Source organism: Podarcis cretensis, assembly GCF_951804945.1.
Source record: "Podarcis cretensis genome assembly, chromosome: 2".
Classification (NCBI taxonomy): domain Eukaryota; kingdom Metazoa; phylum Chordata; class Lepidosauria; order Squamata; family Lacertidae; genus Podarcis; species Podarcis cretensis.
The window spans coordinates 81,433,441-81,577,619 of record NC_137171.1 but is presented as its reverse complement, the minus strand read 5'-3'; the positions used below and the strand labels follow the sequence as shown (position 1 = coordinate 81,577,619).

The window sequence follows — 144,179 nt, the reverse complement described above, 5'->3', positions numbered from 1 at the left end:
GCCCTTCCAGGAGTTACTGGACTGCTGCTTTCATCAATAGTGGCCATTGGCTATACTGGCTAGGGCTGATAGGATCTGGTGTTTAATAACATCTGGAGAACCACAGATACCCAACCCCCAGTTTAGAAGATGGTATACTCTGTCAGCATACTTTTACATGGCTGCCTCAACAAATTAGTGGCCGCCTTTGGAGTTATTGCAGCAGAGGGACTATGAGTGTGAGCTGGGAAGTTCCTGACTCAAATGTCATTGTAATAAAATGGGATGGTGATGATTAATATAGTATGACAATACCTTACAGGAGTGTTCAAAGGGATGTGGAAGCCTTTTTGCAGCCCAGGGGCTGGGTCTCCTCATGGGCAATCTTCCAAGCTTGTGGTGAGAAAGGCCAGAGGCAAAACCTTTGTACAGTAGGCTCCATGCCAGTCAGTCGGTGGTTTCTACTCAAACACACACATATAATCTCCATCTTCCATTCAGGCAAACAAGAAACAGTATCACAGTTAAACGACACATTCCAGCCAGGCAAAAGCATTTAAGAAGAGCATAGTGCAGGGTTGGTGGGGTGTGTGGCCGAGGTTGTGACCTTTGAGTCCGGTCAGCAGGCATTTGGCCTCTGGGACTGAACCTTCCCATCGCTGGTATACACAAATTACTTTCAACAATCTAAAATTCTGTATATAAAGGCTCAGTAAGGGAGAGACGTAAAATCAACAGATGGCTTTTGTGTTTAGAGTGGTGGTGTATGCGGCCATTTTCTTCTTTCCTTTGTATAAATGTTAGCAAAAGTAAACCAATACACTGTGGGAGAGAATCAACAGCAGCATAAGAGGTTCTGCCTTTGCTGCAACAGATTTACAACACTGGGATGAACTAGGATTAAACTTCTTGCTTTCACAGAGTGACAAGGAATAAGGGGTGCTGGAGAGAACATTGCTTGTGATGCAGCTGTTGTGTTGCTCTTCTAATCAAGCAGACATCCTTCAGCCTATTACTGAAAGTCTGCCACCTAAAAGTCGGATCTTCTGTAGCTCCAGAAAGGATGCATTCATCCTTCCCTTCAAAAAAAGAATGAAGAGTACCCACCTTTTTTTACAGTCCTCCTTATCTGTGTATCAAATGCCATACTGAATAATGGAAAGTTTGTGCATGTTAGGTAGTGTATCATTCAGCCCTTCTCAAAATAAAGTGAAAGGATACTGTGCCATCTTTCTGGCCACTGACAGTGAGCAAAGACAAACAAAGCGAGACTTTGTGAAGTGAAATATTGCAGGACTGTTGTGGAAATACCCATGATAAGAATATGAAACTGAAGAAATGAATTCTGTTCTCTTTCTCAGTGTTAGCCACTATAGGGCACTCGCCCAGAGGTCATAATGCCCTGTCTAGGAAGCAAAATATGACTCCAAACTCTGAAGGTTCTTACTCAGATAACTATGCAGTGCTTGATTAGCTGAAAATATATATTTATTTGAATTAATACAAAAGATGAAACTATGATCCCATTATGAAACCATAATAGCTCCATATGGACCAAAATATCCATAACAGGACAAGGCCTACAGCAGTAGACTTCTCAATACCTCTCTTGTTTCTTATCTTTAGAGTCGACCAAACATGTATTGGCAACAACTTCTTCTGTTTTTTTGTTATCATATATTTGTATAGTGTAGTGCTGCGACCCAATAAGGCTTCTCAGCCCACCAGTTGAGGACCAATGATGTAAAAATATTGCTTGCTGAAGCTAAACAAGTCTGCATCTGGTCAGTGCCTAGAGAAGAGGCTACCTGAGAATCCTCAGTACAGTCGTACCTTGGTAGTCGAACGCGTTAGTTGTCGAACAAATCGGCTCCCGGATGTCACAAACCTGGAAGTGAGTGTTCTGGTTTGCAGATGTTTTTTGGAAGCCAAACGTCCGACGTGGCTTCCACGGCTTCTGATCCATTTTGGGAGTCGAATGGACTCCCAGAACGGATTAAATTTGAGAACCAAGGTACAACTGTATGCTGTAATAGAAGAAAGTTCGTAGGTATCTTAGCAATAATGAATCAGTCCACACACATTGGTTAATAAACAAAGGCAACAGTATAAAGCACAATAGTTGTTTCAGCCCATCCAAGCTCTCACTTTCCATGTTTAAGGTCCTGAATAATGAAGCCTCGCAGTCACCAGGACATGTGCATCTTGTCTGTATCTTCCGTGCTTGCGTCTGCAAGAGCACACGTTTGTGTACGTGTGCAGCTCTGTATTCCAAATTTTGGACCAGATTTGTAGGGCATAGTTCCATGTGGTTGGGGAGAGTCTTTGGATTATTTGGGAGGCGCTGTGGATGAGCTGTCTAGTGCTATGAACCATTGTTATGCAAAATATACTGGCTTTTCCAACATGCTGCTTCTGTGTGCTGGACTGGTTGCGTATGCCAGGTAGATCAGGCATTGCTGCCAAACATTCAATATGTGCTGAAGCTGCAGAAAGCCTTTGAGGGCAAGAGATCCTCAGGGTTATCACCACAGCCACAAGAAAATGTGGGTTGAAGGAAAGGCATGAACTCAACTTTGTGGTAAGAATCTTACAGCTAGGAAGTGAGAGTGTATCAAAGATGTGGCTCAATATAAACTCAAAAGGACTCAGATTCTATTCTTTCCTATTCACCACTTCTAATCATTGAAAAGGTACCAGCAACCCACACCAGCTACCCCCCCCCCAACTTGCCCACACCTTTCAGATTTGGGGAGAGATGTGTGGATTTTGTGCTTAATTATCTGTGCCAGAGTATGAAGTGCAATGTAAAAATTGGCTAAGAGAGAAAACTGTGCTACTTTTGACCTAGCTTTCAGAAACTTATATAAACTGCCCTGCCTATAGTGTTGCAGAAATGGCTTCATTTAGGAGAGAGAAATGAAAGCAGAGGGTTTTGTATATAAGAAATTATAGGCAGGATCAATAAAATACTTCAGGTATTTTAATCGGGATTTTTTGATTAGGATTTCTTATTACTCTCAACTCTAATTTAAAATCTAAATGCTTCATGCCGGGTGAAAATTGCAAATGGAAATAAGCTCCCTGCGATGTGACTATTATTTTAGTTTCTCAACAGGAAAGAGTGTTTGAGTCCAAAGTGACTGGGTGTCTTGCATGAATTGCTTATATGCATATAACTAGAATGGGAAATAGCAAATACTGTGTGCAGGCCGGGCGACAAGAAATGCAGCCTTAATATGCAGGGAACTTTTAAAGTCTGGGACCATCGGGGTGCATTCTTCCCAAATGATGTAAGAGGTTGTGGAATGCCTGGGGTGAGTTTCTCATAGGCTTTGAAAAGTGTTGCAAAGAACCAAGTGTTATTTGAGAAGTGTTTTGAAATACTGTAACCAGGTGTTATCTGAAAAGTGTTTAGAAATAACCAAGTGTTGTTTGAAAAGGGATTTGGGAAGTGTTAGGAATAGCCTTATGGCTGCAGGTTTTTATTGTTTGAACAGCTATAGCACCAACTGTATATACTGCACAAGCCCATGTACAGAACTCTGATGCACTGACCTTCATGCCGTACCATTGGAGTCAATAGGATTATAGTAGCATCAATTACCATTTTGTTTCCTCCCTATAGATATTGGCTGTTATTTTAAATAGCAACAAAATGTGCCCACACCATTATGATTATTAGGTATGGACCAATGGGATAATGCCATTTGGCAAACAGCACAGTTGGGAAAATTGGCACAAAAATTAAAAGTAGCAAGAGACCAAAAGAAGCACGACAATTTTTATGTAGTCTAGTGCGAGTTTGTTGATTCTGCAAATAATGAGGCATAGGGGTAAAATAGTACCCATAGTTTGCAGCACAGTGTGGCGTGCTTGAAGTACTTGTATTTTTGTTCTCCCTTCTACCCTCCCTCCCTGCTTCCTATAAATTCTAATTGTTATTGATACAAATTACTTTTTACTTATAATAATAATAATAATAATAATAATAATAATAATAATTTATTATTTATACCCCGCCCATCTGGCTGGGCCTCCCCAGCCACTCTGGGCGGCTTCCAAAAGAATATTAAAATACTATGATACATCAAACATTAAAAGCATCCCTGAACAGGGCTGCCTTCAGATGTCTTCTAAAAGTCTGGTAGTTGTTGTTCTCTTTGACATCTGGTGGGAGGGCATTCCACAAGGAGGGCGCCACTACCGAAAAGGCCCTCTGCCTGGTTCCCTGTAACTTGGCTTCTCGCAGTGAGGGAACCGCCAGAAGGCCCTTGGTGCTGGACCTCAGTGTCCGGGTAGAACGATGGGGGTGGAGACGCTCCTTCAGGTATACTGGACCGAGGCCGTTTAGGGCTTTAAAGGTCAGCACCAACACTTTGAATTGTGCTCGGAAACGTACTGGGAGCCAATGTAGGTCTTTCAAGACCGGTGTTATATGGTCTCGGTGGCCGCTCCCTGTCACCAGTCTGGCTGCTGCGTTCTGGATTAGTTGTAGTTTCCGGGTCACCTTCAAAGGTAGCCCCACGTAGAGTGCATTGCAGTAATCCAAGCGGGAGATAACCAGAGCATGCACCACTCTGGCGAGGCAGTCCACAGGCAGATAGGGTCTCAGCCTACGTACCAGATGGAGCTGGTACACAGCTGCCCTGGACACGGATTTAACCTGTGCCTCCATGGACAGCTGTGAGTCCAAAATGACTCCCAGGCTGCGCACCTGGTCCTTCAGGGGCACAGTTACCCCATTCAGGACCAGGGAGTCCTCCACACCTGCCCGCCTCCTGTCCCCCAGAAACAGTACTTCTGTCTTGTCAGGATTCAACCTCAATCTGTTAGCCGCCATCCATCCTCCAACCGCCTCCAGACACTCACACAGGACCTTCACCGCCTTCACTGGTTCTGATTTGAAAGAGAGGTAGAGCTGGGTATCATCCGCATACTGATGAACACCCAGCCCAAACCCCCTGATGATCTCTCCCAGCGGCTGCATGTAAATGTTGAAAAGCATGGGGGAGAGGACAGAACCCTGAGGCACCCCACAAGTGAGAGCCCAGGGGTCTGAACACTCATCCCCCACCACCACTTTCTGAACACGGCCCAGGAGGAAGGAGCGGAACCACTGTAGGACAGTGCCCCCAGCTCCCAGCCCCTCAAGACGGTCCAGAAGGATGTTATGGTCGATGGTATCAAACGCCGCTGAGAGATCCAGCAGAACTAGGAAACAGCTCTCACCTTTGTCCCTAGCCCGCCGGAGATCATCAACCAGTGCAACCAAGGCAGTTTCAGTCCCATGATGAGGCCTGAATCCCGACTGGAAGGGATCCAAATGGTCCGCTTCTTCCAGGCATGCCTGGAGTTGTTCAGCAACCACTCGCTCAATCACCTTGCCCAAGAATAGAAGATTTGAGACTGGGCGATAATTGGCCATCGTGGCCGCATCTAAAGATGGTTTTTTAAGAAGCGGTTTAATAACCGCCTCTTTCAGTGGGTCTAGGAAGGCTCCGTCACGGAGGGAAGCATTCACCACCCCACGAAGCCCATCGCCCAGTCCTTCCCGGCTAGCTTTTATAAGCCAGGATGGGCAAGGATCCAGGAGACAGGTGGTTGGCTTCACTCGTCCAAGCAGCCTGTCCACATCCTCGGAGGTAACAGGTTGGAATTGATCCCACACAACTTGACCAGACAGGACTCTAGCACTCTCCCGCCCCGGCCCTGCTCCCACGGTGGCGTCTACCTCTTCCCGAATCTGAGCGACTTTATCTGCAAAAAACTTTGCAAAATCATTGCAGGAGATCATGTGGCCCGTACTGGGCCCTGATGTAGCAGGTGGTTCCGCTAAATTGCGGACCACCTGAAAAAGTCTCCTGCTGCTGTTTTCTGCAGATGCAATAGAGGCGGTGAAGAAAGTCTTCTTCGCCGTCGCTACCGCCACTTGGTAGGCTCGACATTGAGCTCTAACCTGTGTCCGGTCAGCTTCAGAATGAGTTATCCGCCACCGGCGCTCTAGCCGTCTCAATGATTGTTTCATTGCCCTCAGATCCGTGGAAAACCACGGGGCTCTCCGGGCTCCATGCAATCGGAGAGGGCGCTTCGGAGCCAAACAGTCAATAGCCCTGGTTAACTCCACATTCCAGCGGGCCACCAGGGAATCAGCTGAAAGGCCATCAACATGGGATAAAGCATCCCCTACCACTCTCTGGAAACCATTTGGATCCATTAAGTGGCGGGGGCGGACCATCCGAATCGGTCCCACCTCCCTGCAGAGGGGAAGGGTCGCGGAGAAGTCCAGTTGCACCAGGAAGTGATCTGACCATGGCACTTCTTTTGTTTCACTTTTAGTTAGTGTCAGGTCACCAACATCCGTAGAGGTAAACACCAGGTCCAAGGCATGTCCGCGGCTATGGGTTGGGCCAAACTTATTCAGGGACAGCCCCATGGAGGCCATGCTTTCCATGAAGTCCCGAGCGGCCCCTTGTAAGGTCGTGTCGGCATGGATATTAAAATCCCCTAGGACAACCAAACTAGGTGTCTCCAGGAGAACATCCGCCACGACCTGAAGCAGCTCGGGCAGGGAATCCTTGGTGCAGCGGGGAGGTCGGTACACCAAAAGGAATCCTGTACTGCCCCTATTGCCCAACTTCCAGAACATGCACTCAGAGAACTGGGTCTTCCCAATAGGACGTCTGGTGCAAACTAATGACTTCCTAAAAATCACTGCAACCCCCCCTCCCCGCCCACAAGGCCTGGGTTGCTGTGCGTAAGAGAAACCTGGTGGACAAGCAGCAGCAAGAACAGGCCCATCCGCTTCATTCAACCAAGTCTCTGTTACACATGCCAGGTCAAATCCCCCATCCATGATCAGGTCATGGATGGCAGTGGTCTTATGAATCATTGACCTGGCATTGCACAGCAGCACCTTCAGGTCATGTGGGTATCCCTTGCTGATTCTAGTATCCATCTGGTCAGGACCAGACCTGGAGGCAGGGATAGTCCTCAGACAACGACTAAACCTGCCTCCTCTGTAATGACATGGTCTGGTCTTAGCGTAACTCCTCCTCCTACCCGAGATCACTGAGATCGGTTGTCCCAACGCATCCCCCCCTGTGGAACATGCCGCAGCCATTTTGTTGGCTGGGACCCACTCCCCGGCAGCCCTGACCCCTCCCCTTAAGAACAAAATAAGACCTTAAAACAATGAAAACAAAACAAAAAAGAAACCCCAAAAAACAAAAAACAATACAAATAAAAAACTCCAAAAATTACAAATCCATCAAAATCAAAACAAATTCCCAACTAAACATCCATCCCACCCCCACCCCATCCCTGCATATACAGTAATAATAATGACAATAATAATAATAATAAAGAAATAAAAAGGAAAAGGAAAATTTTAAAACATTTTAAAAAGAACTCTGCACCCCTCCGGATCCCCCTGGGCCGCAACAGCAGTGACAGCAATCGTCCCTGTCAGGCCTGTCAGGCCCCGCCCTAGGCCAGATGGTGAGTGGCAGGAAGGAGCAGGACCCTCAGACACCCACACAGGAGAGTCCTCCTGGGCAGCAGAGCACAGCAGTCCTTATGGGGCTTCAGGCCCCGCCCCAGGCCAGATGGTGAGTGGCAGGAAGGAGCAGGGCCCTCAGACACCCACACAGGAGAGTCCTCCTGGGCAGCAGAGCACAGCAGTCCTTATGGGGCTTCAGGCCCCGCCCCGGGCCAGATGGTGAGTGGCAGGAAGGAGCAGGACCCTCAGACACTCACACAGGAGAGTCCTCCTGGGCAGCAGAGCACAGCAGTCCTTATGGGGCTTCAGGCCCCGCCCCGGGCCAGATGGTGAGTGGCAGGAAGGAGCAGGACCCTCAGACACTCACACAGGAGAGTCCTCCTGGGCAGCAGAGCACAGCAGTCCTTATGGGGCTTCAGGCCCCGCCCCGGGCCAGATGGTGAGTGGCAAGAAGGAGCAGGGCCCTCAGACACCCACGCAGGAGAGTCCTCCTGGGCAGCAGAGCACAGCAGTCCTTATGGGGCTTCAGGCCCCGCCCCAGGCCAGATGGTGAGTGGCAGGAAGGAGCAGGACCCTCAGACACCCACACAGGAGAGTCCTCCTGGGCAGCAGAGCACAGCAGTCCTTATGGGGCTTCAGGCCCCGCCCCGGGCCAGATGGTGAGTGGCAAGAAGGAGCAGGGCCCTCAGACACCCACACAGGAGAGTCCTCCTGGGCAGCAGAGTCCAGCAGTCCCTGTGAGGCTTCAGGCCCTGCCCTAGGCCAGATGGTGAGTGGCAGGAAGGAGCAGGACCCTCAGACACCCACACAGGAGAGTCCTCCTGGGCAGCAGAGTCCAGCAGTCCTTATGGGGCTTCAGGCCCCGCCCCAGGCCAGATGGTGAGTGGCAGGAAGGAGCAGGACCCTCAGACACCCACGCAGGAGAGTCCTCCTGGGCAGCAGAGTCCAGCAGTCCTTATGGGGCTTCAGGCCCCGCCCCAGGCCAGATGGTGAGTGGCAGGAAGGAGCAGGACCCTCAGACACCCACACAGGAGAGTCCTCCTGGGCAGCAGAGCACAGCAGTCCTTATGGGGCTTCAGGCCCCGCCCCGGGCCAGATGGTGAGTGGCAAGAAGGAGCAGGGCCCTCAGACACCCACACAGGAGAGTCCTCCTGGGCAGCAGAGCACAGCAGTCCTTATGGGGCTTCAGGCCCCGCCCCAGGCCAGATGGTGAGTGGCAGAAAGGAGCAGGACCCTCAGACACCCACGCAGGAGAGTCCTCCTGGGCAGCAGAGCACAGCAGTCCTTATGGGGCTTCAGGCCCCGCCCCAGGCCAGATGGTGAGTGGCAGGAAGGAGCAGGACCCTCAGACACCCACACAGGAGAGTCCTCCTGGGCAGCAGAGCACAGCAGTCCTTATGGGGCTTCAGGCCCCGCCCCAGGCCAGATGGTGAGTGGCAGGAAGGAGCAGGACCCTCAGACACTCACACAGGAGAGTCCTCCTGGGCAGCAGAGCACAGCAGTCCTTATGGGGCTTCAGGCCCCGCCCCGGGCCAGATGGTGAGTGGCAGGAAGGAGCAGGACCCTCAGACACCCACACAGGAGAGTCCTTATGGTCAGTTCTCTTTTTCTTTTAAAAAATGTTTAGGGGTACTCTCATTTTGACTCAAGAAAATCAAAATTTTATAGTTCAAATTGGGAAAAATAAATACAGTACATGGATGAAAGTACAAAGATTCACAAAATGTTTAGAGGTGTGCTTATCCCTGCATACCCCCAGAAAAAAAGCACTGCTTATGATGACCAGTCTAAGCAATACACTTTACTATATGCCATTTCATATCTGTAACAAATGCAATCATACTGGTATATACACTTTGGCACAGCTATGATAATATATTTGGAATGGTTTATCTGAGTGTTTATTTTTGTTTTGATTTTAATTTTATGAAATTGTTGCATGCCACATGCTCAAATGTAAACAAAAATACATCTCCATGCAACCATGTCAAACAGTTTAAAGATCACAGAACCATAGAATTGCAGCTGGAGGAATGAAAAGGAATAAAAACTATGCGATGCGACCAAAGAAAGAAAGAAAGGAAACAAAATGTGGCCAATTTAATTCTGAGAAAGAGGCCATGAACTCTATCCCAAATGCTAAAAGCTCTGAGGTGAAATAATGCCTGGCCAAGGCAGCAACTTTCAGGCTCATTTTTTGACCGGGGTTACTGCTGTTTGTGCAGTGCCCATGCAATGTCATTGGCACTGAAATGCCAGAACATATCACCTCCTTTAATCCAGATTTACTCTTTTCTGGGGGAAATCCAATAAGTAAGAAACAAACATCCTGTTTGCAATATTCTAATGATTCGTTCACAAACTAAGCAACTCACTGGCCTCTGTAAACACTCTTACTAATGCTTCCATGGCTTTCTTGCTTGCTGCACTCCCCCCCCCTTCCTCCACCTCCACCGTAACTGGGGATATTGCTACTAATGCTACAAACGTGTAGAAACTGAAGCACAGGATCATTGCAAGCCTTTTCTTAATTCTCCTGATTTGTTCAAGGCACCAAATGTGGATGCGAAGGATACACATCACATCGTGACTAGCTAAAGTAGTCCACACAAACAAACAAAATAAGGAGACTAAAAGAGTCATCTATTGTTTGCCAGGTTTAAGGCTGGCATACTTGGAACAAAGTCAAGTCATTGTGCAAGCCTTTTTTTTTGGCAGTCTTTCAAAAATAAGAAAAGTAGAAGGTATGAAGCATGCAAGGAAGTGGCCAGATTGTTTCTCACTCCAAATGAATGCTGAGTTTTTCACTACAAGAGGTTCCTTAGTGTCATTTGCAGCCATTTCCTTCCATACATAATGAGAAAATAATGAGCTGTTTTTCTAATGATGTACAAATGATGTTACCAGGCAGGTACGGATTTCAAGTTACGAAAGGGAATGAGAAATTTCCACAGCACTTGTATCAACCCCTTTCTCTTGGTGGAATTGAAAATTTAAAAAATCCAGAAGCATGCCTTGCACTTAGAGGCGCATCCATTATCACTCATTTTCATGTAAAATAATGAGAAAGTATTTGGATGCTGGCAGTGAGAGGATTTGTTTCAATGGGACATGAATTAGAGGCACTTGGTATGCATCTGCCCACAACTATCCAACGTTTCCCAAACTTCAAGGGGGAAGAAGAATGGGAGGCACTAATGAAGACTAGTTAATTTTCTAGATAATTGTGCAGATCTGTTCAACCTATTTCTTTCTTTTTTTTTTTACTTTGCACTTGAAGGAGAGGGAATAGGTAGTTTTCCTATCTTTGCTTCATAATACTAAGAAGAGAAAGGAAACCTATTGAAGAAGCCACTATCTTCTGCCAAAAGGGAAGACAATGTAGCACAATTAAGGAGTGGAGTGAACAAATTGCCTCTTGTTAGGAATTACATGTTCTCAAAAACTGTTGAGTGGGTTTATACCTCCTGATTGTTTTCCCTGCAGACAACCGCCTCCTCCACAGTGACATATTTCAAAGTACACCCTCTAACTGGGCTGCAGTTATTAATTGTGCTTGGGAATACAACAACATCTAAAACCCTGCAACAATGGCAACACAGTCTCTTCCTTTTATAGTTGCATGTCATCCACTGTTGTTTTTGCTTTTAACTACGGACTGGCATGTCTTACTGTTCCCTGACTTGAAGTATCTTCTGCAGTGACATCAGGCTGTTTCGGTGGTGTGTGTTAGGATCAGCACTGCTCAGCTCCTAATGATTTAGAATAGAGGTGGAGAACTTTTGGCCTTTCAGATGTTGTTGGAAACCAACTCTCATCAGCCCCAGCCACCATAGCCAGTGGATTATGGGAGCTGGAGTTCAACAACATCTTGGCGGGGAAGGAGGCACAGATTCCATATCCCTGATGCAGACGTTTGCACGTTCCACTGAGCTTAATGAAATTTGGAGCAGAATAGAACAACACTGGCTGGAGCTCTCTCACTGAATAATCCACATGCAAGCAGTCCTATAGCTAAATATGTGAATGCCATTGAATGGCACCATCAAATGCACTTTCTTTTAATCCAATCTATTTATCAAGGACAGTCAAGGTGGGAAAATATGATGTTTCTGCATAGCAATTTAGCCATTATATTGAAGAGTCGGGAGACTTAAAAGCTTTGCTTTCACAGCTGCATCCATTCAGCTACATTGTGTGCACTCTGACCTGCATTTTTTTTTAAAAAAAGCACCTCTGTTAGAATTAATTGCAGCAACATGACCCTGAAGTGTTTTATCAGTGTATGCAACTTAAATGTAAAGAACTATACTGCATTACACTGCATAATCAATATGTTGATTTTCCCTAAATATTTGGCGTGTAGTAAGTATGTCCTATACTGGTTTGACACTTAGTGGTCCACAGGAAACTTTCCCCTTAGGCCGCACGTGAACACCCTATATATAATATTTTCATTTTTTTCAACAATATTCTTTTACATTCAAATCATTTTCAGTTTTTACACATTTGGGATTACTTGGATCCCTGGGCTTTCCCCCACCCCCCAGTTTCCATTTCTTTTATTCATTCTATTACATCTAATTACATTTTTTAAATTCATTTTTTCTCCCTTTTTTACCTTATACATTGTAAGTGTTATAACAATCCTGCTAAATATTTTTTAATATCTACATTGGTCTTTAAGGTATTCTATATCCCCTCCCCCCCCCACTCTTGACTAAAATTTAATCATTTTGGTGTCTGGTCTTCATGGTCATCTTCACCATTTTGGCATAAGCCATCATGAACACTCATTCAGCCAAATGCACCTAAATGAGTTGTGTTGTGACCTATCAGGTATTTGTATACCAACCCAGGAAAAATAAGTTTATTGGTGGCTTTTCTCCCATTGTGGAGATGCTGCAAAATTAAGTGGGATGTGGAATGATTTGTCCTGAGCTCTGCATGAAGCAGGTGGATCTTCAATCCCAAACCCTTGAACGTTCCTCCTCTCTGGCAGCCACATCGACTATCAACTGTGACCATTGGAAAAGGTGCTGCATGAGATAAGCTGGAAGGCAGTTACATTTGCTTTGTTTTCAGCAATTATATATATATATATATATATATATATATATATGTCAGGGAACTGCCATTGGAGAGTCAGGTGGTGGAAGGGCTCAAGGAGGCTAGGAGACCCTCGGATGCTGAGGAAGGAACCAGCAGGGGGAGAGAGAGAGTTCCCGCAGAAACTCAGTCGGAGGGATGGCTCCAGGATACTTCCAGTGAGAACAGCGGAGAGGTCTCAGGACCTCCGCTGGGGATGCCTACTCCGCGCAGGAAACTGTCACGCAGAGAATCCAGAAGGAGAGTTTCCGTTAAGGAACTCTTATGTTGGCGTAAATTCCGGAAGTGCCCACTGACGGATTCTGCCAGCGATTGAGGTAGCCATGCACCCATGGCTCCGCGGACTGGGAGAGTTTTAGAAACTGATTGCAGGAGTTGAGAACTCAACCATCTACGCACAAGCAGCCCCCTTAACCCACAACAGCAATCCGTCAGTCTTCGACGCTGCGTGTGCGAAAGAGAGGCATCATGAGCAACCCAACTGGAGATGGAGCAGCGGGAGGAGCTGGAGCGGGACCAACTCTGGAGGAGAGAAACAGAGCATTGGAACACCAGCTGGCACTGCTAACTGCGCGTCTCGAGGAGAGGAGAGCTCAGGATGCACAGGGGAAGCCCACCCCCATCGCAAGGAAGGTACTGGGGTTGGTACAGAAATTCGGGGGTGACCCAAGAAGCTACCAAGCCTTTAAGACAGAAATGCAGTACGCACTGAACCTGCAGTTTGACGACTTTGCCGATGAGGAATCGAGAGTGGCTTTTGTGATTGGGCACCTCGAGGGGGGAGCTAGAGAATGGGTGAGGCCCCTGATGGCATCGAATAATGATGCCCTAAAAGACTTGAGGAAATTCTTTATTGCGATGGACTTGATGTTTTCCAGCCAGATTGAACAGGGTGTGGTACGCAGACAGTTAATGGCATGCAAACAGGGGAATCAGTCCGTCTGAGAGTATTGGACACAGTTTACCATGCTTATACATAAATTGGGGTGGGACCTGTCTTCGGACCCGATTCAAATGCTGTTTGAAGAAGGGCTAGCCCCGGTGGTGAAAGATGAACTTTCCCGCGCGCCGCGTCCGGAGTCCATGGATCAGCTGACCAAATCAGCGCTTGCGATTGGAGCGCGCCAAGAGGCAAGGGCTCTGGAGAAGCGGGAAGGGAGAGGAGAGCGTTGGAGTGATTTCCGCATTCCTGAGATGCCGGAGCAACCTTCCCCACCAGTGGAAGCAATGGAGATTGGGACTGCGCGCGCACGCGGAATTTCAAACGTCAACGAAGGGCGGAAGAAGGAGGGGAAGAGGCCAAAAAATGCTTCCTCTGTCAACAGCCAGGACATTTTGCCAGAGTGTGCCCACAAAGGAAGGGATGGCAAGGAATGGTGGGGGCTGTTGGGAGTGAGGAGGAGGGGGTTAAGGAGCAGGTAAAAGCCAACGCCTGGCTGCCAGCGACAGGGTACAGCAGCCAGGCCAAGGATCAGTGAACGTGCCCAAGCCTGAACCCCCAAGAGCGGCTTTAGTCGTAGAGGTGCTGCTAGAGCTACCCAATGGACATCCACTCACGATAAAAGCCCTGTTAGACTCAGGCAGCTCCTGCAATTTCATGAGTAAGGAGTTTGCATCAGAGCACCAGATACAGACGCTGCCCTTAAGTAATTCCTTGCAGGTGACCACGATTGATGGGAGGGAACTTCTGGGAGGGGAAGTGAACCAACAAACGGTCCCCATGACAATGAGGGTGGCAAGGCACACAGAAGTCATTGCATTTCATGTAGCCACCCTGGCGGGGCCGCCCATCATATTGGGAATGAGCTGGCTGGCGTTACATGACCCGCTAGTGGGATGGCACCAGCAGACAGTCTCTTTTGGGTCAGCTCATTGCCTAGAGCATTGCAAGGGAAGAGAAACTCAGGGGTTGGCTAGGGCAAGTCTGGCAGGGGTGGTGGTGGGAGAAAAGGGAGAAATACCACCACAATACGCAGACCTGAGTGATGTCTTCAGCGAGAAGGAAGCAGATAGACTGCCCCCGCATAGACCCTTTGACTGTCAAATTAACCTACTCCCGGGAGCCCAGCTACCAGTGGGCAAACTGTACGCTATGTCGGACAGGGAGATGCAGGAGTTAAGGGAGTTCATAGACAAGAACCTGAAACGAGGGTTCATCAGGGAGTCAAGAGCGGTGGGGGGCAGCCCAGTGTTTTTTGTGGACAAAAAGGACTCGAATAAACCCAGGCTGGTCGTGGACTTCCGGGCCGTCAATTCGGTGTCAGAACCAGTGGCCTTTCCCATGCCCAGGATTGACGACATTCTGACCAGGGTGAGGAAGGGAAAGATTTTTACCAAGCTGGACCTGAGGGGGGCGTATAACCTGATACGGATAAGGAAGGGGGATGAATGGAAGACCACCATGTTCACCCCCTTGGGGGCCTTTGAGTATCTCGTTATGCCCTTCGGATTACAGGCGGGCTCAGCATGCTTCCAATCCTTCATGCATCACGTCCTAGGACCTCTGCTCTATAAGAACTGTGTGGCCTTCTTAGACGATGTGTTAGTCTACTCAGAGGACGAGGAGCAGCATGTCCGAGATGTCCGGGAGGTCCTAAGCAGGCTGCAAGCAAACCAGCTGTGGGTAAAACTGGAGAAGTGCCAGTTCCATACCAGAGAGGTGGAATTCCTGGGGTACCATTTGTCAGACAAGGGATTGGCCATGGATCCCAGTAAAGTCCAAGCGGTACTGGAATGGAAGACACCCAGAACCAGGAAGGACGTGCAGAGATTCCTGGGGTTTGGAAACTTCTATCGGAAGTTCATCAAAAACTTTGCCCACTTAACGGCGCCCATCACCGATTGTCTCAGTAGTAAGAAGAAATTCACCTGGACGGAAGAGGCGCAGCGAGCGTTTGAACAGCTAAAGAAAGCGTTCGCGTCGGAGGAACAGCTCTTGCACATAGAACTACAAAGAACTACAAAAGCCGATGAGGGTAGAGACGGACGCATCTGATCGAGCGGTAGGGGCGGTGCTTCTCCAGCCGGGAAAGGATACGTCGGACTGGAGACCGTGTGCCTTCTTCTCGCGGAAGTTGAATAAATCCGAAAGGAACTACACAGTGTACGACCGGGAACTGCTCGCCATTCATGAAGCGTTTCGGCGGTGGCGACACCTGCTGATTGGAGCGCAGCACAAGGTCCAGGTGTGCACGGACCACAAAAATCTGGAATATTGGAGAACGGCCCGAGTACTGAACCAGAGACAAGTGAGATGGGCACAGGAGTTCTCCAAATTCCATTTTGAGATTCGCTACGTACCGGGACCAGAGAACGTCAGAGCGGACGCTCTCTCTCGAAAGCCAGAGTATATGGAGGGGGAGGGAGCGCCCGAGGAAAGGCATATTATCCCAGAGGACCACTGGGTTTGTGGAGCAGCATTGGTGGGGCAAAGAGAACTGGTAGAAGGGACAGAGAACGATGAATACGCCCAAGATAAGCTCAGAGGGCTCAGGAGAGCCGGGGAGAACACAGGGGGGTTTGAAGAAAGGAGCGGGGCATTGTATTACAAAGGGGCATTGTACATACCGGAAGGGAAATTGAGGGGTAGAGTACTCAAACAACTACACGACAACCCCACCGCAGGGCACTTTGGGCAACACAAAACCATGTGGTTAGTTACCAGGCAGTTCTGGTGGCCCAAGGTAAGGGAAGATGTACGAGAGTATGTAAGGGGGTGCGACCGCTGCCAGCGAGCAAAGGGGGAGAGGGCGGCACCGGCGGGGTTGCTGGAACCATTACCCACACCCGAACGGCCATGGGAGGCAGTTTCCATAGATTTTATGACGGATTTACCAAAATCCAAGGGAAAGACTGCGGTAATGGTAGTGGTAGACCTGTTAACCAAGATGTGCCACTTTATAGCTTGCTCACATGCGGTGACGGCGGAAGAAACCGCCAGGTTGTTTATAGAACACATTTTTAGGTTGCATGGCGCCCCCTTGAGGGTGGTCTCAGACAGAGGGAAACAATTTACGTCCAGGTTCTGGAGGAAGCTCATGAGCTTACTGCACGTAGAGGTCAATTTCTCGACCGCCAGACACCCAGAAACTAATGGGCAGGCGGAAAGGGCAAACAGTATTCTGCAACAATATCTGAGGTGTTATGTAAATGACAGAGAGAATGATTGGGTAGAGAAATTGGCCCTGGCCGAATTCGCCTACAATAACGCGGAAAATGTGTCCACGGCATGAGTCCATTTATGGCCAATTATGGGTGTCACCCTAGGGCCTTTCCAGGGGAAGGAGGGAAAAGATGGAGCGTACCGGCAGCGGAACATTTCGTGGAAGAAATGGAAGCCATACATCAACAGCTCAAGATGAATTTGGATAGGGCCAAGGAAGAATACAAGAAGCAGGCAGATAGGAGCAGAAGGGAAGGAGAGACCATAAGGGCGGGGGACCGGGTGTGGTTGTCAACACAAGGGTTGCCATTCAAGGGCGGGTGCAAGAAATTGAGGCCGAAATGACTGGGACCCTTTGAGGTTATACAACAGGTCAATCCGGTGGCCTTCAGACTCAGGTTGCCAGACAACATGAAACTGCATCCAGTATTCCATAGGTCATTACTGTCACCATACCGGGAGGGGCGGGAATTTTTGGGACGTGAAGGTGAGGTTCCCGCGGGACCGGAAGTAGAAGAGAGGGAGTGCAGCAGTCATGTAGCAGAAATACTCGACTCTCGGTGGAAGGGTAAGCAGGTGGAGTACTTAGTGGCATGGGAAGGGGAACCGGAGTCCGAAAATACCTGGGTACCGGCAGAAACGGTCGATGATGAGGTTTTAGCAGGAACGTTTCATCGCCGGTTCCCAAGGAAGCCTCAGCCCTTGGCTAGGTTCTGGGAGGAACACTTCGGCACTACTGACGAGGAAGAGGAGTTTGAGGGGTTCCCAGAATCAGGACAGGAAGAGGAAGAATCAGATGGGGAAGAGTATTCGGGAAGAAGGGACAGTAGTAGGTGGAGGGCGGTTTTCGAGTCATCCGAAGATGAGGAGGATTCTTTCAGGGGGTTCCCAGCCTCACCACCCAGAGAAGAGGGGGAAACGGGGGGTGAGGGGGGTCCTGGAGGGGAGGTGGATGTCAGGGAACTGCCATCGGAGAGTCAGGTGGTGGAAGGGCTCAAGGAGGCTAGGAGACCCTCGGATGCTGAGGAAGGAACCAGCAGGGGGAGAGAGAGAGTTCCCGCAGAAACTCAGTCGGAGGGATGGCTCCAGGATACTTCCAGTGAGAACAGCGGAGAGGTCTCAGGACCTCCGCTGGGGACGCCTACTCCGTGCAGGAAACTGTCATGCAGAGAATCCAGAAGGAGAGTTTCCATTAAGGAACTCTTATGTTGGCGTAAATTCCGGAAGCGCCCACTGACGGATTCTGCCAGCGATTGAGGTAGCCATGCACCCATGGCTCCGCGGACTGGGAGAGTTTTAGAAACTGATTGCAGGAGTTGAGAACTCAACCATCTACGCACAAGCAGCCCCCTTTAACCCATAACAATATATATACACTTTAATCTATGTTCCAAGCAGTTTTCCATGCAAATAGATGTTTTCTATGCAAACCATAGCTTTTTATGCAAAGAAATGCATCACGAGGATGATTTTATTACTGAAAATGGCTAAATCTGATGCAATAGCCCTATAGGAGGGACATCGCAGAAGAGGCAGTGTATAAGAGACAGAGAATAATGGACATTGTCAGGAAACATGGGCAAATGTGTGTTCTTTTTATAGGAATTGTCATTGCTTAAAAATAGTTTGAGAATCCCTCAAGTAACATTTACCAGGCCAATCCCCTTTCCATAGAGCTAAGAAAGAGACTTTGTGGATCTGCTGTTGTACATTCTCATAAAAGAGGCTACCAGAGGAAAAACTCATAATGTTCCTTTCATTCCTATTTGTGTTTTCCCTCTGGGACTTCCTTGATAATGCAAGCAGGGCCTTTCATACTTAATTGGCACGTGACACCGACAATTTCAAGAAATTCCATTGGTCCTTTCTGTATCTTCTTTAGTCCTATCCCTAAGCTAGGAGGAAACCAGCTTGAAAAGGTTTCTGTCGCTTTTGTTCCATGGAATGCCCAGGCTTATTCATTTTCTATAACAAACCCCATAAATGCTCCCATTGTTCAGTACAAGCCTATTGGACAGGATTGATTTTGTAATGATATTATTATAATTAATGCTCACATTGCTGCAGATATGTGAACATATGAATGCAAGAACCTGAGAAGAATCCTGCTGGATCTGACCTTTCTAGTCCCAAAGTGGCCAACCAGATGTCTATGTTTATCCCCAGAAGTGGGACATGAGGACAATAGCACTCTCCTGCTCTAGTAGCCCAGCATGTGGTAGCAGAGGTAGGAGAGCATAGTCATCATGACTAGCACATGCATGCATACAATTGACTCTTCTAAAGTCTTGAGTGCTTCTATTCAAAGCAAGCTAAAAGAAAACAGGGACTTGTCAGCATACTGGACTACTGAGCCAGCTTAACATCTACAAGGTGAATATCATTCTAGTCTCCCAGCATACACATACATAGCTGATACTCAGTCCTGGTTACTCCATATTGCTCTATGCCTGAAATCTTCTAAAGCAGGCACCCTCAAACTCGGCCCTCCAGATGTTTTGGAACTACAGTTCCCATCATCCCTAGCTAACAGGACCAGTGGTCAGGGATGATGGGAATTGTAGTCCTAAAACATCTGGAGGGCAGAGTTTGGGGATGCCTGTTCTAAAGTGCAAAGATCAGAACCAGCTAGGTTACGAGAATTGCAAACTTCGCACTGCAGGAAGCATATATTTTGCAAAGGGACTCCTCACTGTTTTCTGAGTGCAAGATCACTTCTCTTCACAATTAATTTGATCCTAACTATCTCACACTTATATCCTATTCTGGCACGTTTCAGATTTAGGAAGAAGTGTATAAAGGGTCGTTTTGTAAAGCACCATATTCCTATCTCTTCTATATATATATAGATATATTTGCTCCTTTATGTGCTTTTCACATTTTAGGCATTACTAAAAATAGAGGTGCATCATTGAGCTAATAACATTTCAATATTCTGTCAGGTTTCTCCTTCCCCTAACAGTGAACAGATCAGCTTACAATGAGTGAGGTTCCTTTGGGACACAGAGCATGGGAGACTCAGGATATTTTGGCAACTACTTATTTATTTGCAAATATTTGGGCTAAGCGTGTGTAATGGAACTAAACTACCAAGCACACTGGCTTTGTAGCACCCTGAGCTACAAAAATATTTCAGAGAAATATTACGGCAGGAGTAGGGACTGTGGCTCTCCAGATGTTGACAGATTACAACTTCCATCACCCCTGACCATTGGTCATGCTGGGTTGGGGGGATGGGAGCTGAAGTCCAGCAACATCTGGTGGGCCACCCCCCCAAAAAAAACCTGCCAGGTATTATGGATTAAGCAAGCGAAAACTATCTGCAAGAACTGCAGGTATAGAGGGAGCAAGTATATAGATATTCTTTCTAAGAAAAGTGTGGCTAGTGTTGGATTTCCTAGACCCAGACTAGAATGACACAAGTTTTTAAAGTGTGTGAAGGATCACTGAATAAGGCTGTGATCCTAACTAACCACCTGAAAGCCAACCCAAGGAATACAGTGGCACTTACTTCTTAGTAATCATGGATATTATTATTATTATTATTATTATTATTATTAATTGAATTTATATACCGCCCTATACCCAGGGCGGTTCACAGAATAAAATCAAGATATAAAACCACAAAATACCTAATAAAAACAAAAACAACCCAATAGCCCCCTCCCTCCACAAAAAACACATTTTAAAAGGGCATAGGATGTAAATTGGATCAACCATAAGCCTGGTTAAAAAAGAATGTTTTTACCTGGTGCCTAAAGGTATATAATGAAGGCGCCAGGTGAACTTCCCTGGAGAGACCATTCTACAGACAATGAGCCACTGCAGAGAAGGCCTGTTCTCGTGTTGCCACCCTCCGAACCTCTGGAGGCGGAGGCACACCTCATATGGAAAGAGGTGTACACAAGAGAAGATCAGTCTGCAAGAAAAGTAAATCATACTGGCTGTCCCTTAAAATTGTTTGCAGGCAGCTACCTTATGCAAGGTCCATACTCTTAGTCCAAGCCAGTACAGTGGTACCTCGGGATACAGGCGCTTCAGGTTACAGACGCTTCAGGTTACAGACTCTGCTAACCTGGAAGTAGTACCCAGGGTTAAGAACTTTGCTTCAGGATGAGAACAGAAATCACGGGTCGGCAGCACAGCAGCAGTGGGAGGCCCCATTAGCTAAAGTGGTGCTTCAGGTTAAGAACAGTTTCAGGTTAAGAACGGACCTCCAGAACGAATTAAGTTCTTAACCCGAGGTACCACTGTATTGTCCACTCTGCTAGCCTTGGGTCTTTCACTTTACCTGATATTTTTGACTGCAACTGCTAGGGATTGAGCCTGGGACTTCCTGTGTGAAAAGCATGCGCTCTGCCACTGAGGTATGTTGACGCAATACTAATATGACATCATTGCGGGGGGAAACTGGCATAAAATGGAAGCGGAGAGCATGCGTTGCTATGGGAACTTTATATTGAAAAGCATTTCCCCTCACAATTTTTATACTTCAGAACATGAAAACAGCTTTAGTTTCCTGTGGTGGTGACGTTCTTGTCATTATCCACAGTGACATATCCATATGGGGGTGGGGGGAGAGGGTGGAAAAATAGCCCCGCATTGTCCTCTACAGCGATTAAAAGCTGAGCGTAACACGTTGCCTTTTGTTATGGGTTTAACTTTGCTTCATAGTAATTTTGTCTGGTCAGTCCACAGATGAATGAGAAAAAATAACATTTTGGTTGCTCAGAGACTCTGTGTCATGAGAAAAAAAATCTGTAACTTCCAGATGGTTTTCTTAGTGTAACCAAAAGATAATATTTGAGTCTCTGGGGAGGCCTGTAAATAGCCAGCCTGATATTTCACAGGATGATCCTATCTGTCCTGTTATGTTTACAGTAACATACCAAAATCCTAGTGTTCAATGACACTAGTTCTGTCATGATGGAACCTGTGTGCATGTGTGTCACTGGCTTCAGTTCAACCCTAATATTTCAAATGAGGATTTGTGAAAATAAGCTATTCCCTTAATATAGTCCCTTAGTGCTTCAGCGAGAAAGCTGCCTTTAAGAAATGCAGAGTAACCTATCTACCGTACTTCCCAATAAATATTTCCCAAGAAATATCTATTTCCCACACTTATTTGGGGAGTACATCTCATTAGACCCAGGGCAGTTTCCCTACTGTGAACAGGAACACGCTGTATGGCTGGAATATTTATTTGAGAGCAAGTCCTGTTTACAAACATGCTTAGGATCCTCTGGCCTGATTACCTTCAGATGATGGCAAGTTGATGCATTCTTGGTACTCCCACTTCCTGCATTTCCATTGTACAGTCTGAAGAGGAGCCCAAGCAGGTGCGCATGATGGGACAAGCCCACCACTGTCTTCTGTACCTGGTTGTCATAGTGATGCACACCTGTGAGTCTCTCACAGACGCTCAAGGATGCACAGCCATTCATGAACTCAGCAGGGCATTGGGAAGAGAACAAAAGGAAGCCATCTGCAAACTCACTCATGGTTGCCGTATCTTGCAATAAACTTGGTGCATCATTGATGGTAGAAATGTCAGTTGATGCAAGGTTTCTGGAATTTAATTTTGACAGATAAATATTACTAAAGAAACTAGTGTTTGTGGTCCAAAATTAATGCTACTGGATATTTTTGATGATGTTGTTGTTTAGTCGTTTAGTCGTGTCCGACTCTTCGTGACCGCATGGACCAGAGCACGCCAGGCCCTCCTGTCTTCTACTGCCTCCCGCAGTTTAGTCAAACTCATGCTGGTAGCTTCGAGACCACTATCCAACCATCTCGTCCTCTGTCCTCTGTCGTCCCCTTCTCCTTGTGCCCTCCATCTTTCCCAACATCAGGGTCTTATTTTTGATGATATCAATGTAAATATATTGTCAAAACAATTGGTTTTAATTATGATATTGGCAGCATGAATAGTAATCCAGAATGCGGCAGCTAGACTGGTGACTGGGAGTGGTCACCGAGACCATATAACACCGGTCCTGAAAGACCTACATTGGCTCCCAGTACGTTTCCAAGCACAATTCAAAGTGTTGGTGTTGACCTTTAAACCCCTAAACGACCTCGGCCCAGTATACCTGAAGGAGCGTCTCCACCCCCATTGTTCTGCCTGGACACTGAGGTCCAGCGCCAAGGGCCTTCTGGCGATTCCCTCCTTGCAAGAAGTAAGGTTACAGGGAACTAGGCAGAGGGCCTTCTCGGTAGTGGCACCCGCTCTGTGGAACGCCCTCCCATCAAATGTCAAGGAAATAAACAACTATCTGAATTTTAGAAGACATCTGAAGGCAGCCCTGTTTAGGGAAGTTTTAAAGTTTGATTATTAATAATATTCTGTTGGGAGCTGCCAAAAGTGGGTGGGGTGTGTGTGTGTGTGTGTGTGTGTGTGTGTGTGTTTGTGTGTATGAAATTATGTAATTGCAATACAATGGAAAACAGCCCAAAATTGATCTTCATAGTCCATTTCAGCTCCCAAAAGCTCTCAGCTAAAGGTCTTTTCAAGCCCAGCTTCCTGATTTCCTTTTAATATGAAATACCTGGGGCATTATCTATGCATATGATGCTGCCATGGAAAAGGAACCAGGTTCCTGATCCCTGGACCACCTCTTTTTCAAAGCTAGTTTTTACTTTCTAAAGGACCAAGGGAACTAAAATAGTGGTATAGACCCTTGTCCTTGTTTGTAGCTTTATAAATAGCATGTGCTATACAATTTCTGTTTGTAAAACCTTTTAAAATATAGGAGACCAGTTCAAGGTTGCATTAAACCTTTTACAGAAAACGTTCAGTTTTATTCAACCTAGTACATAGCTTAAGGATAATACTCTAGTGCTCTTCCTAAGCACACAAAACCCACCAGAGCTTTCTGTTCATTTCAATGGAGGGTGCATATCTCTCTGAGCATGCAGAAGAACTACCCGTTTCATGTGAAGGCAATGCGGCTGTTCACCTGTGGATAATGCACAGCTACGTGAAATTACTTTGTCCTCGCCCTGCTTAAAAGAATTGTTTTTCCTGTAAAATCCATTGAAGCAGACAGAACTGGAAGGACCATATAAGTTAGCGCTAGATACTTTGTTTACACAAAGTCCCTAGATTAGTGATTAGTTTCAGTTACAATGGATGTTGGGCACAAGGACTCAAAATATCTCTTGTCTCTAACCACGGAGAACTGTTACCATTCAGAGCAAGCGAAACTGGGCTGGCTGGATGAACAATGTGGCTGGCTCTACTGCAGATGACGTCCTTTGGTGTCCTGCTCAAGGCCCTGACCACTAGAGGTCACTGAGTAAGCCAGAATCACTAGGTGTTTTCATAGTTATTCACCATAAAGGCATTTAACAATTAAAGTATTTTCCTTAGGGGATCCACCTGTTTGGCTTTGGTTCTGTTCCATTTGAAACCTGCCCAGAGGAGCTTATGGTGAAGGGCAGGTTAAAAAAAATTTTTTTAAATGAAGTAATGAATAAAATTTATCCCAAATGAACCACTGCTGTCAATGCCATCTACCGAACAGCAGGAGTCTCTGGAAATGCGTTTGAATATGCAGATAAAGTAAGAACATGGGATGAAATATTTTTACTTTGAAATCCACCTAGTCTAGAAGACATCAAATATTTAAACCTGCTATGCTATTTTATTTAGGAAATGTAACAGCCAGAACTCTGCAGCCAATCAATACATAATAAGAAATATTGTTTCTGCCTAATAAATTGGTTCCAAGTCACAACTCATCGTCTTATGGATACATCTCTCTGAGTCTATTCCTGGCTAAGTGGCAAATAAATTGCAGTTTTTGTCACTCATCTATTAAATGATCTATTATTTGTGTTTAATAAGCATATGGGATTTAAACTTCACTGGGATGCACACCAGGGATATACTTCGGTTAACTCTGATACACAAGAGGCATATGCCCCACCCTCACAAAACTGCCTAAGAGCATGCTGAACATCTGATAAGTGATGACTGATAAGACCACTTCAAAAGTTAGCAGTGATACAGGCCAAAACAAAATTGGCCTCCAGATTGAAAACACAAATAAAGCTTGTATTTAAGTGATCAATGAATGATCTTGATTCATTAATGAGATAAATTTATACCCTGCCCTTCAAATAAATTCCCAGCGAGGCTAACAATACATAATAAAGGATACATATCCTGGGGAGGGGGAAATATTTCAAACACATTTCCATCTCCAATTGAGGTGATCTTCTAGGGGAGAATGTTGTAGCCTCTCCTGTGATAGATACTGAAAATGACAGCATCTCAGGATGGTCAGTGTTTCTGATAGTAATAGATGCATGCCACAGGACAGAACTACACTGTATCTTGGCAAATATCCCTTCGCAAATGCACATTTCCTGATATAATGCAGGAGAAGATCAGCAGGTGAGAGAGAGGGCTACTTAACCCTGTAAGTACTCAGCAATAGAGAGCCAGTGTGCTGCTGTGGTTAGACTACTGGACTGAGGGAGACCCTAGTTCAAATCTACACTCAGCCATTCAGCTTGTATTACCTTACAGTGCTGATGCGAGGATAAAATGGGAGTGCTGAGGTAGGGGACTATGTATGCCTCCCTGAACCGCTTGGTGCAATAAATTGAATAAATTATCCTTAACAAATATCCTCAAGGCCATTTTCTACCCTAGCTGAGTTTACTTCCAAGACTGATGACCATCACTACCTTTTGTGGGCTCACATGCCATAGTTTAACTATGTACTATATAACTATGTACTTTCTTTTAATTGTCCTGAATCTTCCACATTCAGTCTCATTGGATGTCCCAGGTCCCAAACCAGTCCTTGGGGGACTGCACTTCATACATCTCTCCATTCAGAGAATTGTCCATTTATTTCTAGTCTCTGCTTCCTGCTCCTTAGCCTATTCCTGATCCACAAGATGACTTCTCTTATTCCATGACCGCTAAGCTTACTCAGGGGTCTGCCATGAGGTACGTTGTCAAAAGCTTTTTGAAAGTCTGAATTCACCGTGTCAACTGGATCATCACTATCTATAGCCTTGTTGACACTCTCAACATGAGACAGGTTGGCTCTGCTTTAGCAAGGCCCGTTCTTCTGTATGCCTTGATTATGTCACCTTAACCATACTTTTCGCAGGTTTTCCTGGGGCAGATGTTAGGTTAACCAGCCTATAATTTCCCAGATCCTCACTGGATTCATTTTCTTAAAAAATTGTGTTTCATTGGAAAGCATGAACTGGAAAGTAGCCATTGCAAATGTCACCTATACCCACACAAGCATTACAGAGGAAACATGGTGGTTAGAAACCCCCATGTTTCATTTGTAATGTACCATTTTGCTCCCCAGTCACATGCAGTGGACCCCATGAAAGCACTTGCTGCCTGTGCACCACTGGCATGGAGATACCATATGCAACGGCAGTGACCATATATGTGATAGGTTTTCAGATGTTGACACCACCATATGGAAGTGCTATGTGTTTGGTTGCTTCCACATGTAAGCCACAACATTTAAAATGCCTCTCAAAGGAGAGCAATATAAGAAAGCACATGAAGGCTGTTTTTTAGGCTGGATAATGAATATATATGACTTCAATATGTAATCCACTCGCTTGGCATCTCTTGAGGAGCCCTTTGGGTTCCTATTAGTTATAACAGCCCATCCAACATATTGGTTGAAGGAGTTATATATGTAAAGTCCTATGATTCATACATCAGACTGAAATTAATTTTAGCAAGGAATATTATAAGCTTTTAGTTATTTTTAGCATCTTATACAGAAACTCGAAAAACTTTTGCATAAAACAGAAATAGACACAGTGAACTTTGGAATTAGAGGCTCAGAACTAGAATCAGAAACAGTTATCACTTTCTGAGAGCAGCAGTGCTGAGAAGGAAGACAGAATTGCAGTGAACCACACATGAAACCCTAGGTATGTATGAAAACATCCATGTGGGTTTTCAGGCAGACGAATAGAAGGCAATAATAATACAGGTAAATAAATGTACATTTTATTTCCTTGTGAAAAGCAAGGCCAGAAAATATTCCAGCCAATGCAAAAATAAAATGCTATATTGCCATTCATCAAAATTACAGGAAGTTGGCTAAATTTTGCAGGATATGATACAGAAATGCCCACCAGAATGTTTGGCCACTGGGAACAGGCAAGTTATTCAATAATTGACAAATTTATTTGTTTCTTGGAAAATAGATGCTTGGGCATGTGTGTGACCCTATGCCCAGTGAGGCTGGAGTAGGGAGCTGCCATTTTAGACAAGGATAGCATATATCATTGAAACATTGTCATTCAGGAACATTGTTGACTCAGGAACATTCTACCATATGTGGTGGACATGTAGGAAAATACAGGTATTCTGGGAGAGTATACATGCAGAACTGCAAAAAATGCTAAAGATCTCTTTCAATAAAAAACCAGAGGCCTACCTCCTGGGAATAACAGATTTGGATATTCCACAAAAGAGGAAGGGTATCTTTTTATATGCGACGGCGGCAGCAAGAGTTTTGATCGCAGCAAAATGGAAGAGTAATGAAATCCCCTCTATACAAGATTGGATCCAAAAGCTGACAGAATATGCCGAATTAGATGGTTTATCAGAAAAGATAAAGAATAAACCAAAACAGGAATTTGTTTCTAAATGGGAGGTCTTCAAAGAATATCTGAAAAATAAATATAGTAGTTTAAATTCTGTTGCAGCATTCGAGGAACTTCAGTAATAGTTGCTAGGTAGACAGAAGAAATTAGATTTATTGAGAATAAGTTTAATTATGAAAAAAATGTGTAGTGGCAGTAAGTAACATGAATTTGAAATATGGAATAGATGGGAAGTTGGGTCTTTAGTGTTAAGACCAATAGATGTTTTATTGTTTGCCAAGAAAATTATGTGGCTATGGTTATTTTTGTAATTTGTGTGTAATTTGGTATTTGTGTTTTTGTGTGTGTTTTCTTTCTTGTTGTATAAATAAATAAATAAATAAATAAATAAATAAATAAGAAAAATAAAGATTGACAGTGCAATCCTTTGCATATCTAATCTGATGGAAGTAGTCCCAAGAGAAAGGGAGTGTTTGCAGGTTATTTATGACTCTTTTTGCTAGACTAAAAGTCACAGATCCTCCAAACAGAGCCTTATCTTTCTTTTCAGTGTTCTGATGATGCTTTTCTTACCTAAACCAGTCAAGTGGTTCAGGAGAACACAGCTGTGCAGACAAACAGGCTTCCAGACAGTGCACACTATATAAGTTGGATGAAAGCACCCACATTTAAGTGGATTGAAAAAGGTAGCCTATGACTTCCAAGCATTTAATTTTCTCATTTAGCAAACTTTAACTATCAAAAATCTATAGGATTCTGGAGCAGCCTAAACAATTTTTTAAAGGTTCATATTAAATTATAAATAATGATGATAAATGATTTGGTCCTTAACAAGTTTCAGTGCACCAATTAACACCGCATTATCAAATACATCAATTATATTTCTTAACAAAGAAATCACCAGAATTTTCACACAGTTTAAAATAGCCATCTGTCAGATTAAACTTCAAGTTTTTCATTTAAAAAGAAGAATTTGTTTTCTATTTTGAAAAATAAAGCTGTGGTTGCCTAGGTAATTTTTTTTTTTTAATTTTCAGAAAATATGTTCAGTGGATTGTTGCATTTCTTTTTCTTTTTTCTTTTACACAGAGAATGAATACCCTTGTTGTCACTTCCAGTCTTAGTCCTCATTTCAAACAGATTGGTTCAGATATTATTTGCTACCATTATTCATTTACCTTTATTTATTTCAAACCTTTTGCACCATACTCCTTGACAAACAGGTGGCACGTGTAGCAGTGTACAACCAGCAGTAATAACAACAGTTCAGATATTAAAACTAATGATCATGTTCAGAGAATGCTTAGTTGGCCAATTATTTCATTTAGATAGAGATAATGTTTAAAAATCTCTGGGCATAATGTTACATCTTTTCCTGATTCCTAACTTTCGTTTGCAAGGAAGGCATTTTGCAGATGAGGAACTAAGAGTGGGAGATGTAATTTCATCGCAGCCAGTCTGAGAGGCTATGGACTAATGAGGCTTTCCATCTACCAGTTAGAAGGGAGTCCCACTCTGGAATGTGTGTGTTGTGCATTCTGCCCTTCAGCTTCTCTCTCTAGAGAAAACACATAAGGAGCATAAGGAGAATTTGGGTTGCAAATTTTGCCCTGAGGGTAACTACATGTTACTCTTATGTGTAGTGAGCAGCTACTACTGCTACTATGGTATATTCTCTTTCCTGAATTAATTACAGGTACATGGAATTGAATTGTTACTTGAGATCATAGCATATGGGAAGTGGGCACTTCTCTTTTCCAACCCAAGTCACAATCAAACTATAGTTAGGTACTATAGTTAAGGGTGAGTGGGGGAATCAATCCTTATCATTGCATAAATGTCCAGGTTCCTTAGAAGCACATGCATCTGCCTATCTACATCTAAGCAGTGGGTGGCAAGGTGGGGCGGTGGCACTCACCTGCCCTCCTGACAGCTGAGTTGCTGCTCTTTAGCAGGTGGGGTAGGGCAATGGGGAATTTGTAGTGGTGCAAACACACCAGCAGAACAGCTGGATTGGTCCCATTGGTGTGTTTGCACTGTGCCAACTCCCATGCTGCTTTATTCCCTCTCTTCTGCCCAGTAAACAGAAGTGATTCAGCTGCCAGGTCACCCAAGATCTTGTCCACTACTAATAGACAGATAGGTAGATAGGTAATATGCAGAAGAAGGGCCCTGGCTGGATCAGTTCAAAAGCCCATCTATTCCAGAATCCTGTTTTCAGGATAAGTTGGAAGGGACCCTGAGGATCATCTAGTCCAACCCCCCACAATGTAGGAATATGTACCTGTGACCTTGGCATTATCAGCACCATGCTCTAACCAACTGAGCCAGCCAGGTGCTGAGTGATGCCTGTGGCAACCCCACAAGCCGGACCTGAGTGCAACAACCACTCTGCCCACCTATGACTAGCAGCACCTGATATTCTGAGGGATATTGCATTTGGCAGTGAAGGTAGAAGGGGGATGGAACAAATGGCAGTTGGGACCAGCCCAAGACACTTTGCCGCCTGAGGCAAAAGAGCAAACGGTGCTCCCCTTCCCCCAGTCCAGGTGCATAGCAACCGCGGCTGGCCAAGATATTTCAGCACCTGATGCCCCAAATCCCATAAGGAAATCCCACAAGCAATAAGAATGCAATAATAAATCTCAATTTATTGCCCTTTCATGACACCCCAAATTAGCCGCCAGAAGCGGTGCCCTCATTCTGGCTGAAGCGCAGCAAGCGGCGACCCATGGATGTGCGGACACCGCTCCCTTTTGATTCGCAGCGTTTATGTTAAATAACCGGCTGAAGGGAAAGAGGAGGTCTCCCTCGGGGTGTGAAAACCACAGCCGTATCCGAGCAGCTTCTCCCCCCTTCCCTCCCTGCAGGCGCAGAGCAGCGCAATCCGGCAGAAGTCATGGGGTGTTCCCACAGCTTGGGATACACGACTCGTTCCTCTCTCTTGCTTATTCCTTTTTTCCCGTCGTGTGCACCGAATGAAGCGCGACGTGAAATAAATAAATAACAGGCCCGGAGAAGCTGCAGGTGGTTTTCTAGCAATTTATGAGGAAGGAGGAAGCTCCCACCGAGGAAATCGCAAATAGGGCTGTGCCTAACCAAGTCCCCCGAGGGGAGAGCTTGCATCAGGCAGGGGAAACCACGCCGCGAAGAGCACAACAATCATATGGAAACATCCCGCGTCCTCCTCCTCCTCCTCCCGACTTCACCCCGCCATTTTTTTCAGTCTGTCCCCAATCCCCCACCCCCAATCCCCTGTTGCCTTTCCACTCGCAGGACTAAACCCGCGCCTTGGCATCGCCTGCTCGTCATGACCCGCCCTCTCCAGGCCTCCCTCAGCTCCGCGCGGTGGCCGCTTCAGCCCAGACGCGTGCGCGCGCGCACACACGCACGCACGCCCTCACCCCCCCCCATTGCCCCCATCGCTTTACAGCCCCACGGGAGGGCAAGGGTCAGCACGGGCTGCGGCTCGGGCAGAGGGCATGCGCAAACAGTTGCCACCAGCGAACTGGAAGCGAAGCGACAAGGCTATTTTATAAGAAGGAGAAGCAGCGAAATAGGCAACCGCGCTGTGGGGAGAGGGAGGCGGGGTGTGTGTGTGTGTGTCGTCGGGACGTGCTCTCCGCCGCTGAGGAGGGGGAGCCGAGCCGGCGCTCTCCTCATTCCCCGGTGACACGAGGCGGGTCTAGCAGGGGGCCACCTCCTCCCAGCCCTTCTCATTGGCTGCTCGGCGATGCCCGTGGCTCCCGGCCCGTCCGTTAAATGGGACGCTCATTAGAGAGCAGTTTCCATTGACAAAAGCGCCGAGGGGGGGAAAGAGGAAAAGAGGACGCGCTCGAGGGGCGCATGGGCAAGCGCGGGCCGAGGTTTCCTGCACGCTGGCTTCGGCGAGGCGGCAGCAAGGGAGAGAGCAGCCGCGCTCTTTCGCCTGAGGGGGATTATTCTTGTTTCTTTTCCTCAGCGCCTGGCCGGTGGCTCGCCGGAGCTCTCCCCTGAGACGACGTTGGGACGTCGCCGCGAAGCCGAGAGGATCCCCGGCGGAGGGGGCTGCGAGAGGACGAGGCTGCCCGGCGGAGGGGAGGCGGGGGCTGCAGAGCCCGGCCTGTGAGGGCGGCGGCGGGCGCGCGTCTTGCAGGGGCTCCATGACTGGGAACGGAAGAATCGAGCCGTCCCTCTGCCACCCTCCCGCCCCCAACCTCCATGGGCAGCAGTGAAGATGGGGGGGCCCTCTCCTCCTGGTAAGTCACCCCCTCCGCGCGACGAACCTGTCTCGTTATTAGCTCTGCCTGCTTGCCAGCCTGCCTGCCTGCCTGCCTGCCTTCTCTCCCTTCCCGGGCTGCGCAGGTGAGCAGCTCCATTGTGCAGCCGAGGCACCTGCTTCCTCCAGCCGCCCGCCGCCGCCACCCTCTTCTTTGGCGTGGTCGGGCACTTGACGTCGGTCGCCGCCTGCTTTACAAGGGACGCCGCCGCCGCAGCCCCTCGCCTCCCCCTCAGCCCGGCTCGCTGCGGCGGCTGCCTCGATTGTGCGCCCTGCCCGCGCTGGCGCTGCTGCTGCTGCTGCGCGCTATTATCTAAGCGGCGGCTTCTCTCGCAGAGCTGGGCAGGGCGAAAGACCAGCCCCGTCCTCGTGCTCGTTTGACGACGGCGACGCTGCCTGTCTTTCTAGCGCTCGAAGCTTGCGGCGAGGGGGGTGTCGGGGAGCGGCAGGTCTGATCGGGGCTTCCCGCTGGGCGAGCTTCGCCTTGGCTGCTCGCATCCCGCCCTCCTCTCCCATTTTCCAGCCTCAATATGGCTTTCCACCGAGGAGCTGCAGTATGACTGAAGTGGGCAAAAGGGGGCGGGGGAGGCGGAAGCCCGGGGTGAGGTGCGAGCGCGTGAGCGGCCCCGGGGGGTCTCGAAGGCTCTGCGTGGGCGCGTCGCGGCGGAGGGAGAGGCGAGAGGGGAAGCCCGGCTGGAGACTTTGGGCAGAGGGGGGCGGGGATGGCGGTGGGGGGGGGGGAGCTGGGCGACGGAGACTGCGCTCTGCTCTTTAAAGGGACGGATAACGTGGAGTTGGAGAAGCGTCTGAGCGGCTTGTGGCTGAAAGGCACTGGCTAGGATTTGGGGGCGGGGGAGCGAGGTTGGAACCGGGATCCTGGCTAAGGAAAGGGGCGAGCCATTGACTCGAGTTGCCTGCGAGGGACCTGCACTTGGAGACAACCCCTAGCAAGATTCCTCGGAGAGTCCCTGTCTCTCCATTATTCTGCCTCTCGGGAGCTTTTGCATTTGATGCTCCTTCCAGCGCTCCTCACGCCTTCGAGCGTGGAGAGAGGCTGTCAGGAGATCCTCTCCGGAGTTGCGCCCGGCGTGTCTCGCTGGGGGGGCGGGGGGGCGGCGGCGGCCATTCCCCTCTTGCAGGTGTCCGCCTCCTCCTCGTGGTCCCTCGCCAGGTGGGGCCCGCAGCCTCCTCACCGCGCTCTTTCTCTCTCTCTCTCGCCTGGCAGGTGGCTGGGCTGAGCTTCCCCGGAAGGATGCACCGTGATGACTCCCACCGAGCGGCGGCGGCGGCACGAGCACCGTCGACGGCCGCGGCGGCCCCGCCACCTCCTTCTCCTCTAGCGGCAGCTGCCGAGAGCTCAGCTGTAATGGAAACTGGGGGCGAGGCCAGGACAGCACCTCCGCGGCGGGGAGGCGAGGTTGGAGCTGCTGTCGCTGCAGAACGCGCCGGCTTCCCAGCGGCTGCCGCGGCTGCTGCCTTCGCTCCTGCGGGCGGAAAGGGGATGAATATTGATGGAGCAGGCGGCGGCGGCAGCGCGTCGGGCACGGACCCTGCTGCAGTGCCGCGAGGAGGCCGGCCCGCGGCCCCCGCCCCTTTCCGGCGAGTGCCTTACGCCAAGGATCCCAAAGCAGCCCACCAGCGCTTCCTGCGGAGGAGCGTGGTGGACTCCGACCAGGAGGAGCCCACCTTCGAGCCGCCCGAGCCGCAGCAGCCGCAGCAGAAGAAGATCATCCTCTTCTCCAAAACCAGGAGGATAATCGCCGAGAGGGTGAAAGCAGGGCAGAGGCCGGTGGTGGAAGAGGCGCAGGCCGGGGAGCAGCCCGCCGAGCCGGCCAAAGCGGCCGCCGCCCCGGAGGGTCTTCCTAGTTTAGCAGCCGCAGCAGCAGCAGCCGAGGAGCCGAAGGAGAGGAGCGGCAAGGAGGATGCGGAGAAGAAAGAGGCGGCGGAATCTCTCAAGGAGCAGAGCAAGTCCAAGAAAGAGGAGGCGGAGGATGAGGAGGAAGAGGCCGACATGAAGGCGGTGGCCACCTCCCCCGATGGCAGGTTTCTCAAGTTTGATATCGAGCTCGGAAGAGGGTCTTTCAAAACAGTCTACAAGGGACTGGACACGGAAACCTGGGTGGAAGTGGCTTGGTGCGAACTCCAGGTAAGTGGCAAGAACTTATCTGAATGACTTTTTTTTGGGGGGGGGGGTGTGTGCTTAAATGCCCTGTAAGCTGAGGACAGGGTGCAGGAGAGTGTCATCTAAAAAAGCTTTGTTGGAATCGTCTCTACAGCTTATCTTGTTCCTGGGCTAACTATAGCTCCCGTGTTTTCATTGGTTCCAGCCCTTCCCCCACATCATATGCATGCACACTCCTCCCAGGTTTAACTCTCTCAGCCCTGTGATTTGCCAAGGGCAAGGTGCCTCTAGTGTAAACTAGAATTTTAAAAAATAAGCTGCTCAGCAAATGTCAAGAAGGGCCTCCAAAGGGTTAAAACGTTCCTGGACCAGCTGCATTGTAGGCTACTAGAGTCTGAACTAAATATTCCACAAAATGTAGCACTTAATCACAGCAAAATACTTTTAATTTATCTTGGAAGAATGTACAGTATTTGCTTGAAAGCAGTTGTGTTACAATGCTTATGTGAGTGTTAAAGGCACCACAGGGCTGTTTCTTGGTTTTGCAGTGCCAGGCTTTGTCTTACTTTACTTGTAGACAATACCACAGGCAGGGTTATTCTATGGAGTTTGAATAAGAAGCAAATTCCATTGGGTCCTACAGGTTTTACTCTTAAGGAAGTTTGCATAGGTGATTACTTACAGTGGGAGTAATCCCAGATGGCCATAGGATTGTACTGTTTATTATGAAGGTCTTTTAAATGTCCTGAATGAATTGGAAAATGGAAATATTAATGTTAATTTGGCTCAATATGAGCATTTATCTAACTGAAGGATCTGATTTGTTATTAAACACAGTAGTGTCATCTTTTCCCTCCTCCTAAAAAAGACTTTCTGTTTAACTTAAAAAGGGAAACATAACTGTGGCTAACATTTATTTGTCAAAGGTCACGTAAACTATATGGCAGGATACTGAAATGACTTTTTGAACCTCACTTCCCGTTCTAAAACAGAATAGACTTTCCCCTTTTTGCTCTATGTCTTTATTCATAATAGACCTTTATCTTCTCTACCACACATGCTCAAGTGAGAAAAAGCATCTGTGATCTTTTCAGTCCACTTCTCTTTTCCCTTCTCTATTTTTGTTGCATATTATATTTATGATGTGGCTGTGGGAATTGGTCATAATTCACATTTTTGTTTTTGTTTTGTTTGTGAAGCTGTTTTGCAGAAATAGTCTTCATGGGGTCTTGGAACAATGGTTGATTACTAGGACAAAATAGCTGCTTCAAATACCTTTTGCAAAGTTGCAGCCAACAAGGAATGCATACTTTTCATTAAACTATGATAGGATGATGACTGGTTGTTACCTCTTTCTAATCACTTAGGATATTCTGTATTTTGTGATATTTCATGCAGCAGACCTGCAATGTTGAATTATAAAATTGATGCTGACCAGCTTGTGTATGAGTATCAGAATGAGACCTTTTTTTTTTTTTTTAAAGACCCTTGGTCCTGAATTATCCTGCTGTTTGTAGGGGTCAGATTGTAAACTGAATCTAAAGTGTTATGTCCTGCAACATTAGACTTGATTGAGCTACTTATAATGGAACAAATTGCAATAATGTTGAAGCTTTGGTGCAACTGGAGACTAGTAGGAGAGCAAGCACATGAATTAGTAACAGAAGTAGATGCCATTGTTGAAAGAAAGCTATGTATATTTATAGGGTTGTATCCAACTGAGTTCTAGACCCACTGGAATGACTGAACCTAAGTCATGCCTATTAACTGCAGCTGATCTACTCTGAGCAGGTCTAGCATTGGTTACCACCCCATGTATTGTTGGCTCTGCTTTATCACCAAAGTTTTAGTGCAGCCTCCTGTATCCATTTTAGGTTTATGAGAGAGGGAGGAAGTATTATCCAATCCAGTTTAGCATTTAATCGTTCCAGTTACAAATACGAGTGCTGTAATGTAGCTTGTCTGGAGTCAGTCATGACTTTGGTAGTTTTATAAAATCATCTCTTTAAAAATATTCCATAATAGCAGCCTACACATCTGCAAATATTTAAACCTATGGCCATCCAGTTTAATAGAGTGCAACAAAGTTGCAGTGTTAAAAAAAGAGAAGAAAACACATCTCTTTGTTTGTTCACTTTCTAATCACATTATTCATAACTTCTATGTTATCTCAAGTAATCCCCCCCCCCGGTACTGTATTAAAAAGCCCCATCTTAATATTTCCTATGTAAATAGCATGGATCAATACCCCTAATCATTTTGGTCACCCTTTCTGTACCTTCTTTCCGTTAGGCAAATGACACCTTTAGGGGTTAAATCCATCCCCCAGGCACTCTACCTTCCCTGCTTAGTATATCCCTGATCCCAATCACCAGGAGTTTCTTTTGCAGCAAATGAACCCTTTCTTATACTACTCTAGTAAGGTGTGTTGTCTGCATTTTGAAAAGATGAGTTGGCAAAGCTCATCTGAAAACAAGAAAATGAATCTTTAGTGTCATCGGTGCAGTCCTGTGGCATACCACTAGAGATTCAGCTGGCACCTTCTCTTTTAAACTTTAAATGCCTGCTGAACACTTCTCTATGCTGCCAAGCTTATGTAAGCAATTACGAAAACACATTTCTGTAATGGTTGGTTAATGATATTTTGTTTAAAATTTTTACATTGTAAAAAAAGCACAACTTTTAAAATTGTATATAGTTTCTGTTGTAAACGGCTTTGGTTTTTTTTTTAATGATCTAACAGTATATATGTATTTTGATAAAGATATTGTATCTATAAACCCCAACAACTTGCAATTACCAGCTGCCCCCAGACTGCCAAGTACACAGTGGGATTGCCTTACAACTATTGTTCAAAGCACCCCCCCTTTTTTAAAAGGGTATATATTTTAGGATGTATGTATGAAACGGGACGCAGGTGGCAGTGTGGGTTAAGCCACAGACTTAAGCCTAGGACTTGGCGATCAGAAGGTCGGCGGTTCGAATCCCTGCGACGGGGTGAGCTCCTGTTGCTCGGTCCCTGCTCCTGCCCACCTAGCAGTTTGAAAGCACATCAAAGTGCAAGTAGATAAATAGGTACTGCTCTGGCGGGAAGGTAAATGACGTTTCTGTGTGCTGCTCTGGTTCGCCTGAAGTGGCTTAGTCATGCTGGCCACATGACCCAGAAGCTGTACGCCAGCTCCCTTGGCCAGTAAAGCGAGATGAGCGCCGCAACTCCAAAGTCATCCGCGACTGGACTTAACTGTCAGGGGTCCCTTTACCTTTCTTTACCTTTATGTATGAAACAGAGAGAAATCACTCAGTGTTGGGAAACACTGTCTGTCCTGTTGTGCATTGAATTGTGAAAGTGCTAAGAGTTTCTTCACTTTGATTGGATGTCAAATATAAATATAAACCGACCAGGACTCTGCAGTCATCATCTGGGGAGCTTCTTGGTGTACCTCATTCACAAAAGGTCCAGACCATGGCAACATGATAACGGGCATTTTCTGCAGCAGCTCCCCATTTGTGGAATGTTCTCACCAGGGAGGTTCACCTGGCACATTCATTATACATCTTTAGGTGCCAGGTGAACACATTCCTCTTCAACCAGGCCTTTGACTGATGATTATTCTGTGGCAGGGTTCCCCAAACTTGGGTCTCCAGCTGCTGTTGCACCACATTCCTATCATTTCCATCATTCCTAGCTACCAGGACCAGTGGTCAGGGCTGATGGGAATTGCAGTCCAAAAACAGCAGGAGATCGAAGTTTGGGAAACCCTGTTCTCCAGTCTTTTAAATGTGTTTGTGCAAGAGGTGTTGTTGTTTTGTTTTAGTTATTTATTTTGTGCTTCTGTCCTGTATCTTTAATCTTGTGGACGGGCCTGAGATCTTCAAATGAAGAGCGGTGTATAAATTTAAACAACAGTAATAATGGTAATAACAATAAATAATATCATGCTAAACCATAGTTTAGTGTGATGGGAATGAGCCTAGGTTACTCTTGGGTTCATACAGTCACTCTTCCTTAGAAGAATTTGCTCCCATTTTTAGCTTAACTGTGGCTTGTCGTTATATCCAAACCTGGAACTGTTGTTGGTTTTAAATATGATTTAGCTGAACAAGCTAGGGCAATCTTCCCAGCCCAGTCCCACCTGGCAATGCCAATGATTTTGTAAATGATGGTTTGAAGTTGGCAGCTCTGGAAGTTGAGAATAGAGCACTTGAGCTCCTGTGCTCATTCCTGTAGTAGTGCCAAACAGTGGTTTAGTGTTATGTCCGAATGCAAGTCTTAGAGCCTGATAAGTGAAGTTCCAGTAATGAAGAGGAGTGACAGTTACAGGATTGTATCTAAGGTTAGCCCTACATTCAGAAGACCCTTTGAAATTAATGGTGATTGCTAACTTAATTCTGTTAATTTCAGGGGGTCTACTGAGAGTATATCTTAGTTGGTTACAACCAAGACTCTTTAAAAGGATTTTATTTCTGTGTTTACCAATCAGAGTACTTTTACAATTTTTTTTAAAAATAACTTAAGCGGTTATAATTCAGTAAGCTGAACAATCCCTCTACATAATAGAAAGTTGAATAACATTACTGAAATCATGTAGGAGGATGGAAAGACCTTTCACAAAGTCAGTGATAGATCATCAGCATGTATCAAATGTCTATCCTCCTGTCTGGGGCCAGCACCAAGCTCTAACAAGCCCTCAGCATGGTGCCATGAGACTCCTGCTAGGCACTTCTGCTATCCCTGCCACAGTTTCTCTCACACACACTCTTACTGGCACTGGCTGCCATTCATTTTACTCAGTGTCTCCCCCCGAGACATGCTGACCCACCAGGCAGTGGCATTTTGCATGAGAACTGAGCTGCTTCTTGGTTCTGATCTTTGGTGGTGGCTGTCATGTTGGGTCCAGCAAAATAAAGTTTCTAAAGTACGTTTCCGAGCACAATTCAAAGTGTTGGTGCTGACCTTTAAAGCCCTAAATGGCCTCGGCCCAGTTCTGACGGCCTTCTGGCGGTTCCCTCACTGTGAGAAGTGAGGTTACAGGGAACCAGGCAGAGGGCCTTCTCAGTAGTGGCACCCACCCTGTGGAACGCCCTACCATTAGATGTCAAGGAAATAAACAACTATCTGACTTTTAGAAGACATCTGAAGGGAGCTTGTTTAGGGAAGTTTTTAATATTTGATGTTTTATTCTGTTTTTAATCTGTTGGGAGCCACCCAGAGTGGCTGGGAAAACCCAGCTGGATGGGCAGAGTATAAATAATAAATTAATATTATTATTATTCCCCATGGTATTAAGATAAAACCTGAAGTTCACAGTCATGTCTGTCTGTATCTCTCTGTGTAATGCACATGGCTGGAAATAATACATTTGCATGAACATATTGCAGTGTTACAGAATTGTGTGAAATATTCTTTCATGTAGCTGAAGAAATGTAATGTGTGAAACAGCGTTCAGATTTCTGTTGACAAATGAAACGGTTGAAACTAAAGAAGGCATGTGATGACTGTGTATCTTGGCTTTAACTCACCATGTCAGAATATATCTCCAGCTATTTGTTTGAAAGAAGCAAATAGCCAAGAACCTCCATTTAGATGGGGTTTTGTGTATAGTTGGGTTATGTAATCTTTTAAGGGCATGTTCAAAACCATGATTGTAAAAGGACAGATCTGTACTCTTTCTTTGGCTGGCATTTCTATCGTCTTTATTTAGAATAGTTGGAATGTTTCTATGTATATCTTGCAAACTGCTTTAGCTTTTTCTGGTGGAGGAACACTCTATGTTCTCAGTAATAAAAAATGAAAGATATTGTTGAGGGGGATACTCTTGCTGTCTTGCCTTCTGTTATACAAATAAACCTATTTAATTTATTTAAGAATAAAAACATTATCACAGATATCTGTTTATGTTGCTGCTCTTAATATGTCGGCACCTCCTTCTTGAAGGTAGGGTGGGATACAATGAAAGAAATAGAAAATATTTCTAATTCTATTGAACTGGGGGTGAGCACAGGAACCCAAATGATGAAAGTTGTTCAGCATATTGCAAGCTTTCAGGAACTAGGCTAGCCGGCAGGGATCTACTCCATTGTGATTTAGGGCAACAGGGTTGGATCTGTGGGATCTATGCAGTATCTGATTCAAAGTGAGGCAAGGGAAGTTAAGAGTTGCAGTCCAAGGAATAATTTATGTGCCGAGGCAAAGAAGCCAGGAAAGCTATGGAAGAATGGGCTGGTAGGTGGTGGTTTAGTGAAGGATTGGCATGACATGGTTCTCTTCTAAACATGAGCAAAAGAGTAACAGGAGGACGGTGACACTGAATATACATATTTATGCCCGATATCCAGCAGAAAATACCCATGGACAAATATTGTTTGTGGGATTTGGAACTGAGCTATGGAAAGTGAGCCTCTGTTGTGCAACATGCAGAGTCATAAAAATGACACGCGCACGCCGGCATGCTTTGATGGAGATGAAGTGCTGTTAGCCATCATGTTTACTAATGAAGAGATTTCAGTTGCATGCCATACAATGCTGCAGAAGAAAACCTCCAAGCGGATGAAGAAAATAGAACCAGCTATCATTATAGGGTCAGGGTCATCATTTGCTTCATCCACATAGATTAATCTGTATAGCATTGAATTTAAATATTTTAATCAAGTTACATGATAGCTTCAACAAATGCAGGTGGTTGATCCCCATCAAACTATTTGGGCATGCACTTGTGGGTTTTAGTTCTGCATCCATGGTCCTGTGGGTTACACAGTAGAGGCTCACTGTGTGCAGCTCAATTCATTGGATTGCTTCTCCTTAATCATGTTCGTGGGAGCTCCATCTTTGGCTTGAGCAAATCCATGATTGGTATTTACTTCCTCTTTCTCCTCCTCTTCCTCTTTCTCAACATTTTCTGCTTCTCTCCTTCACTTGTCACACCTTCAGTGACCTCGCTAAGGAATAGGAGTAGGTGTTCCACTATCCCTACCTAAAACCAGTTAGCTGTAGAAGCAAAGAGCACTAATCCCCTTCAATCAAGAGCTTCAGCTCAGATATGAATGCCAACTGTGTACTATATTATTTTAAACTTTTAAACTGTCACGGCACTGAGTGATACTTTAGGTAGCTTGATTTGGGGTTAGTCCTTCGTATCATCATCAGATTGTTTGTTTGTTTGTAATAACACAGGAAGATGATCTCTACAAGTTGGTACAAATTTAATCAAAGTTTCTTTATGAGTCAGGGGGGGCAGGTCAAGGACTGCTACCCTGCATTCTAGCATATGATCATTCAGTGATCCATTTTGGAGATGCTACAATGTTTGCAAGATGTTTAAATAGCCAAACCTTCCATTACTAATGAGAGAGATATCTCAGCATGAGCCCTTTGCAAGCTTGCTTCTATTTGGTCTGCATATGGTGTTTATGTGAGCATGGAGCTTTGAGAATGTGGGGGTGGAAATGAACTACAGGAATGAGGTCCTTTAAAAATTATGTAATGAAATGAGAGTGCTTGGTTGCAGAAAAATCTATTTATCAAGGACCTGCACTAGAATTTCAGCTATTGATTTCATGATAGATGCCAGGGATAGGTGCATCTACGGTACCTTTCTTGACCCATTCCTGAAGCTTTATGACTGCTTTATTTGCCAGATATTTGTTTTTTATTGGGGGAGTGAAGGTAGAAGCACAGTAAATACCTAAAATAATATAGTACACAGTAAATGCCTAGTCAGGAGTGGTTTTCCTATCACAATTATAAGTACATAGAGCCACAATCATGCTCTTTCCTAAGCACAGCATGCACCCCCATAACATAACTGTTAGGAGGAATCTAAAGCTTAAAATGTAAAGCTGTGCAATTGCTCAGGTGTATATAATTCCAATTCATCTTTTTAGGAAGTACGAGGATGCAGAAACTCTAATTAGTTGTAAAGAAGTATGTTTAATGCTACAACCATGTTTTGGAAAGTGATGAGTATATGCTTAAAAAGTAGGGTAGTTATGATGTGAACAAGCGGGCCCTACTGTGTAGTAAGCTGAAGCTGATTTCTTCAGATGGTGGCAGAGCTGGCCCAAGAAAGTTTGCTGCCTGAGGCAAAGAACAAGATGGGGTTTCTCCCCCAACCTAATACAAAAGTTGACTGGACTGGCAACTGAATCTTACTTCTGTACCAATGAAGCGATGGAGACATACACAACTCTGTACTGTAATGGACAGGAATGTCTGGAAGCATTCCCTCCCAGCAGCTGCCGCCTGCAGTAGTCACCTCACCTTGTTTAATGGTAGAGCTGGTTTTGGGTGGTAGCAGATGAAGGCAGCAACTGATGTCTGAATGGTGCAGCTATAAAATGTGTAGCATAGAGGGTGTCAGTGTGCCATTTGGGTTCTACTTCAGGCAGCAAAATGTCTTGGTCCAGAACTGTTATGAACTGATATAGCAATGTGTCAGCTGCATGAGCTGTGCTTAAATAAAATGTCACAATCCTGGGTGAGTAATGAAAAGCCATTGTTGGGAAGGTAAACAGCCAGAGAGTAATATGAGCTTTAGCCCCATTTGCTGGTCAGTGGTTTTTGCTATAATAGGACATAAAACACTTTTCAAGGATTCTGTACGGCTGTTAAGGGCAGAATCTAATATAGCGCGCTCTAGTTTTGGTCTACCTAGAGTGATTATTTTCTGCATCTGTTTGTTTTTTGATGGAAACTCATACATGCTTTGATTAGTTTAGTTAATGGGGTCTTGAAATAATCAAACAATTCTTTTATTGAAGTAAACTAATTCTATAAGAGGTTTAAGTTAACGGTGAGCAGGTATTGGAAACAAGATGGAGGAAGGTCAAAATGTCAACTTTTTCCTAATAGGATTTTCTGAGATGTAATGTTAAATAACTCTTGCACTGACTTAATAGATGCCTTAATTGCAGGGAGTCAAACCACACTTGATCTTAAAACTGAAGCACAACAGAACCTGTAATGGGTTTATAGCTTCAGGAAATCTTATTGGGATGGCCAGAATCTTAGTTGTAGTTTTTGTTTGCTTTTTAACATATTTTTAATTAAAGATTTCTCGGTTTACAAAAGTATGTGCAATGTCTCTTTTTCAAGTTACGTTTTCTATAGATCAGTTTCATTTGTTGAGACATTAGTGTTACATTAGGAAAGAAAGGGGGAAAGAGGTGGAGGGGGGCATGGTGAGTGGGGCTGGGGCTGGGTGGCGTTGTTTCTATTTTGCTTAATGTATGTGTGGGGTTTTGTGTCAGCTTCGCTTGTTCAGGTTCTCTTTAATATTTGCTTGTGTTGCTTTGGTGGTGAGAGAGGTTGGGGTTGGCCTAGGGTGTGGTTGTTTGCGGTTGGCTGTGGGGAACTTTGTTTTCATGTGTGAGTGGGGTAGGTGGATGTTTTTATATCAGGTTAGCAATATTGATTTAGATTATGTTGGTGGAGTCATGTCATTGTCTTGTTGGGCTGTGTATGCAATAAAGGGGAGCCATACCGGGGTGAAAGTGTCTTCTTCTATTTGTCCCCTTGTCAGTTTCAGTTTATTGGTTAGTTTTTCTAGTAAGGCTGTTTCCCATACTATTTGATACCAATGGCCCATGCTTACTCCTGACAGGTCTCTCCAGTGTCTGGCTATAATGTTTCATGCTCTCTCATCCTGGCGGTCTGATTTGTTTCTGTCCGCATTTTTCAGGCTGATTTTATTTGTTCTTTTGAACTTGTTTGTTATGGTACATTTTATCAAAAGTTATATAAACGTCTTTATGATTCTGCCCATCTTCGAATTGCACTTCACTTCTTGTCAAATCCAAAAACTTAGCCTGTGATTTCTAATTTGCATCATTTCTCTGTTGTTGGCTTCTTATGCTCTTTATCTTTGGAGTGTCCCATTGCCAAAAAACAGGAATTACTGCAGGAGGGGCCAGGAGTCAGTACTGCACTGCCCACCCTCTCAACAGCAGCTTTCCTGTTGTTCCAATGATGCATGAACAGTTCAGCACTCCTTCTGGTGCTTTGCTGCAACCCTGACCTTGTTGCTGCCCAGCACTGCCCCCCCACCCCACCAGGGGCGAAACTAGGCTTTATTTTAATCGGGTCAAAGACAAAGTTTGACACCACCCATGCACATTTGCATACACACACACAAACACACACACACACACACACACACACACAGGCTGGGAGCCTCAATGGTGCCCCTCTGGAAGCTTCACCTGGAGCAAACCCCCCTGGCTAGCCCCCCCCCCCATAGCTACAGCACCCTCCCTCGTCATCCTAATAAGTATCAGCAGGAGGTTAGTGGTGTGGCATCACTCCACCACTGTGGCTGCTCTTGAGAAAAAGAGGAGGAAATGCATCATCAAAAAAGATGCCTATGCCAATTAATGCATTTTAATTACTGGATTTTAAATACAAATACTGTACTACTCACCATATGGGCAAACTTTCACCTGTGTGCCTGCTTGGTCTGCTGTTGATGTGTAGCTTCAAGGCCCATGCTCACCGCTTTTATAATTCATTGTCTTCAAACTGGACTTGGACTAGAAAAGACTGTCTTCTATAAAGTAGGGCACATGGCCACCCTGCCCATCTCCTGTTGTTGCAACATCTCTGTAAGGTTGGTTTTTCATGCGGTTGGGAGATCAATCAATTGGATGATCAGTCACCCAAAACCCGAGGAGCATTTCCGGATGGTAGGACTTAAGTTAGTGATACAGTCATTACTTCTAAAATGTTTAGAATGTCATCACTAAACACATGTTCTGTTGACACAACTGTGACTTGTAAATATATGCAACACAGTTTCAGCAATGTAACAAAGTGTGGGTATGTTGTTTTTAGTGAAATGTTGGGGGTTAAAAAACCTTAATGACAAGTAGCAGGTGTACAGCATTAAAACATTTGGAAAAAGGGCAGGCAGTCCAATCCTCATCCTTAGGTTTGGTTGCTGCATAATTCTCTCTGTTAGCCTTTCAAACTCGGTGCAATGAGACTAGATCTTTTGATCAGCATGAGATGAAGCATGGGCCTTTCTGCTTTGATATAAACATTACTAGTCAGAATAATGTAATTTAAAGTCCTACTGATTTCACTATATAGAATTAAACATTAGATTAACTAGATATTAACATTTTAAGAAAGAGAAGCATCCTGGGAAAATTTTTACTTCATCTTACGTTAGGAGGAAGGTGGACACTTTTAAAGTCTGGGCAAAATTGAAATATGCAACATTTGTTAGTTTAAGTATAAAATCTAAACTTTATTTTTACTATAAGAACATGACTGGAATATATTCAACAGCCTATAAAACAGTACAGTTTGTTGTCATTATGAATAAAGTATTAATTTAACTTTTATAAAATTATAGTTGGAAATATGCTAGTTTTCGAAACTCTTAAACTGCAGTAAATAGCTCTTATTGTCTTCATGCCTGTCAGTATTGAGACAAACAGTAATAAAATTTATGCTTTGGTATATCATTTAAACCCAACATCACTTTATATAGGTTAGGGCAGACTTTGATATGGTGTTGTATTTTAAAAACTTAATGGTCAAAGGGGATTATAAAACAGGATGTAAGTTGGGGGATATTACCTAACTGTATACTGAATATTGTAATAAGAGGAAAGGCATTGACATGTCACTCATGGCATGGTGCCTCTAAGTATCGATCGGTTGTAATGCAATTAATATATTTTCTTGTGTAGAGCTCTGATCATGATTGTATGTTATTTCTGCAAATTACAAGAGAGCATTGGGACGAAGAAAAAGTATATATGAAAGAAACCAGTGATGTAGTTCAAGCTGAATGTTGCTGGTGCTGTGTGGACTTGTTATAAATATAATCACTAGTGGTATTTAGAAGTATGCTTAATAGCTATCATGATTCAACTGCGTGATACACATTTAACTAAGGTTAGGTAATGACAGAATCAAAGCACATATTTATACAACAAGCATTAATTTATGTTATTTGGACAAACATAGCGTACAAATTGGCAATTGTACAAGAGCTTATGAGTAGCAAGCTGAGTAAGTATTTCCTTTCATTTTGGTGTTCACTGCAAGTCAGTAAATACTTAATAAAGGGCTTTCAGTCTGTTTAGAACCTTTATTTTCTTTCTCACCATTGACACATTAATAGAGAAACACATTCTCATGAAATGCTTAGGCAGTTTATATGCACAAAATGGAATAATTATTGCTCCCTCCTGCAAATTTTCCACGGATAAGCCAGTTTATCCCTGTTATTCTTTCTGACCAATGCCTTGAATTGTACTGCCAACATTAAGAGCACACAACCTGGCTTTAACTGGCAAAGTTGCTGCAGCTGACCCTAAACATTAATTTGCCATTTCAATGGAACCCCGGATTGGGTCTTATAGCAATAATAAGGCTTGAATGCTAACTGTAGTATATGGAGCTATTTGTGTACAATGATTGAAGAAACTGACTTGATTTTCAGTATCACATGCTCCGTCTCCAGGCCCTTTATATTTCTGGACAAAAGAAAAAGCTTCCCTTACAAGAAATGGCAAATTTAAATCACTCTGGTAAGATTTACCTTCTGGTTGACTTGTAGGTTTAATAGCCAAAGTCTGTGTAATGTGCAGATGCAAATTGGCTCCAAAGGTTGGCTTCAGCAAGTAGAAAACTGGGGTATTTGAGTGTATGTATATACATGTATGAGATTCTGAAACAGTGGAATAATTTAGGACGGATATAGTTGCAAGTATAGAAAGGTAACTTCACATCTTCACATTCCAGAATGCACTGCTACTCTTTTTGTTAAGCAGGTGAAAACTGGTATTTTTACAAGATTAGTTTTCTGTTAAAATTGTCTTCTATGACTATTTTAAGCCTGCTTTTTCAATCTAAGGCCTATTGGAGATAAACAGAGTTAATGCAAGCTGAGAATATTACTCAGAAGATGTGTACACATTAAGGAGTATATGTCTTGTTTATTTTTATAAACACTCCTCTTAGTTCAGATGATGAAAATCAATACTCCCATCCTGGTGCTAGCCATCAATTTTAGATCTAGTGGCTACAGTACTAAGTTAAAATATACATTTACTCCTATCTGTAATGAAGTATTGACTGGACTAAGGTTATCTGTGTTTATCAGAACTCTTATAAGAATTCTTTCAGAAAGGAATTACAGAATATTGTGAAACTATTTAGGATTAAACATGTCCCTTGTTAGTTTTGTTGTTGCCATGAAGTTAGAGCTGGATAATAATTCAACAGCTGTTACTAAAATGCCTTGTGAATGGCGCATTAGGCAGTTGTGGGATAAAGATTTAAGTTTCTAAATAAAATGGTAGTATATGTGGGAGGGTGAAATGTCAAAAATAGAATGCAGTTCTTTGTGCTTCTTTTTCTCATTTACAATGTGAACATGCCATAGTTGGCTGCTATTTACATGCAAAAAAGAAGTCTAAAGTTTAATATTTACACTAGTTTTATTGTGTCCTATCCCAACACAGAGTTTATGCAGACTAGGGTTTAGTAGAAGGCAGAGTCCATCTATATTGCTACAAGGTTGTGAAGGGAGTGAATGCATTTGTACTTCCACTTTTCTCATTTGCAACTGCCAGGATAGTGGTAGACTAGGATATGGGACCCAAGAGCAGCAGTGAAGGTGGCAGAAGGGCACTGAGCATAGAAGCGCCTCAGAAGAAGAAGAGGAGGAGGAGGAGGAGTTTGGACTTGATATCCAGCCTTTCACTCCCTTTATGGAGTCTCAAAGCGGCTAACAATCTCCTTTCTTTTCTTCCACCACAACAAACACTCTGTTAGGTGAGTGAGGCTAAGAGACTTCAAAGAAGTGTGATTAGCCCAAGGTCACCCAGCAGCTGCATGTGGAGGAGTGGGGGGAAGCGAACCTGGTTCACCAGATTACGAGTTCACCTCTCTTAACCACTACACCATTCTGGCTCCCTTGCAACAAAAACTTTTATTTAGCATTTATACCAACAGTCCAGCAGTTACTTAAACTTTTATTTACCTTACAATATTAAGACATTAAACAGCTACAGTGCAAACAAATGCTATTGGCAACTTGCAAACAAAGAGTTCCGTTGGTTTCCTATAGTTTCCTATAGTTCCATTCCAGCCTGAAACTAACAAGGGGTGTTTGTAGGAGTGAAAGAGAAAGAGAAAGATCAGATTCTGAAGCCAATAAATGACACGCAGCTTCAATGAGGTTTCCTGGGTTTCTGAGTTGGAAGGGATGGTTCTGAGATAGTGAATGAGGAACCTGTGTCAGGGTCAGGAAGACAGCAGAGAAAACTATATGGTGAAGACGCTAATCTGTATCTCCCCAGCCACATTGGATCCTTAGGCCAGAAGATCTCCCTATTGTCTTGCACAGTCCATGTTTATGCACCTACTTTGTGAAGGGGTGTTAATGGTAGTATGAGGGGCCAGGAATCTCAGACACCTACCTGTTTGTGACCAGTTGCGTCCTCACTCTGCCATTCTGTTATACTGCTTCAGGAGTTAATTTTGCCAGTTAGAAGACATTTCAGTAAGTAAACAGTTTATAAATCAATTAATAATAAGAATAATAAAAAGTCTTACACAGGTGCAGTCCATGTATGTAGGAGGAGCCCAAGTAACAAAGGAAAGCCTCCTTTTCAGTTAATCCACGGTGCCTTTGCTATAATTATTTCACAGTTAGCTGGTTACATACCAGCGTAGGGCCTCCAAACCCGGGAGAGGCCTTTTCATGCATGCCACATCTTTGATTACAATTATACAAAGGCAGTGTGTTTCAGTGTCATTGGGGCCAGCAACTAAAACACTGATTGAAACCATTTTTGGTCTCAGGACACACTTGAAGCCTTTATGGCCTGCCATGGAGTAGCAAATAGCAAATAGCTCTAATTACAACCTGGCATTGCAATCCTCCAGTGACCCATGTTTGAATCTGTGCCTATACTTTGCAAAATACAGAGAATACATAGAAACAGCTTTTTCTTTTTTTGCCTGAGCAAAAGAAAAGTGTGTTTTGGAGTGGAGGATAGCTGCCCAGAATGAAGCAACTGCTTAATAGATCATTGAAGCTACAATTGGCGCATTTTCCCCGAGCTAATATGAGAAACCTAAATCCTTTGTGACTATCTCTTTCTCAAATTCTTTACTGGACACTGAAATGAATGAGTTTTGAGCTTGTCGCCTTTGTACCAAAACACATTCTTTACCTGATTCTCTTATTGACACACTCATGTATACAAAGGTCCAGCATCCTACTATAACTCATATACAGTAATCTGACCCTTAAGCCTTATCTACCCTCATTTTCTTCGTTTCCTCATTGCAGAATCATAGTTGCCTCAAACAGGTGGAAACACGTCACCACAGTTTGCCTTATCCTGTGCATGGTGACACATGCATGTGTGCAGCAAGCTAAAAGGAGAGGAATAGAAGTTTGTCATTACTGCTGTAATGTTTCTGTATACCCAAGGTTGTTGTGGGAAAGGATGTAGTCTGAATAGAACTGCTGTTGAACTTTGCTTTTAAGTTCTGGCTCAGAACAGTTCATTCTACTTCATGTTCTTTGCTGAAGGACAGTTCTCCCTGTGGGATTATAAAACAATGGTATGACCCAGTCAAACCATCAGACCATCTAGCTTATTATTGTCTACTCCAGTTAACAGCTGCTTTGTAAGACCTGAAGCTGAAGCTATGCTAGACTTGCAAGAGAATAAAGCTGAAATTTCTCTCAGAAGATTGATAAAGAATGTATAATTATTTTGGTAATTATTGTATGTATATTAGTTGCCAACGTGTTGCATGAGTTGTACTACTTCTTTTAAAAATCTGGATACCCTAGTTTAAAGTTTTATGTTTTTTGTAGGATTGAGGTCACCAGCCTTCTTCCTTGGTCGAGGTGGTTCCCCTTTAGTTTAATGGTTTCCCCATTAAAAGCCCACAAGAGTCCTAGTCTTCATTTGGGCAAGACTAGATGTCTGTCATGCACCCAATTATTTGGCTAGCACCAGATGATCAGTCAAAGCACAATGTTGCCCTTCAGCCTTGGAAGTGGCCAAACACCAATCCATCTGAGTCCAAATGCCAGCACATTTCTTTGGGAGATGCAAGACACCCACTTCCACTCCATACTATTACAATAGAAACTACCAATGTCAACACAACCTCTATTAAGTGCTCTTAAATTCCATCACCAAATACTTCGAAGTTTACAGTAAGATAAAGCAAACATATAATCTGAACTGGGTTAGCTAATAAGTGGAATGCGTAGTAAATAAAAGGCCCGTTGAAAGTTTGATTTGTGGTGTTGTACAGAAAACATATACTATGAAATGAACATACACAATTTACCTTTTATTTTGAGCACATTTTAAACTGCTCACATTTCTCGTGATGGGATAGAGCTGCCAAATTCCCGATGTGGGACGATTTAAATTATTGGTATCATGCAGTAAGTTTTATGAGACTTTACATACATGTGTTTATGTCACAACTTGCAATACTTTCGTGTCCAGTAGGCTTTTGTTCAATGAATATCTCTTAAAAACTCATCACCACTTAGCTATATGAGGCTCCTAAGTACTTAGCTCCTATTGCCAAAACTGATTTTGCTAATGTTAAATATTGATGTCATTATTATTATTATTATTATTATTATTATTATTATTATCATCATCATCTAAATTTTTAAATATATAATATTGCCTATTAAATTATTTTTCCCTCCTGATACAGTGCAGGCAACCAAACCATCATCTTAATATAGTTAATAGGCCTTTAAAAACTCTATAGGGAACATAAGGTTATTGTGAAGCTTTTTATTTTGGATCCTGACCAAATGGAGATAATGGTTAATCCTTTTATCTTTTTTTTTCCTGCTGTGGCCAGTGCATAAAAGTAATGATCAACGCCAAACATTAGTATCCTGTAAAATCTAATATAAAATATTCTAAATTAAAACACTGACTCCATAAGTCAAGGTTAATGACTTGTATTAAAAGAAAATACAGCTTTTGTGGGAGGATAGCAAGATATGAAATCACAGTATGCAAGCAGCAATCACAATACTGAACCTGTCAAATAAAGGATTAAAACCTGTCACTTCTTAATGCAGTGTTTTCCTAATCCCTACTGGTAACCTTGCAGAGCAACAGCAAAATATTGTCTTTAGCAGCCAAGTGACTGAAAAACAAAACCTGTTTCCATATGTTGTCTTCCAATTGACTTTCATTACTGCCAAATGCTTTGGCTGAGTCAAAGTTTCACCTTCATGCAGGGACAAATTCTTGTAGACTGTTCAAACCTTAAGACTTCTGAAACTCCTAAGTAGATTGCCTCGATGACTTTAGTCCTGAACCATAATTCAAGGTGCACCCTAAGCTAAGGTTACCAGACGTCCCCGTTTCCCGGGGACAGTCCCCAGATTTACAAACCAGTCCCTTGACAAAATCCTATCATTCCTACTGAAGTTGAAAAGTGTCCCCGGATTCATTGAAAAAAAATCTGGTAACCTTACACTAAGCCATTTTCAAAATGAGATCTCCAACTCTTGCAAGGCTTTCCATAGCTGAGCCCTGGACTTTGTTTAAATCATGTAATAATAAATAAAGAACTCTGTGCTTCACATAAGCTGTTGGCCCTCCACCAACAGTCAACCACAAACACCTAGAACTGGTTATGTATTTTTTCAACATGGCTTCTAGGCAGTTTTGAGCCTCAGAACCTTTTTTTCTTTTTTAGAAATTAAACATAGGAGCATGCATAAAATGAAATTAACTGTGTTTCTCTGACTTAAATCTACTACCGTACATCTATTATTTAAAAGGTATAATCTGCGAAAAAGGGAAATAGTTTTTAAAAAAATCTAGCCATGCACTATCATTTAGCCTTGATTCACGGGCACTTCTCTGGATTTCCATAGTTGTCCAGAATATACAAGTCTTCCCAGTAAGCATCCATAAATGCCAGTTACCCTACCAATAACTTTGATAGTTATTTAATTCTGAATGTTGCATGACCTTCATACTCAAGTCTCAGACCTTATTTCCTGATTTTAAAATCCTCTGGCAAACATTTGCCTCACCCTCTTGCTTTTTGGTTTTACTAACACTTTTTTGCCTTGTGTTTTATATGATTTCTGAGCCTGACTACCCACTTCCTCGTGAATTTGATCCTAAACTGTTGTGTTTAACCACAACGTGTGTCTATATAACTTGCTTCCTGGGTCTGGTTTTGCATAACTCTGATTCTTCTTTGGATTTCTTCCTTGCTAGTTTACTGTTCTTCTTAGAATAGTAGCATCTGATCCTGCTTGCTTTTCTTTCTGAAATGTGATAAGATGTGATATCTGTAGGAACGGAAGCCCTCTCTTGCAGAGAGCAGTGATTAAGTGGGTATATAAGATGCGAGACAATCTTAGGTATCCTGGTCCCAAGCCATTTGTACACTGGTATCAGCACCTTGAACTTTGCCTGGTAGCCAGCTGGCAGCCAGTCAAGCCTTTCAGTATAATAGCAGTATTCTGCCTCGGTGAGCATTGCTTTTTGTAGTAGCTGCAACTTCTGGGCTAACTTCCGGGGTGGCCTCACAAGGAGCACATTTCAGCATTGCAGTCTGGAAGTCAACAGTGCATGGATGACAGCAGCCAGGGTATCCCAGCTACATCTGTGCTAAGCCAGGGAGGTTATCCAAACCTCTAATTACAGAGATTGGTCCATTAGAACCCTCAGAATAAGCTGCAGTTTCTTTTAGGATCAATTATGGATCAAATAGTTGAGCTACCCAGGTGTGCAATATTCCTCTTCTTTATTTTAATAAAGCAGGAATGCTGGTTAAACAGCATATTGATTATTTGTTTCAATTAAAGATTAGCATAACAGATCGTGCTATTTTTTGGATTTTGGATTTAGAGACTTCATGTGTACTTCAGTACAAAACGTAGGGGAAACTTGGGTTTCTTTGCATGCTGGTGCCCTGCCCTGTCCCTGTCTGGAGGACCTAGAGCTAAACCCCTAGAGCTAAGAGGTGTGGGAGGGAGGGCATCAACATGTTTGCTGCTGTACCTCTAGCAGCTTGGGGTTCACACAGCCTCGGTTTCTGTGCCCTTTGACATGCAGGATGCCATTCATGCTATAAAGCAAGAATCAACCGTAACATATATCAAAGGAATTGTAGGCTGGGTCCTTCGCTTGCCCTGTTAATGAGTATGGTTAACAGTGCCTGTACTTTACGCCCTATCTTCCTCTGGCTCAGCTCCATCAAAGCCAGCAGTGTTGCCATCTCTTCTCGGTGTGTACGCTTTTCTGAGCTGATCTAAATGCTCAGGAAACAATATATGGCAGCTTCCCCTGGAGACTGTACCAGTTCAAAATGGAACTGTAGGAATTGCTCCCAGGTAAAGCAGCAACAACAGCAACATAATCCCATTGCCTGTGGGAAATTGATATATTGTTTTGTGAAGTGATAGCTTTGTTGATGATGCATGTAACAATACACGTGCACATTCACACATGAAATCACAGCCTAAAATGACCACATGGTTTCAGAAATGTGTAATGTATTCAAAATATGAAAAACAGTGAATCAAGTATCGGGGTGGGGGTGGGGGTGGGAGAAGAGCACGTTGGACACTTTGTGTACAGATTTCAGCCTTATAAGTCCTTCCTGATTTTTCCTCTAAATGCTTTTGATTTCAAAAACATATGTTTGGTAAGATGCCAGTTCAAAATGAAACACTGCAGTATGCTTGCCTGTCAAGATAGGACAAACTTAGACCACCGAACCTTGACGGCGTTTCTTTAACCAAAAATGGGCTTCTGTGCCTCTTGTGTAATCGGAGAATGAGTATGGTTGTCTTTAGCAAATGCATAAATCATTCCCACACTATATTTCTCTGGAGGATAATTTGCTGTCAGCGTCAGCTTTAATTGTCTCTTTATCCATGAAGGCAGATGGGAGAGTTAAGCCAAATAAGGGTGTACTGCTATTTGGCTTACTAACTACCAACAATCACATAAGATAGGTGGGGAACATTATGTGGCACTAAAATGTTAAAGTTTAGGTTTCATGTCTCTGTTTCAAGTGCTGGTAGGTACTCATTCTGGCTTTTAGAGAATCATCAGTCACTTGTGCAGGATTCTTTTCCACATCTTGTAAAACCCATGCAAGACCGGTAGAAAGTGCATTATATAAACCTCTATAGCATGGTTCATCAACAGTATGCCTGCTTCAGCTGCTTGTTTTGGGATGTGTCCTGGAACATGCTTTCAGACAGCTGATGCGCTATGCACCTCATCTTGGATTCTAATTAGGGATCCAGTACTTGGTTTTGCCAACACGAGCCACTAACTCAGGGCTCAAATAGCAGTGCAATCCTTTACATGCCTTCTTTAAAATAAGCCGCATTGATTTCAATGGGACTAATTCCCCAGCAAATTGTGTATAAGACTGCACCCTAACCGTGATGTGAGAAATCTGTGATCTGGATTTCATGTGGGACTTTGCCAAACAGAAATGCTAAATTGGGAAAGCACGACTAGCCTAAAGCTTTCAGCTCCTTAAGTTTGCCCAGAGCCCATTAGCAATGTAGGGAGGAAAAAGCACACAAGTACAATAGCAGCTTCTAGGAAGGAACTATTTCAATCAGGGAAATAGCACAAGAGGAAAAGGTTAATAAACTCTGCCCCAGCACTGCTTCCCTGGTCAAAATAACAGCCTGATGTAGAATTGTGAATGAATACAATTGATGATCAAAGAAACTACCTTAGTAGAAGTATATTTGTTCTGAATAAGGTATCCCCCCACTCCAAAGCAATTTCCAAATGTAATTCCTAGTGTATGTAACACTATAAATTTGTTTGGTAGTTTGGATTATATAATATTGATGAAATGACCTCTGGTCAAGGCCAGCTCTAACACAAGGAAGCTAAGGTAGTTTGTTAATTTATTGTTGTCAGTTTATCTAATATGAAGAACCTCCTTTTATTCATGCACTTTGACAAGAGAATAAGAATAGCTGTTTCCTGGTATACCATCAATCAGTGAATTTCTTCTAGGCAGTACACAAACCACAGTCAACACTTGGAACAGGTGTCAACACTTGGAACAGGTAGTGGGGCTATATTATGCATGACTGTGTATGACACAAGGTGAAGGGCAGGTTCTGTGGCATCTGAAATAGACATATTCCTGCTTGAGTAAAATGAGTAAAACATCCCTCCCAGTTGTCCTGCCCTCGCTCATCAAGGGTATATATCCATTTGTTTATCCTCCTTGCATTAGTACACTTTGACATGAAAACAAGAAACCAGTGAATTTCTTCTAGGCAGTATACAAACCACAGTTATGCTTGGAACAGGCAGTGGGAATATAATATGTGTGGCAGGGAATAGAACAAGCTGAAGAGCATGTTCTGTGGGATCTGAAATACACATATCCCCACTTGAGTAAAAAGTTTCTCCCAGATGACCTGCCTTTCCTCTTTCATCGAGGGCATATCCGTTTGTTTTTACTGTGAGTGCAGTATTAATGCACCACCTTAGACTCAAGTTTCTGAAGGGGGAAAGCAAAACAGGACTCCCCCCCCCCAACTTCTTACCAGAATGGTGGGAGCACATTGGGTGGTGATGGCTCCAGAGCGTATCATCCTCCCTGAAATCTGGCAGCACCCACGGCTGCAGCTGCTGAAGGATTTATAAATGGATTTATCTTGATCTTTGTCCATCTGTTCTATCTTAATCAGCTGGTTAGAGTAATTAATGGGCAAATTATTTCTCTAATAATATTCTAGATGAAATACTGTGTATTCAAATGGATGACAGAACTGCACGAAAGTTCAGTTAAATTGACTTGAGCAGGCTATTTTTAACCACAACTTATTTCTGTCACAAATGGATTAGAAACGTGAATCTGTTTAGTCTGAACTAAAGGGGAATAAATCAATATATTGGGTGGGTGTGTAGCCGTTTCTATGTTCAGGTCACCTTCAGTAAGGACCCAGTTCTGTATAGTCTATTTTGTTACAGTTACAGACATATCCCACCCTCATAAACTACAGCTGCCTCTCAATCGCACATTTTCCATTTCTCTCTGCATCTCAATATCCCCAGGCCATTCCCTTGTTCCCAAACCATATTTTTGCTTAGCATCCTATTGAGCATTTCCCTGGAAATATTCCCAATGTTTCATAAAAGCTTATGTTTTACCACACACAGCTTTTGTGCAGAGCTTTCCATTCCCTGCTCCTTCCCTCAGTAGGTGAGTCACTGAATAAATCGCCCAGTATCCTTAAGGAGGTTAGCTGTAGCTTGGGGTCCATCCCCCCCCCAGCACAAAATTTACTGGGGTATGCATTTAAAATTAAAGCCTCTTAATATCATTTCACTATCTATAAGTATTTGCTTTATGTGGTGTGCATGGTTTGTGAAAACATAAAGGTTATCATTTGTGGTGATGTTGGCTTATTCTTTGTGGTTGTTTTGGCTTGCTCTGGGTGAAGCACTCAGCTGAAAACCACAACTAGGTGGAGTTCCTTTGTGTCACATAGAAGCTGAACTTTTAAGCCTCTTACAGAGGACTTTGGCTTGCTTTCAGTGTCATGTTCACCCTTGGGGTGTTTATACAATCTGAATATGAACTTCGACAAGGGCATTAGGCCAGAAGTGATCTATAAATACTCTTTGTATGACTGGGACATCATAGTCTGAAACAGCATTTTATTTATACACCCCCCCCCCCGCACTTCTCAAATGGGCTTTTGTGGTTCTCAGAATGTTCCTATCCTTTATGAGCTGACATTGTGTTTATCATTTGTAAATTCACAGTTAAATACCCTAGCTGTATTATAGAATCACACACACAAGATCAAGGTGCATTCTAAATCTACTGGCCTTGATGTATTATTCATTATTTTATGATTATAACTTTGAAATAGCATTATAACTTACTGGGCATTTCAGTATATCCTGCCACAATTGTTTTGCCAGTCATACACTGACTTTTCAGATAAATCGGTGGTAAAAGGTATGGTTTTAAGTATATTGAATGCCTTTCTTATTGTTCATCATCAGAGTGTTGCTTACTTCCACCATATCTTTCCTTTTCATGCATGGAATTGCTCCAGCTTCTTCTTTTTTTAAAGTGGGGAAGTGACTTAATCAACTTGGCTTAAATTGGGAAGAGAGAAGGGCAGGAGGGTTTTGCCATCCTTTCTGGCTTGCATGGGATTTCATTCCATTGTCAGAATCTTTTGTTATGTAGAAAAGAAGCTGTGAGGGTGCCTTGTTACTGATGGTGGATCACTGTGGTTGATGACATCCTGTCAGGAGTAATGGTGCTGCGAGCGCCAACTGCATCAATCTAGCCTTGACTCATTACAACAGATATGCCCCCCAAGATGCAAACAGCTGCCCTGATTGAATAGATTGCTACTGTTGCTCCAGGCAACCCTGGATCAAATCACTCTTCTAATTCTGCTTGATGAAAGCTACAGAAAACCAAGCATTGCACAGCAACAGCAGCACCACATTTTGGACCATCACTTAGGGAGAGTGGAAGCACTGTGTTACTGTGTTGCCTTTGAGAAATGTTTCAAAGAAACCTTTAGATTATGTACTGATAGCACACTTTGATCAATGTGAAGAATCTTTAGGTCAAGGATAGAGGAATGTAGCCCTCCAGATGTTATTGGACTACAACTCACATGATCCCTGAACACGCTGGCTAGGGCTGATAGGAGTTGGAGTCCAGTAACACCTGGAGGGTCACAGATTTTCTACCCCTGTGTTGGTTAATAAATACTTTGCACTTACAGGTGATAGAAGGTGCTCTGAAATCGGCACCCCAGTCTTAAATGTAAGGCAATGAAAATTCACCATGTAGATATTTTTGTATCTTGGCATTCTAAAGAAAGTAAAATATATTGGTGCTAAGATAATAAGGGCTATCTTTTTAGTGTTTCTTATTCATCTGTCAAATTACTTTAAATATCTTTTGAACAACCATATCTCTTAAAAGGATTTTTTTAAATTGAAGGTGGCATACTGAGGTATTGCTGCACTGAATGAATAGATTATGTGGGTAGGTGGTAATTGTGCTTGTAATATAGTGAGCTATACTTCTTTGAGTTAAATGGCCCACCCATGTAGGTTCTGCTAAATACTTTTCAAACAAAAGTCCATCTTTATTCTGCCCAGTACTTATTAATTGGGTAAAGGGCTATTTTGAGGTATCTTTCTAGGGTTTTTTTTGTTGTTTTTTTTTTAAGATAAAGCTCCTCTTTAATCCAGGATTTTGGTGTAAGATCATTTCTGTAATGAGAATTGAGCTTCTAGGTCAAACAGCCTTCACACTTGATTCAAACTTGACTGAAACCTATTTAACAGCGCCCATATTTAATGGATAAAGGAACCATTAGTAAACACTAGAAGACTGTAGCCAAATAATTGATAGGTTAGAACAAATTACCTTAAATTCTGCCTTCACCAAGTCACGACTGTACTACTTTTTGGGCTGCTGTTTCCCCCTTAGAGTTGATCAGGGGTCAGCAAACTTTTTCAGCAGGGGGCTGGTGCACTGTCCCTCAGACCTTGTGGGAGGCCGGACTATATATTTTTTTTTTTTGGGGGGGGGGGAACCGATTCCTATGTCCCACAAATAACCCAGAGATGCATTTTAAATAAAAGGACACATTCTACTCATGTAAAAACACGCTGATTTCCAGACTGTCCATGGGCCGAATTTAGAAGGTAATTGGGCCGGATCCAGCTCTTGGGCCTTAGTTTGCCTACCCATGGGGATGATGGTCATATGCTGCAATATTGGGGAAAACCACAGTTGTTAATGCCTGAACACGGTCATAGAGAAAAATGGCCTGGAATGAGAGTTCTTTGAAGCTAGAATCATAAAGCGAGTATCACTTCTGCTAATCATACATTATTATGTTGGTTAGAAACTGTAATATGTTAAGATAATCAGATGCTTGCTTCATTATACCCCTTTGCCTTTGAATTTAATTAAATGAAGGCATGCTATTCCAGTTACGGCAAAATTAGGATAAAAATCCTTTTGATAAAGCTTTTGATTCATATTATTCAGGTCTCTGCTCTTATGTTAAACCAGAAAGATTAGTAATCATGGTTGAACTTTATAGATATATTTGCAGTAGCTCCTATTTAACTGATAGTGAAGATAATGGCTTAGGTTCAAAGATCTTACTGTGTAGGTGCCTCACCTTCACATGTGCTGCTGTTGATTTTTCTTCCCACCTGTGTCTTTTTTAAAAATCCAACTCCAGAGGGTCAAGCAGGTGCTCCAGAGCAGCTTTTCTAGAGGCATGGGTAAAATCCTGTGAGCAGAAATGTGTGTTGTTGGTTTTTTTTTGCTAGCACAGTAGGATCCTTACAGCCAAGCCAGTTTTCTTAAGCCAGCTACTAATAAGCAATTTCTTCTGAAACACAGGACCGAAAGCTGACGAAAGTGGAACGGCAGAGATTTAAAGAGGAAGCAGAGATGTTGAAAGGTCTTCAGCATCCGAACATTGTTAGGTTTTATGACTTTTGGGAATCGTGTTTAAAAGGAAAGAGATGTATTGTACTGGTTACAGAACTGATGACATCTGGAACCCTGAAAACGTAAGCACTGGACAAATCGAGCAATGCATAGTTTACCAAATGAGGTATTTGGGCAAATCACTCGCTTCATTTGAAAATATTCCATTATCATGAAGGTATCTTTCCTTCTAATAGCTTATCTGTCTTTGATCTTAACTGAGCTGAAGGCAGAGTTTCACTGCCTTTCCGTCCTAGTCTGTTTTGTTATGTAACCAGTAGCTGTTCTGCCCTTATTTCCTCTTCCCCTCTGTTTTACACATGAAAGATGAATGTAGAGATTCAGAGCGTCAACACAATTTATTATTAAGCCACAATAAACCAATCCTCTGCTGATGAGAGAGGAGGAAAAGAAGCATTTGGCTCATTGAAACCAAACTGTTAATTTTGTTTTGTTAATCTGAATCATGCTAATTAATGGTTTATGGTGCTGATGATCATGTTCAGCTTGATGATGGCATCAGAACAATAAATGTTCCGCTGCTCGTGAGAATACGCTGTATATTCCTCCCCTACCCCCTGGTATATGAACATATGAACACATCACTCAACATTTCAAGGCCACAGCACTACTTCTTAATTACTTAGATTTGAGTTGATAGGTGTCAGTAAATTTATAGCAGGGACTTCTGCCACATATTAGCACCAAATCTGTAGTTTTGCAAGCACTTTCCAGCAAAGCTACTCCCCCTTCCCTGAGCCAAATTATACATGATCCCTCATATCATTTGAATGTATGGTCTTTAATGTTTTAGGCTCTGAGTGGGCTGAGTTAATATTGATCATCCATGGTAAGACCTTCATCTAGTATCTAAAATAGACACAGATATTACCTTTTACCAAATGCAGTTATCTAAAATACATATTAATGTAACATCACTGTTGTGCGGTCTTAAATTCTCAATGTAGCATTGATTTTTGTTCTGTCTGATATGTTTTTATTCCAGTTATTTGAAGAGATTTAAAGTGATGAAACCAAAAGTCCTTCGTAGCTGGTGCCGGCAAATCCTGAAGGGTCTCCATTTTCTGCACACTAGAACTCCACCAATCATTCACAGAGACTTAAAATGTGACAATATTTTTATAACTGGACCAACTGGATCTGTGAAGATAGGAGATTTAGGTCTGGCAACTCTCAAAAGAGCTTCATTTGCCAAAAGTGTAATAGGTAAGACATTTTTCCTTAGCAATTGTCTCCTCCAGTCTTATAAGCAAGGTATTATTGGTTTCTGCTTCCTTCACTGTGCAGCGAAAGTGCTTGTCACGAGACAGGTGTTTACATTCCACAGTCAATTGCTGTTGGAGTTTCTCACGGGAAAGGAGACTGGATGTGACGTACACTGGTTTCCTGTTTTTCACTGTTCACACTCTGTTCTCTCCGTGCTTTAAAAGAGAGAGGATGCTTTCTCTGCTCCGGCAGAGGCAAGATGTTTTTCTGTAATCTACCAGCTTTGAAGTGTAAATAAAGTAATATAGAGTATGTGGCACGTACTCCTCATCATTCCGCTGTGCTTGGGACACTGCAAATTCAACAGGTATTTCCATCTACAAATCTGTAAATTATTATAACATGGATAAGTGATAACAGACCCTCAAAAAACAAACAAATCAATTTTTATAATTTTTGTGGAAACTACGTTGAAGTGCCTTACAACTGCTATAAAATTATCTTCCTATGGCAGCTTCTGGAATGGTAGGTTTTCCTAACTCATAATTTTTCATCCTGTTGGATTTCCTAAATATATATATATATATATATATATATATATATATATTTGTTATAGAAGAAGCTCAGACTTTGTGTGGGCTTCACTTAGCCATAGTCTTGTTAAAATTATGGTTTTGTTTTTTTACCATAAGTCGTCAGCTGCACAGAGTGAGACTTACTAACAGCCAAGTGAGTAAAGGATTTTAGTCTTAATGTAATCATAACCAAATCAAAGTGCATCTTCTGTGCAATTTAGCTGCAATGATGGGACGATCGTGCCTTTTCTCAGCCTAGCATTTGTAGTAAGATTTTGGTTCTTTGAGCTCTTCAAAGAGCTAACTAATGTCCCCCTAATAGTTTGATTCAGTATATGGTATCATCACATTACTTTGTCTTTTTTACTGGAGCCAGCATACCAGTAATAATTATACTTGGGGGGAGGGGGCTGATTCAACTGACTCAGGAACTCAGTGCCAGGGGAAGCTTGGCTAGCTTCATCTCTGATGACTGTATATTGGCAGGATTAAAAATATTTTTTTATTTTTTTTTAAAAGGGACTTTAAAAAAAAAGCGCTCAAGATCTGTAATTTATTGTAATCTATTTTAACTGGCTATTTTATTATATACAGTGGTACCTCTAGTTACGAACTTAATTTGTTCCAGAGGTCCGTTCTTAACCTGAAACTGTTCTTAACTAGAGGTGTGCTTTCGCTAATGGGGCCTCTTGCTGCCTCTGCACCGCCGGCACACGATTCCCATTCTCATCCTGGGGCAAAGTTCTCAACTCGAGGTAACTCTTCCAGGTTAGCGGAGTTTGTAACCTGAAGCGTTTTTAACCTGAGGCGTTTGTAACTTGAGGTACCACTGTAATGACATAGATAAAACAGTTGGTATATTAAAAAAGGATAGAAGAATTGCATATATATATATGTATATATATAATCTTCAAATATTATCTATTTGAAATATGTACACACACACACAAACACACACAAATTTCAAATAGTCTTTTTATTATAAGAAAAACAAACATAGTTTAAGACACTAGCACATACATAAACAATTCCATGACAGATACCAATTGGGACAAAGATTTTAGGAGGCTTGTTGAAAGAGGAATGCCTTTCACAGGTGCTGAATTGACAATTGAGAACGCACCCGTCCGATATGCATTGGGAAGGAATTGTAAAGGACAAGTAACACCACACTGAAGGCCTGATCCTGACATCATGTGTAACGAACCTCCTGATATGATGGCATCTGCAGGAGGCTCTCTTCTGTGGAAAGCAGGGATCTGTTGGCTATGCAGCAGGGTGAGGGAATCTTTTAGATTTCCTGGTCCCAAGCTGTATAAAGTTGTGTATACCAAAACCAGCACCTTGATCCTAGCCGTGGCAAACTGGCAGCTAAGTTTTTATGGTTTTTTACTTTGCATTTCATTTCGTGAGGTTGCTGGAAGGTGAAACTAATGGTATTTGCTGCTGTTCCCAAAACCCATTTAATAGAAGGCAAAGTGGTGAGATTTGGAAACGAGCAACTTGCCCAAGAAACTGAGTACAGTCCACAACAACATATATAGCAAAGTCATAAACTTCATTGATCAGCATCTGGGATTGAGCTGATCCTGAAAGAGGAAGACACATACATGCAGTTGTCAGTCAGGGCTGTTCTACATCAGGACAGGCAGCAGGGTAACAGGTATAGTGTCCCTTATGCATCCAGCTTCATGCTAAGAATGCCTTCACCAGGTGCATAGCAGCCAGCCACAGGGCATGCAACATGGAGATCTGTGGGATTGTTCTGCTCCACGACTACTCCTCTGAGGAGTCTAAGGAATCCCCAGGTTCCAGGTCTGGGCAGGGCTGAAATCTGATAGGACATTGCAGTGGAGCTCTGTTTGTGTGAGGTAGCAGACTGTTCTCCTGAGGGCACTATTTATCCTTGGAATGGCACATCTCCCCAGAACATGCAAGCAGGGTCTGTAGGGATTCACATAGAGTTTCTCTCTCTCTCTCGTCTCTTTCTCTGCCTGGACAGCCTCTCTTCAAAGCCACCCCTTCTCTGTCTCTGTGGGCTGGGTTGGGTCGATGTCAGAGCACAGAAGGAAATCTGCAGTTTTACAGTACTTCCTGGCTCTGTGATTATAAGTGCCAGTGCCAGTCGTGAGCATCTTGGCAACAAGAACAACGAGGCAGCTGATGATGCTGGATCTTGTCGCAGCTTTCTCCCCTTGTCATAGGGCAAGTAAGGTATTGAGAGCACTCTGCCAGCATGAGGCAAATTGGCAGAGAAATGCTCCGGCCTCACCACCAAAACTCTGAACAAGCAGTCCAATATGTAAAGAGAAGGTGCTGAGGAGCTTTAATCTGGGGAGCCCAGTTTTGGCAGCAAGCAATGAACGGTGTCAGGACCTGGAGAGGTTTCCTAAGGATATGCTGCTATGCACACTTATCTGGAAGTTAGTCCCATTGAGCTCAATATTTGAGTAGACAAACACAGTGTCCCACTATTAATTTATGGAATAATGCTGCATGTTTTATTCTCCGTAGCATTCCTTGGATAAAGTCTTCTTTATTTAAACCAATTTCACATTACTAAAATCATAACATTTCTCTCCTCTTTCCTAGGGATGTACAGAAAAAGAATTGATGCATAAAGATATTTGAAAACACATTTTATGGGCATGCACACATGTTCTTCTGTTGTTCTGCACAGCTGCTTTCGTTTACTGCATCATTAACCAAACGTTCTACTCACCCAGATCTTTTTATGTACTAGTTATACTATACATCATGTTTTACAATATGCCTAATTGCTTTGTGTTACAATGTTCTGGACATTTCCTTATGGGTATCCCACTATTGTTGGTGAGCTGCATGCCTCCAAGGAAGAAGAGATTGTTCTGTTTGTTACCTGTTTGACAAGACTGTTCTGATATAACATATCTTAATTACCAAGCTCCTGTTAACTCTCTGAGTGGATTTTGTTCTATACTGATGTGATTTCTGTTCTACTCCTCCTCCTCCTCCTCCTCCTCCTATTTTTATTATTATTATTATTATTATTATTACCTAAATGAAAATTACGCAAGGCTTGTAAATCACCTATTTATAAAAGTTGTGATCTCCAAGTTTTGAAACAGTAATTAAGCTATTTATTCAGGCTTTCACATGGGCTCAGAATCTTTCAGTAGAATATAGCTTCTATAGTAGTCCTTGGTTTCACATTAGATGGATGTAGGAAGTGCTCCTTCGTAGTGTCAGAACACAGTGGCATAACTATTATATAAAGTATAGTGTTAAATAATGTAGCATGGTTGCTATCACACAGCCGATGTGATGCATTAGCTAGTGTATTCATTGATCAATTGGTTGAATCTGTTGGCTGCCCTTTATCAGCAGTGATACCTGGCATACAATAACTGCACAACGAATACCAAAGCCATATACACAACACTATCATGATAAAACTGAACATTAAAGTCATTCAAACACATTGACATCCCAAACAGCAAACTCTCAATAGCTCTGGGTTTGATGAATTCACTTATTTCTAAATGCACAAAGAGACAAGTGTTCTAAGTCAAAGTCAAATGCTTTTTCTTTATGTTCAGGTACTCCAGAATTTATGGCTCCAGAGATGTATGAAGAACACTATGATGAATCCGTGGATGTATATGCTTTTGGAATGTGTATGTTGGAAATGGCTACCTCAGAATATCCATATTCAGAATGCCAGAATGCTGCTCAAATTTACAGGAAAGTAACCTGTGTAAGTGACTTCATAATATGGGCATTTCCTCTCTTAACTTGTGGTGTATTTTTTTTATTGTTAAGCCAGATTTTTGTACAATTAAGAAGACAATATGGCTCAAATAAAAGTGATCATAATGTCCTGTTACTGCTGAAATTTTCAGTGTCTTCTTCATGTTTCCATATTTTTTTGACATGTAAAGTAAAATATATAATTTCCCCTTAGTGGAACAGCATCTTGTTCAGAAAAGGCCCTTGGGAAACAGATTAAGTAGTCCTTAATTCTCCATAACTTCCCTAATCAAATCTACAGCCCTTGGCAACTGCCTTTCTTTCTTTCTTTCTTTCATTCATATTTAGTCTGAGCTTCTGTCTGTAACATGATGCTAATAATAGTTGCCTACCTTACAGAGCTGTTGTGATGATTATTGAGTCAAAGTAATGTGAAATGCTAATTATTTTAGGTCTTAGGAAAACAGAACAATGTACATTACAGTCATAATTATTAGTGGTTCTCTTTCATGTGACAAAATCTTTTTTTTAATAATAATATTTTATTACATTTTAACAATAAAGTTATAAGACAATATATAGAAAAAACACACAAGAAAAATACAAAAACACAAAAATACAAAAATACAAACATTTAACATAGAACAAGAAAAAAAGAAAAAAAGAAAAAACCTTCTTTCTTAATTTCTCATCTTTGATTAACTTATTTTCCTGACTTCCTCATGCCTCCCTTTTTTGTATTCCATTTAAAGATTGGTTCAGCAAATTCATATCCTGTTAGTTTATCCTTAATTATTTTTCCTCCATGTGACAAAATCTTTGCCTAGTTGGGTACATTTTGTCAACATAATTTAGTTTATTATGCCAGATTCTTGTTAATGCCCTTTGTGAATAGCCTAGAATGGATCTCTTTCATAAAGTGATTAAATCTCCATGATACAAAGTATGCTTTCAAAGCTTGAAATAACTGTCCTAAGTCTGTCCACAGTGGAAAATGCAATGCTCCAAATTCTGGATGTAGAATTGAATGTTCTTTGGATGAAGAAATGTAGATGTTTGATAAAGATAGCCTGCCTAGAAAAAAGACATGTGACATGATATGTATCGCTCTTTGCGTGGATACATGCCTTGCTTGCATATAGGATTATAGGCAGAATGCACAAGGCAACAGCTTATTCTTCCCACTAATCATGTTGTAGAGGCACAGTTGCCATTTTCACAAGGAACCACTGTTTTATAGGCATGTATTAGGCCCCTAAAATGCACACACTTAAAATGTGTAGACAACATTTATCTGAACCCAAATGCTATCAACAATGATAGAGAATGGTTATGAAATTTAATGGGCAAGCCAATATATGTATGTGAATTAGGCTCGTGGCCAGTTAAAAATCTTAGCTGCTTAATTTCCTGCCTTTTAACTGATTGATTGATTAAATTTAAATTTAAATAAATTAGCAAGTCGCATAAAGCTTTATAGGTGCTTTATAGTGGAGAAATTATTACATTTACTCATTAAACTTACACTTGATCATTGTTAGTAGGAAACTAAGGGTTGGCATCAATGTACTTGGAGTAGCCCTACTGAAATTAATTGGCATGCCTTACTTAATTTATTAATTTTAATGGGTCTACTGACTAGCAATGGATACAACCCCATTTTTATTCTTCAGAACCCCTTTAAGTAAAACACAGGGATCAAAACCACTTCCAAAAAGCATTGTTAACTTTCATCCTTGCTGATTAGAATTGCTTCCCCTCACCTCCACTAAAGGTCTAGTTGACCATACTACCAGTTAAATTGATTGGTAAGTTCATCCCTGTTTGAAATTCCAATACCTCAAAAGATAATGAGCTGCTGAAATTCATGAAGCACTGGATGAAGCACTTACAACATTTAAAAATAATACAAAATTGGCATTTCCTAGACAGGAATCAGAATTGGCTTAATTAACCAGCTTGTATATCCATCTGGTATATATAGGTTTGGGTGGGCATTGTGTCAAGGGTTTAGCTTTTGCTTTGTCTTGTTTTGCTCAGGATGCTTACTGGGCAGCTTTTGTTTTCAACTTCTCTTGTCCTGACAGAATCCTCTCCTCTCCAGTCGCAAGTCATTTTGTGATATTTGATGACTAAACTGATCAACAGACAAATGGTTTAAAATACTAAGACGGTAGAAACAAGTTGCTGTTTCCTAAAACCAACAATGCCCACTATTCAGGAGATTTTTTGTAGGCCATAAAACATCTCTGTGGCCTGCCATACTGCTATTTTTGAAACAATTGATTGCTCTCTAGAGTTGTGTTTTATGGCAGGTTGAGCAGAACTTTCCATTAGTCTGCCAGTTTTGTCTAGAATTTTAACCCCACTCGCCAATACTCTCCCTTCATGTCACCATATTGAAATTGTGTCTTATATGATACATGAAACATTTAGTCTTCTGTTCTAGGATTAAGGAGGATTCCATATCCCTCATATATTTTTGATCCAGTTCTTTAAAAGAAGAATCATGGAATCATAGAATCATAGAATCATAGAGTTGGAAGAGACCACAAGGGCCATCGAGTCCAACCCCCTGCCAAGCAGGAAACACCATCAGAGCACTCCTGACATATGGTTGTCAAGCCTCTGCTTAAAGACCTCCAAAGAAGGAGACTCCACCACACTCCTTGGCAGCAAATTCCACTGTCGAACAGCTCTTACTGTCAGGAAGTTCTTCCTAATGTATAGGTGGAATCTTTTTTCTTGTAGTTTGGAACCATTGCTCCGTGTCCGCTTCTCTGGAGCAGCAGTAAACAACCTTTCTCCCTCCTCTATGTGACATCCTTTTATATATTTGAACATGGCTATCATATCACCCCTTAACCTCCTCTTCTCCAGGCTAAACATGCCCAGCTCCCTTAGCCGTTCTTCATAAGGCATCATTTCCAGGCCTTTGACGATTTTGGTTGCCCTCCTCTGGACACGTTCCAGTTTGTCAGTGTCCTTCTTGAACTGTGGTGCCCAAAACTGGACACAGTACTCCAGGTGAGGTCTGACCAGAGCAGAATACAGTGGCACTATTACTTCCCTTGATCTAGATGCAATACTCCTATTGATGCAGCCCAGAATTGCATTGGCTTTTTTAGCTGCCGCGTCACACTGTTGGCTCATGTCAAGTTTGTGGTCAACCAAGACTCCTAGATCCTTTTCACATGTACTGCTCTCAAGCCAGGTGTCACCCATCTTGTATTTGTGCATCTCATTTTTTTTGCCCAAGTGTAATACTTTACATTTCTCCCTATTAAAATTCATCTTGTTTGTTTTGGCCCAGTTCTCTAATCTGTCAAGGTCATTTTGAAGTGTGATCCTGTCCTCTGGGGTGTTAGCCACCCCTCCCAGTTTGGTGTCATCTGCAAATTTGATCAGGATGCCCTTGAGTCCATCATCCAAGTCGTTGATAAAGATGTTGAATAAGACCGTGCCCAAGACAGAACCCTGTGGCACCCCACTAGTCACTCTTCTCCAGGATGAAGAGGAACCATTGATGAGCACCCTTTGGGTTCGGTCAGTCAGCCAGTTACAAATCCACTGAGTGGTAGCATAGTCAAGACCGCATTTTACCAGCTTCTTTACAAGAATATCATGGGGCACCTTGTCAAATGCCTTGCTGAAATCAAGGTAGGCTACATCCACTGCGTTCCCTTCATCTACCAGGCTTGTAATTCTGTCAAAAAACAAGATCAGGTTAGTCTGACACGACTTATTTTTCAGAAATCCATGCTGACTATTGGTGATCACAGTATTCCTTTCTAGGTGCTCACAAACTGTTTGCTTAATGATCTGCTCCAGAATCTTCCCTGGTATTGATGTCAGACTGACTGGGCGGTAATTATTTGGGTCCTCTCTTTTCCCCTTTTTGAAAATAGGGACAACATTTGCCCTCCTCCAGTCTGCCGGGACTTCGCCTGTTCTCCAGGAATTCTCAAAGATGACTGCCAGTGGTTCTGAGATCACATCTGCCAGTTCTTTTAATACTCTTGGATGCAGTTCATCTGGCCCTGGAGACTTGAATACATCTAAACTAGCCAAGTATTCTTGTACTATCTCCTTAGTTATTCTGGGCTGTGTTTCCTCTGCTGAATCATTTGCTCCAAATTCTTCAGGTCGGGCATTGTTTTCTTTATCGGAGAAGACTGAGGCAAAGAAGGCATTGAGGAGTTCAGCCCTTTCTGTGTCCCCTGTTTGCATTTCACCATCTTCTCCTCTGAGTGACCCCACTGTTTCTTTGTTCTTCCTTTTGCTACGAACATACCCATAAAAGCCTTTTTTGTTGCTTTTAACCTCTCTAGCAAGCCTGAGTTCATTCTGTGCTTTAGCTTTTCTGACTTTGTGTCTACACGTGCTGGCTATTTGTTTGAATTCCTCTTTGGTGGTTTCCCCCCTTTTCCATTTTTTGTACACATCCTTTTTAATCTTAACTCAGTTAAAAGTTCTTTAGATAGCCACCCTGGCTTCTTTAAGCACCTTCCATGTTTCCGTCTCATTGGTATTGCCTGAAGTTGTGCTTTTACTATCTCCCTCTTAACAAACTCCCAGCCATCATGAACTCCCTTTCCTTTTAGTATTACTGTCCATGGGATCTCACCCAGCACTTCCCTAAGTTTTATGAAGTCGTCTTTCTTAAAGTCAAGAAAATGAGTCCTAGTATGCTTGGCTGCTCCTTTCCGCTGTACAGTAAACTTCAGAAGAGCATGATCACTCGCGCCTAATGATCCTTCCACTTCTACCCCACTAACCAGGTCATCAACATTGGTTAGGACCAGATCTAAAATGGCTGTTCCTCTTGTTGCTTCTTCCACTTTCTGGACAACGAAGTTGTCTGCAAGGCCAGTGAGGAATTTGTTTGACCTTATGCTCTTGGCTGAGTTTGACATCCAGCAAATATCCGGGTAATTGAAGTCCCCCATTACTACTATCTCCCTTCCTTTTGCATGCTTGGCCATCTGTTCCAGGAAGGCATCATCTATGTCCTCCATTTGGCTTGGGGATCTATAGTAAACTCCCACAATGAGGTCCCTGTTATTCATCTCTCCCTTAATTTTGACCCAAATGCTCTCACTTTGGCTTTGAGGTTCTAAATCTTGGATCTCTTCACAGGTATACACATCCCTGACATATAACGCCACTCCTCCTCCTTTCTTGTCTGGTCTGTTTCTCTGAAATAGATTGTAACCCTCCATTTTTACATTCCAGTCGTGGGACTTATCCCACCAGGTTTCAGTGATGCCTATTATGTCATATTTAGTTTGCTGTACCAAGAGCTCAAGCTCATCTTGTTTATGACCCATGCTTTGCGCATTAGTGTACAGACATTGAAGTCCATTAATCATTCCCCCGTGTCTCTTATTTAAGGATTTTTTCTTCCCACCACTAGGTCTGCGTGCTGTTTGCTCCATTTGGTCTATGACATTTGGATGATCATGTTCATCAATTGATAGACTCCTACCTTCAGGAGCACTGTCTTCCTCCCCCACATTAGTCAGTTTAAAGCCCTCCTGATGAGGTTTCTGAGATTTTTGGCAAAAACATTCCTCCCAACCGTTGTGAGGTGCAGCCCATCGCTTGCCAGAAGTCCATCTTCAAGAAACTGCAGTCCGTGATCTAAGAATCCAAACCGTTCCTGTTTACACCATTTGCGAAGCCAGCTGTTCACTTCCACTATTTTTCTCTCTCTCCCTGGGCCACGTCGTTCAACTGGGAGGACAGATGAGATGACAATTTGTGCATTTAATTGCTTCAATTTCCTGCCCAGAGCCTCATAGTCTCTTTTGATCTTCTGGACTAAGACTAAGGCTTCAATGGGGTGGAGGATGAATAAAGCGTTAGCAGGGGGGAAGTGTTCAAAAGTATAATGAAGAACTGCTTTCCTTTTAATAGCATAAGGAAAGTTTAACATAAGATGGTCGTCGCACAAAGCGCTGACTGTTTCCGCTGAAGAGCCTCTTTCTCATGTGCAACAGCCACGCTGTTGGTTTCTGTGCCTCAGCCAAGCATTTCTGTTGAAACAGTTTGTAGTGGAGCAGTTCTCACACAGAGAGAGGTGGCAACAAACCTGTATGAGGATTTGCTAAAATGAATATCTCGCTGTGTGGAGCAGCCCCCTCTGTTTATGTCAAGTGGCCTCTCCATAATGACTATTTCATTAGGATAGGCACTTAATCTATCCCTACTACCTGTTTTGTGTTCAAAATAAATATGGGTGTTTATTAGGATCAACACACATCTGGAACCCTACAGGGAGGACAAGGAAAGTATGTGGACAATTTTTTGGGGTGGTTACATTTCCCTGTAATCAGAACCATAGAGCCCAAAGCTAATTTTCATTAAAAGAAAAGAAAAAGCAACCGTGCCTTTGTTACATGCATAAATTATTGGTTCTTGTTAATCTCCTCAGCTGGATGTGGTAAGAAATGCACTAGAACTTTCTGTTTTGCTACCTCAATAGAAATTAATCTCAAATAATACTGCGTAATGTACGATTGATTCACAACAGTCTTAGAAATCACAACATAGTAATGTTTTGGGACTATAGATTCACCATGTTCAACCTATGTTGTGTGAGTGGAGGTTGTGTATGATCCTACAAATCTGATTCTGATCCTTGAAATCTGGTTATGTTGTACATCTGTGTTGAACCTCATAACTAGAGGACTGGTAACATTCTAAAATGGAAAATAGAACCGTTGTCCTTCTTAGTATCTTCATTAATTTCCTCTGATGTATTTTCTTAATATTAGCTTGGATCGCAGGCTGCCCTTCTGCTTGTGGAAGATACCTTCTGTGAGCGAAAGGACACTTTGGATGCAAATCCTCTGCTATGGATCCAAGCTGTTCTGTATGCACATATGTTGATTTCAGAAGATGCCATAGAAAAGAATTCTACCATTTAAGTTTCAAATTAGTTTGATATTTGCTTTACCATGAATACGGAAGATACTATACTATTGTTTTGCATTAGACCAAATAGCTACCCAAAGTAAGTTTGCTAGTAATTCAATACTGTTGAACTGAAATCTATTCTGAGTAGACCTAAGGCTGATTTGTTTTTCCTTGCAGGGTGTCAAACCAGCAAGTTTTGATAAAGTTACTGACCCTGAAATTAAGGAGATAATTGGAGAATGCATTTGCAAAAATAAAGAAGAGAGGTGTGTTTCAAATAGTAAATTTTTTCATCACTGAGTAGATATTAAACTGACTTTTGTGTTTGTGGCAGAGAGAGGATAACAGGAGAATATCCAGTTCCAGCTGATGCAACTCTAAGGCTTAGGGTTTTCCTACAAGTTTTCTTGGATAAAACATGTGATCTGGATTCTTTTCTGTTTGTTTCTGTCCCAGTTCTGTTCCCTTGGTAGCTAGACAGGGCGAGTGTTTTCCTGGTGGTTTTGCTAGACCAATCCTACTGGATTGCCTATACAAGATTAATTTGAGGGGCACCAGATTGCAATAGTTTGGGTTCTTCCTGGGGAATAGTTTTGGGGGATATTTGCTTGGCACAGTAGCCATTGGCATACAGTATTTCACAAGGTTTTATCCTACCCCCTATACTGTTCAACATCTACATGAAACCACTGGTGAGATCACCTGGCGATTGTGCCATCAGTATGCTGATGATGCACAGCTCCACCTTTCTTTCCCATCAGGCTCAAGAGGGAAGGTGGAGGTTCTAAACCATTGCTTGTGATCATGGAAGGACTGGATGTGGGCAAAGAAACAAGAGAGTAATCCAGGCAAAGCCATGCCTATCGCAATTAGTGCCTCTTTGATATGGTGCCTCTATAAAATAGAAATGAATAAATCCACTTAAAGAAATGAATAAAATAATTAATCAGATTGTGTTAAAAGTAGGCAAATTAATGGAACACAATTCTGTTCTATCAGCCATGGTAGCAAAATGGAGTCTCCACGTTCTGGGAAAGTATACCTTTGAATATCTGTTACTGAGGTACAAATTAGGAAAAGGCCAGAGGATTTCCCATTATGCTTCTGAGCTTGTTGGATGGTCACTGCTGAAAAGAAGTTGCATTCCTTATACTGTTCTTACATTCTAAAATGTTGTCCCAAATGTTTAATGTACATCTATAAACTTTGTTAGAGCCTGAAAACATTAGACAGACTTTTGCTCCAGGCTTCTTTCCTAAAATATATCCATTGTTTACTTTGTTATTGGTTAGGCTCCTTCAGTTTTTGTTTTAATTACTGAAGGCCCCTCTGCTGGTTTTTATGTGATACACAGTTTTGTTTTGTTTTAAAATGTATTAAAATCTGTAGTGCCTTAATACGGTTTTTGTAATTTGTCCTTGTTCCAGATATGAAATTAAAGATTTACTAAGCCATGCCTTTTTTGCTGAAGATACTGGGGTAAGAGTGGAACTTGCAGAAGAAGATGATGGTAGGAAATCCTCTATTGCCTTAAGACTCTGGGTAGAAGATCCTAAGAAACTGAAAGGAAAACCCAAAGATAATGGAGCCATTGAGTTTACTTTTGATCTGGAGAAGGAAACTCCTGATGATGTTGCACAAGAAATGGTAAAATAAACTTCTCCTGACAAAAATATATATATAAGTAGTACATTAATCTCAAAGGACACCAGGAGCAAATCTGGTAAAGTAAATTCCATTCCAAAGATTCAGCTCAGAGAGATTTAGAAGGCTTGGGTAAGAAATTAGGAGAATAAAAGATCCTGAATTAGAGTACTGAATAGAGTCTGCACCATTTCTAACTTTTTCTCCAGTAAGATGAGATGTGTCCAAATTAATTTCTTGGTAAAAACTGCAGAAACAAAGAACAAGGGCTATTCAAGGTTTAATACTGATACCTTTAGGATAAACTTTGTCAAGTTTGCTGCTGAGTTGTTTTATATACTGAATATATATTGCTCCCCCCACTTCCCTTTCCCTCCATCTATGATTAAACAACAGCAACAAAATAGATGTGGCAGTTCAATGGCTGATTAAGAAGGGACATAAAACAAAGAAAAGTCTAATGGGAACACAAATGCTCCTTTCTTAATTTATAGATTAATCACAGTGTCAGGAGAACAGATTTCTTTGTAATATCAGGAAGGCACTGTGGATCTGATTTCTTCTTTAGGTGTAAGGACTGAGTAGCCAATGCATAAAAATGGCTACCCAAGTAGAAGGTGGGGAGTCGGATATGAAGAAACCATGATTAAATAACCATTAGTTCTGCATTTCTTGGGTTGCAATCCTATACAGTGGTACCTCGGGTTACAAACACCTTGAGATACAAATACTTCAGGTTACGGAGTCTGCTAACCTGGAAGTAGTACCTCAGGTTAAGAATTTTACCTCAGGATGAGAACAGAAATCGCGCTGCGGCAGCACAGCAGCAGCGGGAAGCCCCATTAGCTAAAGTGGTACCTCAGGTTAAGAACGGTTTCAGGTTAAGAATGGACATCCGGAGCAAATTAAGTTCATAACCAGAGGTATACACATTGTTCAGTACAATTATGTATAGCTTCTGATGGTTACAGCAAAAGCACTGCTGCATCTGTTCTACTACAAGTTGGTTCTTTACATTTTTATTCTTCCCACATACATATGGAAGAGCATGATGTACTTTTGTGGACATTCAGATGATATGTAATATGAGGCGCTGATCAGAGTAAGTGTGCTTGAGCCTTTGACAAAACACTGCTAGAATGCCTCTGGGATCTTCTCAGGGCAAGACTGTTAGCCCTCAGTTTCCCAACAGAATTTGTTCACAAGAAAGCTTTTCCCCAAAAAACATTTCTCACTGGTTCCAGTACAGTATAGTATTTTTCAGACTGTTTGCCATAGGGTCCGTCATACTGTGATTTACCAACATAGAATAAATTTGCTTGGATGTATGAAGAGCTCTTGTGTGAAGCACAAAGTTGCTGTGTTAGCAAATACATTGGTAAAGTTGCCAGTGGAAGTTATGCAAGAATTCAGTTCTTCATGGGAAGTACTCCTGAAGTAACAAGGAAGCTCTGTAGCCTTGCTTACCCAAAAGTGTTCTGTCCTCTTCTGTCACTCCCATCAAGATGTCTTTAATGAAAAGCAGGTTGGCTCCAATAAGCTAGGCAGTATCAGTTGGGCCCAAATCTATTTGCTTGCTTGAGGAATAAATGAGATTTTTGCAGTAAACTCCGTTTCTTTTCCATCCAGCAAGCTAATGCTGATATGCCAGTTTTTTTAATCAGCACGCATATATTTTAAAAGGCTTAATTAGACTACACAAAACACTTACACCTGAGTCCTTTGGTTTTAAATATTTTAATGTTTCATTTTAAAAATCATGGGGTGAATTTGTTTCAGTTCCATACCACGTCTTAGACCCTAACATAAATATGGAAATACATACATTTCTGATTGGGTGAAAGACAGAATAACCCAAGAGGTAAAAGTAAAAGTATCAGTGCCAAGTGAGCTTTTGAAATGCTATCAGCTGAATATGCTTATATTGTAGTTAATGTGACATGAGATGACTTTTTTACATAGTACCTAAAGATTGGTACATGGCTTGGTGAGCCTACGTTTGCAGGAGCAGCTGCACAAATGATATATTCACAGTAGGAAAGGCATTTATTTACTGAATTTATATCCCACATTTTTCTCCAATGAGCTCATGGTTCTCCCCCTCCTCAGTTAATCCCCACAGCAACCCTCTGAGGTAGGTTAGGCTGAGAGGCAGTGACTGGCCAACGGTTACCCAGTGAGCTTCATGTCCAAGTGAAGATTTTAACCCTGGTCTCCCAGGTCCTAGTCCCAGTTACAGATAGGTAGCCGTGTTGGTCTGCCATAGTCAAAACAAAATAAAAAAATTCCTTCCAGTTGGTCTTTAAGGTGCTACTGGAAGGAATTTTTTTATTTTGTTAGGTCCTAGTCCAACACGCTAACCACTACACCACACTGGCTCTTGTTATATGTTCTATGTTTTCTCCATTATGATATGCATTCTGTTTCAGATACAGAGATTAATACATGTAAATGAAATTGTAAAGTAGATTTCAGATGCAAGACAGCATAAAATGAATAATTGTCTTAAACATTGCAACTTGAATATCTGGCCTAGGTGCCTAGTTCCATTTTGAAAATATCATTGCTGCAAACCTGTCTTACTGAAAAACGTGAAACAGAGGTAGCCTCTGTAAGGTTTTGTTCCTGAAAAGCTGTAGTCTTAAGCTGCAATGCAGTTTGGAAAAATTGTAGGTTATTCATGAAGCAGACATCTGAGATTATGCCAAATATGATGGCAGTGTGCACTGGGTTTAATTATTCCTATAAATGCCCCCTTCCTGTCAGCCATCTGTTATGCTTTGACTGAAAAAGTAACACTCACTAACAACTGATTTTATATGGTGCTCCAGTGATCTTCAAATTAGAGTGATTGACAGACATATGTTTAAATAGAATAATAGTTGCTTGATCTGGTGCTGGTTTTGCAGCTACGTCACTATTTTATGAAAAACTGTGGCATGAGTTATATCACACTTCTTTGAAAACTCTTTAGAAAATACTCTGCTGAATGAACACCTACATGTATGTGGATTCATAGCTGAACAATCATGGCTTTATTTCAGGTTGATGCTGGATTTTTTCATGAGAGCGATGTCAAAATTGTTGCAAAGTCAATACGTGACAGAGTAGCATTAATACAGTGGAGAAGAGAGAGGATTTGGCCTCTCCTGCAATCAGAAGAACAACGGGATCCGGAGAGTTTAGAAAAAATGAAGATTCCACAAGCACAACCAGTTCAGGTTATGTACCTTTCTCACACTGGTCATCACATACTGTCGGAACCAGAAGAGCCTGAAGCTGACCAGCATCTTTCTCAGCAGAATCTTCCCACAAGCATCACTTCACTTGCATGTAAGTTGCTTGGTTTCAGTATTCATAGAAACCCAACTGAGAGTATATAACAAGGCACTGGTGGTGAATAATACATGAAAGCAGTGCTTTTTTTCTGGGGGGACTCAAGGGGACCTAAACACACCCCTAAACATTTTGTGAAGCTTTGTACTTTTGTCCATTTACTGTACAGTGTGGTACCTTGGGTTACAAACACCTCGGGTCACAAACACTTTGGGTTACAGACTCTGCTAACCCAGAAGTAGTACCTCAGGTTAAGAATTTTACCTCAGGATGAGAACAGAAATCATGTGCCAGCAGCGCAGCGGCAGCAGGAGGCCCCATTAGCTAAAGTGGTACCTCAGGTTAAGAATGGTTTCAGGTTAAGAACGGACCTCCAGAACAAATTAAGTACGTAACCAGAGGTACCACTGTATTTATTTTTCCCGATATAAAATGCTGATTTTCTTGAGTCAAAATGAGAGTACCACTAAAAAAATTTTTAAGGAAAAAGCACTGCATGTAAACTAATTAAAGTCTAATAAGAATCATATAGCCACAGTTACCATGCCAGCAAATTTGTAGAGTGTGAAACAGGTAAATTATGCTGGAAAGATGGCAGGGAAAGAAAAACAACTGGGATGCATGGTTCCAAAAGCTCCACGTATTTGTGATTAAAATAAATAAGTGATCTGTAAAGAAACATTTTCTCAAGGGTCAGCAGTTAGCTATCATGACCTGCATTTCTTGTTCAAATCTTCCTATGTTCATGGAGCTGTAGCCAAAACAGTGCTACCCGTGTACAAAAGGGAGGTGCTGGCAGGCTTAAAGTAGCTCTGAGGCTTGCAGATGCTCAGAATATCTTCAGGAAAAAATATCCTAAAGTAGGGTGGGGGAAAAACAACCAGCCCCATTAGCTCACAATGGCATGGAATATTTGACTTGAAAGATGGAAAAAAGTGACAACCAGTTGAGAAGAGAAATGGAAGGAAGTGGTGTTCTGCCAGGGGCCAGAGGTTCCTTTTGAATCTGGAACACAGTAAACATGAAAATGGGATGAGGGCTAAAGATTTCATTAAACAGTTCAAAGAAAGCTGCAAAGCATTGCCATTCTCTGACATCCTTCTTGTTCCTGGGGATGTTAGTCCGACATGACCCCTGCAGCTTGGTAGCACTCTCTGCATATCCTTGTGTAGAGCTTCAACTAACAGAGGTGTTCTTGGGACTTACTTCCTGTTGAGATTACATATTCCACACCTATTATTTTCATCCCAGGTAGTGTTTCCAGCTAGAGTGAAGCACTAACTAATATATGGCAAGCAGCCACCATAGATAGTTTTTTTTAAAAAAAGTATTATTATTATTATTATTATTATTATTATTATTATTATTATTCCCCAACCTTTTCCCTGACAAGGTCTCAAGGTGGCTTACAGATAAAACAAGAACAGTTAAACACGGGAGAAACCATTAAAAAGCAATTAAACATTAATAGAATTAAAATTCTATATCGTAGCAGATAGTCCCTACAGCAGGAGTCATATGGGACCCCTGCAAAAACTTATCTAGAAAATTACAATTCTGAAACTGTTCTGTCCAAGTGCTATGGATTGGGTCAGGATTGAATATACTTACTTACCAGCACAATAGAATTCTGCTTCATTGCTGAAGCTTGTAGGCCACTATATTCGAAGATGAGACACAATATTTTTGACTACAGAAATAACTGAAATAGTATCATAATAGACAACTCTAATTTTCTGTTTCAGTAAAACAGATCGAATTTCCTAATATGAGAACTAGACCTCAAATAACAATATACATTTTAACTAAATTAGTTAAAACATCTAGCTATAAAATAATTATTCATTGAGAGCTGCTTACAAAACATAAATATGTTTAAAAATAAGATGCCGTTTAATCCCACCACTTCCATTTTAAATTTTTTTTTGCTGTACTTTAAAGCACCAGTATCATATGCTATTTGGATGGTAGCATAGTGCTTTTGTGTCTAAAAGCCCTATAAATAATTTCCTTTACGCTGCCTGTGATACTCAAAGAAGGCAGAAATGAAGATAAATAATTTAGCATCTCTGTACGACATGATGAGCCATAAAAATCCAGACTTGGCTTCCTACTGCTACTTCAGCTCTGTATAGTTACACTCCCCGCACCCCATTTGTGGTTACAAATAATTTCTGTAATAGATTAAAATATCTATGCTGTAAACATCTCTACATTATAAAATACATGGAGTCTTTCTTATAAACAATTACATGAGCAAAACTTGAAGTGGCTTCTCCCACCCCACTAAAAGGAAGATTGATTGGACCATGATGAATTTTCATCAGCTAATGGTTTGATTTGGCCCAAACCTATGAGAGCTAGAACTGAATCCCCCAAAATCAGAAGAAATGTAACTTCCCAAATACTTTTATTAAGCCTGAGCTTGATTTTGGCTCCAGTTAAGAATTGTGTGGCATATGTTCCTTTTTCTGCTTTGTAAAGAGAAACTATTTTAATAATATAGTACCCTATCAAACTTGGAGATGCTGGACTGTTGATATCAGCTATACAATAACATAGCATAGTGTTTAAACATTCCACACTCCAAAGACATATTTAAAGCACATCAGCTGAGAAGGAGGGCTGTTGCCCATTCTCTGCTCATCAGCTGATCAATCTGATAGCCAGTTTCCTGGGCTCTGCCCTCCCCAGTGCTTTGTCTGCTCCCCCTCTTTTTGCTGCCACTGCCAAGATCAGTAGGGCCATTGGGGCAGAAAAAAAATTGCTTGGTTAGCTGGGATCAAATTGCTTTAGGGTTATGGTTAAATAAGCTAGTGTCCTTGTTGTAAAAGCAGAAACTAGGGCAGGAAGCATTCATATAAAGCAAGGTTGGGGAATTTCTTTGCCCACTATCTCCTCCAACTCTGCAGGCCAGCTTGGGCAAGTGACCTGTCAGTCACCTGATGTTCTTATGAAATTAACAGGCAGATTCTCTTGCCCACTTGTCAAAGTCTCTTCCACGGTGCTTCCCAAGTATTTGACAGCCAGCTGGCTGTTGGGTGCTTGGGGACCGCAGTACATGGGGCTTTGCCAGCCCTATACTTGGAAAAAGCATCAAGCACAGGGCTAGCAAAACTGCTTTCTGCAAGGATTGGCTAAGTGGTTGAGCTCCTTGCAGGGAACTTGGTAGGGCAGCCAATCCAGCTGTGTCTGTACAGCCCCACACATATTACCACATATGGTGTCAGGTGTGGGGCAGGTGTGCATAGTTTGGGGAGGAAAGGTGATGTGGGCCAAATTGAAACCTTACCAGATCTGACCCCTGGGTTGGAGGTTCTTCACCCCGATATAAAGTAAACTGAACTCACTCTTTCACAAGAAAATTCTTTGTTCTTTGCCATTTCTCATTGCAGAGCAAATGGCACTTGAACTTTAATACTTAAGTTGTTTTCTCCCAGCAACAAATAACAATAGAACAAAGCACTCTTTGTATTTCTATCACTCAGAAAGTAATGCACCCAAATTACTTCTGTTTTTTTCTACTACATGTCCTTCAGCTTTACTAAAAGTATATATATAAAAAAATATTTTACTGATGGGCATTAGTAAGCCGGAGTCTGCTCACACTTGTTTTGCATGCAGCCCATATTCTATGCTTCTTTGCTCCTTTCTATGAGCAGAGGAAATATAACACAGAATCACCAACATCCATTCTCATTCAAAGCGCTGAGCTGTATAGAAAAGAGATTGTAGTGTCAGCATGACCAGGACTTTGGACTGCACCAATAAATATCTATTGAATACTCCACATTAACATTGACTTGAATGACATGCTATGGCCATGATGATTTCCTATAAAGTCAAAGCGTAAAGGCTGATTTAAGGTTCAAAGCAGGGGAGTATGCAAGCAGGCTGCTGAACAGTTCCTTCCTTTCATCCATCCATCCACCCCACTCCTACATTTAATATTTTCCCCTAATTCCACACCTACTTTAGAGGAAATTTGCAATAACAAAATTCCAGCACACTTTACTGCTTCAGTCCTGTATATATGGCCCCTTGGGATTTGTAATATCATCACTGAATAAAAGAGAATTAAAAATACAGGAGAAAAAAATATTCCAGCAAGGTGTTCAGCTAACTCATGCCAAGTTGAAATCATAATCAAATCCACTGTGCTATGGGTCTGTAATAGTGTCTGGTAGACATAAATGAGCAAAACATGCTAGACTTGACATGAATTTTTCAGTATGGCTCTATCCAGATAAAGATGGCAATGAGAAAATTGGTAGAGAAAGTAACCCAACAGCCGTTTAGTGTATAACAACTAAAGTGAATTTGAGCAGTGGGCCAATTCTGAGACATGCTGTGCAAGCTGATAAATGCATTATAATTTTAGGAGAAGGTATATGGGCTACTGCACTAGCACACCATTACATAGGCATTGCATTGTTGCAGACTAGCTGGGACATCAGTGAGTTGGGGATCAGAACTAAGTTCCTTTGATTTTTAACACACCCTTTATTTCCCCCCCCCCCATCATCCTTCAGCTGATAGCACATTCGACAGTGGGCAGGGATCAACCGTGTATTCAGACTCCCAGAGCAGCCAGCAAAGTGTCATCTACTCATCTATGCCTGATGCAATACCTCCTGCAATTCAGCGGGTTTATAGCCCACCTCTCAGCGAAAGCCAGACTTTGCCCCATGGTCTTCAGCAGCTGGGACCCTACCAGCAGCCTTCAGTTGTAAGCATAACAGTTTCCTTAAAATACTTTATATTTATGGATCCCCACATATAACCTTTAAGAACAAATTCTTTTTCAGATTCTAGACTCTGAGTCCAGTTTCCCCACATAAATATATGAAGCTCCCCCCATATATATGAATTGGTGCCATAAAAACACATATGCTTATCTACTCAGTATGTATGTTTGCTTTAGCTAGTGTACTCTAACAAACTAACCAGGTGCAATACATTTAATTCAACCCAAATGTGTTTATTAGTTTAACTGTAACCAAATTACCCCTAAACGTTATTGTTTTAAGCATTCTCTCATTTGCTGTGTTTTCTCGCTGTCTCTATAGCCACATATTATTGTTCCTTCATTTTCTCAAGAATCTTTCGGGTCAGATATTTCTTCCAGCTGTTCTAAAGGCCAGGCATCTGTTCAGTACCTGTGTAGCTCTTTAGTTGGACTGAATATTTCAGAGAGGCGAAGAAGCACTTCTGTTGTAGAAGCTCCTAAATCTAACAACCAGTACCTAGGAAGTCATTCACACTTGCTCTCATGCTCCTGTTTCAACAACCAGCAAAAATTAATGGAACTGTTACTGCAAGAAGAGCAGCGAGAAGCCGAACACGAACCTTCAGTCTTATTCAATGACAAAGCTGGCACGTGCCTTGTGTGCTCCTCCTCAGAGACCCCTGGGACACAGTGCTTCTGTACTCGACAGTATTTGCTACCTGCGTTGCACAGCAGTTCCTTCAGTTGCCGTCGCCATAGTGATTCAGTGGTGGCTTTGACACCACATGCGATGCCTCTTACAGCAGAACTGCTGGGATCAAGCCTAAAACCATTGCAGGAGAAGGAAAATGAAATCAGTGAATCACAGCTACCGGGATTGTGGAAGTCTTCAAATTCTGCCGAGTTTATGCTCATTAAACCAACCTGCCATGAGTGCTTGGCTCATCTGCTGCTTTCTGGAGCAGATCTGAACAAAACTGAATTATTAATGCCTCTTAAATGTGCTATACACATTCCTTCCGTCCTCTGCAATAGTCTAAAAACCAGCTCTGCATCTCAACCACATCATGAAACTAGTAAGCTTTATGGCAAAAGTTTAGACCTGTCTTTATTAAATGAATCTGTGCAGCATCTAATTAACCCACAAAATAGCTCTGCCTCAGTAAAAACAGCAAGCACGCCTACGAAAACCCCATATTCAGAATTTATTTCTGAACAAACCAGCAAGGCAGAATGTACCCAGTGTTGCCACAAGCTTGGTCCAGATCAGACGTCGGTGATGCAGAATGACTACCTGACTGAAGGCCTACCAAACATTGGGAGCAGCCTAGCTTGTAAAAAAGATGCCAGAGCTGTGGTAGGTGGAATGCCTCATTGCTTCCTCGCTTGACTTAGAAGACTGAACAATTCCAGGAATGATACTGAATGCATCCTGTTTGACCCGGAATGACTTTCAATCAATTAGAAAAGTCATGCTTGCCCTACTTTCCCCTTTTCTCTCTCCAAAATGCCTGTAATAAAACCTAAGGTGTACTTAGTTTGTATGGTCCCATGAATTCCATGACAGCATCGCTTTCTTAACCCGGGGGAGGGGAATAGCTTTGGTGATTGTACCAGCCTTCCTTTGCTGTTGCAACGGTTCCTCAGATAAATGTACTATCTACCTTGTAAGTTTTAATCTTATCTTGCTGCTTTATTATATAAAGCAAAAGGCCTGCAAATTTGTGCAATTGCAAAATTCAACAATGTAGCTGGGTGCCTCAGTGCCCACCCAACATTTGATTTTCAGTTGTGAAGTATGGATGTGACACTCCTAATACTTTTAAAAAGTAAAATATTTTAACTTGACATTTGTGAGATACATGGGTTATTGCTTTTTTATCTAAATGAAAACTCTTAAAAAGTAAAATACTTTTTCATAAAGATGCACTTTGCTTGATTTTAGTCATCACAACAATTATTTATATTTGATCAGTTTTGTTTCATTTTTTTCTTCAACACCGTTTACATCAGAGTAAGACTTCAAATAGATGACATTATGTTTTAATGAGGACTTTTTGACATATAACATATTCCTATTAATCACTTAGAAAGAAAAGTGCCAGAAGTCATCCTTTGTAATATGGCTTTTAACTCATCAAGTTTTCATTCAGCATCCAGCCACATACATTCTGATGTTTTGTATAGGGTTCCTGCCTTTCTGTAAAAAAATAATAATGCTATTTTATTTTTTTTAACAAGCCATTATTTGTTTTTGGCTAGCCATTTTTATTTCTGCAAAAAAGCTGCTCTTTATCAACTCATAGACTACCGAGTGCTAACATGGCTGTTTTTTATTCATTCATAAAAATATAAAGCAACTCACATGTGTAGTACCTTCTCCCTTTCCTAATGTGTTACAGCATGCTTTTAGTTGCAAACCTCCTCCTCCCCCAAAGTTTATCAGCTGTTTTTAATTACTTGCCTGCCTTTCATGAAAATTTAAGGTGTATTTTATGTGTTTCAATTCTCTTTTCTTTAAAGTCATTTTTGTTTATGCATTTTTCATGGTTGCGTAAGCTGTTCAGGTAGAGGAGACTATTGAACAAACAAGACTTCTCTATGGCATTAGTGCCCAACCACTGAAGTTAGTCGGGGAAGGAAATATGCTGTGGGCAGGCATCAGCTTATGGGGCTATTCATTTATTACTTTTCAGCGCCCTGGAGAGAATGAATTGAATAATTTCCCCTCACCACAACCAGTCCACACTCTGCCATACATTTTGGAAATAGTGAAAATGTTCTCAGAAAGGGTTGAGTCTTTGACACCTCTCCTTTTAAAAACTAAACATTATTCTGTAATCTGACTGGTGCATGGATGCCCTAGTGTGCCTGCTCTCTGCTTTATCACCTTCTCCCCCACCCTCCCATAACATCTTAGAGTCCAACTAGATGGGATGCAAGAGAGCCATGATGGGATGCTCCAGCATTTCCTTTAAAAAACAAAAAACACCACCCACAAAAGGAAGATAGTTGAAAAGTAAGCTGTATGTTTAGACCTCGTGTAGGGGGGAAATATTAGCTTCTGCAGGGAGGGGAATTTTGGCATATGTGAAGTTAATCTCCCTTACCCCTGTAACTGGTCCTGCTCAAATTCCACACACACACACACACTCCTTGCTTGCTTTTGTTGGTTTAAGGAAGGCTGTGTACACACACCCATTTATATTGCATCCACTTCTGGTTTGAGAAGCAGTTAGCCACAATCCATATCTATCCTGTCATTTATTCTGAAACACTGTGTTCTGATGCATTTCAACCCCAAAACCAGCTTCAGTCTGAATTGAAAATAAGTATGAGCCTTTCTGTGTTTTAAGCCAGTAATATGTAAACAGTCAAAAGGTCAGGAGATCTAATGGCAAATCTCCTGTCCCCCATCTGGTTTGACTCATTCTGACAATCCCAAGAAATAAATGGTCACTAGTGCACTGTAAATACATTATTTACCTTCATGTGGAACTGCTAGGAACTGTTGGTGGTGACTTGGAGATTCAGTGCAGGTCAGCATGCCTCAGTTTCCTCTCCACTCTCTTTCCCCCTACCCTTCAATCCCCCTACCATTTCTCAGTACCATAATCATGCTTCCAGGGTTTTCCCACACCTGTCATCTGAGTCATAGGGAAAAGGGAAGTATAGGCATCACGCAATATGCTTGGGTTTTACAACCTTGCTTTTATTGCTAGTTGCTTTAGTGTGAATATTTGTTTGTTTGAATGTTCATATTTTAATATACTTCTCTTGTGAGCCATAATGGGCTAAAAGGCAGATTGCATCAGTTGTAAAATAAATAAATAAAGTCTCATCCCACTCTTGCCTTGTCTCACAGGCATAAGATAATTGCCTCCGTTTAGTGCTAATTGCTCGAGTAGCAAGTTTGCATGCCTTCGTGGAAACAGTGGACACCATGACACCAGCCAGCTTGGGCATTGTTAAGGCAGAGAACAGTGTAAATGAAGGCTATAAAAAACAGAAAGCCATCTGTGACTTTCTGCTCCAATGCTCATACTTATTAAAGATTTTTTTTAGAAAAAGAGAAAGAAAGAAATCTCCTTGCCCACTTACAAGGGAAGCACGGAGGTCTCCAGTAAACATTTACTGCACCTGCAGGTTATGTTCTTAGCATGTATGCATACATCGTTATTGTTTCTTGTGGACACATTTTGGGTATACTGTATTCAAGGTATTCATAGGATCACAGCACTGGAATTGAGGTTCCAGCAGCTTTGTTCCATCCTTTCAGCCATAACTCCTGTGCCGTCTTTTCTGTATTTTCTACCAAGTATGGGTTACAAAACTTGGGTGTTGAGTTTTGTCGTCGCTGCTTACCATAGGAAAAGGTCCACTCAGTTTATGGACCTCACTTCTTGAACAGCTACGAGATTGCCTTTAAGGAGTGATTCAGAACACAACTTGGCTGTCCTGACAGCCAATAATTTTTGCAGGTTGTAGTTTTCTAAAGTAGTTTCCCCCCCTTTCTTCCCTTCAGCCTGGACTTCCAGTGGTTCAGGCTCCACCTGCTGTTGTCTCTCAGCGACCACAACATTATCAAGAACCAGCAATCCCATTCCCTCTCGTCCATCCCACCTCCGTTGCCCCTGTCCAGATGAGACAATCACAGCCTGTGTTAGCCAGCCAGCAGGTAAGTAGTTAGTTGTTGTTTTGCTTTTAAGTGAAGATGCTGAATAAACATAGGGGTGTTTTATTACCCTTTATATCAAGCCTGCTTGTGCATTATTACAAGTGTGGTGTAATCTTCAAATGCAGTGCTCAAATTCTAAAATGAGTTGTTATAATTATGCTGCATCCATTTAATATGCAAGAAAGACAGGGAGCGCTGAATTTTTAAGCCTCCATCCCTACCTGCGGTCCTTTGCACAGCTCATCTCCTCAATTTTCTTCCATGACCAGGAGGAGAGGATACATTTCATTCTTTGGAGATGGAAAATAAGGTTTCATCCATCATAACTTTGGGTGACCTACCTAGTACTGACCCAGATAGCACCTCTGCAGTTTCCATGTTGCTTCATTTCTCACAAAACCGTGGAGGTAGTTGGTGATTTTCTGTGAGGGATGTGGAATCTGAACATGCTGCTCCTCTGGTGCAGTCCTGGGACACAATGCACAATGGAATGATGCTATATCACTATGGCATGATTCAGCCAGTCTGCAGGTGGTAGGCGATGGCTTTTCCCCCCTCAACTTTTCTCTTAACAGTGTTAATTTATTATTTTCTTAGCACTTTAGCTGGTACAGAGAGGGGGGTAGAATGTTGCTGCTGCTGCTGCTGTTGTTGTTGCTGTTGTTGGCACCTATGTTGAGGTATCAGGTAGTGCCTATGACAAATAAGTTATCCCCCATGGCCAGAGCACTTTGGGAACTTACAGTGTATTCCCTTTTTCTCTCTACCAGCAGTCCATCCCACCTCCAGCTCCTCTACAGCATGTTCTAGCCAACCAGCCCATTTGCCCAGTGCAGCAACCTGCACCTCACCTATTGCCCCAGTATCAAACTCCCAGTTCTCAGGTGGCAGCTAGCAATGCATCTCTCACACCTCTGCAGATTCCCCCTGTGCAGCAACTTCCAACAGTCCCACCTGGCCAGGTAAGCTGACCTTCAAATTCAATAAGCATTATTTATTTTGTTATAAGTAATTATTTTTGGTAGAACTTCACAGCTAATAGTTTGTATGGCAGGCTTCGCAATTAGTGTGTGGCTTCTGTGCATTTGCATCTTGCTTAGGAAATTTATTTTTATTACTTAATTGTATAGTGCATAAAATAAATTGAGCACATCCAAAAAAGTTAAAGGAGATACATCATTGCCTGAAGACTTTCAATCTAAATACTGACACAAAAGAGAAGGGGTGGTTATAATATGCAAACGGTATCATTTATAAAGCAGAGCAAATTGTTTCTCTCCCAAGAATAATATAAAAGTAGGAAAAGCAAACAAAAATTCTAGGTTTTAACTATAAGAGAAGAAAGAGAATGTATTTGAACCAAAACTGTGGCTTGTCAGGATTGAACTTCAGCTTATTGAACCACATCCATCATTGGTCCCAGTCACTGATTTAGCACTTCCGTTGCCTCAGATATGAAGGAGAAACTGAGCTGGGCATCATCTGCATACAAATGAGGCATTGTTCCAAACCCCCGGATAACCTAGTGCAGTCAATTCATATAGATGTTTAAAAGCATGGGAGATAAAGTGGAAATGTCTAGGATGCGATGCCAAAAATGCTGTGGGGCTGAGGAGTAGTTTCTAAGTACCAGTATCTGGAACTGGTCTTCCAGTTGTTGAAACCAGCCCAGACATGGCCACTGTTACTGAAAAAATCCAGAGGCACACTTTCCATTGTCTGTTCTGTTGAAGTAAGCCATGGTTTACTGGCTTTGTGTTATGTGGATAGCTCAGCTGGTTAGAGTGTGGGATGCCTGATTATCGTCTTCCAAAGCAACTACTCTATTCTGAACTTAAAAATGGAAAGTGTAATTCTGGTGGTCAACAATAGAGGTTTAAAGACTGTCTCAAGGCAAATCTTAAAAAAAAGTAGTATAAACACCGACAACTGGGAAACGCTGGCTGCGAGCGCTCCAGTTGGAGAACAGCCTTTACCAAAGGTGTCATGGGCTTTGAAGACACTCAAACGCAGAACACAAGGGAGAAACATGCTAGGAGGAAGGCACGCTTGGCAAATCCACATCATGTTCAACCCCTGCCCAGGAACCAATGTCCCCACTGTGGAAGGACGTGTGGGTCCAGAATTGGCCTCCACAGTCACTTATGGACTCATTGTTAAAACTGTGTTTATGGAAGACGATCTTACTGAAGGTGCTGATAATGCCAAGGTTGCAATTTTGATCCCCATAAGGGACAGCTGCATATTCCTGCCTTGCAGGGGCTTGAACTAGATGATTCTCAAGCTCCTTTCCAACTCTACGAGTCTGTGATCTGATAGCGTGGCCTCTAGCCCACAATAAGTTCTGTGCCATAATAAGCCAGTTAGTATTTTAATGTTCCTCACTCCATTTGTTGTTATTGCTTTGCATTTTCTGAATGTATGCAAAAACAACTGAGGTAGGGAACAGTGGAAAGAGACTTCCAGCCACAGGAAAAGCAAAGCAGGACAGTGAAAACAACAGAACAGCTGACACAAAGGGATTACCAAAGAGAAGCAAAAACAAAGACCAATCAACCAGTGAACCAAAATAGATAGCAATAAAGATAATGTTTGGGCTTCTTTGAATAAATTGTGTTATTTACATTCCTTGTCCTCCATTTGGTCTTAATTTTTCTGAATTGTTTTGTTGAAAATTTAATTAGTAGTAGGGTAGACAGGCCATGGATACTGAAAATTCTGCATGATGGACAAAATATGACTCCATTTCCCTCCATGAGCTCTCACTTACCTTCATCACCTCCCCCGACTTCATTTCTTATTGTAGTGCTCAGGTTGTTACTTCCTTTAGCAGCAGCAGAAATATAGATGCTTTTCAGTGGCTTATAATAGATTTTCTGAACAATAAGTTGAAGGTGAACAAGTACCTTTGCTCTTTTTCTGACTGTATCAAAATGGGGGAGGGGGAACCCACAATGCTTTGTTCCAGAACAGAAGATGCCTATTGAAGACAGGGTCCCTGGCCTGATTAGATTTTTCTGCACTTTGTTTCCTGTGTTAAATCCACATGTTAAGTAATAGCTGACACTGCCTTATGTTGGGTTCAAATGCATTTGCCTCTTACCTAAAGAGAGAGAGAGAGAGAGAGAGAGAGAGAGAGAGAGAGAGAAGGTGCTCACATATTTTGAAAGCATTTACATTTTCATATATTTTTTCTTGAATCTAAAAAAATGTGTCGGTGTATCTCTCTATAATGCACAATTTTTATTTTTTCCAACATCTCTGCAAAATATTTCTGAACAGTTACACCAGTTGTTATGTCCATTTATTTTGCTGGTGCAACAAACTTTTTAAATTTTGAGCATTTAGTGTAATTGCTCCACCAGTATTTGTGAAGGAAACTGTCTGCTTCAGGACAATGGTTGTGTGCAATATATTGCACACAAATTCTAGCTTTTCAGCTTCCTGTCATCATCCCCTTCCTTTCCTCAAAAGCCAGTGTAAGGTTGGGTGACTCTTGAGATCAGCATTCCATGACACACAAAGGGTGCACAAGAAGGAAAAGATTGATAAATCCATGTCCACAAAGAAGCACTGTGCATACTGCACATGCATTCTCGCGTGTGCAAACACACAGACAAGTCCTTATGATCTCAGTCCGAAAGAATGTGATTGTCTGTGCTGGTGAGTGTGGATAAAGAAGAAGAAGAAGAAGAAGAGTTTGGATTTGATATCCCGCCTTTCACTCCCTTTAAGGAGTCTCAAAGCGGCTAACGTTCTCCTTTCCCTTCCTCCCCCACAACAATCACTCTGTGGGGTGAGTGGGGCTGAGAGACTTCAAAGAAGTGTGACTTGCCCAAGGTCACCCAGCAGCTGCATGTGGAGGAGCGGAGACGCGAACCCGGTTCCCCAGATTATGAGACTACCGCTCTTAACCACTACACCACACTGGCTCTCAAGAGGTGGCAAATAAAGAGGTGGCAAATAATTTTTTTAGGTCAGTAGTAGTAGGACTGGCAATATCAAGCCACTCACCATGTTTTTAAAACTAAAAGAACGAGAAAAGTAAAAATGCAGAACACAGTGAGGCATACACATTGCTCAGACAATATTTTCAGAAGTCCCTTCACACTCTGATTCCCTCAGTTTTTTCCACAAAGTGGGGAAATGTCAGCTGCTCTTAAAGCCCACATCAAATTAAAATTAGGATTCCAGGAAATTGGTTCTTTCCCCCTAAATGCTTAGCTTAATATATAAGAATGGACATATAATTGAGGGGTAGAGAGAGAAGAAGAGAGTGGTTTTGTTCCTTACTCAAAGGAAAATGGCTCACTTATCTTCTGGATTTCTGCTCAGATTCCCTCGTGCCTTTTTTCCACTTGAGGAGATACGGTACTTGTCCTGCTCTTTTTCAGAAGCTGAGTTGCTGGTAGCTTGGTCTGTATCCCATACCCAAATTAAATTCTCCTGCTACCAATTGAGGCCTCCTCAGATAATACATATACTATTAGAGAGTTTGTGCTCACCAATGCTAATTGCTTTCAATTTCCACATGGATTGGCTGTTCAGAGATAGAGGAGAGAAAGATTATCAAAGGGAGATAAGAGTGGGCAGTAAATAGCTTCATCTCTGAATCCTAGAGTATTCAATATGGAAGCAAACATGGGAGTAGAAATGCATTCTATACCTAGATACAACTGTTAGTCACCATAAGTGATGAAAGAAGTGCAATTTGTATCCTTGTATAATCAATCTTAACATTTCCAAAATTTTACACAACCGAGCGATCTTGCCTTTATTCAATAATGCAAACTATTTTAAAACATACAAGCAATTTTTTAAAAAAAATATACCCCAGTATCTTTAGAACACAAGCTAGTGTGCAATAATACTTAAATGTGCATTAAATGAGGGAAGCAGGAGCTTCCAAAAATGGTTTAGTGCTGAAAATTCAAATGCATGTCAGTTTGCATCCCTGTAACTCCAAGGATTAATATCTTCAGTAGATACTATCCTGTGATATGTATGTATGTATGTGTGTATATATATATATATATATATATATATATATATGCATTAAATGAGGTTTTTTTAATTGTTCAGTGCTGAACACTTTTGTGCATATCTGCTTGTAATGATTAGGATTAATCATATGTATATAGTTATCACCCAGTTTTTAAAAATGTATAATGTATAAAATGTAGTACCTTGAATGGCATGCATTAGAGGCTTATTATGCAAGTTAAGTGTTTCTCAAACTATATGTAACTATATGCATCCCAGCTTCTAATTGTGTTCAGTCTAACATGCTTTGCCCATCCTGAACTTCCTTAAGGATGCTTTCCCAGCTCTTATATCCCCTGCATTGCTTCCACCCACACAAACTGCAGTATTCTATCTCCCCATCCTTTGCATACCTGCTTTCCCCACACCACATCGTCTCTAGTTGGAATAAAAGAACCTACAGCAGTTGGGACATTTCAACACCCCCATCTTCCTTATCAAGGATTCTAGTGGATTTCCAATCCTCACTTTGGAAAATGCTGAATTTTAACACTTGCAGGTCTTCTACCGATACAACATGCAAACCCTTGCACAGACTTCTAGTTTGAGAAACACTACAGTATTTTGATTTGTGGAAAACATTAAGCTGCATGCAGAAGAAAATAAGTTTGCCATGACTTAGCTGTAACATTGCAGTGACTTGCAGAAACTTCAATATGGGCAGAATCAGGGGTGTTGTGTCATTTTTCACTGCTTAAGGCAAAACTGGAAGTTCCGCCCTGCTGGCAGAAAAGCACCACTGCCATCAACCCTGATTTCAGGCAAGATCACCAATTTTTAGTGAGGTATTGCCCAAAATGGATGTGATCTTGCCTGAAATTGGTGCTGATGATGCTGGTGGAGGTGGTGGGGCCTCACCCTGCCTAATGCCTGGGCTGGCTCGGGTCAGGAAATTCTCCCTTCACTTCAAGTTACAAGAGTCTCTATGTGTAGCATGGCACTCTGCTGAACTGAACAAGAAAGCCTGTTCAAAATAGGAGCTCCATGTATACTATATGTATAGTATACATATTTACATATACACTATAGTATGTATATATTATGCACATATATATATACACATACACACACACATATATATACACACACACTTTATACATGTGTATAGAAAAACTCTGAATCAGGGCAGCGGTATTTAGAACCTGTGTGTGGGAGATGTGCCAAACACCTGCCCAAAGATGTTTCTAGTGCAGGTACATAGAACGAGTGATTATTAATAGATTGCTGCATGATTAGTAAGTTTCCTTTGCAATAATTTTGAACTGCTCAGATTAACACGCAGTTGCTTTCAAGTCTTCTTCTCTGTTTGTTCTAAAATCAATCTTGCTTGCTCTCTGCGTACACCAAGAAAATGGGCGGAAATCACTATTCATCGTACTTATCATATTAGTAAGGCAAATGTGCCAGCCTGGAACGCTCTTTGCAATTCACGTAATATTATATTTTTTTTCAGATTCCTCAGTTTCCCGTCATTCCTGCAGTTACTCCTCTGGCAGGACTTGATAGCCACCCTCCAAACTTGTCTGATATACCTGCTGCAAATGCGCCCCCTATACCTGCTCCTTCTCAGTATTTTCCTCCAGCTGTGATTTTACCAAGCTTCCCCATGAACCCTGCTCTGCCACTGACATCAAATTCCCCTGCCCTGCCCATGCAAGCGGTCAACCTTCCTCATACTTCTGTGGCTTCCTTGGTCTTGCCCTGCCAAACAATTGTGCCAAATATGTCGGCTGCTCCAGTACCATTACTCGCTGTAGCTCCGCCAGGAGTGTCAGCTTTGCCAGCACATCATGCAGTAGCCCAGCTCTCCCAGCAGCAGATGTACCAGGCTACCCTCCAGCAGATAATTCAGAATGAAGTTCTTCCCTCTCCCCATCACACCCAGAACATGCAAGCAGTTTCACAACAGCAGCAACAGCAGCTGCCTCCACTTCCTCAGTCACTTCAACCAAGCATAATTCATCCTTCAGAACAGACTATGTCTGCATCTGGGGCTGGTAATCAGGTAATCTGTTTGACATTGGACTTTCTCGGTACTAGAACATAGGAGTATCACTCTTAAGTAACAGTTCTGTAGCCTGTTTCATTACAAAAGCAAATTGGGGAATTTGCCCTGTGGAGGTAGAACCAGAAAACCAGTCACTTTGGAAAAGGAATTTGTTTAATAAAAGTCTTAGGGTGATGGAAAGTAAGAATATAGCAAGTGGCTGGCAAATGATAGTTGATGGGCATGCATCAAGTGCCCCATCTTCTATCTCCTGTCGCAGGAGATGGTACAATATCTTATCAACAGTGAAGAAAATTTTGCTTTTGTAATTAAGAAATAAATAAGTAGGTGATCTACACAGATCTACTTATATTTAATTCATTTATAATTTTGCTTATATACCACCAAAATTGCTTTAAAAGCAGACTGTTCTTCAACAAAGGGATTTTTACTGGGGACTAATTTCAGAAATATTATTTTGAGGATATTTATATATAATAGTAACAAATATTATTCTGCATTGTTGCAACTGCAGATTTTTAGGGTCACTGAAGTGCAACCTACGGCATTAGCATTTACCGGAGATGAAAATAGGAGTCTCTTAATAAAACAAGTTTATAATAGAATATAGAATTAAAGAATATTAACCACAATTTGAGCAGAAATGAGATTATAATGAGAATGAAGACTGCTTAAGAATGATAAAAATGGGAATTTTATAAGAAGCCATTGCATTTTATCATTATCGTCCACCTTCTTAAAATTCATAACATTTCATCTCAACCTATTGTTCTGTACCTTCAGCTTTACTGTATCTAAGTTTCTGTCTTCAGCCATATATTTGGTACACATAGATTGTTTGTGAAGAACTTAAGTTCATGTGATTCCCACCTACCCTCCACTGAACCAATGGTATCACTCCCATTGGATTCCATAATAGTTGCACCAGGCCTGGTAGCTCTTTAAGCATTGCCTGTCACATACTGATAAACATCTATCAGTTTTGACTTAGATTCATGATTCCTTATTTGTTCTCAAAGGAGACTTGTGGTACATGATGAGGAGCCTTGACCAGAAGATGTTTATGTTTTATGTCTTGCCATGGGAATGTGAAAAAATTGGCATCCCAGATTGTCTCTATTTCACTTGCACTGATCACTAAGTTAGTTTCTGTCTTCAGATTTAGAAATCTTGGAACTCCCTTGGCTGTAATTTAACTGTAATGAGTTGTAGCCAATAACTCGTCCTACTCAGAGTAGAGCCACAGACAGGAGAAGTCCATTGATTTCAGCAGGCCTACTCCAAGCAGGGCTAGCATTGCCTAGAACCCAGTCTTTTAAAATGGATCAAAAATATAGGCTTTCCTCATCTTTCCCCAGTACATGGAGATTGTGAAAGAACTGCTATACTGGACTGTTGTGTCCACATGTTCCTTTCAAGGAAGCATTGTGCATTTTCACCCAAAATGAAACAATTATGTAAAGTTGACAACATCCCTTTATATTAAATTTAAACTACTTTAAAACTATGTGCAGTGAATGCTAACAATGCAGGCTATTTTTTTTTCTTTCTGTCTTGGCGTCACAGCACACACTACATATAAAACTCACACAAACATCAATTATAGGCACATTAATAGTACTAAAAGTGACTTTCTCTGTCTTCTGTGCTTTCCTTTGCTGCTGCTGCCTCTTCTATTTGTCTGTCTTCTGTATCCCATCCCTGCTTCAGCTTCCTGCTCAGGTAAAGCTTGATTCAGTCATTTGAAACTTGCACAGTTCTAGCTTCTTGTACCAAGGAGAAATATATGCATAATGATGTGCCCATACTCAGTGCTGTTATGGAGAACTTCCCTTTTGTTACTGCATTGCAAGGGGTTGGATTAGATGGCCCTGGGGTCCCTTCCAACTCTACAATTTTATAATTCTGTAAATCATAGGTCATTTGTACACAAAGAAAGGGCTTGCAGCCCAATCTTAAACACTCATTTCAGTGAGTCTCTTTAACACAAACACTTTGAGGTGTTTGCTTCTTTAACTATGTGGGATTCAGTAATATAAGGCCTGAACACATGATTTTCATGACAAAATGACTGGAATTGGCGCAGAATACCTGTTGCATAACACAAGCATTAGTAGAACTCATCCTTTAGATTTAGAACTAATGGAAGAATCCATTTCATCTGAAGCTGCTCTAGAGACCATCACATATTCCACACAGGGGATTTGTGGAATAAGTGGCATTATGTTTCTGTTTTCTGCCCCAAACATTTGAAGTGGTTTTCAAATGCAATAACCAAATTAATATGTGCAAGGAAACAGAAGTCTGTTTTTCCCACCACCATGTGCTAAACCATGGTTTAGTGCAAACACAGAAACGTGTGGGCTCGTGGAGCAGAGATTGTGTCAAATTCTCTGCTCTCCAGCAATTTTGTTGTTGCGCTTTGCTAAATAACTTCTCTCTGGAAGCCTGCAGTTTGCTCACTCATTCTGAGGCGTGATTTGGCTTAGTGTTACGTGCAAACAAAGGTATAGTGTCAGCAATGTGTAAAGATGTGACATTATGCTTATTTTGTTGATTGGGGGGGGACCCTAGTTTTATATTAAAAAATCTACATCAAGCATTTAGACATTATGACTTGATCCAGTTCCTAATTCTTGAACTGAGCCCCATTTCATAGAAATAACGATGTTGTGATTGTCTGAAATGCAGCCACTCTCACCTTGTACATACAACTAAACTTCCCTGATGTGAGCTCTCTCACCGTGGGATAAGTTGGTAATCTTTATCATCCTGACAAGTTGTAAAGAAGGTGTGAATAGATCTGAGGTTTAGCTATGTGGTGAAATAGACATATGTATGGGCTCTTAGAAGTTGCTTCATAAAATAAAGCATTCATGTGCAACAACTTGCCATGCAGATCTGGTGGTTTAACTCACAACTCGCTTTACTTATCTGCAGTGGTGTGCTGAAAATTTTCAGATCTGAGTGGTGAGTTGTTGCATATAAGTCACTGTTTGTCTGAATGGGCCTTCCCTCCTTCCTTCCTTCCTTCCTTCCTTCCTTCCTTCCTTCCTTCCTTCCTTCCTTTGTTTTTCAAAACAAAAAGCACTAAAGTATGGTTTCATCACACTACAGTGCAATGATTTGTATTAAAAAGGTTTTTTTCTTTAAAACAATTATGAGTTTAGCTATGTGAATTATTAATATCATAAATGGAATTGATGTTACTAACAGGTGTGTGCTATGTTGCAACAGATTATTGGACACCCTCAATATACGGTGGATATTGGGACCCAGATGCCTGCATTGCCAGTGCAGCCTTCTGCAGTTATTTCACCACCATTGCAGTTGCAGCCTGAAGCATTGCAACCCTGTATTGGTCCAGAAGGTCTTCCACAAAGCACCATTGCTCCATCAAATGCAGCAATGCCTATAGATCATGGGCTGCCTCTCCAGTCTACTGGTTATCTGCCGCCTCAGCCAGATAATCACCAGCCTCTGGGCCAGCAGGTCCAAACTTCATGCCCAGTTATGCCACAGGCTACAGAATCTTCTCAAGAGGTAGTACTTGTTTTTTGCTAATGAATCCTTAGTGCTGTTAACTATCAGAAAATTCATTGGTCTAGTTGAATGAGCTGTTTTCTTAATTGCCAGGGTAGAGTCTCCTAAAATCGATTCACCTCCTGTGATTTTTTTATGATCCTCCTCTCAATGACATTTATAAGTTCTTTATAAGAAATAATTCAAAATCTTCATTCTTCATATTTATATTCATTCCACAGCTTTCTCTGTACCTTCCTTTCCATAAACTAATGCTTCTTTATTCAGTTTCCCACCACAATAGCATAGTGATAATAATATAAAGTGACCTGCATTTTAAAGATTGGTCTTTTGTTAGTCTTTGGCTGAAACTTGCCACTGCGGATATTACCAGCTGATTCATCTGATATCAGTGCTAGCACATGATGCTGCTCCATAGGGGGAACAGCTTCAAAGGCACTATGACTAGTAATTTCCTCAAAGAGAGGGTGTCCTCAAAGATTGTTTGCTATGCTGGCACAAAGTTGGCCATTGAAATCAATGGGAATTACAAGTGCTAGGCCGTGGCTGGATTTGCGCACAAATATTAATTTTGCAGCATGCCTCTGGTGAAATAACTGTTTCTTCTTTCCATTTTAGGAGCATGGAATAATGGAAAAGCAGCAGTCACTATCACAGAGCTGTGAAAGGTATCCTCACCATTTGTCTAGTACAGTGGCATACCAATCGTTAACTGTTATCATGTCTACACAAATTCCTGCAGAGGTGAAGAGGATTTGAAACGTTTTCTAGGGCAGGGGCGGAGAACCTCCAGCTTGTGGGCTAATCTTTGTCCACTCAGGAGTCCAGTTTGGCCCACAAGGCCATTTCCCCAAGCCTGTCAATCATCCTACATCCCTTGTGATGTCAACTGATAGGTGGGAGGATGAGGGTTCAGTTCTGTATTGGGTGTGAGTGCCTGTTCCCAGAACATGCACACAGCCAAACTAAGCAGGAATTATCCTCTACTCAACAGCTGGGGTTAAATCCTGCTGGGAACAGGCATGTGCAGCCAAAGTGAATATTTAAAATGCAGGCTTCTTTCTCCCACCCACCCCCGGTTAGAGAAAGAAGGATTTTGCTGGCCCTATGCTTAGCTGTTCCAAAAGACAAGGGCTAGCAAGGAGCCTAGGACTGGAAAAGCACTTACTTCTCCCCTCTCTCTGGGGCTGGGGGAGAAAGAAGCCTGCCATTTACATCCTTGGTTTGTGTATTCTTGTTACAGCAGAGAAACAGGCACATGAAGCCAAAGAACCCCTGCGAAACACCAAGCATGGGGCTATCAACACCCCTGCTGCTGCAGTTCCCAAGACTGTTCTGATGTGTACCACAGAAACATTTACTAATAATGGAGAAATTGTATTTTGGACAACTTGTCTTCCACTATTGATCATCTCATCAAAACACCATTTTAAAAACACTGTTCCAGACCCCCCCCCAAAAAAATCTTCAATTTTGTTGTTGTTCTTAGTCATTATGTTTCCCAAGGTACACTGTGAGAAGAGCATGAGGATATTTTTAATTAAAAATGTAAATGCATTTAAACAGCTGAAAGAAATAGTTGTCCATCTGATGTCTGTTTCCTAATTTGATATGAGGGACTTTGATTTGAGCAAATTCTGTGCAATCAAAGCCTGGATGAAAAAGGAAGCACAGAATCTTATATTTTATTTATAAATATCCTCTTCTACCAATGCATAGCTTGGGACCCTCCAAGCCAAATGTAGTTTGCCAGTAGGTCACCAAGTGAGTACTGCTTCTCAGTAGGTTCTGGACAAATAAAAAGAAATACTAAATTTAGACACATTGATGGATAGATCTGTCAGTGAACATGGCAGTTAAGATTCATAGTAAAAATCTTGCTGGCAGCATTAGAGATGGAATACCTAATGAGGTGGACCTTTGATCTCTTGCAAAAAGGCATGTTCTGAAGAGTTTGTGTTGATTTTGAGGGGGAGCTTTTAAAAGAATGCTTCATGTTCATACTATTTGTCTTCTGTCTTCATTTTACTCCTTATTGCAAAGTTACATGAGTCCTGATGTGGCTTCTGGTAAAGAGATGAGTGACAGTTTTGAAGGAACAAGTGGAAGTAGTAAACAAGAAGGAAAATCTTCCAAGAAGCATAAGAAATCAACACGTACTCGTTCACGCCAGGAAAAATCCAACAGGCCCAAACTGACAATTTTAAATGTAAGTCAGCTACATTTGCTTAAGACTTACTTATATATTTATATTCCTGTTCTACCCATGCATGGGTGAAAGGTACTATTCCTGGCAACCCTGAAATTTCTGATTGGGAGAATTACTTTGATGACAGAATATTTATGAATGAGATGTTTTTGCCACCCTAGGCTCCTTTGGGAGTGTTAGAAATAATTATTGATTCTTTTTATAGGTATGCAACACAGGGGATAAGATGGTGGAATGCCAGCTAGAAACACACAATCACAAAATGGTTACATTTAAGTTTGATTTAGATGGCGATGCACCAGAAGAAATTGCTACTTACATGGTAAGACCTTTCTTTAGATTCATTAGCTGAATAGATGCCACCGCCTTCTTAGTACAGCCACAGAAAAGTATTTCTGATCATTCAGAAGGGAGCTATTGAGATGCAGCCTGATTTCTGTTTAGCATTCCATTTCTGGATGTGTGTTTGGTGCCCAGTATGGTGCTGATAGACACCCTGGCACCCATGGAAACCACATGCCAAGTCTCCCTACCCCTCCTATTTTTAATTATTTTTAACTTCTTCTTCTTTAAACCTTCTGAGTGGGCTGGGATCACGTCAAAGCAAATGGCTGGCCTCTTCAAATTGACCCTGGGACCCATATGGACCCAGAGGAATTCTTAGGAAATGAAGATGTCTGATGGCTGCAAGCTGATGCTTTGCTCTGCAGTGTGCTCATCCTCCCAGAAGAAGAATAAAAGGGGTCTCTGTGTTGATGCCTGGTAAGCAGGGAGGGAGGGGAAACTAGACTTAGTCTATACACACAGGCTAATAGTAAGAGAGGATGTTTTTTACCTCCCTATGAGTGACCCACTTTTGCACTCTTCTCTTTACTGTTTGGGAAGTCAGTGTGCTGTGTGGGATGAGAGGTACTACTCTGGCCTTCATACATGCTAGTCACAATTTATTGCTGTTGCATATGTGCAACAGCTTCTTCAGCTGTTCATGAATACTGCTGCTAATTTGGCTCAGAGATATTCAATATGCTATCCTTAATTGCTCTGGCATAAGCAGGGCAAGTTGAAAGTTCCCAGTGACCCATCAACTAGTCCTTGAAGCTTGTGCATATTTTGAAATGCCTCTCATGCAGTAATGCATTCATTTACTGCTTAATCAAGATAGGTCAGTTACATAAGAGCAATGAATAATTTCTGTAGCTTTGCTCAGCTCTGTTGGCCAGGGAAAAGATCCATTCATTTCAAATGTAAAGCATAAACTATGGTTCATACACACCCAGTTCCATGTATGTGGAACTTCTTTCCACTGCATGCTATTTTTAAAAGATTTAAATTGGCCATACAGTTACTTCTTGTTATGAAGTTACTACAGAGCAAACACTAGAGAGAATGCAGTTTAAAAAAATAAATATATATGTATCTGTGTATCCCTATAGGTAGAAAACGAATTTATATTGCCTACTGAGAAAGAGATATTTATAGAGCAACTGAAAGAAATCATTGACAAAGCAGAAGATATGCTTAGTGAAGATACAGAAGGGGAACGAAGTTCTGATCAGGGTGCGAGCCCTCAGCAAGACACCTGCAGGATGGAAAACAATGAGGTATTGCTAAAAAAACCCCAACCCACCAAAGGTAGATGAAAGTCTACTCTAATTGTCTTCAACAGCTTCCACTAAAAGAACTATGTGATAGTATGATATTTTTTGCTTATTTCATTAAGCAGAACTTTCAACCACAGATAAATGCCTGCAGACTACTAATGGTCTTTTTCATTTTAAATAGGTGAATCGGCAATCCCAGGCAAGAATGCCAGTGTACCAACAGAATGGTAAAAGTGTTTCCATGATTATATGTGTCAACCCGCCCCCCTAAAAAACCCTGTAAAGCAATTAATCTATATTGGATATCACTGACAATTATCTATTTTTAGAGTTCATCAGCCCAGCCACTAAACATTCTACAGAGCAAGCCCCAAGCTTAAGTCTGATTAGTGTCACGGGGAACAGTCTTCCAACTGCTATTAGTCTTGCTAGATGGCACCATCACATTAAAGGGAAATGAGCACTGACTGATTGTTCTCCCTATTGCAAGTAATGTTTCTTCCTGACTCTTACTTACGTTGGCAAATCAGTTATGAATATCATAGTAGCACTGTGCTAGTGACACTTCCATCCTTCAGGATACCTTTCTACCTCAAAAGAGGTTTGTCTCTGCATGTGCATATATGCACTACTGCAGACATAAAAGATAAGTGTAAGCATATTAACTGTGGATTTCTGGTAGTCTACAGGTTTTGGCAGAAGATGAAATCTAAAACATAACTAAGCCTCAAAATCCTGCAAAGATTGCTTCTAGCTTTCAATTCACTTATTATGGGTGCTATTCTAAATTTTGTTCAGAGTAGGCCTGTTGAAATTAATAAACCCAATCTTGTCATGTTCTGAATGCAACACTGTGTTTCTGTGCACAATTACCGGCACACAGTGAGATTTATTTCTGAGTAGGTATGGCAGGGAAATTCAGTTCTGATTGCATTTAAAGGTAGACCTACCTTGCTCAGACTTTCTGAAAAAATATATGAACCGGAACACTGCCATCCATCAGAATTCAGACTTTTCCAAATTTTGCAATGCAGTTCTCCAGTCCACTGATGTTTACAAAAATGCATGTACTACAATGAAATGTGCATAAAAATGCAATATATCAGGGGAAATTGCTCTGCGTATATTCCACAAAAATGTGTACAAAATGTATACAAAAATGTGTATATTAGGAGAAACTTACTAATGAATTTTCATGACTTTTTTAAAGAAAAAAAATCAAACTCCTATGGAAATGTAGAGAACTGAATTTAAGATGGATAAGAAATTGGGAGAAACTGATATTGGCATGTTTGCTCATCCCTGTTCTTGAAGAAACATGTCTAGGATTAGGCTGCCAGCATGACGGTAGCCATTGCTCTAGACTTCATTATTTCCATCAGCCTTGTGGAAGCAACATCTTTAAATGTGGTAGTCCTGCATTATTGTTTTTTTGAATTTCTTCTTGAAATTAAAGACAGTGCATCTTTTGCATTATGTGCTGATTTCATTTGAGCAATATCAGCCTCTTGCCCGTGTTTGATATAGAAATAGTGACCATTCCAACCCTCCTTTTGTGATTAGTTCTGCATACAGGAAAGCGGTGGTTTATCATTTGTCCTGTTGTGGAAAATCCAGCTGCCGAAGCACCAGAATTCACTTCACCAGCTCCTCAAAGTGCAAAGCAGGCCGACGCTCCAGGTACTTGAGAACAAATCATTCCTATATGTTCCTGTCCTTCCAGGCACTTACACAAAAATCATAGCATAAGATAGAAAACTCGCTACCTTTTAAAAACTCATTTACTATTTTTCAAAAAGGAAACACATGGGAAAGTGAAAAGATATAGCAGGAAAACATTAAAACAAACTACGTGGCCAATAAAAATATATTTGGATTTATTCAAGATACCATCTTCAGGATTTTCATTTCTTTTGTCACCAGGGTTTGATGAGCCACAATCAATAATGCAGAGGCAGTTGCACGCAGAAGCCATCCACAAATGTGTGGGTCCCATAGCTTTAAAGTAGCAATTAGCTTTCCCCAGAAAAGGCATTTATTTCAATCATTCATTACTCAAGAGAATTGGAATAGCCAAGGGCAAGCGGAACAAGTTAGAGGCAAATTAGTGTCAAAACCTTCCTACAAAAGAGTACGCATTTATGAACATTGAACTTGATCCTTTTTGTTTTACATGCGTAGATGTAATTGAAGTTCCTGTCACATAAATGAATTTTAAAGACTCTGTAATGCATGCACCACCTTGTTATTAATCTCAATTTTCCAGTTGGTTGAAATGGGGCAGTGCATCATTACTACTAATAGCCAATAAAGGGCAATACGTCTTGCATTAGAAAAATTGCTATATATAGCTGTTATAGTAAGTGAGAGTAGCCTGTCATTATGATCACGTTTTAGCTGTAGATGTGAAACAAAATGTACACAATATTCTTGTTTACATACAGAAAATCATCTGTTTTAAAACTGCTTTAAGACAAGGAGAGCATTTCAGCTGTTTAAAGCGTTTTATCATTCTGCTCTTACATTTCTGGTCATATGTTTGAGGCTCCATTTGAGGCTACAAATGGAAGTGCCATTCTCTGAACTCAGGGTTTCCTTTTCTGTTATTTACAGATGTAGAACAGTCGGATGATCAGCAGCAGAGCTCTACAGCAACAGACAAACCCACAAACACAGCCCATCAGCAGCTTTCAGGTCCAAGGAGTGCCACGGACAGCCCCAAAGCAATTCCTACTCCTGCTCCTGCTCCTCTGACACAAGTCTCCACTGCAGCACCAACCTCCCTTCCACAGGTCCAGCCAGAAACATCCACTGCAACACCCCCAGTGACGGCTCCATGTGCTCCAGAACAGGTTGCTGACAACACAGGCCAACCAGAGTACCCTCCGCAGCAACAGCCTGTTGCATCCAGTCAGCCTGGTACACCTGCTGCCCCCAGTGCAACTTCACTCGAAGAACGTCCTGAGGCTCAGCTTCCTCTAAATCTCCCATTGCAGGCACTCCAACGAATAGATGAAAACCCTTGTGTCCCTGAGACAGAGGCTGAACAGGGCGCTGCTGGGCTGTCAGAGCCGATCCAGACTGTTCCTGCACAGGCAGCAGAAGCCTGCCCACTCCCTGCTGTCTCTGATGCGACTGTTTTGGAACACCAGCCTCCAACACAAATCCTCAACTTGCCAGACAGCAGTCAGCCTAGTCAGATGCCTCCTTCTTTTGCAAGCCAGGCAGTTCCTGTGTCTGCTGTCCCCGATCCTCTGATTCTAGCAGCACCTCAGCTTTCAAGTCCCCCTCACTCATCAGCAGCTACATCCCAGTTACAAGCCCAGTCCCAGCCTGCGTCATCCACTGGCCTTGCAGTTAGCGTGCCTCAGCCACCTTGTACTGTAGAATCAGACGGTGAAGGGCCACCGAGAGTTGATTTTGCTGACAACACAATAAAGAGTCTGGATGAGAAGCTGCGCAACTTGCTCTACCAGGAATATGTCCCGACATCTTCTGCATCTGCAGCAACACCGGACAGCTTTGTACCTATAGACCAAGGAGATGGTGAATTTAACTTGGCACCTTTGCCTGCGCTTGTGTTGGACCTGAAAGTTCCTGTAGCTGGCATGGATATTAACTCAGCTGAGGATCAATCTGAACTCACCACGTCTCCCGTTCCGGCAAGTCAACCTGTGGCTGTGGTGCCTGTGGTACCACTGACACAGAAATCATGCAAACCTCTGTTAAGAGTGCTGCAGTTTATGGGCTTTGTAAACCAGAATTCAGAAACAAAGAGCCGATGGTAGCCTTTTTCAAACTTTTGCACTTGTTATGCTGTGTGGTCTGCTTCACAAAGCAAATACATGGTTCTCAGTTATTGGTGCAAATTTAAAAATATTCTTTCTTTGTGGTGTACAATATATGCCTTCATCAAACATTGCAAACAAGAAGATAACAATAACTCACAGTCATTATCCTTAAGGGACAAAAACCAAACTTGTCATTTGAGAGGGGTGCATTGTATTTCAGGCTATTTGAGTTCTAACTACTAAGATAGTACAAAGTCCTCTTAATTTCTTTTTTTTTTTTTTTTGAGTAAACTTTACTTCCTCCTCCACTCAAAAGTTCTATGCACAGAGAGAAAAATCTGGTGCCCATGATCAAAATAAATTCTAATGTGTTGTTACCATTGGCCCTTACTTTCTGAACATTGGTGAAACCAAGCCTTATTTTAAACTTAACATTTTTTTTAAACTAAGAGATTGTTTATTGGAATATGAGAATGAAAATAAGGTATACTGCATTCATAGCCTTATTTCTCTCATTTGGCTGGCTGCTCATTATTTGATGTATAGGATTTTGCCAAAGGTGAGATCAAGGTAGGAATTCTGTGCTCTTCCTTCCTCCCAAGTCTAATGAAGAAGTCTGCATGTAGATATTGACTCTGCAATATCTTTTGCCCCTTTCTAGTGGGTTCTATTTCCCAAGGAAGATTTCCTGTTCTGATAAACACATTTATCAGTACATTTATTAACTTCTTCCTGTAGTAATAGAAGTGAGGAGAGGAATGCACAAATCTTACATCTGCTCCTAATCTCACCCTGGGAAGAATTTGGGGCAAAGTAACAAGTGAACAGGTTTTTTTTTTTTAAATGAAAGCTACATGGAGCTGAGTTGTCAGAAGAATCCAGTACATGTTGGGATCCTGAACTGCCAAAAGCCTAATAGGGCCCACCCTAATATCAGTTGTTGTGATGTTATTTTGGCCAGCAGCATGAACACATGATGAATATTAGCTCTGTGAATTCATTATTACATCCACACTATTGCATACTTAGTTGAATCCCACCCTATGAAACTTTTCTCCAGTGTATGGGTTCATTCAGCTAAGGGTAAAGGCCCTAGTTCCAGGGACTGGAGAGCATGAGAGAGATGTGCTTTAGCCATTTGCTAGTCCCTACACTCTTTAACCAGGATTTGGCACACTACCAACTTTGGCTGATAGTGCCCTATTAGTGCAGTCTGGCACCTCCTGGGTGCCATAAGCACATGAAATGCCTACCTTCTTTATAAGGCATTAATCAGGGGTGGGCCAAAGGTGAATAACAAATTCATTATCCTTGGTGTATGGATGATTTCATAATCATAACTAGCTTCCCCCAGAATTTACTAAAAATTGCAATATACACCTAAACACTCCACACATATTATGTCATACTTATGACTCAAACACTGGAAGTTAATGAATTGGTGTTTGTGAGTCGAGAACCCACCACCCACTTAACGATAAATAAGACACAGGGACACATGTATTTTAGGTTAATGGGTTAAATAAGGCCACAACTTTATTGGTTACAGCATGTAAGTGGTATTGGTTTAGGCATTGGATCAAACAATCAATATATGACTCCACCCCGCTCAGCGGGGAGTCATGCGAAGGTTAACAACCAGTGGGAGGAGCTTGTTGATGCAAATACAACTGGAAGCTTCCCCTGATGTCACTGGGGGTCGTGCCATGGCCCTAGCCACCAGCAGGGCGTCGGACAGGATCCACGACCCCCAGATTCAGCTATCTAAGAAAGACTAACATGGAACCTGGAAAATGGAAGAAAGCAGGTTACTGGTGTGTGATATACCTGTTTTAGGATAAATATGAAGTAAGCTTGAGAGACGATGCAGACATATTTCTATGTAAATCAAACATTCTGCTTTCTTTTGAAAGGTTAATTTGTATTATGGTCCTTTTATTAAAGGTGAGAAAAGCAGAAGTTACTTCTACCAGCATCCAGCCCTCAGAAATAACTCATGGATCAACAAGCAGAGCAGGTAGCATCAATGAATTTAATGTCTATTCTTCCTAATAGATACACTTCAGACCAACTAACGTCAATGACTGGCAATAATTCTAGGAATCAAATTATGTGTAGTTGGGAATGTTCCTTCAGATATAGCTTCAGAAACTACATCAGAAACTTAAATATTTGCCTTAATTCATATGTAACTACTTACTAATTATGCATAAGGATATGTTATAATATATCTAAATTTTTAACATATGATACAGAATATGGTACATTTAAACCCAGTTTGGATAATACTTGCCCCAACATGTAATGTGTGAATGAGATCACATTAATTTGACCACATGGCCTGGGCCGATAAACATTTTATTTTATATGTATATACACCCTATTCAAATTTGGCATAGATCTAGCTGCTATTCAAGTCTTGTTCTACACATAGACAGAAGGTAGGGAAAAGTATTTCCAAATATACTGAGGAGTGCACTCATCCCACCTCCCATTTGTTTGTTTGTTTGTTTGTTTGTTTATGAGAAGGAAGTCATGGCTTTTAATAAAAAATCACATTGGGTGTTTTTGTAGATAACTGAGTGCCTTTTAAAGGGTTTTGTTTTAGTACCACTTAGAATCTGAAAGATATTGACTGATATTTCGCCATGCAGAATCTCAAGCAAATTGGAGAAATGTTTTTCTTGCTATTAACTGAAATGCATTCTTGAGCATCCTAACTCCTTTCTGGAACAACAGGGTGAATAGAACAGCAGAACTACTGGCACATTAGAAACCTTGCCACTTGCACAGGTCAAGGCAGAAGGTAGAGGGGAACTTAAACCCCCCTCCTTTTTGCTTTACCAGATCTCTGGCAGCTGGACCCCTTAGGATCCAGCAGATTCTTGGCCACACCAAGAATCTGTTTGATCCCCTGTTTCAGCTATTGCTGGTAGGAACACCATCAGTGGTAGTATTGACTCTGCCATGCTTTCTGCAGCTGTAGCTCAGGCCTCTGCAGAGGCAGAGATCCTACCCCATGCCTGCTGATGAAACACCGACTAGCTCCTAATCCCTTCAAGTATCATGGATTGAGGGTTAAGACTGCACCTTTATTCTTTCAAATATAATTATGTTTTAAAAGGAGGCAGGCATTATACAAGAGTTATTAATCCAGGGCAAAAAAATCATCATCCTCAACAACAAAAACAACAACAGCCAGTATCAACCTGTCACAATAGCAAAGAAAATATTTAAGAAAAACATCATAGACATCTTTATACAGAATCTGATTCATATTTCCAGTTGACAAATTACCTGACCTGTGTACATATGTATCTCTGACCCTTCTAAGGAGTCTTAATGTGGCCAGAGGTGGCATGTGCAGACTGCATGACCATCTGTGATCTGCTTAACTTTCCCAGTATGAACTGGATGCTATAGTGTAGATGCGAAAGGTGGAGGTTTGAACATACATACCTATTGTGTTCAAAGTCAGTCCACCCTCGTATTTTGAAATCTAGAATACTGAAAGTAATTTGTCATGGACTGGGAGGATGTAAAATGTGTAGATGCAGCCTGATCTGCTGAGGAGCTACACGTATTAAACTCACTCACCGTGGGCACATCTCCTTCCTTTAGACCTTGCTTCCATAGGGCGTATGCCTGAAAAAGCAAGGACAATTACTGCACATATAATATTGGAATCAAGCCTACAATTCAAGCTTACACATATTTGATGTTTTTGCGTGTATGCTCTAGTGCAAATCAAACACCCACAGATCAGACACTGGGGCTGATCATGTGCTCACTGTGGGTGGGGCAAGCAGCTGTGATCTCATTCCTTTATCACATATATTCAATTGTGCTACCCAGGGAGCCCTTTTAAGGACCAAAATATAGGGTGTAAAAGATTTTATAAGGAAAAGGCTTATCAGAGCTGTTAAGCATATCCATTGCGTGCAGATAAACACCCCATTCTTTCCATTAAATCTTTTTCATTCAATTCTACAGAGAAATGTGGAAATGCCCAGTTCATTACACTGAACTTGTGTCAGAATATTCAAATGTGGGGAAGAGAGCTCCTGTGCTTGGGTCTTGCTTGCAGATTTCCCATGGACATCTGGTTGGTCACTTGTGACAACAGAATGCTGCATCAGATGAGCCAGCAGGCTCTTCTTATAGTCTTACATCATGAACATTGGGATGGTTTCAAAACTTGCATCTGCCATCATAATTTACATTGTGTTCTATAGACACGAGCTGTAATCTTGCACATTGCTATGACCCATTGACACCGGGATTTCAGGCTTGTGCAGTATCTAAGAACGATACCATTAAGCTACGTGTGTGTTGTGTGTGCTTTTTTTAAAAAAATATGTCTGCTCATATGTGTATCCATTTTTGTTTCCAATGCATTAAACAGGACAAGCTGCAAACATTACTTCCGCTTCTGTTGGCACACCATCAGGACTCCCTCAGGTATTCCGAACTTACAATTTACCTGTGTATTGTTTTCCTTTCTACATTGTCATCTCATTCTTACAGCACTTGGTGTTAGAGCACCTGCTTTACATACAGGATGTCCCAAATTCAATCTCTCCCATATCAAGATAGGGTTGGAAAAGACTCCTGCTAGATACCCTGAGTTGCTGCCAGTCAGTATACAGAAATTGACAAATGATCTGGCACACCACAAGGCAGCTTTCCATGTTCTGGTGTAGTAATCAAAACTAGGGCTGGTGAGATAGGGTTATATCCAGTGCTGCACAAGCCACTCACCCTTTCTCTGCCACTCACCCTTTCTCTGCATCCACAGATCTGACTCAGAGGGTCACCAATCATTGCGCAGATTTTGAGGGTGTGTGGTAGGCTGGTGGGGGAAGAGGAAAGTGAAGTTCCATTGCATAAGTGGATGTCCGTTACACAAGTGTAACAGCAACATTAAATACAACCCATGTTCTCCAATTAGGCGATGTTCTTGTATGTTACTTCAGGTTGCTCAGAAAGATGCTTCTAAGAGGAGTGAAAAGGAAAATACTGCGCCATTACTTGAAGAGAAAAGTAAATCTGAAAAGGATGACTCTGTAGACTTGAGCTGTAGTGAGAAACAAGCTGAAACACATGACAGCACACCAGCAAAAACTATTGGCAGATTTTCAGTGGTCAGTACACAGGATGAGTTAACTTTACCACCTGTGCATTCCTTGAGATACTCTGCGCCACCAGATGTTTATCTAGATGATCAACCTTCTAGCCCTGATATGAAGACTTCTTTGCGGCGTGTGCAGACAGCATCCTCTATCGATGTACTTTGTGGTCAGGATTCTAGTGATTCTGGCGATGAATCTCTTCAAAGGAAACCATCTGCAGCTCCACCATCACCACAGAGCAGTAGTGCAGGAAATGACTACGTGAAAAAGACCTCATCTTTTCTGCAAAAGTCTGGAAAGTCCAGTTCACAAGGCCTTGATTCTCCTAATGGTCATGGATCAAAAATCCCAACCATCAACATAACTTCTTTCCATTCACAGTCATCATATGTGAGCAGTGACAATGACTCAGAGTTTGAAGATGCAGACATGAAGAAAGAATTGCAGCACCTGAGGGAAAAGTATGTTTCATTTCCATCAGAATGTCTGGTGTCATTTTGTGCGTTTGTGATATTTTTACAGCATTTAATCAGTTTCTGTTTCTTTCCTGCACGTTTATTACAAGTTGGAGTCGCTTGATATTACAAGTAAATCAACTTCCTTCCTTTGGCCTAGTTCTCCCTGAGCTGGCAGTCAAGTATCTGGACGGCATCACGTAAGGTTAAAGGTGAAGGACTGAGGTTGAAGGATGGCTTCAAAGGAGGATTAGACAAATACATGGAGGCTGTCAGTGGCTGCTAACACTGATGCCTATGTTCCACCTCCATTGTTAAGAGGCAGCATGCTTCTGAATACCAGTTGCTGGAATTCAGGAGAAGAGAGGGCTGTTGCGCTCAGGTCCTGCTTGCAGACTTCCCATGAGCATCTGGTTGGCGACTGAGAAATGGAGAGTGGACCCAGTGGCTGGTCTAGCAGGCTCTGGTTTATGTTCTTCAGTTGGAGCAGCTTATTCCCCTTCTCTTTATTTTATAGGTGTTTTCCATTGTTGAAGATAGAATTGTTATATGAACCTCACACTTAGTCTGAAGTGGTAGAGTCCCGACACAGTAAGAACTAGGCCTATATCAGAACATCTGAGAAGCAACAAGGTCATCATGACCCATGACACTTGTGGATGATAGCTTAATATAAAGTAAACACAGTTTTTCTTTCCATTAACAGGACGCATCTTCCAGCTCTCCCTCCTCCTACATGTCCCTAAAACTGTTCCTCTTTCTCTCACTATTCTGTTGCCCTCATCTAACTTCATGTGAAGCTTTGGTTCTGTCCTCTTCTAAAACCACATAGCCTGTCATTTCTCCTCCTTTCCATCACAGTATCAACCTACGCCTTTCATCTCCTCTTCTGTATTCCTATATGTCACTGTTCACCCTATTTCTTATCCCAGTCTCCCTCTCCAATTTCTCTTCTGACCTTTAACTCCTCCTTTTTGCATATTTCAGCTTACTTCTTACTTTGTTTCCTCCAACTCTGCTGTTGATCACATTACATTACATTTATTTAATTACTTAATTTCTACACCACCCTTTCTCCCAACAGTGGCCACCTTCAGCATTTCACTAATGCTACTTTCACCCAAATCACCAGTAATTTCCTTGTGAAGAAAGGGAGGATGCTCTGGAAAGCCTTGCACGCCTATTTCTTGTCCAACAGCTGCCCAACAGCCCTGCAGTGCTGCCAGCTGGGTTTTACTATTCTGTAGTTGCTACCACTACCACCCTGTTTTGGTTGCCTACAGCCTCAGAAAAGGAGGAGCAACCAGGACTATTTAGTTAGTTGTTCAATCCTGGCATCCTGGACCAGTGCACCTCCAGCCAATCCATCACCATTTCTTATCATGACTACTGCAACCTTCTCCTGTTTGGTTTTCCATTTTCTTAACTTGGTCCCCTCACCTCTATTCCACACTCTTTCAAAATAATTCACCCTTTTCATTGCTCTTCTCATGTGTCATTCCTTTTTAAAGCTCTGCACTGGCTTCCTGCATCATGCACAAGCTTTTCAGTATTAACTTTTAATAGCCTTCGTGGTCATGCCTCCTTTTCTTTTCCTACACAGGTTTTTTTGTGTGTGTCCCAGGTGGTATCATATGACTTTGGTATCATATGGTTTTCTATTGAAATATTTGCTCTCATGCAGTGTCCATGAAAAAGACTGCCTGTGATCCTAATGTGGATACTATGTACAATTTATATATTAGACATATTCTCTCTCTCTCTCTCTCTCTCTCTCTCTCTCTGTGTGTGTGTGTGTGTGTTGCACACACACACACACACACACACACACACACAGCCTTCTGGATCAGGGAGGAAACAGAAGCCTGTGGGAAACCTGCAGGCAGGATCCAAGCACTCACCCCTCCTGTGGTTTCCAGCAACAAGTATTCAAAAGCATTGCTGCCTGCAACTGTGGAGGTAGAGCATAGCCATCATGGCTAGTAGCATCCCATAGCCTTCTCCTACTTAAATCTGTCGAATCCTCTTTCAAAACCATCCAGCTTGGTGACCATCACTGCCTCCTGTTGGAGTGAGTCCCATAGTTCAGCTCTGTGCCACGTGAAGAAGTCATTTATTTTCTCTGTCCTGAATCTTCCAACATTCAGCTTCATCAGTGGTCCATGAGTTCTAGTGTTAGAGAGGGAGGAAAACTTTTCTCTATGTGCTTTCTGCATCATTTTATAAATGTCTATCAGGTCGCCTCTTATTCACCTTTTCTCTAAACTAAAAAGTTCCCAAGTGCTGCAACCTTTCTTCATAGGGGATGATCTCCATCCTCTTGATTATTTTCGTGGCCCTTTTCTGGACCTTTTCCAAAACACACACACATATAAGCAGTGCTTTGAATTTGATGTAACAACCTGTTTCTGTTCTTCAGACACATGAAAGAAATTACTGAGCTGCAGACTCAGCAGAAGAAAGAAATAGAAGCCCTGTACATCCGGCTGGGGAAGCCTTTGCCACCAAATATCGGGTTCCTTCATTCTGCCCCGCCAACTGGCCGTCGACGAAGAACCAGCAAGAGCAAATTAAAAACTGGGAAATTAATAAATCCTGTTGTTCAACAGCTCAAAACAACAACATCCAGTACAAGTACGTACATCAGATAACTTTCTCCTATGAGTAACTTTACCAGTGCTCTCCTTTTGCTGCCACATGTTTATGAAGTGCACATGATGCGTAGTGAAAAGCATCTGTGTCAGTTTTACATTTGCATTGTTCTCGCAGAGAGACTCAAGATTTCAAATTGAGGACTGTTTTGTAAGGCAGTGGATTTTTGTTTTTGTTTTTACATTTGCACTATTTGACCCCAGAACAAACGAAGGCCTGTTAAAATGGATTTACTTAGATTGACCTTTAGCACATTTTCCTGTTGAGTAAATTAACACGTAAATCCAGGACTGAAGCAACATTAAACACCACCGCAGCAACAGCATACGGAAACATTTGTAAAACCTTATTTCTAGGTATAAGACTGTGTCTTGATTAGAAAATGGTTCTGCCTGGTTGCAGCTTAGTCTTTGTGGTCTGAGCATGATCCAGCTCAGTACTGGGGAAGCATCAGGCCCGATAGAGTTCTGCTTATGTCTTTCTTCCCCTTGGCACACTAAGCCATTATTAGGCATGGGGAGGGTGGCATGCACGGAGGAAGCATGACATTCAAGTTCCTCCACATGTGGCTGTACCTATATAGGATATATTTATATTAACATCAGTAAGAGCAAAACACCATTTTTTGTAATAAAATAAAATAAAATTGGGGGGGGGACCACCCTAATTCTTATAATGCACTTAAAAACCCTACAGACTGTTTTATGATTTAGTTGCTTTTTGTTTCTGTTGGGTGGTATTCAACTAATTTTTACACACAATAAACCCACTGATATGAATGAACATGACAACATTATGTGCATTAATTTCAGTAGTTGTGGGTCCAGGCATTGTGCTCCCCAGTCTCCAGATAAATAAAAGACCACTAAGACTGGGTTTGGATCGAAACAGGTCACAACTTTATTGAATACAGATGAAAGAGGTTTTTGGCTTGGGCATGGGACAATCAAAATACTTCCAGCCCGCCCATTGGAAGTGACACATAGGTCAATCCAGGTGGGGGTTCCTAAGACTTACATCAAATAGGGTGACCCCTGAATCCCTTTAATGGGATACCCCAGTGTTTGGAGCAGCAGGTGGAAACTACAACCCCCTCTCCATCCAAGACAAAGGATTGCCCCAATGCCCAACGATTGCTATGAGGTAGGCAAAACCACCAGGTTGGAGCCAATTCGCCCGGTGGACAAATTCCTACCCAGCCCCATAAAATGGCGACCACAGCAAAGTCCTTGACTATCAACTTGAACCAAGGGTGGGGAACCCGATGAGGGAAAAGCAGGTAGGGCCCCAGGTGCAGGCCATTTAAATGGTCAGGGACCGGACCCGAGGGAAGCCTTCCCACTCCTCCAGCTCCACTCCCTCGCCAAGCCCATGTCCTAGCCTGCATCCCCGTTCATCAAATCAATGCAGGCCAGGATCTGGCTCCTGATAGGCGGTGCGGGCTTACGCCCACGCTATCTATCAGGAAGGGGCACTGATGTTAGGATTCTCTCATCAGGGGGCCTGGTGGAACCTCTGCTGTCCCTCAACACCGCCTCACGAAAAGGGTGAGTGGACTTGGAACTCAATGTAGTGCTGAGCAGATTGCTGGTGGGATGCAGTCCTCCACACCCCACACTGTTCTGTGGAATCTTCCCAGAGAAGATTTGAGGGAGGGGTGTGTGGTATGGCAGCCAAGCCCCCTTGCACTAGCAGGAGTTCTTGCCCTGGCTTCTCCTAGTGGAATGGGGTAGATGACTTACCTTTTTAACTTTTGCTTTATTATTTCCGTATACTAGGCTGAAGATATGATGGGTGATATTAAAAAGCACCTTTTAAATTGCATGTTCCCCCCTCTCATTTTTGTCTGCCCAAAAGGAAGAATGTGCTACCCTTGGGAATTGCCCACTTCCCGCAGTCTTTGCTGTAGCTGATGTGGGGCATATTCCCTACAACCTTTGCATAGAAAATGCTGTAGCATTTTTCCATACTAAGTTATGAACTTTTTGTGTTTGAAACTTGTTTACATGGGGATTTTTTTCTTCCATCCCATATGTTTCCAACCACGTCAGCAGTTTTGAAGTAAAATGGGGCGGAGGGAGAGAATCCTTGTAAAACTCTTTAATATCTTCATTACCATGCCTACTCATTGTGTAAAAGTTGATAGGTGAAGACCATCTTTTCTCCCTAATCTCTGTTCTCCAGAAAATGGGACAATGAAATTCAGTATTTTAATTATTATTTCTGACTAATTTCTACCTAAAAAATGTGAAGGCCATTGTAGTTCCTGGAGAAAGGGAGGACGGGTTTTGCTCAGCCATTCCATCTGATAGAGTGGCTCGACCTTACACTGTTTTTCTGAAATGATTCCTTTCAGTCTTCCCCCCCAACTGCCCTCAACCCAGGTGAGCAGTATTGCTTTTTTCTCACAATGCAGTGTCATCTTCTGCCCTTTATCCAGTTTCTTCTTCTTCTAGGGTTATTCATTCATAGGATATTGGGAAATGAAGCAAGCTTCTTCAGGGAAGTGATGGTCTATCCTTTCCCTGGAGAGCATTTTAAGGGAAGGCCAGATGAGTTCCTGTGAAAATGGGTTTAAGTTTGGGTGGTTGGGGGGTGGGGTGCATTCTGCCCAGATGATGGATGGACTAAGACTTTAATCCTTTATGTACCTACTTGGGAGTGAACCCCATTGCATAAAGTTTTAGTTATTTCTGAGTGGTCATGCGTAGGATAAGGCCGTGCGTAACTCTTTCAGGTCTCATGTCTCTTAAAGAATCCAGACAATAACAACACTGTTTTGTGTCCCCATTTTGTGTGCCCATTGGCGTTTTCATCTTGTGTTTCCCAAACAGTAGTCTTTCACAAACACATACATATACCAGATTTCTAAAATACACTTTTTAAAAAATAGTTCGGATATGGCAATGGAAAAGTCCTGAAAAACCTTTGCCATCACCTAATGTAGCTCTCTCAGTCATGGCATCCATCAATAATCCTATGTAGGTCTACTCAGATGTAAAATCTCACTGCATTCAGTGGGGTTAGTCAGCATACAAACATAGCTTATGTCCAAAAAATGTAAAATGGGGTGGCTCTGCAAATTTTGTTGGACCAAATTCTATTGTTTCTAGCCAGCATGACCACAGGTCAGAGACATTAGTAGACAGCATGGTGGAGCAGCTGCACTCGCCTGACCCATTGACAACTTAATCACTGCTGTTTACTAGAAGGTGGTGCCAGGGTGAGGTGGTAGGAAGGTCAGCACGGTGCAAACACTAGACTGGTTTTGCTGGTGTGTTTGCATTGTGCCAAACTTCCCACCTCCTTACCTTCTCCTTCTTGGTAAGGAGAAGTGATTCAGCTGTTGGGAGATCAGGTGAGTACCACTATGCCACCCACTACTGGGATCATAGGAATTGTAGTCCAAGGGTAGCTGTAGGCCCATAGCTTAGCTAAAGGCCCATAGCTTAGCTTAGCTATGGGCCTATTGTAAAGCTACTGTTTTGAAGCTACTTCTATTGTAAAGCTGCTGTCAGTGTTATTTCATATTATATTGGCATCAACACTTGCAAACCGAACAGCAGGTTGGTTACCTGCAGTTGGAAGTGTTTCTACTGTGCAGCTTCATGCAGCTGTAGATTTCTTGCACTGCTTCAAAATATTTGAAGCGTTCTTCAGGAATGACCTGCTAGTTGCAGCCAATCTTATTTCTTGGCGTTTGGTGATTTTTGCATGTATCCTTTTTTAGGTAGTGTATCAGACTGCAAAGACACTCTGGCTAAAGAAAATGCTAAAGCTCAGACTGGTTCTACTGAAGCAGCAGCACTAACTTCGTCCACATCAGCCATACTTGGAAAGTCAGTTCAGACACAGCAACCCTGCTCTGTCAAGGCTTCCTTGTCCACTGACATCTGCTCTGGATTAGCTACTGAGGGAGGCGATGCCCATGAAAATTCTGCCCAAGGTGATTCTATATACTTGGGGTCATCATTCCTTCTATACTGAAATTAGCAATTATTTTAACATTAAAAGTGAATTTATATGACGTTGGGAGTTGCAGGTTCAAATAGCTGCTCAGCGCACTGACTTGGGCAAGTTACCGTCTCGCAGTCTAAGCTACTTTATAGAGCGGTTAATAGAATAAATGTGATAAGAACAGCAAGGGTCCTATAGTGATGATAACATTATTATAATGGTTCTTCAATTATTGTGAAATTGTAGATGTCCAAGTCATTAATGCATCTTTTGATTATGAGCTATATTTGAAAGGTTAGTAGTGTGTGAAAAATGAAGTTATCACATGTCTTAGATTCACATTATAGAAGAATTGCCAGTTTTCAAGGAATTGTACATCTTTTTTAAAAAAATAAGGAAATGGTCCTTTGTACATTTAAACAATTTGGTAGGAGGAAAAGGCTGGCTTACTTTTCTTTTGGTCCATATTCTTAGATCCAAATCTGGTGCAGAATTTTGTTCCTATGACATTCTTTCATAAAATTGCCTATGCAAATATAGCATGGGAGCAATTAAGCTTTTACCACCTTGCAAGTTAGTTCCGTTATTCTCATGGGTTTCTGGCTTCACTAGAAGATCTCTATCTCATTTGAGACACAGTTTCATATAATAATAGTATCCGTATCTTGCAGTGCACAGTTCCATAGATTAGTCACGATATGTGTAGCAATATTTGTTGCAAAGTGTAATGATGATTAAAAAAACAATACTTTACTCAGTTCTGCATGTCCTGCCAAACTAATCCTACAAAGTATCTATTTTCTTCTGCTGTTATTTTTTGCATCCTTTTGCATATAGCCAATGAACTTACTCCTCTTTGGCAAGGCTAAAATGGAGATGTGGATGATAAACTAACAAAGCTGATATGACTGATGGTGACAACTGATCTCAGCTATTTGTACTTTATAAGTGTCTTTGTTTTCTTCCCTTTATATTCATTTGCAGGCTGGACGGTTTTCCACCAAACGTCTGAGAGAGTGACCTATAAATCTAGTAGCAAACCTCGTACCAGATTCCTCAGTGGACCTGTGTCTTTGTCCATCTGTTTGTATTTGTTCTTTTGTATTTTATCATAGCCCATCTTTCTTTTGTCCCCCTTTTTCCAAAACTCATTTTCATATATATATCTAAAACGTTTGACCGGGTGTCCCCTTTTCCCCCTAGACACTCTCTTTGATTTCCTTCTTTAAAAGTTAATCATCATTGACACTATTTTTATTTATTTAATTATTATTTATTTATTTCACGTGGAAAGCTTTTGTGCACTGCTTTTGGCTCATGCCTGGGTACCAAAAGCATGTGTGGAAGATCTCATAATTTATTCTATAGCCTTATGGCAAATCTTACCCTAGACATATCTTTTATGTGATTTTACGTTTAAGTAACTTTTAATTTCCAATGTGGCAGTTATAAATGTCTGCTGTCCCAGTTCCAGCGATACCAAAAAGAAATCCAACGTTCTGTAGACGAATGGTCTCTTTCACACATGTTTGGACTATGAAGACATGCATGTAGCAAGCTGACACAATACTAGAAGGTCACTGAAGGGTATAACTTCTGCACAAGGGCTGTATTCAAACAATATACAGTACTGTTTATATCCACCCTTTTTATTACTGTTACTATTATTATTATTTTATTTGTTCTATCCCTTGCATGTGGAAATGCTGAGAAATGCTCCTGCTAGTTTTTTTAAAAACATCTTTTATGAGCAGTATTTCCTCCCCACACACTCAATGTATACTTTGGGTTTCTTTAAGTGAATTTTGTTAAATGCAACTGTCGAGTTATTCTGCTACAAAGTGCAGTGTGGCTATTATTGTTAACTCACCTAGCTGGAGCACTTTACTCGGTTGAATTTTACTATGACCTTACGTGACCTCAGAGATGAAGTCAATAAGCAGTTCATCAAAGCACAGAATATTTTTTAAAAGAAAAATTAAAGTTTTAATGGCACTCTAGAATGTTTCACTGATACAATGTCTGGGTTGATTTCAAATAGCCGTACAACTAAAAGCAAGTAGATGTTTCCTTAATTGTACGAGTATACCAATTGGCAGTTCAATCAACTCTCACATATATTTAACTTTCTTAAAGCAGGTATTAATTATACGGAAAATAGATTTTTTTTACTGTGCAGTCAAGATACATTGCACTGATAAGTGATCTAGACCTTTGTTACATGTAGTGCCAAAAAACAGGGACAGCGTTTTGGTAACTAAACATCCAGTTAATTTAGTGTTCATTTCCATTTGTATCAAACTTTTACCATTGGAACTATGCATTTTTTATCATTATTGAGGTGATGCAGATCAAAGGCACAAGACTACTCAAAATGCATCCTCCTTGATTCCCAAATAATTATATTTTTTATTTTAAAACTTCATTAATATTTAATTATAAAGGGCTGGTGAGAACTGATACATATAGAGATTAGCGTATGAAGCAAGTCACCTTAAACTTTAACAGTACTTTCAAGATCTAGAACTAATGGATAATATCCAACTAAGTTATACACATAATAGTTGATTTCAGTGGGTCAGTTACAAGTATGATCAACATTAGATATTGCTCAGTGTTACTGAAATTTTCTGTATATAATTATTCATGTTAACAATCTGGATGTGGTTGTAACTTTTTCTGTGGTCACAAGTAGTCAGAATAGTTCCATTTGTCTTCTACACTTTTGCTGTACACAACCCATTCTAATTTTAAACATTAAATGTTCTTAGCATTTGGTTCCATGACAGTAATGACAAAGATAACACACAACTTACATTCTTAAACTAGTCATTTTAAATACTCACATGAGCCCTCAATTTTTTAGCATGTATTTATTAGGTGATTTATTCGTGATGCAATTCTTTAGCAAAGCATTCTAAAGGGAAAACAAATCAATTAATTGAATATGCTATCAGATGTTATCATCTGGTTTGAAAGCAGAGAGTGGATGTGATCTGTTGGGTGAACTTTGCCATTTTTAATAAATCTTTTGCCCAAAGTTAGATGTCGTTAGACTGAATCTCACATATAATTTGACATCATCCATTTCAAGTTATCTGGCTAGTGTAGCAAAGAACAACCTCGATTTTGATGCCCAGGAAACACAAAAGGATAATGTGACCACCACAATATCTGACACCTTTCAGTTGTCTAACACAATGAATCGGTTGCCTGATTTCTATTTCTATTTTATTTATTTATTTTAGAGCTTTATACCTCATCAGTTCCCAGAGCAGTTAACAAAAGTTGAAACCAAACCAAAACAAAAGCATTAAAACGCCACTGCGTAAAAGCAGTTGACTTCATAGTCTAGACCGAAATGTTTCTCATTTTAGCTGGTCCTCACCTCCATCTACACATGCATAAATATCGTTGAGCAAGCATCATATCAGATAATGAACTTCAACTTCCATTGAAATAAAAAGTAACTGTCTTGACCCTCCCATTGTAGAGAAACACTTGGGCATGGTGGGCTAAGTCTTCTGAAATTTCATAGCATTTTAGCCCCTTGTCCAGGGACAACTTTTCCATTCTCCTCATGCTTCTTTCCCTTGAGCAAGACTAGTATGGCCACATTTCAGATTTTAAAAAAAGCCTTACGTGCATTTGGAGCAAAAAAATATTTTTTCCCCTACCTGAATTTTAATCTCCATAAAAAGAAAGTTCTCAGAAGTACAGAGTACTTTCCAGATTCCCCTCCCTACTGTGGGCTGAAGTGTTGCTTTTCTGTAGTGCAAACTCTTTCCTTGCATTTTGCTGGGATGATATATTGGTTGATACTTCAGCAATCATTAAAAAGGTTGACTTGTACTCTCCTTCTTGATTATATACATATATGAAGGGCATGACAGAAACTCCATATACTGCCTTTTAGTGGGACTAAAGTGTTACCTTGAAATCATGTCTAGAAAAATACCTAATTCTGATGGCAGTTTGCATAGCAATAGAATTTTATTTATTTCTTTTAAAAGATGACAGATTTTTTTTTAATGTGTATCTAATGTACCTTTCCATTTACACTGTAATTCAGTTAAGCTGATCATGGCAAGAAGAATTCTTATCATGCAGTTGATGTGAATTTTGATTCCTCTTCTCCTGGAAATAACATAACTTTGCATACAGTCACTGAGGGAAAATGGGAACATTCCCAAAGAATGGGAACATTCCCAAAGAAAGGGATGCCATAACAGTTAATATGAATGAAAAAAAATACTTTCAGTTTGTTTGATTAAAGATATCATCCTGTTGGTGCTGTTTGAAAGAGTTCTAGCCGAATCAAGCAGCTAATGTTACTTCCTAAAGAGAAAAGTGTTCCCCAACTCAAGAAAGTAATAGCTGGTCCAGCTCTGCCATGTTTATTTGGACAAAATCTCTCTCTCACATCATAACTGAAAGTCCCTCTTCTTTACAGGGATGGGTTGTGGGATACATCTGGTGTGGAAGTTCTATTCTTTACTTATTACACTTAAATTCAATATTGGTCATCATTCCTGAAGTAAAAATACTATTGTTGGCTTTCATACCCAGGGCATTTCTTGTCCCATTTTATATGCGATATTAACAGATGTGGAATAATCTAGCCTGGTTTTATTTTTCAGGCGCAAAACACAATTTCTGACTTGTGTACAGTAGCATGTGGAGTCTGCTTGGAATACTTAATGACATTCAGCAAAATGTTAATTAAATGTTTCATATGGCTAAGAGAAATGTGCAGTAAGGGCCTCTCCCTAGTTTACAGTAGCATGAGGCTGCAGGTAAAGCAGGTAGGACTGTTCAGCAAGGCATGCTTTTGTTTAGCATGTCATCCAAACCTGGGCTGGTGGTTTAGTTCTCTCCAGGCAAACCATGAACTGTAACCAAGGTTTGTCCTAGAGTTGTAGCTCATGATTTGTCTGGGAAAGTGAAACCTTGAGCCCTGGTTGGAACAACCCACCAAGCCAGACCATGGTTTAGTTCAATGCAGTCCAGCAGCAGAATGACTCAAACAACAACATGGCTTTGGTCTATCTGCTTAATATTGAGGGTTTAAAAAAAAAAATAGTTTAAGGAATCTAGTAATTAAATAGATAGCAAATGATGCTCTTGTCAGAGTTCTCCCTTAGAAGTAACTATACTTAACATTTGGAAAATGAGCAGTACATCACTGAATGTATCATAGCATCTCACCAAGCTTTTGAAACTGATGAATTGGAATACCCTCAATAGATCTATTAGAATCCAGATGCATTTTGAACATATTATAGAGATTAGAGGGCTCAGTATTTTGTATTTGGACACATAATTTGAATTGGAATGGTCCTCAGCTCTGCAGAACTTTGTGGTCTTGTAAAAACAATATATAGCCAGCTTAGTTTTGCCTTTTTCTTAATATTTATTATTCATTGATTAATCAGATGAATATAGTTTTGAAGCACAATTAAAACAGGCACCAACATATTTTTTTAAAATGTGCTTTTTAAAATTCACCTTCAGATTTACGCAGGTCCAAATAAAAACTGCATAGCATTTGTTTGGATAGCATCAAATTTCTGTAGGTTTTGAGCTGCCCAGTTATTTCTTCTTTTCACACCTGAACTGCTGACTTTCTGTCTGTTCCTTCTTGCATAATGGTTACTTTTTTGTTGTTTAAAAATGCAGAAGATTTTCCATCAGACTTTTTTCTTTCCCCCCTTTTTAGTCTTGCCTAACTCTGTATGTCTTGTATCATTTTACCTTGTAGGGTCCACCCTGAAACGACTATGTCTAGGCAAAGATCACAGTAGTAGTAACTATCCCTCTCTCTTTTGTTTTTTGGGTTTTTGTTATTTCTTTCTGAGCATGAGCTGCTTTATTTAAATGTAATCTAGTCATTTATTTAAACAACAGGCATTGCATTCATGATCGTATTAAGTTAGGCTGCATCTGAATTAAGTGCAGGTATCCTTTTGGTAGCTTTGCATGCTGGTGATGCTTTGGGATGCCTGCATGTTGCAAGATGATCTTAATCTCAGTATGTACATGTGTGTATATGAGACAAAGCTGGGTAGTGTGCTCATCTAATATGTCAATTAACACTGCTTCTTTACAATGCTGTTTTGCTGCTGGTTGGCTAATGCAACCTAACACTTCCTCACACCTATTGAGATGCTTGAAGTACTGAATAGTTGCTGAGATTCAATCCTTGAAAAAAGAACTTACTTTTTCATGGGTTCGTTTTTTCAAAAGAACCTAAGAATTCACAAAAGTTTGGAGCACAATTATTTTTAAAGGAAGGTGCGAGTGTTCATTCGAACAAATCACTAATAGATATAACTATAGCACACATCACAGTCTCCATGGCAGCAGAAATAAGATTATAGCACATTGGCTCATCATAAATAATGTCATTTCAATACAGCTTTGAACTTTTTTGCTTCAAATTGGTATTTTTAGGAATTAGAATTCAAATATTTTTCAAAAAATTAAAAAAGCATTCATTTTAGATTCACCTACCAAACAATATTAGAGACTGTTTCACTTTATGTTAGATATTGGTTTTATCATCTTGCTGTGAATAGATTAGTTCAACATTAGGTATCCAAGTTTCAGGATGTATGTGAGATAATTGTTTCCACAGCCAAGCTACATTACATTACTATATACTGGGTATATGTAGACACCATGTTTCTAATCCTCCAAATCATGGTTTGATGAATCAGTAACATGACATCTGACTGTTACTATGTGTAATTTATTACCACTGCTGGTGCCTATAGGTATATCACATTTATCTTTAAAAGTTTGTCATGTAAAATATTTAAACTGCTTTGTAAACTTGGAAAGAGAAATGGAAAGAGAAACATGGGAGTTTTGTGGAAGCAAGAAGGTTTGGATGGCAGCAGATATACTTTTTCCTTGAGTCATTTAGGGTTTCTTCAGAATCAGAATTATGTACATGAAGGATGGGATTTCACCAGCCTAGACTGGAAATAAAGAAAACTTGAATCCTTCCTATCAGCTTTTTTAGGAGGGTAATTGGGGTCCTGGATAGGAAATCTGTAAATCCCAAACCAATCATGGTGTTGCTTATTAAAGTGGAGCCAATTATGATTGTGCATAATTGTGATATATTATGAGTAATATATCCCTGATATCTGTGTCATCTTTAGGTTATCCATATTTCCTTTTCTATTCTTCTCCCCTCTGTCAATTCCAGTGGATTTGCATAAAGACATGATCACCAATATTTAAATTTTTTTGGATGAAAAATTTGTTTACAGTGCCATTTCGAAAGCTGCACCTAACTGGTGAAATGCATATCATTTCTTAAACCATTTTTGAAGCAAAAAAAGTTCTTCAGGAGAAGCAGCTGGGTGAAAACCAGATAGTTGTGTGGTTGTAGAAATGTTGTGCGATGATGTAAACAAAAGCAAAAGTGGGAAGTAGTACGGCTTTGTTGGTGCGTGCAGCTGATTCTTATCTTTCTGTGGCATCTTAGGATCCTCGACAAACAGCCTTGTAGCATATCCAGACCCTCTACCACAAACAACGCTGCAAGTACAAGTACAAGCCAACAACAGCAACAACAAGAAAGGAACTTTCACAGATGATCTCCACAAACTGGTGGATCAATGGACAAGCAAAACCGTGGGAGCTGTGCAGGCGAAACCATCCTTAAATCAACTTAAGCAGAACCAAAAGCGGCAAGACATGGAGCCAAAGGCTAACCCCATGCAGACACAGAATGAGACGTGTGGAGTAAGTGGCGCTCCTTGAAGAGCGTTACCTTTTACTTTGTGTCTGAAAGAGATTGCAGAGCTGGTGTTTGGAGGACATAAGCTTAAGGAGCATATTCCATATAAATATCCATTTCACTTCATTAACTATTAAAAATAGCTTAAGAATTTTTATCTACTTGGACTTCATCTTGACACTGTTTGGTTCAGTATATAACTTTTTACAAATGGAGAATTGTGACAAAATGAAGAATATGAATGGAGAATAGTTGATACACAGCAATACATTTACTGGTAATCAAATGTTGCTTTGTCTTAAAACAAATTTAAACAATGGTTGCTGAAGTTTTTTTTTATTTAATTCCTTTTCCAACTGTGTCATTAATCTACCAGTTGTTGGTTTGCTGGAATAGCTTGCTGGTAGCAGTTTGTAGGCTGTTCTTCTGCAAGAGACTGTGCTAGTACTTTTGCCTTTTAAGGGGGAGCACGGCAACTGGTACTGCGGTCTTATGGAGGTCTATTCAGAAGTTAAGTCCCGTTGAGAGCAGTCTCACAGCAAAATCCTAGGCATGTCTGCTCGGACATGAAACCCATTGAGTTCAATGGGACTTACTCCCAAGTAATTGGGTATAGGATTGCAGCTTTAGTGTTCTTTTTTACATTTCATTGATAATACTTCGTAGAACCCTAATTTAATGATGTGAATGTGGTTTAAAGTGAAAGATGGACACACTGTCATCTCCTCACCACACCACTTTCATCACTGCCACCCATTCCAATGCTACAACTGATAATTCCCAACCGCCACATGTTTCTAACTGCATGTTGTTGTTGTTAAAAAGGCTAGTACTAAATCATAACACCAGTGCTCCACACCCCTATAGTGTACACACACAGATACTGCAATCAAGGAATGTCCCCATTCCCTTTTTTTAGGTAAATTTGGTGAATCCACTCTATTTGAAGAGACTGGGGCAAGCCCTCTTCACAGACATCTCTCTCTCTCTCTCTCGCTCTCTCTCTCTCTCTCTGTGTGTGTGTGTGTGTGTGACTGTTTATGCACACTTCAAGTCCCAAATAACACATTGGAACCGCTGAACTAGAGCACATATCATTAGAGGAGATGAATGCAGACCAGGAACTTAATAGGCTGTGTGTTGAATCCAGTCTGCCCTTCTGTTTGTGAAAGGGCTTTTGATCAAGCAGATGCTTCCACTGATAGAAGAGAAAGGGAGATTATTTTTTGCAAATACATTTCTCCCCTCGGTGGCTCCCTGCACCCACCAAAAATTATTCCAGAGGGTTGCAGGGACTGACAGAATGACATGGAAGATACCAGGGGGCTACAGACTGGGAAAGGAGGGGTGACACAGAGAATGAATCAATGAAAGGAGTTCTTCTATTCACAAAGGAATACAACCCTTATCGGACAGAGGCAGTATCTGGCAAATGCAATTTACAAAACTGCAGGTGGCATGCTTAGGTTACATACATTTCTTGGCCTTCCCTGACAAATTGCTGCTGTTTAGAGCTGGAAATCTGTAACCATAAAACATAGTGATGGGAAATACAAATACATACCTAAATCCAGCAGATGGAAATCAAAGAACTTGTGTGTGTGTGTGTGTGTGTCAGATTTATGCCGGAGTCAAAACTCAGAAGCCTGGCTCACACATCATGTTCCCAGAGAGGAGGCCACAGCCGATTTTCTCCTCCCTGATCCCTTTTGCTGCTACACTAAGCTGAGCCAAGTTCAGCTTAGCGTGTCATACGGGCCAAGGCACCAGGTGAAGCTGTACAAGCAGATGGTGGGGGAACCCTTAGAGCAGATTTGGGGTTGGAGGATTGCCGGTGGCACACAGGAAAATGAGAGGGAGGGGAAGTTTTGCTCCGTGAACAGTTGTTGTTCTGTGCACCCAACGGGTTAAGTGGATACAGCGCCTAGCATTTTCAGGAAGAGAGTTCGAACATGAATTTGGTTTTGAATGACATGCGAAGCCAAGCTTTGACTTCAAGCAGTGCAGCACAGCAGCAGGAGCAAAGCAGCTGTGAGCTAGTCTGTGGTAAGACAGTGCACCCATGCATGGTTTGGCTTAGCGTGATATGTGAACCCGGCCAGAAAGGTAACACGAGAAAACCAAGAAGCGAGAAGGGAATGAGTAAGAGGAAGAGCTATGTGCTCTTATCAGTTATTCAATATTGATGGAAAATACCATCTTTTTTAAAAAACAACAACATCATTAATGTTTGAGCTGGCTTTCTCTAATAGAGTTTTTTTTAAAAAAATTAAATGCTTCATTTTAGCGGTAGCAGTTTTCCTATGAAAATGACACTTTAAATTTGTTTTAAAAATTAACAGATCATATCGTTAAGGGAGAATAGCAAAAATAAAGGAACTTGCTACAAGGAGGCTGTCTTAGCAAGGTGGAAAGTTCTCACAATCTCAGGTCTTGTTTCTTAAGAGGGCTTTTGGCCTTGTTAGCTGCAAATGGTTACAAGCTGTGGTGTCTGTCTACAAGAACATGCTTCCTATATACCTTCGGTAACGGAGATCCGTTTGATTGCATGTCGGCACTCACTGAAATATTTTCTCAAACACTTGCACAGCTTCCATTACTTGAGGAAATAGCATGTGATGTAATTATACTTGTGTTGCCGCACTAGAGCACCAAGACATGCTACAGGGTTAATCAAGGCAAGAAGCACGATGGAAATATAAAGCGGTCTTGAAGCAGTGAAGCCTCCTTGCCCAGCAACCTCTATATATTTTTCTCTCTCTCCCCTTTCCAGTGATACAAATAAATGCAGGAAGTAGGCTTGCACTTCCCTAATTGTCTGTCCAGTTGGGAACAGCAGTTGCAGTGGAGCAAACATACCAGGTTTGCTCAGCTGCGGCAGTCAGGGCTTTGATAAAGCTGGTGCTAAGCTTCTGCAAATAATGTGTTCATACTTTTGTATCTAGTCCGAAGAGAAGAAAAGGGCTGAGGAGCACTGCATTGGAAGAAGAATACGTAACTTCTTCTGCCATATTTTGTACATTCTTACTATATACATTCGTACGTGATGGTTCTATGGGCAAGTCTCTACAGATAATGAGAGTTGCATGCATACTGTTTAAGTACAGATTTCCTATTTGTCCCTCTCTTTGCCCTGCTATACAGAGTACTCACCCTGTGATATTTTTTATTCAACCAATGGTACTGTTTCTTTTCAGCATCATTCTTTCTCTAAGACAAATCTTTGTATATTTTTTTTGGGGGGGGGGGTGAATGGTGGTTCTTCTTGGATCAGTTGCATAAAAGCTTATAAGAATTTGCTTGTCCTGTTTTATTTGCTTATCAAAAGCACAATAGACAGTGCAACCCACATCTCTACTTTTTCTTTCTTGGATAAAAAAGAACTCACTTCTCTTTACTTCTGTTGCAGTAAGAACTCCTACAATAAAGTACATCAAATAAATTTGGCAATGAAGCACGAATGGCCAGCACAGATTTGTTCATTTGTTTTCAAAGCCACTGATAGGCAAGGGTGGCCATGCTAGCTGTTAGTTTTTTAAAAACATCATGAAATGTGCATGGAATATAATTTTCAAACAGTAAGGGAGATAAGTAGTATGTATTGGTGGCAGCCCATCATCTACGAGCTTTTCATTAATGCTACTGTAACCCATGTTCAACAACTTCAGTGGTTGCGAGAGCTACGGGCTAAAAATAGCATCTTGAGCTGTACTGCATATAGAATTCCTTGAACTGGAAGAAATTATCTTAACAGGAGGTTGTACAAAACAATATGTGTTTTCTTTTGCATGATAATAAATGTGTCAGACCAGGGCTCCAAAGGGATGAAGATGGGGTAGGGGGGAAAGCTGTGAGACGGGAAGAAAATGCTGAAGGAACCTTAAGAGTGCAGTTCGTGTTTCAGTGGCTGGTAGGTGATATGTTAAACAAACTGGAAACAGCAGAATTTTACATCTGTTTGAGCTTGATGCTAGCTGGCAAGGAAGCAAGAATTATTGTGTGGGTGAAGAATGGAGAATTAAAAATAGGAGGGGGTAAAGTCCTCAGTGTTTCGTATCTATTGCCTTGCCTTGGATAAGTTTGAGTAGCATTTGCAATTCACCATTATCTTCCCTAATATAGGAAAGAGAATATAGCAACCTGTCAGAAATACTAGAAGGAATCCAGATAAAGAGGTCGTGTAGAGCCGTGAGAGGTCGTGTAGAGGTCGTGAGGATTAGTTCTGTTAAAACAAGGCTTGATCCCTGTTCACATATCACAACTGGTGGTCCCTGTTGTGGCTGTACATCTTCATTTGTAACAAAAGACACATCCAGTCAATTCTATAGGGCACATGAGTATTGTGGACAGAAGTGTGCATGCAGGTACGCATCTAAATCCACATTACAAACATGCTATGAAGTTGCCTTAGTGGTAGAGTCATGAGTGAAATGGAGAAAAACTGGGAATTCAAGCTAAAAGGAATGGTTAGCATAGGCAGAGTTTTCTTGCTGGATTTGGACAATGGTAATTTAATCTAGGACGCAGGTGGCGCTGTGGGTTAAAGCCTCAGCGCCTAGGACTTGCTGATCGAAAGGTCGGCGGTTCGAATCCCTGCGGCGGGGTGCGCTCCCGCTGCTCGGTCCCAGCGCCTGCCAACCTAGCAGTTCGAAAGCACCTCCGGGTGCAAGTAGATAAATAGGGACCGCTTACCAGCGGGAAGGTAAACGGCGTTTCCGTGTGCGGCTCTGGCTCTGGCCAGAGCAGCGATGTCACGCTGGCCACGTGACCCGGAAGTGTCTCCGGACAGCGCTGGCCCCTGGCCTCTTAAGTGAGATGGGCGCACAACCCCAGAGTCTGTCAAGACTGGCCCGTACGGGCAGGGGTACCTTTTCCTTTACCTTTAATTTAATCTAAGGTGATATTGGACATAATCCACTGGAAGATCAGTGTGCTTATGCTCCACTGATTTCAACAAGATTTGAGCAGACATGCAGCACAATTCCAGAAGTAAGTCGCTGTGATTTTAATGGAAATTTACAAGTGAGCGTTCATAGGATTGCAGCCTTGACTTATACAGAACTCTACTAACTTGTAAGAAGGGGAAAGTGGTTTTTGAAAGAAACATGAAGAAAGAAAAGATGAATGTTCAAACAAGTAAAGACTTGAGTGTGATTCATATTAGCATTAAAAAAAATATGGAGACCTTAATAGGGAGAAACAATTTTCTTATTCTCTCTGGAAAGCAGAATCATGGCTGTGGTTGCCATGGAGTATGTATGACAAAGGCCCAAAATGAACTTACACACTGTTTCAATATGAGAATATGGCAAGATGTTGATAGAAAGCTAAAATGTTCAATTACAAGCATCATTTTCCTTTGGGAATTTTGGAGCTTATTAAAAGAAATTAAAAGAGCTCAAATAAAATGCATACCTTTAATTACAAAAGGCAGGGAGGGGAAGCACAAAAGGGGGTCAACATTAATGGATGTTGGAGGGGAAGCGAATGTAGAAATCAAAACAGTAAAACTGACAAAGCAAATGTAAAACTGAAATTTGAAGAGCAAATTGTTAAAAATTATGACAACTAACACTAAAAATCCCATTCAGCCTATGGACCAATTAGCACATCACATTAGTCACATGTTTTGTCATTTGTGTGCAAGATTTTTCATTCAATAGCCAGCCTGGTGGACTTGATCAAGATTGTGAGCTGGCCTTGCAGGTTAGGAGTACTTTAACCCTTTCTCCCTTGCTGTGGCCTTGACCTGTTTCAGGCCACCCGCCACAACTGTTGTTTGTTTTGAGGGGAGAAAGCGGTCACAATATTAAAAAGCTCTCACAGTGCTGAAAGAGTTATCTAAACAGAAAGGTGTTGATTATTGTAACTGCCAGATTAATATATGCCAAATATCAGAAGAATCCACAAATGCCCAAACGGTATGCGAAACTATGGGGGTATGGCTCTCTTATATAAATAAGCATGGATGCTCTGGGTTCAATTTGGGAGCATATAATGAAAATCAGTTTGAAAAGGCTTTGCATTATATGGTAGTAAAATAGTTTCCACTGCTTCTATTGGTGAGGGAGCTGTGTGTATATGTGCCGGGAGGGTTGAAGTGCATACTGGGCTGGCTATTTGCAAATAAAATATCAATGCAAAAGGCAAACATGCAACCAACGTAATGTGTAGTTTGGCTCATCCAAAGATCTCCAAAAGGATGTCTTCAAGCTGGTTGACTGAACAGCAAAGTGACAGATGAGCAATAAGTATTGAGAGAAGAGAATCCTAAATAAGCAGTATCCACCCAGGGACTGGCCTTAGCAGAAAGCTCATGAGTATACACAGTGCCATTTGGATTTTCTGAGCACATTATTGTTGTTTATAAAACTGCCAGTAAGTTTCCCATCCAAATGCAGCAAGCCTTTATGGAAACATAGTGATAAAGATGAGCCGTAGCTAAGCAGCTGGCAGGTGCCAGCCCCAGCTTCCCTTTCGTATTCCTAGCTGGCTTTCCTCCATCTTTCTAATTTTGCCTTTCCCCCTGTTAGGTACCCTGCCTCTTCTTCCTTGTCCCATCCTCTCACTTCCTTGTCTTTTTCTGCTGCATCACCTGCTCCCCTTTAGTCAAGCCTCAGGCCTCTGCTGTCTTCCTCTTTCCTCTTTTTTTAGGCCCTCAAACAAGGCTTTGCCTCAGACCACCTAACTAGGCCAATACATTCCCCACATATTAGACTATAACTCTCTCTCTCTCTCTATATATATATATAGTTGTTCAGGAATGCATGTGAACTTCCATTATAAGGTAGCCTGTAAGTAGTACAAATAAATGAATGAAGGTTTGTGGTAGGTGGTTATAAAAAAAACACCCCACTAGGAATCAATGAATTTAAAAGTTGCACAACTGTAAATATTTTTACATACAAATTAGTAATTTATTTGAAATTAGTTTTCAAATACAGTGGTACCTCAGGTTACATACGCTCCAGGTTACATACGCTTCAGGTCACAGACTCCGCTAACCCAGAAATAGTACTTCAGGTTAAGGACTTTGCTTCAGGATGAGAACAGAAATCGTGTTCCGGCGGCGCGGCAGCAGCAGGAGGCCCCATTAGCTAAAGTGGTGCTTCAGGTTAAGAACGGTTTCAGGTTAAGAACAGACCTCTGGCACAAATTAAATACGTAACCCGAGGTACCACTGTATAGGTATGCATTTAGGTTGTATTTAGGACTCAGGGCCAGCAGACTATCTGGAAACCTCTAGGATAGATAGGATAGGATAGGCAATTTCGACAAATGATGGAAGCTGGAGCTATTAGGAGAGAAAAAGCACAATATTATTTCCTTCTCAGTAGTATTTAATTAGTCTTCTAGCCTTCAAGTTAATGAGCTGATATTAACCACTGTAGGGCATGAAAGCTAGAACTGTACTTTAAAAATGCCTAAATAGGGAAGTTTGAACCAAATTCATCCTGCAAAACAATGTTATCTAACCACAGATGGCCTGAGCAAAGTAAAAAATAGTACCTGATTTTTTTCTTTTTCTTTTTTAAGGTTCTATGATAGAGTGCTCCCTTTCATGGCACATACCTCTTGTACTTTGTAATACTCCTGCCAATTGCTGCTAAGAGAAGCTATCAACATTCTGCAAATCTGTTGCCCACGTACAACTGCTCATTCCATGAAGAACTAATTCTTGGCTAAATGGGCTACCGGTGAATAGAGTCTCTTAAGATTGTTAGAAAAGCCTCTCATCTCCCTTGTATCATTTAAAGGAAATAAATATTTTGAAGTTGTCATTCTTGGAGTCAAAATGGGTAGCTGACATACAATCCTACACATTTCTAAGAAGTTAGTCCCACTGAGTTCAATGGAGCTTAGTTTTGGGTAAGGAGTAGGAACCCTGTTTAGTAGATATGCCTAGGATGGTACTATTGTCTTTTTCAGTCTAGATATTGCAAGCAAAACTCCCTCAAAATGCTTTCTCCCTATTAACAAGTTTTCACTTCAGTTCATGCACATTTTCTGCCTTAAAAATTCTCACTCCATCTCCTGGGTATAATTACCAATTTGACCCTGATATTATAGACAAAGGGATTGCCTGAAAGAACCATCATTCAGGAGTAGGTGCTGACTTAATGAAATCACTGCCAGAAGTTGTAAATTATATGTGAAATTAAAACCTGCTAACCAAATCCATGGGGGAACCAGACAGATCTCTTGTACAATAATTGCTTTTGTGGCATTTGGACTATATTTAAGCTCATAATTCTCAGGAAGTCAGCTGTTCTCAGTGTTTAGAAAAGAAAGCCCTTTCTCTCATCCAGTTCTGCATTGTCTAGATATTTTCAGAGCTGTGGAGCTGAGCTATATAGTCCCAAGAGCTCTGTGTGTGTGTTCAAAGAATTCTCTGGAGAGCCAGTGAAAAGATGTTATGGGGTGGCTGAAAGCAGGAAAGGGAGCTAACTAGTACATATATTTTTTCTACCTACACATGAATATATTGTGGACAACAGTTTTGGGTGGGTTTTTTCAGATTTGGCTATATGCAGCTTACAGCCAATACAGCGACACTGTTCTCCAGATTGTGTTGAAAGGAGATAGGTGTGGGACTTTGGTGGGTGTGTGGGTCGCTTGTTATTGTTTTAAGGAAAGCAATGATTGATTATCAGCTCTTATATACTGACGGAGAAATAATGCAGGTATTTTGCAGGCCGCCACATTGCCTAAATTTCATGTGGAATGTAGACAGTTCAGAGGATTCCCCCTGAAGTCATTATGTCTATGAAAACCTAGAGGGTGTGTGTGTGTATTAAAGCAAATGGCCAAGTTTCTGCGTTTATTACCCCATTCACAATCTACAATCTCCTCCACTGGGGGGCACAGAACCAGGACGTCCCCTCAGAACAGAGTAGCCGAATGTGATGCAACTGTTGAGTTTGAAATGATAAACTGCCATAAAGCGATGATGTCTCACTGCTCAGCTAGGAGGGTACAAGCGTAATAGCTGTTGCTTTTTATGTTTGTTTTTGTAGGTTAATTCAGTCAGAACAGGAGTGGGGGAAAAGACAATTGTTCCAGTCTCTTGCCCAGTGCCAGCTGCATTAACTCCTGGAGTTTCACCATCCCTGCCAGTGCCTATGCCAGGTACTACCCTTTCTGGCACAGTAAAACCTTATGTGATGCCTCTTTGTCAATATGGAGGAGTTTTTCCTACATCCATTTTTGGAGTGCAGTGGTTGGGCCCAGCTACACAGCCTGGGATTGTAGGAGGCCAGAGCATTGCGCCATTCCCACCTCTGGGCAAAAACGGCTTGCAGCTGTTTCCAGTGCCGCTGCAGCAACCTGTGGTCAGCCCGCCAGGCTCTAACATGAGAATAACCTAGCTTGGCCGCCTTTCGATAGCTGACGGTGCTCTCCCACATCGCCAGGGCGGCGCGTTTGAGCCTATGCACGGGGTGTGTTGACCTGCCGGCATTCGGTTCAGGCCTGCTAGCGTGCACACCATCCAAACACTGAATCAAGCAATCACTGTGAAATGTTTTCACACCGATTCGTTTGTGGTTATGGCAATATTTGCTTCTCCTTCCTTGCCGAAGATCACTTTATTTTGTGCTCTGGTGTTTGAAACCGCAGACTTCAGCGTTAATGTACTTGAATTGATGGTTAAGACAACTGTATTAATCCTGCAGGAGTATTAGTGCCTTGAATTCAAGCTTTTCAGTTCTCGCTGGAAAGATGTAAATAATAAGAATAATTGAAAAGTGTATTTTATTTACAATCTGCTTGTGTGAGGTTAATTTTTTTTTAATTTGCAAATATATATATAAATATAAATATATTGGAAAAAATGTTGAAGGTTTACATTTGAAACTCTTGCCCAGTTTTGTTCCATTTTTCTCCTGTAAATGCTTTTATTTTAACTGGTGGTTAAAGGGTGAGTTTAAAAAAGAAAAAGGGTGGCTTAAATGTTTACAGAGTGAGTTACTGACGGAAGACTTTTCATTTTAATGAAGAGTAATAACATGAGTAGCTTTCTTTTGCAATAGGAGCATTTACAAGAGCTTGAACTTAAGTTGTATATATGTGTGCAGGTAATAGCTTTGGGCAGTGCAATTCACTTTGTTATGCAATCTTTCTGGAAAAGCTGTTGCAAGTGAAAACTTCTGTTTTAATATGAAATAGCAAATTTGGCAAGCAGTTTAAGATGCTTTTCTCTCCCTCCCCCTTTTCTCTCCTTCCCTCCCTCTCTTTCTCATTTAGCTGCAAAAGCAAAAAACAAAAAATATTCTGAACAAATTATGTAATTTAAATTCAATCCATGCATGTTTCATTTGTGAAATAAACTAATCCAAATATTGGTTATAGGAGAGCCCATCCCAAAGTTACTATTTAAAAAAACATATGTAAGTACAGAACTTTACTTGCATGCCATTGCCTTTATTCCAACAGCAGTCGTAGTTCAGAACCATATTTGAAGTGCTTACAGTATTTTCACTGAAGTGGAATTAAATGTGAAGCTTTCTTTATTATTATCCACCCTACTTATTTAGTAGTGTTGGTGTTTGACCACATTTGAATTTATTTTGTCATATTTCACTCCGTTTGCACTGTAGATAGAATGGGCACCTCTTTCTTTTTTTGACTTGTACTTTCTTTCATTGGGTTTACTTAACTGTACATAGACTTTGCACCTTCACCTCTCAGTACAAAGGCACAAGGTAACTACTAAGATTGATTTGAGGATTGGTAAGTCTCTATTTACTTGAAATTAAAAAAAAAAACCTAGGACAAGCATAATGGCACACATTTTAAAATAAAAAGCATTGCAACAGAAAAGTTGAAGGCACACTGCACTCACATTCTCTCTTTATGGCAATGACATTTTTGAACTACCTGCTGAAGAGTCGGAGCTGTTTTGCGCTGCCGATCTGTGAATTGTATAGTTCTATTGTACTTTGAACATTAAGAACTGTCTGAAACATTTTGTTGGTTCCATTTAGTTTATATTATTCCATCAATTCGGTTAGAATTGAATTTTGTAGAACATGGTGCAGAGTCATCTGCCTGGGCAAAATACATGCTGTAGTAAGAGATTTCTGCTCTCTGTAACATGTATATTTCATTTGTTTGAGACTTTATTTTAGATTCATGTCTGTATGCTTTATGAGCAAAATATGGAAAATCTTGTTCTCACTATTCCTACCCCCTTGGCTTGCACTGAAACCTTCGGTTTGTTGGTATTGCCTGTTGTATAGCTGTGCCCCTTGTAAGCTGACAAGTCAGTGGCACTAACTCCTCACTCCCAAGAGATTGTATATATTCAAGAGAAGACAAAATAAAACATTTTTGTGCTTGAAAAATTTGTGGAAAACCCAGTGTGTTGCTAAAATTCTAAAAATATCACAAGATAGCACTGCTCTTTAATTCCATTCCCTGCAGCTTCAGACACTGACTTAAGGAATCATCTGTGACCAGATATCCTTAACTGGGAGGACTAAAAATACTTCTCTGTGTCCCCTTGCTGTCTCCACCAAGTCCAATGAGTAAATACTTCAATGGGTGCCCTTGGCAGATCTCATGTTTTTTGCCACATTGTCCTCAATGAATTGGACTTTTTTGTTGTTATTTTTAGTCGAAAAATTTAGTGCACCATTCTGTTGGTCCATTTCACACCCATGAATCTTATGGTAAAGGATGGGGAGGAAATCTAAATAAATAAACAGCAATCAGCTTGCTTGATAATTCTAGGTACAGAACTTTGAGTATATGCTATTGTATATGTTTGGGGTGGAATAAACTGTCAACTTGGGAAAGGAATGGGTAAACGGTAACAGTGGTGGCAAGATTCATGACACAAAAATTCCAACACAATAAAAGTATATTGGACTGAAGAAATCACTGTAGGTTCAGACACTGACTACAATTCAGCATCTTATCTAAATTTCTTGGTAGTGTTGCTTCTTGTATCTATTTAATAGCAAAGGAGCAGCCTTGACTGGGCTCATGATCACTGAGTAAAATAGACTCAGTTACTATGAATGAGGATGTCATTCATGCTCAAAGTCCTAATCCTGCCTTCTGCAGCTGGTACTTTTGAGCCCAGTGAGTCTTGCTTGATGTTAAGAAATTGAGCTCATTCTCATTTAAAGTGAGAAGGACTTCTGCCCATATTAATGTAACCTGAATCCTGTTACATTTTGCCGATAGGAGAGGTGGCTTACGGGATGTGTAGTTCTGTATAGCCTGAACCACCAGAGATCTGGAAGACAGCCCTTGAATTGTATCTTAGAATTCTAAATGTATTTGCTTCCCCAGGCCACAATTTCTTTTTCTTTTTTTAAAGTATGTTATGATTTGCCCTTTCACGTAGATGGATGAATGAATATGGCATGGAGCTCAGCAAGAGATCATGGACAGGGTATATGGGCCATAGCATTCTTCTACAGTATATTTCAGTTGTGTACTTAAGTAAAAATCAAGAGTTTGAATTCAATCCTAAAGGGAGTCAGTAGAAGTGCATTGATGTGTTCCAAGCAAAAGAACCTGTGTCTGAACACTCATAAATGATAGCTTCAGATAGCATATATTAGTAATTCCAGTCTTGAACTGATGGTGGTAATGAACTTCATGTCTGAATCTAAAATAAGGGATCGCTGCTTTATTACTTGAAGAAGATCACTACAGCACTGACACAATTCCAGAGCATCTGTGATGAATGTCCCTCTGCCCTTCCAGAGCAGAAGATTTGTCAGCTATTACTTCTTTAGTTTTTTGCCTCATGCTGAATTCTACTGCTATCAAGTTACTGGTATCCATTCTCCCTCCATCACCAAATACCAAATAAGCAGTCAGTTGGACAGATTAGGCCCTGCAGCCAGCATAATATTTCATTCTCATCTTTCTCATGATGTTGTCCCACTGCCTCTATGCAAATTGAAATGGAGAAGTAACTGGCTGGGATCTCATGGGGAATGCTCTGGGGAGATTTCAAGAAGTTGCTTTCTGAAATGTTGTTGCACTGAACTAAAACACCAAAAGATGCTGCTACCAGTGCTTGTCTCAAAAACAATGGCAACAGAAGGTACAAAAAAATCTGTAATGGGTCATATAATAATAATAATAATAATAATAATAATAATAATAATAATGGTATCAATCTATTAGTTAACAATGGTAGATCCAAGTGGCAAGCAAGAGTGCAGAACTGTAGGTGCAGAAAAAGCCAGACTGGCAGAGGTATTTAAAAAAATCCCTACCCTACACAAAACATAACCAGCCATATCTAGAGGAAGCTGAAAAGTAACAAGTTCCTCTGTCCACAGGTGATGAGGGTCATCTTCAACAGCCTTTTGGGTAAAGGGTGATGAAGATGGGAATGGAAGGATATCTGCCCTGTATGTGTTTTGTTGATGGTGTTTTAGCTTCAGGGCCTAAAAGATTACCAATTTCAGTCCATCCAGTTTCATGTTCTAAAAATGGTGCTGAGTACTGTATGTATATTTTGCCAACCAAATGATTACAAGTGATAGGTTCATGGAGGCCCAATAGTCTTAAGTTAGTCCAAAAACAGTTCACAAGAATTTGGGTAACTTTGCTGTTAGATCACACTAGCAGAATAAGCAGATCCAAATTATGTCTTTCTCGTTTATGAGACAAATATAAATATATAGCATCTTATCAGCTATCCAGCTTGCAGTTCTTCTCAAGGAATCATCAGGAATAAGGTCTTTAATGGCAAAAACTAATAGATAAAGGAATGTTTTCCATTAGGTAAACTTGAGTCACTTGTGACTCAAGATACAACGCAGTGTGAAAGTTTTGTGACACATCTCAGTTTAGCTACTGGATGCAGCTGGTATTTTGTTCCTGGATCGTTAGAGATCATGAAGTTGCAGAAGAACTGACTGTATAGAAAGAGCACAGGCTTCTTGGTGCAGCACTAGATTGTGAAATTTGAAATGGCCACTATTAAATCTTACTTTCAAAACAAACCTGGAACAGTAACACCTGAGCATTCAGGTTTCTACTGAAAGTACACAAATGTCACAGCACATTTCGTGGACCTTTTAAAATGTGGTTGCATATAGGGAAAGTCATACATTATGCTGAGGCCACTTGAATACTAAGGATTTGCAGGATATGAACCATGCATGTGTTTATAAGAAAACAGGAAGAGCCTTACTGGATGAGTCCAAAGGTTCATCTAGTTTAACATCTTATTTCCAGTGACGACGCCAGAAAGTTCACAAGCAGGGAATGAAGACAACAGTGTTTCCAGTTATGTTTTCAGCATCTGGTATTCAGAGGTGTTCTATTCAACCCTCATTTATTTAATTTATTTTAAGTACTGATTGCCTGCCTTCATCTTGTAGTGACAACAATGGAAGCACCGGGTCTCTCTCTCTCTCTCTCTCCTGTGTTTGTGGGTGCAGAGGTGCAAGCTTTTGAATTATATGCAATAAAGTTAGCATTGCTGTGTAGAATTTAGCAATTTGCCCCCTGCTATTACACCAGCCTGATGGATACAAAAATGACATGGTGGATATGCTGAACTTGAATATGGTAAACACATGAGCTGATGGCTGGAAAATTCATAACGCATTGGCTTAGAATGCACAACTGAACAAAGAAAAATTTTGATTTCTTGGAACATTTTGTGCCACTACATTTGTCATTGCATCAATTAGGGGTAAAAAAGAAATGACTTCAGAAGAAAAGCTGTGATTCTGTCAATTATGAAAATTACCTACATGACACAAAAATACTTTGGAAATTTTAACTGGCCTGTATGCCATGTGTTGTCTACGCCAAAAAAATGTGATGTTTTTAAATGTTGCTTTTTAAAAATGCTAGGCATGTTCATTTTTTAACTTACAACTATTTGTTATATCTGTACTGCAAGTAACTAGGCAGGAGTATTTTCTGTCCTGCATGTGCCTAGAATGTCTTAACAATGCTCCATTTTATAGTTAAGAGAGAAATACCAGTAATAATGTTTCCAAGTAGAATTGAAGGTGTGGGAAACTGCAAAAGTAAAAGGGACTTGAATATTAGCTGTTAATGTCTGAATAGGGAACCTTGTATCATCCTCTCTCTTCACCGGATGAGATGTGTGACAATCCATCTCACAACAGGGAACAGGTGTGAGTGCTGCCTATGAATGTTATGTAAGAAAGAGGAGATTGGCTAGAATTCAGAAGAGTTTATGGTGAGGTTTGCTGCTTGAAAAGCCATGTAATACTCAGCACCATCTAGAGATGTCGAGAAAGCAGGTTTGAGGACTGGAGTGGCCAGTTTAGAAGGCTGCAACCCAGTGCTTGTGCACCAGGGCTTGGTGATATCTGGTTTTCAACAATGCAAAATATCACCAGGTAAACATTGTGATATACTGATCACGATGTCAGAACTATGTAGAGGCAAACAGTAGGGCTGGGTGATATATGGGTTTCAACTTCATGATATATCACCAGCTAAACATCGCAGCAAGGGATGCGGGTGGCACTGTGGGTTAAACCACAGAGCCTAGGACTTGCTGATCAGAAGGTCAGTGGTTTGAATCCCCACGACGGGGTGAGCTCCCTTTGCTCGGTCCCTGCTCCTGCCAACCTAGCAGTTTGAAAGCACATTTACCTTACCGGAGGGAAGGTAAATGGCGTTTCCGTGCGCTGCTCTGGTTCGCCAGAAGCGGCTTAGTCATGCTGGCCACATGACCCGGAAGCTGTATGCCGGCTCCCTCGGCCAATAAAGTGACATGAGCGCCGCAACCCCAGAGTCGGTCACGACTGAACCTTAAGGTCAGGGGTCCCTTTACCTTTAAACATCGCAGTACACTGATATATCACAATGTCTGAAATAAGGATGGAGCTATGTAGAGTCATTGGCTGGCTTCATGGTTTTTCCCACATTGTGATTTTTGCATAGCATACACATCATGATTCATGATATATTGCCAGGTCAAAAACCACGAAACTGATATGAACTTCAAACTGGTTTTGGATGACATATTGATATATTGCTCAGCCCTACAGTGCTGTTCTACTTGTGGCAGCCCTTTTGTATGGGTGGTTGCCAGTTTGTTTTTCCCACCCCCAAGATGAACATTTGCCATGACCACAAGAAAGAATGCAGTTGTCACAAACGTCATGCTTAGGAGCACCAGTCACATTTTAGGAAACATGATGGTCATGTAAGTACATGACACCAATAGTTTCAGTTCCCCTTTGGAAGATAAGCCTTGAAATTCCTCCAGTGTAGAAGGCAATTCCCTGTCTGCTAAAATACATAGTGACTAGTGTGTACATGCTTGCCAGTTTGATTATAGAAAATGCATGCTTCAACAATGTAAACTGAGAAAATGTATTTCTCTTTGCTTTAGTTAACTAACAGTGCAATCCTATCTATACATGTCTACTCAAACATCAGTTGCAGTGCAGTCAACAGGACTTCCCAATTAAGTGTGCATACCATTGCACCCTAATAATTTCTAATCTGTGCCTGTAACTTATTCAAGCATGATCTGACAGTGGGAAACTGTGTAGTTTTCTTATGTACTAATCCATGCTTTGACTGGGACTGCATGATGTCAGTGGATTTTGACAACAGCAATTAATGTCCACTGGGCTCTGGGCCCTATATTCTCTGCTGTGTTCAGTCATGAGAAAGGTTAGTTGATACAATCGCATGAAAAAGTTTTAGATCACCTAAATTATTATTCATGTTGATTAAACATCATGCTTGGGCCTTCACACATTGGGTGTTTCCAGACAATATTGTTAGTTTACACACACACACACACACACACACACACACACACACAGCACAATCAATTTGCAATTGTTACTCCTTTTGGAGTGTTGGAGATACTGCATTTCTCCAACACTCCAAAATGCAGTATTTCTTCACCGGGAAGATGTAATTTCCACATCTCCACCTCTCAACAGAAAAGCCATTGCTACTGTGAGTGGCTGGGTGAAGAGTTACAGGATTCTCCTGAGACATCATTTGTCTCAAGGCACACACCCTCTTTTCCCATGTGATTGTGGTTATTTGTGTGATTTCTATCATCTGTATTTCTAGGCTATTGTATGTTTGAAGTGGGTTACAATTAAAAAAACAAACCCCACAATATACACAGTGATATAGCAAAATAATCAAATAATAAGAAGCTAAACAAACAGAAACAGGATTTAAGAGATCCTATTAGTCTCATTATTGTATTTAAAGTTGTTTGGAGGCTGAGCAGCAGCTGAGTGTGTTTGTCAAGCTCACATATGACTACCTCAAACAGGAGCCCTAGGTACCTCTGCTATGTCTTCTCCTCCGACACACAAACACACTTAAACAAGAATATAATATTGTGTTACTGGTATTGGGCTGGGTTTAATTCAAGTATAGCGCTAAGGATATTCCTTATCTTATAGAAAGGCAGGCATGGAAGGTGCAACAGCCCTCCAAATTTGTTGTACAATAACCCCCATCATCCCTGACCATTGACTATACTGACTGGGGTGCAGGTGGGAGCTGGAATCCAGCAGCATATGAAGGAGAAGAGTTCCCCATCTCCACCACCACCTATTAAAAATGGCTTTCCTGATCCTTGATTTCTTAATTATTTCCTTGTACAACAGGGGCCAATGAAATGAGATCCTTCCCACCCCCAATCTCACCATTTATGTTGGTGGTCTTGCTTAACACTTCCCATAAAAGGATGAGCTTTGTCCAGGGAGGAACTGGCCTGGTCGAAACATCAGCACTGCTAAGCCCATTGCTTCTATGTGCCTTATTAAGGAAGACGGAGCTATTCGGACATTGTGGTGCTTCTTAAGAATTCTATGGCTTTTTATGTAGGATTTTCTGGCCCATGGAGCAGCTCGTGCATGGCTTCTCTTTATTTTATTGTTTTCATTTTTAAAAATAATAATCTGTTTTTCTCTTTGTACATTGCGTCATATACATTAATTGTGGCTGCTTTCCGTCTTTTTCATCTATCCATCTTTTGGGTTCCATATGGATAGAAAATGCAGCTCAGATTGTCTAATGACTGTTGTGCCCAAATTGAATGGTTTGGCAAGGGTGCCTCTGTTTTGTTGGATTAGATGAAAAATAAAATTAAAGGTAAACCATTGAGCTTTAAGCATGGCACTAGTGTCTGCGATTGTCATGAGTTTGGCTTGCTGTTTCTGTAAGGCACCTGAAATATCCATAGTGCAAGGTTATGCATATAATATGATGTTTAATGTGTTTGGGCCTCTAATTCTAATCATACATGATTTTGATATTTTTATTTTTATTTTAGATTCTGAGGAAGAGGACACCCACAAGTGACGCGTGTCCAAGCTTGGATATAGGGTCAACATCAAGATCTTACTTCAACTAAGGAAGGGGAAGAAAAGCTGGGAATTGATGTCACATGTGAGAAACTCTGTACTATTCTTATCCATTAAATTCAATTTTGTAACTTCTTTCTAAACCTTTTTTTATTTATAGTTGGAAATTCAAACATTATGCAAAAATAAATAAACTATAATTATTTTGAGGAAAAGGCTTGATCCATTTTTGAGTGGGAATTTCCCCCCCTTATGGTATAAGATTTAATTCCCATGAAAACCCATGCAATTATTTTATTTTGCCAAATCAGCCACATTCAAATTCTACTTTAGCTGACAAACTCTCTTGTTCCTTTTAGGATACAAATGATATTCCACTTGGGTGGTATTCAACAAAATTTCACTCAAAAGTAGACCCACTGAAATTAATGAAAATGACTAAGAGAGCGCCATTAATTACAATGGGTCTATTCTGAGTAAACTGAGTTGCATACCATTCCTTGATCCAAATGTCACATTTGGTTAAAATATATTTAAAAGTCAGGTTCATATAGCCATTTTGAGATTGTGGTGATGTGGCAAAGATGCCAAAATTCTGTGTTGTGGTGGGCCTTCTATTTAAACAAGAAAAACAGGAAATAAGGATATAAACTGAAGAAGATTATATTTGCATATGTTGATGTGGTCATGCCTAATCTTCATACTGTGAAATTACCTCTCAGCAAGTGAACTAGTGCTGACAGTTACATGAAAGATGCAGCAACGGGAATTATTCTTCAAAACTGCCTCTGGCTAAAATGGAGGTCTAAATGAGTGCCTGAATATTTAGGGAAGGGTCCTTTTGGACACTAAGCTCACACCTGCATCTGGCAGGCTAGATCAAAAAGTGGGCAACCATCCACAGACCGCATTTGGGTTGTGGGTGGAACTTTCCATCTGTCAATCAGAGTTACGCTTTTAGGGCATCTGTTGTAGAGTGGCACAACTGGTACAGCTGCAGGGGTCACCGTGCTGCAGGGGATACCACAAAAATGTTGTAGAATGGAGCACAGGAGGCAAGGGACGCATGAATTTTTAGCCAAAGCAAATTGCTCCAAATCACCCCAAATTGAATCGAGCTCACTAGCTATTCAGTGTGATCTGGAAATTTAAAAAAACTGCAAAAATTGAAACATTTGAAGAAAATGCCAAGGTGATGAGAGGGAAGAGGGTAAGCTCTTTTTTTGAGTGACAGGTCTAGGTTCTATGCTAAGAGAAGGATTTTACCTGAGATTCCTCGGCTCTGTAGTCAAGATACTTTAGGGGTGGGATGTTGCAGTATATATCACCTTGTTCTTGCTCTTTGCTAATTCTAGTGCTTGGAAAATGCTGGATATTCATATTCTTCTACCTCCACCGCATGCCCACAGACCTCCTTCTATCAAATCAGCTTTGCACTTTGTTTCTGTGATTTGGGTAACAACTGAGGAGAAAACAGGCCTGAAGCTATATATTTTTTTCATTCAGAATAACTCTCTAACCCCTTCAAGTACCTTTCTGAAATATTGGAGGTTACATAGAGCAGATATAATGTATGCTTTTTTAAAAAAAAAAAACTAAAATTGTTGCCCAGAAAACC

At 41.6% G+C, this 144,179-nt stretch overlaps 1 protein-coding gene and 1 long non-coding RNA gene across 4 annotated transcripts; one reads left to right on the top strand and one right to left on the bottom strand.

The window, feature by feature from the left end:
- Nucleotides 1-30,840: 30,840 nt before the first annotated feature.
- WNK2 (WNK lysine deficient protein kinase 2) lies at nt 30,841-142,776 on the top strand. 3 transcript variants are annotated; one of them, XM_079964929.1, is made up of 31 exons: nt 30,843-31,597; nt 32,843-33,763; nt 59,178-59,350; nt 60,274-60,494; nt 64,648-64,805; nt 71,897-71,985; nt 73,147-73,366; nt 76,408-76,696; nt 81,232-81,428; nt 85,954-86,106; nt 86,877-87,068; nt 92,603-93,154; nt 94,868-94,879; nt 96,395-96,700; nt 97,319-97,368; nt 98,744-98,909; nt 99,115-99,231; nt 100,343-100,510; nt 100,692-100,737; nt 102,074-102,190; nt 103,124-104,172; nt 106,246-106,318; nt 108,707-108,762; nt 109,278-109,894; nt 112,308-112,522; nt 116,271-116,486; nt 117,482-117,580; nt 122,259-122,303; nt 123,996-124,255; nt 133,268-133,379; nt 142,531-142,776. In XM_079964929.1, exons 2-31 carry the CDS (start codon nt 32,870-32,872, stop codon nt 142,557-142,559), a joined length of 6,891 nt encoding a protein of 2,296 aa, XP_079821055.1. In that variant the 5' UTR covers nt 30,843-31,597; nt 32,843-32,869; the 3' UTR covers nt 142,560-142,776. The 3 variants fall into 3 exon arrangements, with proteins under 3 accessions (XP_079821054.1, XP_079821055.1, XP_079821056.1); XM_079964928.1 differs by lacking the exons at nt 94,868-94,879; nt 142,531-142,776 and having other exon boundaries at nt 30,841-31,597; nt 133,268-135,595; XM_079964930.1 differs by lacking the exons at nt 92,603-93,154; nt 94,868-94,879; nt 142,531-142,776 and having other exon boundaries at nt 133,268-135,595.
- LOC307209717 lies at nt 126,518-131,430 on the bottom strand. Its single transcript, XR_013835712.1, has 2 exons — nt 129,160-131,430; nt 126,518-128,783 (listed from the first exon to the last, which is right to left on the bottom strand). It is a non-coding gene; the product is annotated as an uncharacterized lncRNA (long non-coding RNA).
- Nucleotides 142,777-144,179: the final 1,403 nt, after the last annotated feature.

Excerpts from the sequence above, each read along its gene's own strand:
- WNK2 (XM_079964928.1), top strand. The coding sequence starts at position 32,870 with ATGCACCGTGATGACTCCCACCGAGCGGCGGCGGCGGCACGAGCACCG. Across the intron at positions 71,986-73,146 it reads TGCAAAAATAAAGAAGAGAG|ATATGAAATTAAAGATTTAC; the intron begins GTGTGTTTCAAA and ends TCCTTGTTCCAG. Across the intron at positions 87,069-92,602 it reads CAACAGTCCCACCTGGCCAG|ATTCCTCAGTTTCCCGTCAT; the intron begins GTAAGCTGACCT and ends ATTTTTTTTCAG.